At 33.6% G+C, this 140,222-nt stretch overlaps 20 protein-coding genes, 3 long non-coding RNA genes and 1 pseudogene across 39 annotated transcripts; 11 read left to right on the top strand and 13 right to left on the bottom strand.

Annotated features, from left to right (window-relative positions):
- The first annotated feature begins 220 nt into the window (after positions 1-220).
- Positions 221-6,145, top strand: LOC140971623 (IAA-amino acid hydrolase ILR1-like 6). The gene is made up of 5 exons (XM_073433977.1): positions 221-1,042; positions 1,459-1,584; positions 4,636-4,950; positions 5,317-5,448; positions 5,529-6,145. Exons 1-5 carry the CDS (start codon positions 524-526, stop codon positions 5,928-5,930), a joined length of 1,494 nt encoding a protein of 497 aa, XP_073290078.1. The 5' UTR covers positions 221-523; the 3' UTR covers positions 5,931-6,145.
- Positions 6,146-9,180: 3,035 nt separating this feature from the next.
- LOC140971621 (two-component response regulator ARR17-like) lies at positions 9,181-10,566 on the top strand. Of its 2 annotated transcripts, none has more exons than XM_073433975.1 (5): positions 9,181-9,460; positions 9,674-9,792; positions 9,884-9,967; positions 10,116-10,183; positions 10,256-10,566. In XM_073433975.1, exons 1-5 carry the CDS (start codon positions 9,307-9,309, stop codon positions 10,434-10,436), a joined length of 606 nt encoding a protein of 201 aa, XP_073290076.1. In that variant the 5' UTR covers positions 9,181-9,306; the 3' UTR covers positions 10,437-10,566. The 2 variants fall into 2 exon arrangements, with proteins under 2 accessions (XP_073290076.1, XP_073290077.1); XM_073433976.1 differs by having other exon boundaries at positions 9,183-9,460; positions 9,890-9,967.
- A 313-nt stretch (positions 10,567-10,879) lies between these two features.
- On the bottom strand, positions 10,880-15,776 carry LOC140971620 (uncharacterized). Of its 2 annotated transcripts, XM_073433974.1 has the most exons (5): positions 14,155-15,776; positions 13,535-14,118; positions 12,973-13,169; positions 12,020-12,243; positions 10,880-11,920 (listed from the first exon to the last, which is right to left on the bottom strand). In XM_073433974.1, exons 1-5 carry the CDS (start codon positions 15,333-15,335, stop codon positions 11,170-11,172), a joined length of 2,937 nt encoding a protein of 978 aa, XP_073290075.1. In that variant the 5' UTR covers positions 15,336-15,776; the 3' UTR covers positions 10,880-11,169. The 2 variants fall into 2 exon arrangements, with proteins under 2 accessions (XP_073290075.1, XP_073290074.1); XM_073433973.1 differs by having other exon boundaries at positions 13,535-15,775.
- LOC140971622 (uncharacterized) lies at positions 12,225-12,732 on the top strand. The gene is made up of 2 exons (XR_012174347.1): positions 12,225-12,356; positions 12,392-12,732. It is a non-coding gene; the product is annotated as an uncharacterized lncRNA (long non-coding RNA).
- Positions 15,777-18,245: 2,469 nt separating the features above from the next.
- LOC140961725 (uncharacterized) lies at positions 18,246-20,654 on the bottom strand. 4 transcript variants are annotated; one of them, XM_073420415.1, is made up of 5 exons: positions 20,517-20,654; positions 20,308-20,376; positions 19,525-19,660; positions 19,159-19,259; positions 18,249-18,998 (listed from the first exon to the last, which is right to left on the bottom strand). In XM_073420415.1, the coding sequence occupies exons 2-5, from the start codon at positions 20,348-20,350 to the stop codon at positions 18,916-18,918; spliced, it is 363 nt and encodes a 120-aa protein (XP_073276516.1). In that variant the 5' UTR covers positions 20,351-20,376; positions 20,517-20,654; the 3' UTR covers positions 18,249-18,915. The 4 variants fall into 4 exon arrangements, with proteins under 4 accessions (XP_073276509.1, XP_073276516.1, XP_073276494.1 ...); XM_073420393.1 differs by having other exon boundaries at positions 18,251-19,065; XM_073420408.1 differs by lacking the exon at positions 19,159-19,259 and having other exon boundaries at positions 18,246-18,923.
- Positions 20,655-23,662: 3,008 nt separating this feature from the next.
- Positions 23,663-26,193, bottom strand: LOC140971618 (uncharacterized). Its single transcript, XM_073433972.1, has one exon. It carries the CDS (start codon positions 25,914-25,916, stop codon positions 23,808-23,810), a length of 2,109 nt encoding a protein of 702 aa, XP_073290073.1. The 5' UTR covers positions 25,917-26,193; the 3' UTR covers positions 23,663-23,807.
- Positions 26,194-26,679: 486 nt separating this feature from the next.
- Positions 26,680-27,152, bottom strand: LOC140971619 (uncharacterized). Its single transcript, XR_012174346.1, has 2 exons — positions 26,917-27,152; positions 26,680-26,804 (listed from the first exon to the last, which is right to left on the bottom strand). It is a non-coding gene; the product is annotated as an uncharacterized lncRNA (long non-coding RNA).
- A 1,992-nt stretch (positions 27,153-29,144) lies between these two features.
- Positions 29,145-31,142, top strand: LOC140971616 (probable receptor-like protein kinase At1g11050). Its single transcript, XM_073433971.1, has one exon. The coding sequence runs from the start codon at positions 29,232-29,234 to the stop codon at positions 30,984-30,986; it is 1,755 nt and encodes a 584-aa protein (XP_073290072.1). The 5' UTR covers positions 29,145-29,231; the 3' UTR covers positions 30,987-31,142.
- A 148-nt stretch (positions 31,143-31,290) lies between these two features.
- LOC140971617 (carbon catabolite repressor protein 4 homolog 5-like) lies at positions 31,291-32,625 on the bottom strand (annotated as a pseudogene).
- Positions 32,626-34,422: 1,797 nt separating this feature from the next.
- Positions 34,423-35,887, bottom strand: LOC140961716 (1-aminocyclopropane-1-carboxylate oxidase 5-like). Its single transcript, XM_073420384.1, has 3 exons — positions 35,676-35,887; positions 35,363-35,598; positions 34,423-35,280 (listed from the first exon to the last, which is right to left on the bottom strand). Exons 1-3 carry the CDS (start codon positions 35,775-35,777, stop codon positions 34,662-34,664), a joined length of 957 nt encoding a protein of 318 aa, XP_073276485.1. The 5' UTR covers positions 35,778-35,887; the 3' UTR covers positions 34,423-34,661.
- An 11,867-nt stretch (positions 35,888-47,754) lies between these two features.
- On the top strand, positions 47,755-49,206 carry LOC140961707 (1-aminocyclopropane-1-carboxylate oxidase 5-like). The gene is made up of 3 exons (XM_073420374.1): positions 47,755-47,935; positions 48,040-48,275; positions 48,358-49,206. Exons 1-3 carry the CDS (start codon positions 47,834-47,836, stop codon positions 48,974-48,976), a joined length of 957 nt encoding a protein of 318 aa, XP_073276475.1. The 5' UTR covers positions 47,755-47,833; the 3' UTR covers positions 48,977-49,206.
- Positions 49,207-55,550: 6,344 nt separating this feature from the next.
- LOC140971615 (uncharacterized) lies at positions 55,551-63,916 on the top strand. Of its 5 annotated transcripts, XM_073433969.1 has the most exons (11): positions 55,551-57,250; positions 57,392-60,016; positions 60,130-60,295; positions 60,397-60,547; positions 60,622-60,748; positions 60,995-61,069; positions 61,733-61,826; positions 62,019-62,289; positions 62,378-62,420; positions 62,495-62,598; positions 63,290-63,915. In XM_073433969.1, exons 1-11 carry the CDS (start codon positions 55,627-55,629, stop codon positions 63,590-63,592), a joined length of 5,583 nt encoding a protein of 1,860 aa, XP_073290070.1. In that variant the 5' UTR covers positions 55,551-55,626; the 3' UTR covers positions 63,593-63,915. The 5 variants fall into 5 exon arrangements, with proteins under 5 accessions (XP_073290070.1, XP_073290069.1, XP_073290068.1 ...); XM_073433968.1 differs by having other exon boundaries at positions 55,551-60,016; positions 60,199-60,295; positions 63,290-63,916; XM_073433967.1 differs by having other exon boundaries at positions 55,551-60,016; positions 60,622-60,715.
- A 1,495-nt stretch (positions 63,917-65,411) lies between these two features.
- On the bottom strand, positions 65,412-65,894 carry LOC140958414 (probable calcium-binding protein CML44). The gene has a single exon (XM_073415855.1). The coding sequence runs from the start codon at positions 65,892-65,894 to the stop codon at positions 65,412-65,414; it is 483 nt and encodes a 160-aa protein (XP_073271956.1).
- Positions 65,895-82,154: 16,260 nt separating this feature from the next.
- Positions 82,155-84,954, bottom strand: LOC140971614 (U3 small nucleolar RNA-associated protein 5-like). Its single transcript, XM_073433965.1, has 7 exons — positions 84,821-84,954; positions 84,637-84,738; positions 83,569-83,804; positions 83,379-83,461; positions 82,960-83,071; positions 82,654-82,728; positions 82,155-82,578 (listed from the first exon to the last, which is right to left on the bottom strand). Exons 2-7 carry the CDS (start codon positions 84,728-84,730, stop codon positions 82,396-82,398), a joined length of 783 nt encoding a protein of 260 aa, XP_073290066.1. The 5' UTR covers positions 84,731-84,738; positions 84,821-84,954; the 3' UTR covers positions 82,155-82,395.
- Positions 84,955-86,024: 1,070 nt separating this feature from the next.
- On the bottom strand, positions 86,025-86,906 carry LOC140958405 (uncharacterized). Its single transcript, XM_073415843.1, has one exon. It carries the CDS (start codon positions 86,904-86,906, stop codon positions 86,025-86,027), a length of 882 nt encoding a protein of 293 aa, XP_073271944.1.
- A 4,938-nt stretch (positions 86,907-91,844) lies between these two features.
- LOC140971613 (magnesium dechelatase SGRL, chloroplastic-like) lies at positions 91,845-93,917 on the top strand. Its single transcript, XM_073433964.1, has 5 exons — positions 91,845-92,142; positions 92,399-92,572; positions 92,665-92,823; positions 92,913-93,059; positions 93,198-93,917. The coding sequence occupies exons 1-5, from the start codon at positions 91,996-91,998 to the stop codon at positions 93,312-93,314; spliced, it is 744 nt and encodes a 247-aa protein (XP_073290065.1). The 5' UTR covers positions 91,845-91,995; the 3' UTR covers positions 93,315-93,917.
- Positions 93,918-94,050: 133 nt separating this feature from the next.
- On the bottom strand, positions 94,051-100,230 carry LOC140971612 (TOM1-like protein 3). Of its 2 annotated transcripts, none has more exons than XM_073433962.1 (10): positions 100,017-100,230; positions 99,206-99,345; positions 98,957-99,035; positions 98,061-98,159; positions 97,857-97,970; positions 96,952-97,094; positions 96,150-96,231; positions 95,442-95,527; positions 95,166-95,357; positions 94,051-94,899 (listed from the first exon to the last, which is right to left on the bottom strand). In XM_073433962.1, the coding sequence occupies exons 2-10, from the start codon at positions 99,310-99,312 to the stop codon at positions 94,257-94,259; spliced, it is 1,545 nt and encodes a 514-aa protein (XP_073290063.1). In that variant the 5' UTR covers positions 99,313-99,345; positions 100,017-100,230; the 3' UTR covers positions 94,051-94,256. The 2 variants fall into 2 exon arrangements, with proteins under 2 accessions (XP_073290063.1, XP_073290064.1); XM_073433963.1 differs by having other exon boundaries at positions 99,206-99,318.
- Positions 100,231-106,583: 6,353 nt separating this feature from the next.
- LOC140971611 (uncharacterized) lies at positions 106,584-108,052 on the bottom strand. The gene is made up of 2 exons (XM_073433961.1): positions 107,155-108,052; positions 106,584-106,815 (listed from the first exon to the last, which is right to left on the bottom strand). Exons 1-2 carry the CDS (start codon positions 107,931-107,933, stop codon positions 106,746-106,748), a joined length of 849 nt encoding a protein of 282 aa, XP_073290062.1. The 5' UTR covers positions 107,934-108,052; the 3' UTR covers positions 106,584-106,745.
- A 6,566-nt stretch (positions 108,053-114,618) lies between these two features.
- On the top strand, positions 114,619-118,956 carry LOC140971610 (ACT domain-containing protein ACR3-like). Of its 7 annotated transcripts, none has more exons than XM_073433957.1 (10): positions 114,619-114,856; positions 115,200-115,215; positions 115,771-115,865; positions 116,021-116,093; positions 116,282-116,327; positions 116,496-116,610; positions 116,845-116,912; positions 117,130-117,747; positions 118,300-118,404; positions 118,496-118,956. In XM_073433957.1, the coding sequence occupies exons 4-10, from the start codon at positions 116,029-116,031 to the stop codon at positions 118,814-118,816; spliced, it is 1,338 nt and encodes a 445-aa protein (XP_073290058.1). In that variant the 5' UTR covers positions 114,619-114,856; positions 115,200-115,215; positions 115,771-115,865; positions 116,021-116,028; the 3' UTR covers positions 118,817-118,956. The 7 variants fall into 7 exon arrangements, with proteins under 7 accessions (XP_073290058.1, XP_073290059.1, XP_073290056.1 ...); XM_073433958.1 differs by having other exon boundaries at positions 115,172-115,215; positions 115,808-115,865; XM_073433955.1 differs by having other exon boundaries at positions 115,172-115,215.
- Positions 118,957-120,356: 1,400 nt separating this feature from the next.
- LOC140971608 (F-box protein SKP2B-like) lies at positions 120,357-123,131 on the top strand. The gene is made up of 4 exons (XM_073433953.1): positions 120,357-121,071; positions 121,908-122,256; positions 122,344-122,485; positions 122,590-123,131. The coding sequence occupies exons 1-4, from the start codon at positions 120,797-120,799 to the stop codon at positions 122,952-122,954; spliced, it is 1,131 nt and encodes a 376-aa protein (XP_073290054.1). The 5' UTR covers positions 120,357-120,796; the 3' UTR covers positions 122,955-123,131.
- A 113-nt stretch (positions 123,132-123,244) lies between these two features.
- On the bottom strand, positions 123,245-124,803 carry LOC140971609 (uncharacterized). The gene is made up of 3 exons (XR_012174345.1): positions 124,667-124,803; positions 124,055-124,206; positions 123,245-123,561 (listed from the first exon to the last, which is right to left on the bottom strand). It is a non-coding gene; the product is annotated as an uncharacterized lncRNA (long non-coding RNA).
- Positions 124,804-126,309: 1,506 nt separating this feature from the next.
- LOC140961700 (uncharacterized) lies at positions 126,310-128,160 on the bottom strand. Its single transcript, XM_073420364.1, has 2 exons — positions 127,908-128,160; positions 126,310-127,322 (listed from the first exon to the last, which is right to left on the bottom strand). The coding sequence occupies exons 1-2, from the start codon at positions 128,077-128,079 to the stop codon at positions 126,541-126,543; spliced, it is 954 nt and encodes a 317-aa protein (XP_073276465.1). The 5' UTR covers positions 128,080-128,160; the 3' UTR covers positions 126,310-126,540.
- A 7,195-nt stretch (positions 128,161-135,355) lies between these two features.
- On the top strand, positions 135,356-137,126 carry LOC140971606 (scarecrow-like protein 1). The gene has a single exon (XM_073433950.1). The coding sequence runs from the start codon at positions 135,356-135,358 to the stop codon at positions 136,985-136,987; it is 1,632 nt and encodes a 543-aa protein (XP_073290051.1). The 3' UTR covers positions 136,988-137,126.
- Positions 137,127-137,664: 538 nt separating this feature from the next.
- On the top strand, positions 137,665-139,797 carry LOC140971607 (arginine--tRNA ligase, cytoplasmic-like). The gene is made up of 6 exons (XM_073433951.1): positions 137,665-137,966; positions 138,145-138,285; positions 138,454-138,528; positions 138,789-139,004; positions 139,361-139,433; positions 139,538-139,797. The coding sequence occupies exons 4-6, from the start codon at positions 138,801-138,803 to the stop codon at positions 139,540-139,542; spliced, it is 282 nt and encodes a 93-aa protein (XP_073290052.1). The 5' UTR covers positions 137,665-137,966; positions 138,145-138,285; positions 138,454-138,528; positions 138,789-138,800; the 3' UTR covers positions 139,543-139,797.
- The last annotated feature ends 425 nt before the right edge of the window (positions 139,798-140,222 follow it).

Here is a 140,222-nt window from a genome sequence, read left to right as displayed (position 1 = left end):
AATAAGAAAATTAATTATAATTATTATTTTTAGATAATTTGAGAAAAAAAAGATTACAAGTTGAAGTGTCGAACACGTCCCTTTCGCACTGGATAAACATTTATTTGAAGAAAGGTAAAGAACATGCATGCCTCAATGATTATTCAACCAAAATGAAAAAAGAAGTCACAAGAAACCTTATCAAGTAAAAGGGGGGCGAAGACTCGTAATTTACTATTGTACTTGAACCACACACTCCACAACAAATTCTCACACGTGAAAAATTCCTTTTTCAAATAGTCCTTTCCTATCCTATCCCCAACCTCCGGCCTGCTCAATACACTAAAGTCCCGATCATTACAATTAATCTTCGCATCGCATGCATTATATACGATAATTAAGGCTATTGTGATCAAATAATCATCAGTCAATCAATATTTGACACCCTTCATCCTCGATTCCAATTTCTTGAATTCTCGAGTTCTTATTTCTAACTGATCTGTCAACTCAATCATCAGCTAGCTATAATCTTGATAATATATAAATGAAGATTCTTGACAGAAACTCATCGCCTTTTCATTTCATATTTATTTTTCTCATTCTTTCAAATCGCATGACGATGATCTGCAGCAGTTCGGGGGCGAAACCCTCCAACAGTTCCCCGGAACAAGATCTAACATCCCTCGACTCCACGCTCAAAGGACTTGTAAGCAAAACCAGCAAGAATCGATCCTCTTCATCTGGGCAGAAATCTTCGGTCCCGAATACTTTTGATGTGGACTGCAGCAGTGTCTGGACCACAGCATGTTCTGAAGCAATATTAAGGATGGCGAAAAGACCGGAAAACGTGCAACGGTTGAAATCGGTTCGCCGGAGGATCCACGAGAACCCAGAACTCGCTTTCGAAGAACATGAAACAAGCCGGCTCATTCGTCAGGAACTTGATGAACTTGATATAAGTTACCGTTTCCCGTTGGCCATAACTGGAATCAGGGCGATGATTGGGACCGGCAAACCACCTTTTGTAGCTCTCCGGGCTGATATGGATGCCTTGCCAATTCAGGTCTTACTTTTTAGATGTATGTCTTCCGATTTTATTATTAACTAGGGCAGCAAGGCGAAGGGGGTAAAATATATAATTTTTTGCAGCTTTTTCCAGAATATACAAGTTTTGACTTTAATATGTATTAAGTTACTTATTCTCATATAACTGTTGGATGGATGAGCATTGCTTTTGTTATCCTGAGTATCTAATTGTTACTAACAAGACAACATTTGGTGCGAATCATACGATTCATCATTTTTGCATCATCATGCGTCTAGATCAAATTTGAATAATAAATAATTATATTATATTTTATCTTTCATCATCTCATCTCACGAGCCAAACTGATTTAGGATTTGAAAGAGTACTTTGGCCTTGTTGTATGTAATATAAGTGACCCCCCTAATAAATCTTCTTCCAAAATGTCTCCACAGGAAGCTGTGGAATGGGAGCACAAAAGCCAAAATGCAGGTAAGATGCACGCATGTGGACACGATGCTCATGTGGCAATGCTCCTTGGTGCTGCTATGATTTTAAAAGAGCGCGAAAGACACTTAAAGGTTAGTCTACTTCATTCCTCCATTCTACGCTAAGTAATCAACAACTTGATTCTTGCATGATTTGCCTGATGCTAAAAGACTAGTCAAGAATAAACTATTACATGGCGCGCGCACACAGAGAGAGAGAGAGAGAGACATATATATCGGTGAAATATTGTCTGGATATAGTTAATTTTTGAAGAGTCTTGGACTATTTGATTTTATGCATGTTAAGGCTGCTTGAGAATTTAGTAGGTACTATAAAGGAGAGGTATATGAAGAAATTTCTGCTCAGTTCGCTTAAAGTGGGAATCAATGACTTTGTTTGGACATGATCACTAAAGAGATACAAAAATGCATGATAATTGTTCTTAATTACCGAAGAAAATATTATCTTCGTCCAATATATATAGGTTTGTTTGTGTTTTCACAAATGTTAGGTAAATTAAGTACTGAAAATAAATATTTTCAAAGATATTTTTATTTTACCCTTAATTGATGCATGTTTTAATAGGATACTAAAATTGTTGGAAATAAGTAATGTATTTAATTAATATGAGTATATTGGTAAAAAAAAAAGTAGAAAAATTAATAATACTAAATATATTCTGACAGTTAACTATATATTTGGAACATACAAAAAAAGAAATATAGTATTTGTATCTGTGAGTGAAAGAGAGAGAAGATTTATAAAGTATGACTTGTCTAAAAATAACTGTTAGTTTCGTAAATCTGTGAGATATTATTACTTAGTTTTGATTGCCTAAACTCTCGTACTGTCTTATATTAATTAAGGAAAGAGAAATCATTAAATACAAATGTTTAACCAATTCTCGTACAAGTTAATAGGAAAGATACGTGCCTTCTCTCCCTTAATTAGAGTCAACACTAGTCCGGCTACATTTATACTCTTCGATTCACCACCCATCAAATCGTAAATCCTCAAATAACCAGCACCAGACAATTAGTTGATGTTTATGAATATGATTTTTGTGCTCGTTTCCAATACAATCGGAACATTATAAGTTTTAAGCTAATTGGGTTGCATAGAACTCGACAAGTGTCGGAAAAATGGCACAAAATCAAAGGAGTGTTATTAAATAATAACTAATTCTTCTCATTGTAAGTAAATGCACAAAAATTTATCTTCTGACAAATTTTATTTTATCTATTAATAGTAGCTACTTCTCATAATTAATTTGTTTTTCTAATCTTAATTTCGTTATTCTTTTGAATTTATAAGTTATTCTAAACTTTAGTAATCCCTAATAATTAGAGAATTATAAAAAAATTAATTACTTAGATTAAAAATCTATTCATGTGTGGAGTACTATGCATATCAATTTTTGCGAACCTGTTATTACATGACATATACACATTGCTATTTTCAAATTCGGCACTTCCAAATAAAAACTTTCCAGGAGAGGAGACGTGATTATATATGCCTTCGAATTGGAGAACTAATTGATTCGAGTTGTGAATATGAATCAAAAGATTTAAAATGAATTCATTAAATTAATGAGAAAAACTACTATTGTTGTAAAAATAACAGGTGAAATATATTGGTTTAATTTTATCTTAATATTTAGGCAGATGCACTTGCAAGTGGCAAAGATTGCCGACATCAAGATCATACTTTTTTCTTGCACGTACGTGCATCTTGTCTTCATTTACTCCTAGAATTCCTTAATTCACTGCACAAACATAGAATTATTTATAAGTAGCCTTTCCTTGGAAAAAGCCTAAATGTTTTTTATTCCAGAATATTCCATGGTCTGCTCTAGCTGTGAGTTATATATGTGACTTTAAACGATAAAATATGGGTGCAATACACTTTAGAAGCAAAAAAATTATAACCTTGTGGTTTCTATATATTGTGATAAAATAGGTTTCAATCATGCATTAATTTTTAGCAGCCATATACTTCCACAAGCAGGACATTCCCAGACNTCGATGATCTGACACTCACTTTTTGGATGTAATTAAACATATTAAAATTGTACATATAATAAGTGAGTGTCACCTCATCGTTCACATATGTTTATGTGTGCAAGGTGGGTGCCATAAAATATGTCCGCAATATCCAACTTACGATATTCTCATTATTTATATTGTCCACATTTGAATCATGCGAGATTCCTGTAATTTTATTATTATATAATTTTTTGTTCAATTATTTCCATTATTATAATATAATTATTATTATATAGTTATATTATAGAGTGCTGATATGATATATATCAGCAATATCCAACGTCGCGTTAACATTTTCGAATGTCATATCACTAATTCTCGGCACCATATCAACGTTTACGTTGAAAATGACTAAATTTGAAAAAAAATCAAATTAATGTTCTAAGACCGTGAATTATCTAATAAATGACAAAAATTAAATATGTACAAGTTACGTATGGGGAACAAAAATGTTATTCTCCCATTTCAGAAATAAACTTTATATTTATAAGCTTGAATATAAGTTATTAACAACAGGCTCACCACTTCCATATTAAAACCGACATTAGTCAACCACATTCGACCTTACTATCAGTTGTTAATTGTCCACTTGTCCGTCACCAACAACTATTAATTATGTCAATAACAAGGGGAAGAATCCAAAAGATTGTTCTAGTTGGTGGAGTGAATGAGTGTTTGACTAATGATTATGGGTTTTATTTCACTGATCAACAATTTATCGAACGAATTTTCGCACATAAGATTTACCGAGTGTGGTTTAACTGACTAGTATGGTTTGCATGTTACTGTTTTAGCCCGAGTGTTTACCCAGTGTGTATCGTAAGATAGCGGTTGCGACATCGTCATAAGAAAAAAAATAATAATAAGGAGAAGATGGAAAGTTTGATTATGAGTAAGTTTCAAAGCAAATTCATGATATGAAATTGATGTCTAAATTGGACCTATTGTTACGTACTTTAATTTAATTTCAGGCCTTTCCAAACCATACTATTCAAGCCATAATTTTCATTTAACTTTCCACATTTCCACATCCAACCGCGCGCAATATACTCTTAACTTGAGTGATGATGCTGAGACTAATATTTATAGTTTCGACAGGGCACTGTGATACTGATCTTTCAGCCAGCTGAGGAAGCCGGAAATGGAGCAAAACAAATGATCGAACATGGTGCTCTCGAAGACGTTGAGGCTATATTTGCAATGCATGTATCGCATCTACTCCCTGTCGGTGTCATTGGATCAAGATCCGGTCACTTGCTTGCAGGTTGTGGCTTTTTCAAAGCCGTGATTACTGTTGAATACGGCATCTCACAAAATCTGCATTACTCGATCGACCCTATCTGGGCTGCCTCGGCAGCAATTATCAGTTTACAGACCATTGTATCACGAGAGGCCGATCCATTGGACTCTCAGGTTTGTACGTACATGCGAGACTATATCATTGTTTTGATATATCGTCGAACTTTAGTATGAGAGCTTAAATTATTGTTGAATGGTCAGAAATAAGCAAATGCCACAGATCTCTTTAATGAAGTATGAAAGAATTGCATCTGCAAAATTAGGTAGTACTTCGAATGAACTAAGTCTCCAACCTGATGCTATGATAGAAACTACTATTAAAAAAACTAGGGCTCTTCAAAGTTTGACAAATAATAGTTTTACGGACAATTCTATACGCCATACAAGTTCAAACTCGAGAATTGGGAAATCTCCTTAATAACTTGATCAAAACTAGAACCTCACATGCCTGCTTTATGTTTTGTATGATTAAATCCTCAGGTTGTCTCCGTCACTTACTTCAAGAGTGAAACCGATCATCTCGACGTCATGCCAGATACAGTTGAATTCGGGGGCACGTTGCGAGCTTTTTCCAACACAAGCTTCAACCACATCCTCAAAAGAATAAAACAGGTTACTCGTTTGAAAGAACAAAGTGCCTGTTTTTCCAATAATGGATAAAGAAAGCCTTAAACATATATATATCAACGCAGGTAATATTAACCCAAGCTAGAGTATTCAGATGCTCGGCAACAGTCGACTTCTTCAGGAATGCCGACACAATTTACCCGCCTATGGTTAACGATGACCAAATGCATAAACACTTGAAGAAAGTAGCCATTGAGCTGGTGGGGAATGAGAATTACCGAGTCGTGGAGCCGGTGATGGGATCCGAGGACTTCTCATTTTATGCTGAACTGATTCCCGCCACCTTTTACTTCATCGGAATCAAGAACAAGATGCTAGGCTCGGTCCACTCGGTCCACTCCCCGCATTTCATGATCGATGAAGATGCCCTTCCAGTTGGTGCAGCTACTCATGCTGCCATTGCTGAGAGATATCTGCACGATCACTACACGGTATCGACAGCAACACTAAACAGATCATGTAAGTGACGAACATCGGTCTTTTCATTTCTTATGTAGATGAAACATTAACTACTTGTTTTCGTTGATGCATGAAAGGAGACGATAAAAGTTAGGGTTTTTTTATTCTTCTTTTCTTCATCCAAGAAGTTTGATGTCAAGTCTCGTATGTTATTAATTTGTTGTTTGTATCAGAAGAATTTAGATGGGCTTATGTACAAAATTTCAGTTGTAAAAAAATTGATGGATCTTGATTAATTAATTGGCGATTTATTATATCATTTTGTTTGATTACGGGCACAAAATAAATTTTGCCCGTAAGCTCAACCTCTCATTGAAGAAATATCAAGTAAGCTATTATCCTGGATGGAGTAGATATATAGATTCAATAAAATTTAAAATTTAACGAATATTTTTTTGAAATTAATGTTAAAGTGAAGATATTTATACAAATAATATTTAGCGCATATTTTCCTTAACCTAATTAATCAGCTCTGTGGCCTAGCCCATAATTTGCCAGAACTATTCCCTGCCTCTGCCTTAAACCGATTGCCAGAAGAGCCCGAGTTTAGGACCCGGTCTCTCTCCCCCACCGACTGGAACCTTATTGTGAAAAAGTATAACTCTCTTTCTATTTCCACAAACAAAATGAGAGCAAAATTTTGTAAATCAAGGATGTTATAAATAATTGTTATAAGTTGGAGCCAACCAAATCTATATGAGAAAATCTGGATGATGAACACTCTCTTGGTAATGCTAGCTCTGAATTTGATAGCCCACTGTACAAATATTATTATTATTTTTTCCATAGAAAATCACGTTTGATTTTGTTGAGGACCATATATATGTATTAGAAAGATTTGTCAACTAGGGGATCCTTATATTTTTCGAAGAGGTCCCACATTTACCTCGTTTGAGTCAATCTAAATCCACGTAAAAGTCTTTTTGGTCAGCAAACAATTATGGAGAAAAAGAGGAGAGAACACGCTTTGCTTTATTTTAAAGATCATATAAACAAAAGACTACTAATTAATTTATTCTTGTTTAAAATTGGAGTCTTTTAGATTAAACCTTTTGGCTTTTCGGATAAAAATTGTACTCCTATTTAGTTTTTATTAATTTGGTTTGGGGGAAAGGCAACTCGTCGAAAATAACCAATGATCTTGTTCATTTAATATTTTTTTATTTCTTTTTAATCGATACTTTTTTATGAATAAGAAAAATAATTTACTCTTTTGATTTTAAAGTATTAAAAAAATGGAATTATTATACTTGTAAAATTGTATTTGACCTATTACTTTTCACGACATGTGTGTGCCGATTTGCAAACGGGAGTCCATCACTTTTAATAAAGAAACAAATTAAATAAATAATGTCCTTAATTCGAGCTTGTAACGTAACATTTTTACGCTATATTTGTTGTAAAGCATTAATTAATTGCATACTATTCTTTTAATTAATGCCTAATACAATAAAAAAAAAGATTAAAACATTTTTATAGGAATTTTTTTATGTCTTAAATTATATTTTTTCATTTTTATTATTATTATTATTTAAGTATAATATAAAAATAAAAAGTTTTACTGGGATTTGGTTGGCACTCCTGCGATGTAAACGGGCTAAATATGGAAGGCAGGGGTCCATTTGCAGTTTTTCAAACTTGGAAGCAGAAACTTTCCAGTCAATTGGTGGAAAAAAAAACTTTCTATAATTTACATCTTACCCCTCGATTCACGACATATTCCATTAATCGAAGATTTCTCCCAATATGGGCAGGGACCACAAAAGATTTGTATATTTTTAAAAGACCCCACAAAAGATTTAATATATTTAATAATGGGTCCCTACACAATAACCTTTATTCATTTCTTGTCTGCATCTATGCGATTACATGAGATGGCTCGAAAGATTCTCAACTCCCGTATCCAAATGTCAATTCAATTTTCACGCTATGTCTTAATGTAGCCCACCACCCCCAAAACAAAATTTCACCAACAAAAGAAGTTGAAATTGGTGTAAAAAGGTTGAGATCATCCCCACATCTAGAAATTCTGTCATATTTTGGAAGGAAATTGGGCTCAAAAACAAGAATATTGAGTGAATAAGTTCCATTGGATTCCAATGTAATTAAGCGATAGTTGTTGAATAGGATGAAATCCGAGAGACAAAGCTAATTAATGCTTTTTAGTAAGTTTGATAGCTGCCCATGTTCCCATATTCAATCTCCATGATTTATATCCTCAAGCTCTTTAATTGATGATGTCTCTAATGGAAGAACAACATTGAATGCATCTATAACATAGCCATATCAATTATTTCAACTGTTTTTGTGTATTCTAATTTCATATCATGTTTTTTGTGTGAAAATATTGTTTAAATATTAAAATGACAAGTGGTGTGGAGAATGATTATATTCTACGTGGATACGTGTCGGCTAGTTAGAGCGATTATAGATAGGTCTTGTGAATTTCATATTCATTTCTTATAAAAATGAAGAAAAAAAATGTTATAATAAATATTCAAATGTAACCCAAATTAAATTAATTATTCAAACTTAACTAGAAGAATCCTAGTGAAAATATCAATCAAAACCTTCGTTTTTTGACTTTTTAATCGTGGAAGTCAACGGAAATTACATATTTCAGCTTCTTATAAATGACAAAATGGGAGCTAACACATCCAAGAAACATTATAATTTCGCAGTTTCAATCTCTTCTAAGAAGTTATCCATTTGGATCTTATCAAATCAAAATTTGAGATCATGTAGAAAACTATATATTAGTGCAAAGATCTCCTTGGATTTTTCTTGACATGGTCTCAATTATATCCTCTCAAATAAATTTATTCGTGTCGTGTGTGCATTTATTTATTTTTTTTCTGAATTTCTTTTTTCAATTTATAAAGCCTCTAAATTTTAGAGGTGAAAAATATAATTTCTAGATTTTTCGCTAGCATTTGAATATACATAAACCGACACACTTAATTGAAATTTTTTGTTATTTTTTAAAAAAAATTCAGTTTCGTAAATTAAACTCTCTATAATGGAGTCATTGGGACCACAATTATAGGTGAATCCTATTAAATATAATTTATTATGCAAATAAAAGCTACATAATAATAATAATAATTATAATTTCATATTTGGAGGTAGCCACCATGGTCCATGAGTCGTTGTTCCAACAGGGTGTCCAAAAAGAAAATCTAACTGGAGAGATCTCTAAGATTATGGTTGATGTGTAATAATATAAATACAACACAAAATTACATAATTCTACACACACACACACACACACACACACACACATATTTTGCTTCTCAACCACTCAAGAAATTCAATAAAATAAAATCCTATAGCCTTTATCATCTGCACTATGTTCCCATAACAAACATATAAAAAGAAATTTAAATGGGAGATTTAAATTTAGATTCAGAACGTGAAATATGCAGAAATATTGGAGATCAAAAGAAGCAAAGTCAAGATTTACACGTATTGGCTGTTGATGACAGTCGTCTTGACAGAAAGCTCCTTGAGAGGCTCCTCACTGTTTCTTCATACCAAGGTACTTGATTAATTAATTATTTCTTTTAAATTTGATTTGTTAATCAGCAGATTACATGTGTCTTCTTGATTAATGGAATTTTGTTCAGTCTGAACTTATGCTGTCAAGTTAATTGTTTTCTGATCAGCATGCACGCGTACATACTTAATTTCTTGGATTATCTTAATGAAGTTCAAGNATTATAATAAGAATGAAAATTGGAGTTATATGCAGTTACATTTGTGGATTCTGGTGATAAGGCTCTAGAATACTTGGGATTGATTGATAATATTGATGAAGAGAATCAGTATCAAACGTCATCGTCTTCGCCCAAGTCATCTCTGCACGACAAGGTGCATCATGTTCTTCTTATTACATTCATAATAATAATAAAAATCATGATAAAATAAAAGTTTTGGTTTATCTTTTACTTAATAAATTTAGTTGCAGGTATCAAAAATTAACTTGATCATGACAGATTATAGCATGCCAGGCATCAGCGGTTTTGATTTGCTGAAAAAAGTCAAGGTTAGCCCTCTCCGATGAACTCCGACGACATCGGTTTTTCGAGATATTTCCGCTTGAAAGACCGGTGAATTTTGGTGGTTAGATTTTTCTTTTTAAAATTTTCTGTTGTTCCAATATTCAAGAGAGGGAGATAAATCTTGTTCTGCAGGATTCATCTTGGAAAGACATCCCGGTTGTAATTATGTCATCTGAGAATTTACCATCAAGAATAAATATGTAAGCCGTTGTATTTTTTAGACAATTTCAAGATTTGAATATTGGAAATTAAAATTTGGTGCATGGCCGCAGGTGCTTGGAAGGAGGTGCAGAAGATTTCCTGTTGAAACCTGTAAAATTATCCGATTTAAGGAAACTTCACTCACATCTACTCAACTCTCATTGCCAAAAACAAGACAAAGATAGCATCAAGTACAAGGAGAAGACCACACTATTGGAGACAAGACCTCCCCCTGTCATGTCCATGAATTAATGTATGTTTTATATATGATAATAATCGGTTAATGTAATTGCTAATTATTTAAGATCAAGTTCCACGATGGTGAATGAAGCCATGAATCTTGACCTGTAGTAACCATACAGAGGTCTGAACGTTTCACGCATCCAAGAAAACGGCTCACGAAATGACTCACAAACTCGTATGATCCATAAATTTATTTATGAACAAATTCGCCTGTTCAGACCGAAATATTATTTATATTTTACATTATTAAATTCTAAAAAATACAGCTTGGAATTTGTTTTGATCTTGCAAATCAACTTGCAAACTTATGAAAATTTTTTATGCTCTGAGCTCAAGAAAATCATAACTCCCTTGAAACTAGACAATGGGACATTTCGCAGAAAGATAATCTGGAATATTGTAAGAACCTATCATTTTTAGTCGATGGTTCACTGCAGTGCAGCATCCCAATCGCAGACAATATTATTCGATCAATAAATAAATGAATATCTGTACAAAATATAACCTGTCATGGCATTCAAAGGGTGTGGCAGCAAATGATGGAACCCTTCCTCATCTCTTTGTATTTGAAAGAAGTGAACCTCTCTTTACTAGCACTTCACAAATTGTGATGGTTACACCCTCCATCAATCTATGTTGCTTCAAATCTAGCTAACTACAAAATTATGATATATTCGCTGCCACAACTTGAAAATAATATTACATGTCGTCCTCTTGCCTGCTAAATTACTGATCCGATTATTCACGGCCCAGGATGCTTGAACCTGACATGTTCGTGTAATTTCAAAGCATCAGACGTGAAGTTCTCCAATGCCTTGAAAATGGGAACAAGGCCTCCTTGTAAACTACTAGAAGCTGCATCATGAACTAATTTCTTAGCATCCTTGTGCTTTATTCTCTCTTCGGCCAATCTACGTCTCATTGAATCCAAGTCCACTTTCTGATCATCAAATTTATCTGATGGAACTAGAGGCAGCCTGGTTTTCTCTGACATTGTCAAGCGATGTGATCTGAGATGTTTCTCAATATCTTTCGAAAGATATTCTGCTTTAAGCCTTTGTCGCCCCTCCTCATCTTGTTTTTCTTCGAGTTGTCTTAGGCTTGTTACAAGGGTATTGATGGCATTTGTCACCCTTGCCTCGGAGATGGATTCCATTGCTTGGTGCCAATCATTGCAGACTATGAAAATGGGAGGAGCTCCAAGCTGACCAGGGGAATAGGGGAAGGTTCCATCAGGAGTTTCTTCCGGTATGTATTGAACACACTGAAGAAGCCACCCATTCAAGGATTCAATGTAGGATTTTTGAAAGGCAATCCAATCGATAAAACGTTCACACCATAAACGAAGCTCCCTTTCAAGCTCCGTGGTGGCCCTTGAGCTGGAATCATTTTTGAGACCAATGTTAGCTCTGAGCTTTCTCATTTTACTATCCATGATAGATTGAAACTGCTTCTGATGGCACTTGAGCATTGCCTTCCACATTCTGATCAGCCTACAGGTCGTGACACCATTGATTCAATAGAACAGGATTAAACAATTGACAATTATAAAAACAACGTTCAAGAACACAAAACAGCAATATTTTCTGTACCCGTGAACTAAAGCAGCAACCTGGGGTTGCAGTTCTTCATCACGCAACTTGTGTATCCGGCTTGAAATGGCATCAATGGTTTTAATACTAACTTCAAGTCTAGTCAATAATTTACTGATAGATGCTTGAGCAGCCTCAAGCTTCCTAGACTCAGCACCTCCTTCGTCTAAGATTTTTAGCCTCTTGCATTGCTTCTCGTATGACACTCGGAGTCTTTCTTCTTCCTAAAGAAAGTAATAACTCACCATAACTAAGCAAGACTGAACTGAGGTAGAACTAAAAACGAACTTTGATATAGGGACACAAAAATAATCATTAAGAGCATAAAATGAATGCAGTAAAATAATCATTAAGAGCATAAAATGAATGCAGTAAGTCCAATTTAGATTAATGAGCTACTTTGACAACCCTGCCAAGCCAAAAGCCCATCCAAATATATTTTTGTCTTGATAATGTAAAGAAGAGACCGTAGTTATTAGGAAAGCAAGGCAGTCTTAAGGTCTATGGGTATCATAAAGCCTGGTCATAAAGCACATAGCGAGGCAGCGAGCCACGAGAGTCTCACCTTATTAAATAAATTGAGGCATCGATTATTTACCTTACAAACTATAGAACTACAATTGCAGTCACTAGTTTATTAGCGAAAATCAACAATTTATCATATTGCATTTCACCTTTAATTTATTATTTCTGCTTTCGAGGCATGGTTAATACGTCTTGGGCTTTTTCAAGTGCATCAAAGTTGGGGGTTCTAAGGTTAAGGACTGGTTTGATGTATCGAAGGACTAAACCTTGGCTCGTGCCAAGGTTGCAGTGACTGAGCCATATGTGGTTGCAATTTGGGATGTCGAAAATTGATGTAAAGGCTAGCATGCACATGTTGGTTTGAACAGACTTCATGAAAAAGGAACAGAAGAATGGGACAACAGCATGGTATAATAAATCTATTTTACCTTTACTTCCTTGTATAACTTTCTCTCCCAAGCATACAGCTTGTCCAGTGTGGACGAAAGATTACAAGCATTCGCATTTTCATCCTCGCCAACATCTTCGAAGTAAGATTTGGCCAATTTAATTGATCTAGAAGCTAATTTTACAGATCGTGCTGACGGCGACAGAGTAGAATGGCATAATACCTGGGAGAGTATTACTGAAATACAAAACCAAGGAAAGTTAGCTACGCACAAAATTCAAAATAAATAAGTCTTTCCAGAGGATCACTGGTCCTTTTCTCGATTTAAAAAGTCAAATAGATCAATATGGTGGACACACAAATCAAGGAGCAATGCAGGAAAGATTCTAAATAAAGACACAGAAAATAGGACAGGAAAGAGGCAATAACTATAGAAACAAAATGACATAAAGTTCAGAACCATAATGTCATAATAATAACGATACTCCAAATTTTCCAGCTGTCACTATATTTCAATGGAAAACAGTCATATCAGTTCACAAAGATCTCATAAGGGTTAAACCAAGAATGTTGGCAGCGAAATATGTAGCAGAAAGCCGCACCTTTAAGAAGGCCAGAATGATGAGGCTGCTTCCCAACCTCAAGCATAATGGCTACCTCTTTTCCAAAACTAGAAGCAATCTCAAAATCATCTCTGAGTTCGGCCACAACGTCGTGCAAATCACGAGTGCCATGAGGTGACAATATAGTTACACTGCTCAATTGGGAGGAATCAGCATCTTGGTTTGACATCTCTTCCACCTCAAAAGATACCCCTTTCTTCCTCACAGAACCCTCATCCATACTCTTCGATACAATAGTTTCGGAGCTGCTCTGCCCATCTGTGAAACTGGTGGAATTACTTGGGGAGAGGTTTACCCATGAAGAAGTCCCCTTCTTGTTTGACTTTGGCATTGATGATTTTAAACTTTCTTCAATATACAGAGGTGGCGATGGTATCGAGGGCTTAGCACCTTCCTTGCTAGTTGATGGCATTGATGATTTCTCACTACCCCATGGAGCCACTAATCTAGAACTACTACCCTTACTTTTTCCAGATGGCACTGATTTCGGAACACCCTCACTTTTACTCAATGGCACCGATCTTGAACTAACCTCCCTTTCACCCAATGACACCGATCTTGAACTACTCTCCCTTCCACCCAATGGCACTGATCTTGACCTGCCCTCAGTTTTGCCTGATGGTGCAGAGCTTGAATCTCGATTTTTTACGGCTGGCAGTGCTACAGAACTAGCAAAGCTCGCACCTTTATTCTCTCGTGCTTTGGTTATTCTCTTGAGAAACTCTTTAGACACCTCATTCTCAGTGTCTTCCTCCAAATCAGGAATCCCCTCCCTCTCCCTCAGCTCGCTTGAATCGGGGATGTTATTATTTGACTCGTATCCAAATCCCTCACTCAAGTAATAGCCCGGGTACCCATTATCAGACACATCAAAGGGGTTAAAAAAATCCCAACCGGATGCTTTAGGTGACGGCGGAGGTGGCGCCTCCTTTTGCGGACTCACTTTCAAACCATCAGTATTCTTCATCCTTGTGGTTGAACCCCAAGTAAAATAACCATAATGACCACCATCATCTGCTGGAGAATTCCAGTAAGAGTCCGTGTAACCATAACTCGGTTCCGGTGGAGGCTCCCGAACTACCGTTTTCATCTCAGGAGCTGCCCTGTTCATGTAATAGGCATTCGATTTACTTGAAAAATACAACGGCCGCGGCGGCGGCAATCCCGGTTGGTTCCACTGATCCATATAAGGCTCCCCAAACGAATGGGGCGGGTGTGAATAAGTATAAGGGTATTCGTAGGGATCGTTAATGAATCCATCCCCGAAGGTCGGCTTATACCCATTAAATCCACCGCGCGGATAATGAGATGAGTAATAATCCTTTCCCCTGTGCTCCTGCGCGTGATGGGTATGATGCTGATGGGATTCATCATCAGAATCAAGCGCATAATGATTATGATGCTGATGCTTAAAATACTCGGAAGCCCCATCTTCCTTCACATCAGAAGAAGAGGAAGAATCCGATAAATATAGATGAGACTCATCCCCATCCTCGCTATCGTTTAACTGCAATTTATCAGCAACGTTGTTTTTCTTCATCTTTGAAGTTGGTGGCAAAATCAAAGATGGCGATGAAACAGAGGAGGAAATAGACGCAGTGATGAGATCTTCATCCACGAACTTACGGAGAGCATCCCCGACATCTTTGAGTGAACGGAAGTAAGAAAGATGGGCAGCAGCGAGTGCATAGCGATAGTTCGAGGCGGCGCGTATAAGTTCCCGCCGCTGACGGCAGCGAACTACAAGCGGATCCTGCACCTTAGACCCACTACACCCCATGTCAAAACAGAATCATAAGAAGCTTAAAACATAAAAGAAAAAAATCAGTGTTCCAGCAAGCGAGTTTTCGCTAAGGGAAAAAAAACTTTCCGTGGAAATTATCCAGCTACAAGGGAATGTACTAGCAACGGAGCAGATAGTACAGCTGTTAATTACACTAAGATGGTTAGCTAAACGATTCACATTGGATCCACGGTGATTGGTTAGACACACTAAAGGAGTAAATTTGGAAAGAGAAGCCCATGGATTCGAGGGCTTCGTAGAAATTGGAAATATAGCAAAATCTAATCGCAGAAACACACAAAGAAGGTGAAATCTTGGTCGTCCAACAGCAAAAGATTGGCTTTCTTCTTTTTCCTCCTTAGGCTCACAGCTTGCTGAAAAAAATGGAGTAGCGTCAGTAAAAGAAAAAGTCTGAGAAATCGGAAAAAAAGAAGAAATGTTGATGGAGATGTGTGTTGTTGTGGGGATCTGTGAAAGCAACGGGAGTGATAAATTTTTTCAAGAAAATGAATTATTGGATAAGTTTTTATTTAAATTTGTTTAGTTATTAACTATCTTATAATACACTAAAATATTTAATTTTATAATTAATTTTTTTTATTTTACAAGAAAGATCTACAAATCACTCCATATTCTATATTTTACATAAAAAAAATCTAAATAAAATTTCTTTTTAAATTAAATAATTTTTCTAAATTGAAAATAATTTCGTGTTAATTATTTAATATTATTTGATCAAATTAAAAATAATAATAACATGCAACGCGTGTTCATATTTTACTAGTATATTATTTGTATCTAACTTGTCTTAATAAAATATTTTTATTTTTTATTTTTATCTATATTTTTGAATGTTTAAACGAGAGTGTCATTCATAAAATATAAAATATTATGCAAAATCAATTTTAAAGTATTTAATTTTAATGTAATATCTAAATTTTCCATGCAAAAAATTATTTAACATAAATTTTAATATATATGCATAGAAAAGACACTAACATTTATAATGGAAATATCCAATCTATGGTGCATGTGCCAAATTTATGTGTTTAGGGATGTAGCATGCCAAAAATATAATTTTAAATTATATAATGTCAAAAATATATATTTAATGGGTGCGATATGTCAGATACCCAAGACATAATTAATATACTCCTTAATGTTAAATATTATTAAATTTTGAAGATTGGTTTTAGAAATGTTTTTTTGGATACCACGATGAGTTCACTTTATATATTTTCTCAAATATAATGGAGAATAAACATATATTTACTTTATGTTTTTTTTAATGTAGTCATTAGTTTAAATTCAATATAAATATTTTAAAGATATTTTACTTATATATTATAAATTATGAAAAATATAATACTTTAATAATTCCTGACATGGATGGCAATGCTACCAATGAATGTATTTTTTTAGTGTTTTGAGGAATTGTTTTAGAAAGCAGATAAATATACATGGTATTCTTATGGATTTTCTAACATATATTTTAATTAAATAATATAAATTTTTTAATAAAAAATATTAAATTATATTTGAAGTGATATTCATCTAAATGATGGATATGTTGAAATGATGTTCATCCAACTGTTGATGGTTAGGGTCAAATGTCTTTAACGAAATGAACTACAGTGTATCAGATTAAAATATTTTATAAATATACTGAAAAATCAAATTAAATGGAATAATTAGAATGCGATCGATGATACGGATGACGATTTTCCTCACAGATTTGGGACCCAATGGAGAAAACCTGAAACGGGGATGTGAATCCCCGATTTTTTCAAATTTGGGTTTGGGGATTTTTTTAAAATCATGGGGTTTTTTTTAAAATCCCGGAAGTAGTTCGGGACGGGTATGATATTATCATCATCATCCTCGAACCCAACTCGAAAATAATATCAATAATAGTAATAATATTAGTATTAGTAATATAATAATAATTATATTTTTTAAAATATTAATAATAATATTAACACTAATAATAATAAGTTTTGGTTTGAGAAAATCCCCGAACCCGTCCTCGTCTTGCCTCATTAATATTTTTGAAACGGGGATGAAAAGTTGATCCTCGTAGTTTCGGATTTGGGGATTCTCCGAATCCGAAAAAGCGGAGATCGGGACGGGTATTGGGAGTGGAGATGGAATTCGGAGATCGGGATGGGGATGACAAACCCGCCCCCGCCTCGCCTCGCCCCGTCTCATTGTCATCTCTAATCGGTGACTTGTAGAAATCGTAGATATATATAGCCATCACCGTTAATTTTAGAATAAGTATCTAATGAGATTGTTTGACATATCTATATGTGTTAGACGTGTTGACTTGATCTATACTTGGAGCAAAAAGTAATATTTTTTGCATAAAAATTAATATTTTTCATTGATCATATCGAAAAGAAGATTTAATATTTTTCATGGATCATATCGAAAAGAAGATCTGTCTCACAAATTTAACTCATGAGACGATTTCATATGAATTTTTATGTTAATTTTATGATTACTAATTTATCATATTTGTTAAATTACATAGACAAAAAATGAAAAAAAAAATAGTAACTAAAAATATCATGGGAAGATCAAGATAAAAAAAAAAATGACATATCTACCATATAAATGCACTTATTTTGTTATATTCGTTTATTTTTACTGCAAAACCATTCAAAATTTTGGAATATTAAAGTTAATTTTAAAAAGGTCACCTTATTAGTTAGGGGTGGTCAACTCTGTTTTGCGCTAGCCCGTGAAATGGGGTTGTTCGCAAGGAGGGGACATGATATCATAATTAGATATTTTTTAGGGAGGACATGTCACTTCAATCCAACCATTTAGACATAGATAATATTGTGCATATAAATGATGATGGGCTACTTCAATCAATTGGGAGCTAACTTTGGTGGGCCATTTAACTCAAGTACGAGGCCCCACTTCTTTTCTCATCTCAAATTTTCAATTTTCACTACAAAATACTTTTCACTTCAAAAGGGTATGTATGGTAGAGTGGATTCTTCACAATTCTGCCTCAGAGAACAGACATATCATGACTTTGTGCATCCATTATTTCTAAATCAATCCAGATGGAAACTTTAAACATTTTCAAATTTCTATAAATCGTGTCATAAATAATGAATATCTTGATTGAATCTCATAAACAATATCAAAAGTTCATTTACGAACCATCCCTTCAACAATCTAAAACTTTACCTTCTCCTATGGTGAATCCCACTTCTGTGCATGGATCCCTTATGTGCGAATCTTGAACTCCTTGTAACCCGAATATGATGGTGAAGAGGGCTCATACTGCATTCGCCATTCTTGAAACTCTTTCTCCTAGGCAGGTGAAGGGAATGATCCCTTGCAACCCTTACGCGTGAACGATGATTATTAGGCCTCAAAGTCCGCCTCAAATGCTCATCTTTGTAATTCCTCCTAATACTAAAACTCGACCTCCTACGGCCAAGATTCCTATTATGTTGCAACACAGAGGTTTTACCTAATTCATACCCCCCTTCACTAGTACTAGAACTGGTTTCTACTGATTCTTCAATGTCTCTCCTTCTTCTTCGTCGTCTCCTCTTCACGGTACTGAGCTTGAAACATAAGTACGTACAACAGAAATCCAACGACGAAAAACAAGTTGAAAAGCAAGCCCATATGATTCTACAGATAGAGTGGCAAATGCATTGGCAGATTCCCAAGTTGTATAAGAGATAGAAGAATAAGAGAACTGCATTATCATTTTCGACAAAGAGATAAAATTTTAACTTCGTTTAAAGATTAGCTACTAGGATAATATTTTTTCATTCCTAAATTCACTCACCAAAATAAACTAATGTCGCCACCATGACCAACTTGAGCAAATGTGTAACACAAAAGTTTTCGATGTAACAGACAAAATCCCATGTTGAACCACATATTGAACTGCAAAATATAAGTATGTGAAGTTAAAAAAAAACATCCTGATGAACAAACAAAAGACTCATGATGTATTCCTGCTCAATGCAAAAAAAGCACTCAAAATTACATCCAATGCAATTTATCAGTTTTTCTCAAAATAATTCACCAAATTCCGATGAATAATAGTATAATACCTTGGAACTGGTAAAATGATGAAATGTAGTTGGCACATTTCCAAATTACAAAAAAATATCGTCAAAGAAAGAACTATGACAGTAACATAACTTACTCGCAGTTTTTCCCAGCAAGGAAATCGAGTGGGCGACCCAAAATTGTGTTTACTAGTTGAGCAAATCCGGAAGAAAAAGAGCCAACAACATTCCCCATTGATAAGTGGCCAGGAACTGCTTCATAACAATTTTTTTCTGTAAACAATTAAAAAAAAGATTAGCTTTTTTGCTTAAAACAGAAATCCCAAAAAGAAATGTTTGGAAACTAATCTCATCAAATCAGTGTTACATTTTTTCACTTTCAAATTGTTACATCAGAAAGTACGAATTTTGCACCACATATTCATTTTTTCATTTGGTCTAATATGATCTGGTTCTTTTAATCTTATATTTTAATTATCACAAAATAATAAACGCCTTAACTAAATCAATCAACAACAAATTGGTACTAAAACAAACAAAAGTGAGGCATATCTTAGCATCTTTATACTTCATGACAAATGCATGTACCTCTGCAAAAACTAGTTTACAAGATACATACAATTAAAATATAATATGTCTCTTGTTATATAGTCTTTTACATTATATTTTTCACGAATTGAGTCAAACAAGAGATCATTATCACAAAATTTTGAGACGATCTCTCTCAAGAGTTTTTGTGACAAAAATAACCCAAGAACAATTAATAATAGCCATAACTAACTCGAAAAGAAAGAAACTTTAACGGACTTAAGAGCCACTGATCTTTTTCCAAAGTTAATATTCTGAAAATTCATAATTTATCGCTACTACTTAAGTAAAAACAACTGATTTGACCCCAAACAAATATCAAGTTCACTTACGATTCTTCTTCTGGCAGATGGCCGATGCTTCGAATGGGAGCATTTTATCAAATAAATTGTGATCAATATCTAACCAATAATAAATCCAAATCCAAATCTTCGATTCATTTGAGAAATTAATTTTTAATCACATTTCCATGCGAAATAGACTGAGTATTACCAAAAGAGAATAAAAATCAGGACCGACTGAATAAGAGAGTATGGATTACCTGAGATATGAATTCCAAGGATTTAAGTAAAACAACAATTCGACATTGAAATGTACTTGAAAATTCTAGAGTTTGGTTATGCATAAAATCGAGATTCATATAGGAAAATAATTTGTATTTGTTGAAGAATAGAGAACCGTCGATACAAAAAAATAAACGAATTTACCAAAATATCAAATAATCTAACGAAGGAATACGAGAAAGGTCCCATAGTTTGGGTTCATTCCTAGTTCAGTCCCTCGATATATTCACGTGTCGATTTAGTCCTTAAAGGTTTTAAAATTGACCCTAAATATTCCTCGACCGTCAATCATCGACACTTCGAACATATTAATGTCAAGTATTTTATTCTTCCATTAAATTAAAATCCCATGAACCCTTATTTTCATTCCATCGACTCGATTTTGTCATAATTCTTTCACAAATCAAATAAAAGAATCATATCAAAATCGAATGATGAAATGAAAACGAGAGTTTCTATTTTAATTTTAGGACAAAATAAAAAATGTGAAATTCACGTGTTCAAACCGTTAATTTTTTACAGTCAAGTTAATGTCGCTGATTATTTCGGGTAACCATTGAAAAAAAATTGGAGATAAATCGACGCATGAACATATCAAGGGACTGAAATGAGAATGGACCAAAATTATAGAGATCATTTGATATATTATCCCAATTAAATTGCAATAAGACGGGGGACCGAGGGTACATCCCGACCCCCTGCTTTTAATTGTTCAAGAAGCCAGGCTAGGGTGTTATATCGTATTATAACGAAAATTTTATATCGTATATCATACCGAAAATTACGGTATAAAAAAATTTATATCGATATCGTACCGAAAATTTCGGTATACCGAGATTTCGGCCGAAATTTTCGGTACGGTATCAGTATATGCCGTTTTATACCCAAAAAAACATTACATTTTAAATTTTTTATAAATTTATTGTTCTAAAATATTATATACATTTTAAAATTTTTGTATATTTATTAGGTATTTCGGTATATATTGAAATTTTCAAATTACACACCGTTACCGTACCGAAAAATTCGGTATTGTTACCGTACCGTACCGTACCGAAATCTTGGTATACCGAAAATTCGGTAAATTCGACATTTTTTCGGTACGATAATCTCGGTATATCGAAAATTCGATATTTTTTCCCACCTCCACTTATCATTACATTTTTATGTAAACATTATGATTTTTTATTATTTTAATAAAAAAACCTGATAATATGATAAATAAATGACAATAAATCATATTAAATAAACTAATAATAATAATAATAATAATAATGTTAAAAAAATTAAAATTAACAATAATGATGAAAAATAATAATATTATCAAAATTAGAAATTAATAAATTATCGGTTAAACTAAAATGCTTGGCAGAATCGAATTAATTCAAAAATTAAAAAGAGACCTAGCCGAACTTAGATTATTTTGATCAGTATCCAAATTAACGTATTTAAAAAAAAAAAGGATTTTCTATTAAAAAATCTAATAAAAGTGAATTAACATTCATTCATTTCAAATACAGATCTAAAATGCAAAGTGTTGTAACGCGCAATTACAAACTTTAAACAAACAAATTAAGAATTACATTGAAACGAACTTAGTCTATAATCACCTCAGATTAAGATATGTTAATATACGATGATTTAACTTGAATTTCATAATAATAATAGAATTTATTATGAAATTATTAATTAAATCGTCTTATATAATCTCATTATATAAAAATGTTCTCATATAGATGTCTTCACATCAATGGTACGAATAAGATGATCACATTCAATAGGTTTATGGACTGCATTAGTGATGTTTTATATAAAAATGTTCTCATATAGATGTCTACACATCAATGGTACGAATAAGATGATCACATTCAATAGGTTTATGGACTGCATTAGTGATGTTTTAAATAATTTCATCATGTACTTAATTTAAATTTATTATTCATTATCTTAATTTTCTCGTATATCTAACTCTGATATGTACTAAAATCATTATTAAATCTAATAAACTAGAGATTTTGTAATGATATTCAAGACAAAAAATTGAATGCAAATTTAAATAATTAATGTTTTTTTATCGATAATAAAAACATACTATAATTAAAATGCTTTGAGAGCATTATCCCTATCATGTGCAACCCCTCATTTCTACTTATAACTTATTATGAAACTATGCACTATCATATAACTTATTATGAAACTCTGCACTATCATAAATATACAAAATTAAAGTTATATTTAAATTAATAATTGTAATTTTTGGTTTAGTGATATGCATCTCGACATTATTATTATTGCATTAATAATACTATTGTTTCTAAATATAGGGATAAAAATTCTAATACTATTTTAGTAGCAAAAACTAAAAATATTAGTCTTTTTAATATTATTTTTACCAAAAATAAATATATAATTTATTTCTTATTACTAAAGGACAATTATTAAGAATTCTATTATTATTTTTCCCTTTTTATTATTGATTTTTATAGTTTTTTTTTATATTTATTTACGTTGGACCTGCACAAAAATGCTTACACCTTACAAAACTATCGGGAGCTCCTAATTTTTTTTTTCCTTTTTCTATATATAATTTTATTTTTTCTCACTTTTGAACCCATTAAAAAATTTATTTATTTTTGGCTTAGTGCTCGAGAATGAAATATTTGAACGAGTTCATATGATCCAACTAAATTCAATATTTTTTATGTGCCGCTCAATATGATGCAACATTATAAAAGGAAAATTACATTTAAATTCATATCTAATTTGCATTTTTTCCCATTTTTTTATGTTAAGAATAAATTTACATTTTTAATTCAATAACTTGAATATTGTTATTATTTTCTATCATATTAACGATAAATTTACAACTGTAATCATGTAACTTACAACTTACAGACGTGTATTCAAGTTTTCTTCCAAAAATCTATTTTAAAAAAACCAACAACGAAAAACATGCAGCAAATTCATCATGACCAAAAATAGGAAAAAAAAATGCAATGTTGTATGAATAAAAATTCAAANAAAAAAAAAAAAAAAAAAAAAAAAAAAAAAAAAAAAAAAAGCAATTTACAAGACTAAAATACAAAATCACCGTTAAAATGATTAAAAAAACAAATTACAGAACAAAAAAAATAATTATCCCCTCATTAATTAATTAGTTTGAAGCATAGATATTTTAATAATAAAATCTGTAACAAGTTTTTATTTATAAAATTTACTCAACACCGTACGAAACAAAACAGAGTTTTCAAAGATGACCCAGGAAAAACCTAAATCTCAGCACACTGCCTGTTTGATGAACCTAAACTTTTCGTTGTGCTTATGCTTAGCCAGCGGCAATCCTCAAACGAACACAATGATTCAGAATCAGACAACTCGACATTAGCTACTACCGATGCTTTCAGCCCCCATGTCGGGGTACCATCCTCGTACGAGTTGTGCGTCAATCTACGGATCCCTGAACCATCTGATTTGATCACAAAAAGATCCCCGTACGGCTGGAATTGATGCGGGTTCGATATTGGTTCAGATGAAACACCTGCATAATCTGATGTTAACGCAATGTATTTCCCATCCGGACTAAACCATGGGTGGTTCGTTCTTCCACCCGAGCCGCTCTGTATCAGCTTCTGCAGCCCTGTCCCATTCGGATGAATCTTGAACAACTCGAAACTACCTGAACCGGCATCCTCCCGATCCGACGCGAAGGCGATCCAGTCACCATCAGGTGACCAATTACACATAGTATCGCTCCATGGACCTTCTGTCAACCTATGGAGAGCTCCTTTTTCTCCATCCAAAGCATCCATTATGTACAAGTTCTTGTGACCCGACCTACCGGATCTGAACACGACCCATTTTCCATCGGGCGAGGCAGAGGGAAATGCATTGTTTTCACCACCTATGGTTAAGGTTTTGTAACTCAGATCATCATCATCCACATTGATAGATATGATATCAACCTTCGAGGTTTCACTAGCAAACGTAGGCCCAACACTCGTGTACACCACTCCTTTCCTCTTCCAATCCCAAGCCGTCGAAAAGGCGGATCGACTAGAAACCATTCGGGCACCCGATCCATCACTATTCATGACATAAACACCCGGGGATTTCACGTAAGCGATCCGTAATCCATCCGGTGAAAACGAGGGAAATGATCCACCTATACGGAATAAGGAAATATTTGGTAATGGACTGTTAACACTCTCAACATGTAACTCATTGGTCCGGCCACCACTAGTTGTTCCTCTGCATTTGTGGTACCCGACCAGTGCGGAGTCGGGTGAGATAAACGGGTTGTAGTGATGTGCATTCGGTGAAATGGTTCTGGTTAACTCGATGAACTCACTCAAAACAACGTCAAATAGCTCTATGTGGCGATACTGGGATCCGGGTCTTCTTGTAGCCACAGCAATGAAGTTCTTGTTTGCAACAGAAGCAGCTGGAGTGAAAGCGTGCAAACCCCGTGGCGTTACTCTCTCTGCCACCGTGGACTTGGAGTGGAATCGACCATTTTCCACCGTCAAAACTGCCTTGAAAACACCCCACCACCCATCATCACACCTTCGGTGAAAATACAAAGTCGAATCATCGGCCCAGCTCGGCCATCCTCCATGCTCAATTACCTTGATCCTGTTGGATCCATCAAGAGTCGAGACCACATAGATATCCGTACCCAGTTCTTGAATATCTCCATGCCAACCCTCTTCCCCATACGACGCTACCGCAGTCCAGGCCCCCGACGGAGACACGGCGGGGCTGAAATCCGCCACCCCTTTCGGCGTCAGCCTAAGAGTCGACCCAGTAGTCAACTGAGTCGAGTAAACAGCGGACCAACTCGCACGAGGCTTACCCGGGTTTTCGTGGGTGGATACGTAAACCAAACTCTGACCCACTAAACTCGGCCTGTCCTTCATCGAAACTAGGCCGTTGAACTTGTCATCGCCCACCAAGGGTATCTGAACTCGATTAAACTGAGTAGAAACTCCAAGAAGGGATCGCGGTTGCACACGTAACGAAGGAGAAAAATGGACTGCATCCAGATATATACTCGTCGACCCGTTGCGTTCAGTTACGTACACAAGGTTAACAGACGGCAGGGAATAGTTCTTCAAGAAAGGGAGCGCTGATGAGACTGATGCAAAATAGCCGTTGAAATTGATGGAATTCCCATCGGTGAGACGGAGTTCCTTCGATGGGTCTGATATTCGGAGGGAGTAGATATCAAACGCATATCTTGGTCTCCCCACCGTAGCAAATGCTATGCTGCTGGCGCCGCCGCGGTAATGTTCAGCCGTAGCATTGGAAATTTGACATTGTGATAGCAGAAAATAGAATAGAAAGAAGCAAGACAGTGCCTTTTGGTACGAATACTTCATTTCTGGACGAAGATTATCGTCAAAGATAGGACATATAAGAATAAGATGATGATACGTAAGAGCTGACGCAGAGTGAAGTCCAGCACTTGGCGCTTGTTGGGTTTGAAAGGGGTTTGGATAAGGTCACGTGCTGCACGATGTACACTTTAGATATGGTCCAATATAAATTTATTTGAGCTCCACGTGTTACTAAAATAATTCAATTGTTCAAATTAAATACTATTATACTCCCCCAAATGTTTTTGTCTTTTTGGAAAAATTGTATACGAACATTTAAGTGCTTCTCCTTCTATAAAATAAATTATTATATATTTTATTACAATATATTTTCATTATTTCGAAAATGGTACTTTTGATTCCAATAACTCTAACTTCATAGGAATTTAATTCATACACAAACATGCATACTACAAAAAGAATATCCGAATAAGTTTAAAAATACCTAGCATTTCGCGCAAGTGGAACAGCCGCTATACTATTTACCTGAAAAAATAGTAATAGGATGTCATCTATAATTGGATTATTCTAAGTTTTTATGATCTTGTTAAATATTAGTCTTTACAGCATCAACATCTACGTCAATTTTTATAAATATATAAGATATTTACGTAATCTAGTGATATTCGAACATATACAAAAACAATAATCTTAAGGTAACATAGTCTAACCTTCCATAAACCTAGTGTCTTACAAGAAGTACGTACAGTACACAACGGAACAAATGAAAAAGGTAATAGTTAAAGAATCACATGAAAACCATAGCGGTGAATTTCCAGTGTCTCAGTACCTGTCAATCATTCTTACAACCATATGCCAATTATATTCACAATTATTTGCGCAGCAATTATCTCATCGAAGTTCCTCTGCGCTAAATTTGTTCCTTGCTTCCTATGCAACACAAGATTAAACGAGCGAGGAACTAGCAGTTTTACGAATCTAGCTCGGATTAATCCAAGAACATATTGGTGGATTCATGATAATTAAGTAGCAGTACTAAAACCTTTTCAGCAATATATTTTTGTTGGATATTAGCTCCCTTTTGTTGAACTTTGTCTGGATGGACATATAAGGCCGCCTTTTTATAGACTTTCTTCACCGAATCTGAAGTAATCATATCTGTCAATGAAACTGGTCTCCAAGCACATTCAGGCCAAAACAGCATATATTTATGTATCAAATTGAAGCACAAATATTCAACTAAAAATTTAACTTCAAGCAGAAAATATTAGTGGCCAGCTACATCAACCCCAACCATTATGCATCAGAAACACACCTGTTGCAACGAGGAAAACAAGGCACGTATATTGCCTTCTTTTCCTGCATCACATCGGGGTATATTGCCTCCGAAATCATCCATTATTTCGATTGGAAAACAGCTAAAAAATTTCACAGAAATATATGATTTTGATATAGCCTATGAATTTGTCTCATCGTGGGCGTGTTATTAGAATGGTGAGGAGCAATGGTGGGCAAATTTTAATCATTTTTCATCAAGTGACGCTATTAAATGATGATTATGATATCACGTCAATTTTCTAATGAAAATAATTTTGTTATAATTATTTAGTATTATTCGATCAATTTAATAATAATAATAAAACACGTAATAAGTGTACATCTTTCATTAGTACTTTCATTAGTATATAATATGAATTGATTAATTAAATTATCAAATGTAGTTTAAATGGATTAAATAATTGTTAACTTACCCACCATTTATCAGTCTCAGTAGATTTTAAAATTGACAATTGTGATAGATACCAGAAGAATCAAGCGCCAAATACAACACAGGGTTAATTTTAAAATATTTTTTCAAAAATAATGTAAAAAAAAACATTTTCAAAACTACTGTAATCCGCGCTTACGGAGCGCGGACGCTGCTCACGTGGAGACAGAGAAAGAAACAAACAAGAAATTCATCAAGACTGAGATATCTCAATTGAATGTTGTTCATTTTCCTCAACATCATTATGTGGTCGAATGTCATGTATAAGATGATGCGGACCAACATTAAGCAAATTTGTAAAACTGTGTATGTTCGACAAAGACGAAGTCTTAAAATCCTGCCGACCAAACAAACCAAAGTCAGCCATCCCTGAGTCACTGAAAAAACTAGGTTGAATAGTAACTTGTTTTTTTGATGAACTTTTTTATCTCTTTTTTTCTCTATCTTCACTACAAAAAAAATGGCTTTTCGCAGCGTATATTGCACGCTGTAAAGTTGCAAGCCGTTGAAAGTTCAAGATTATCCGCGGCGTACATGTGCATGCTGTTGATACAATTATATGTGGGCGTGTAAAAAGGTAGGTATTTCGTCATTTAGCGGCGGTTTAATCAGCGACGGTTAATTCCTTACAGCGACGGTGTTTACCCGTCGCTAAATTTAGCGACGATTTAAGAAAAATTAGCGACGGTTTTTGAACTGTCACTGATTCCTAAAAGCGACGGTTTTTAACTGTCGCTAAAATTAGCGACAGATTATAAACCGTCGCTAATTCAATTTTACCGACGGTTTAAAAAACCGTCGCTAATTAGCGACGGTTTTTATTTATATTCCGTTGCTAAAATATTTCTTCGCTTACGTGGACCAGCGTCCGTGCTTACGAAGCGCGGACACTGCTCTACGTGAGCATAGTCCGTGCTTCGTAAGCGCGAATTACAGTAGTTTTGAAAATGTTTTTTTTTTTTTACATTGTTTTTGAAAAAAAATTTTAAAATTAAATTAGTTTTAAACAAAACCCACAACACAGTGATACGATAAAAAGAAATTACAACACAGGGTGTAAAATTTTAAATGGAAATTGGCAACTTGAATCTCCAGCCTGTGGCAGGTTGTCCCTTTTGGGCACACACACTATGTGATTTATACAAATTTATTTTTGAAACTTTTAATTAATATTATATTATATTTTATTATATATATAGTTGTGTACGGTTTGATAGATATTAACCTTATAATTAGTTTTCTTTTCCACTCAACAATGTGCTGAGGGATAAATAATCATCATTCATCTATATCATGATTTAAATTGTGATTATGATTTATATACCGGGCATATATTTGATGTTTTGAGTGAGTAAGAGGTAAAATTATTTGTACGAAGAATAAAGGAATTGAAGTAATGAATACTTTCAGATTTCAAAACACTTGTGCTGCCGAACTTTGACCATCATAAAAAATTCAAACGTAAACTCTGCAGTCCCAAACTTGAATCTGATCCCAGCAGCCAAGATTGATAATGACTTAATTTTCTACATCAAAACCTTTTATAAACAACTGATTAAAACTATAACTGGGACATTGCAGAACAAGAGATGGGCAAATTCCGAATTCTTTTCCCTTTCCTCCTATTCTTCATCAACGTTAACACAAATTCTGCAGCTAATTCTTCGTGTCCAATTGATTTTACCTATGTGGGAACCTTCCCATGGGACAGTTCCCTCTGTCATGAACCAGCTCAATCCAGTTGCTGTCAAACTCTGCTTAGCGTTTTCGGCATGGGGCTTGCTCAATACCTTAAACAAACCTCCACGTTTTATCTCCCTGATGTGAATACTTCATCTTCTTGCATTGCCAACTTTGAAAAAAGTCTCGCATCTGTATCGATTTCGACCTCTCTGTTCGCTTCGTGCTTCAATGACACGGGTGAATTTGTCAATAGGCCATCCACCAGTTGTGCGGGCATTATAACAACTCATGACTGGACCCAAAAGGTACGTACATCAAGCCCGCTTGAATCGTCCTGTAACGGAGACTTGACAGGATTGACAAGGTGCGGTTTGTGCCTAGATGCAGGATTGGAGGTCAATTCTTACCTGGTTTCTTTGCAACCCAATTCCACAAAATGCTTCTTCTTCACTATATTGTATGCCGCTGCTATTGTCAACGATTTTGGACCTGAGGATCCAAGAATAGCTTCTTGCATATTTGGCATCCCCTTATATACATCAAAAACTGGTAAAAAATGGAATAATACGAACCGAAAACTCGTCTTCGGCTTTGTAGGAGGGTTTGTAGGATTCTGCTTTGCAGTGATTTTATTCTTGATTTACAGAAACTGGGAAAAGAGAAAAAGACAACATATTGTGCATGAAAAATATGTAAGTTCAGTCAAATCTAGGGTACCCAATACAGGTGCTAAATGGTTTCATGTAACAGAATTGGAACATGCCACCAATGGGTTCTCGCAAAAGAATATGATAGGGCAGGGTGGATACGGAATTGTGTATAAAGGAACGGTTTCCGATGGCACGGGAGTTGCTATCAAGCAAATTCTTGACTTGGATTCTAAAGCGGATGATGAATTCGCTAATGAGGCAGAGATAATAAGCATGATAAGACACAGAAATCTTCTGGCTTTAAAGGGTTTTTGTGTTACAAGTGATCCATTTAAAGGTAAAAGAAGATATCTGGTTTATGATTTCATGTCAAATGGAAGCTTGGATGAGCACCTTTTCAGTAGTGGAAGGAAGCCACTATCATGGCCCCAGCGTAAGAACATAATTCTAGACGTTGCAAAAGGGCTAGCCTACTTGCATTATGGTATCAAACCTGCGATTTATCATCGGGACATAAAGGCTACAAACATCCTTCTTGACTCAGATATGAAAGCAAGAGTTGCAGATTTTGGTTTAGCTAAGCAGAGCACAGAGGGCCAATCTCATCTTACCACAAGGGTTGCTGGCACATATGGATATCTAGCACCAGAGTACGCCCTTTATGGACAATTAACAGAGAAAAGCGACGTTTACAGTTTTGGAATTTTGATTCTTGAGGTTATGAGTGGGAGAAGGGTACTAGATGCATCCGAGCCTTCGAAAATTTTGATCACTGACTGGGCTTGGGCGCTTCTGAAATCTGAAAAAGTCGAAGATATATTTCATGCATCAATAATAAATGATGGGCCAAAGGGAGTCATGGAGAGATTTGTGCTTGTAGGAATTCTCAGTGCTCATGTAATGGTGTCACTTAGACCTACAATTGCTGATGCTCTGAAGATGCTTGAAGGTGATATCGACATCCCACGACTGCCCGAACGACCATTGCCTCTTAGCCACCATTCATTGTAAACATCGTTAAATAATAGCATGTCTACAAATGAGGGATCACGAGCTATGCCAAGCTCTAGCAGTTCCCGATGATTAGATTCGAATAACAAAGATATCTTGTATTCCACTAGCTTTCCAAGATTACGTACAGAAATGCTTATGCAATAAAAATTTGAATTTGAACTCAGTTGCCATTAAATATGTTTTTACAGTTTAAAAGTACGTCCACTCGAAGGAATGCACGGGTAACTTACATATCCATTACCTTCGAAGTATGAAACGAAATACTAGAACAAATAATAATAGGAGTAAAGGGTGATTTGAAAAAGCAGTCCTTTAATACACCTTTTACCCGAAACTGCGCGACTATAAAACCTCTACAAGCGTCAGAAGATAAATGTAGTACCTACGAATTCTCTCCTGAATCGATATGTTTGTTATAAGAATCAAAACGACCAAGGGACCAAATTTGGCATCCATTGTATCCTCACGGAACACCAGATCTTGCAATAAATATGTTGCCTTTTAGCCGAAGCTAATTAATATCATTAACAAAAGCAAGTTCACGTACAAGTGCAAGATGGTCACTACCCCATTTCTTACTTGGAAGACCTCCGGTTTTCTTTAACCTGTGCGTCGGCAAAGTTTCAAGAATTCTAACATGAGCAAGGTCTAAAGTATGCCATATGTAGTCAACCGTTCCAGTGAACATGGAATGGTACGATGTCGCCAGAGGTTCTCCAACTTTATCCCTGTACTTGAAACTTCCAGGAATCTTAGCATAAGCACTGGAGAACTTTAACGGACGCCTTAGGTAACTGTTTCTTGAACCAATAGCCAGCATTAATTCTTCACCGGTCCATCTCCAAACATGATTTCTCCAAAATTGGGATTCTGCATGTTCAGATGGTCATATTTTGCCAGATATCTTTCTTCGATCGTGTTGTTGGGTATGCAACTCTGATAAGCCAGAAACTGATACATTGCACTCTGGGGTAAACTATTCAGGTCCCCAGCACTCACAACTGATATGCAACCCCATTCTTGTGACAATTTATAGGCCTTCTAAGAAAAATTCGCATCTGCTTCAGTTTGATATCTCCACGTTTAGGATTGTAGAGGACGTGTACGTTTCCCATCACTAAGCTTGGAGAGGCCGTATCACTTGGAGATACTGTAATATCATCACCACCAGGCAAGATTTGATTCATCTTTAAAACACAAAATTGCGCAACATTATTACGGAGTCCAAAGCTCTGGAAATCTATGCTCTCTTCATGCAACAAGGTAAATTGCTCGGCTTTCCAAAATATGGCACATCCATCACATGCTTCACCTGTACGAGTCTTGTGTACACCTTTGAAGCCATTTTTCCCAAAAAAATCGTTCAGATCATCAAAGTGATCCACCTCCTGAAAACACAAGATACTTGGTTGGTAATCTGTGACTTCCTGATACAGAAGGTTTTTCCGAAATTCCCAATCCATATATTTTGGAGATACATCCCTGTACAATTCTGGGCTTTGCCGCATTGTCAACACCAAAAATATTATACGATACAAGAACGATATTATTTTTAGATGTATCATGATTGGTGTAAGCCCACTTGCGATGACCAAATGTTTTACCTGATTTTCTGCAGTTCTTGTCTTGCCACTTGCCGGCAGTGCGGGAAACAGGATGCCTTTGTGTGTAAGAAAGAAATTTTTGGAATGAACCAGGTTGTAGGGTTCGAATTTGCAAGTGGGTTTCGGTTTCTAGAGCTAAAATATTTTGTTTGTTTCTGCTTCTTTGGTGGCCGTGAGAATGATTTTCTGAAGAAGTAGGAAGAAGAAAAGGAGAATGCTCCACTGGTAGGGTAAGGTTGATGCTATCGTGACCCATTACTGAAGTCGTTTAAAATTTGTCGGCGTCTAGATGAATCTGTAGTCTGTACATAACTCAACGAGATAAAAAGATAATTCATTATGATTATATGATACAAACAATGACAAACAGAGCTAGTAGTGATAGTCAGATAATTGCTTCTGTAATAATAGCTAACCACAAAAGAGGGAGACTATAAGTTGAGTATTAACTATCAGATTGTTGCTGATCATACAAATGATTGCATTTTGCATATTGGTGCACTACGAAAATCAGGACATAAGCAAAATAATAACTTTTTTTTTTAATTTCAACCACTAGTGTTTCTCATTGGTGACATTCAGAAATGTAAGGTTGTTGGATTAAGAAATGAATTTCCATAGACGTCTGAATGCGGAATGAAACAGCTTCCATTCTCATTGTAAAAGTTAAGTTTGAATAATGAATCACTACAAAAAACCATTGGTTTAGCGACGGTTTAAAACGACGGTTTTGACCGGCACAACTCTTTTTTTTTTTTTAGTGAATAGATATCATGTATTATATTTACATATATATATTTTTCAAAGGACGGTTGAAGGAAACCACATTTATTTACTTCAAGATGTGAGAAACTGGTTAACATTAGCTCCACATGAGTTATCATATTACAGGAAATATTCAACATTTAAAGGTAATTAATCTTTCCAATCCAACCCCAAATTCCAAAATAAGTTCAATCAAACGTCAAGCCCTCGATTACGTTCCTAATTCTGCCCCTGATTGACACCAACTTCGATACACCAGGAGTAAACATCTTATTAACACCAAGCCTATACACTACCAGATATTAGCATCTAATCACTACAGTTCATGTCACCAGCCAGAGAAATCTTCCACGACAGCTCCATCGGGGAAAAAACTTAGAATATCATACTGAGCAAAGTACACCGGCCAAGATTAAAAGTAAGACATTATTCGAACTGTAAAATTAAAATCTCAAAGAGAAGTATGGAAAACGACGTAGACTCACCCAAGCAGTAATATGAATTAGCATCCAATGGACGGAAGTTGGGGACTTCGGGCTGTGAAGTAGCAGCCCTTCGCTTTTGAACCGTACAGGGAACTAGCTTTCAATATATATTAAAAAGAAGAAGAAATAGATCCCAGCACTGACAATGTATATGCGTATATTTACCAATACACAAAACCAATTAAGAGATATGCATGTTGCATGGCAATGAGCAAAATTAAAATAAGCTTTATGATGTTTGGAAATTGCGTTGTAAAAACAATTTCTTATCCCTTAAGAAGGAGGGCTCACATGCAGATCCAAGCAAAATCACGAACTTTATTCTTGTCATGATGAATATATTCCATTAATCATTTTTTATATCAATATTTGTTTTGAAAATTGTCATATCTTATATGAATCCACGATCGAGTACCATCTTTAAATCCATAAAAATGTTATCACATGTACCTTTTTCAATCATTTTTGTACATAAACTTATAAACCACTATCCGGAAATAAATATAAAATTATTATATATATATATATAAAGAACATATAGTACCATGGCATCATGAAACCAAAGAACAAGGCTAGCAATGGCCTAGAAAGCTCATTCTTTCAATAAAGCGTTTCACTATAATGACAATTACATCACTGAATGTCTGAATCCACCAACTCCTGATCAATAACAGGGAAAAAAGAAGAAGACACACAAAAACCCAATAAGTTTAAAAGACAGCTTTATCACTGAATTTCACACAACAAATAATCAAGAACGAGAAAAAAGCACTACAAGTAATTTATGAGTACATTCGATTGCATTTGGTCAGTCCTCCTTAGATTGCTTTCACAGCTTGGAACCTTGGCTCCTTAGGCAAAAACTTTTGTTCAGCATAAACAGACATATAGTCCCCGAACACGAACTTGGGATACTTGGCCGAATTCTCCATTTGTAGCTTATTCTGTGCAAGTACCAGTTCCTCGGCGGGCTCGATGGTGGCCTTAAAAGATGGGTTATAAAACGAGGCAATCGATCTCCTGTTCCCCTCCGGTAACGCCAAAACCCGATGCCAGACACTCTTGTACTTGCCATTGCTCAACACTTCAATCTGATCGCCTGTGTTGATCACTATGGCATTTTTGATCGGCTGCACATCGATCCAAACCCCGTCTTTCAGGATTTGAAGGCCGTTCGCTACGTCGTCTTGGAAGAGTAAGATCACTCCTCCAGCATCTGTGTGGGCTCGGAGGCCGTTGACCTTATCTGGGCGTGGGCATGGTGGGTAGTGGCTCACCTTTGTCCCGAAAAAGGCCGAGTTCTCTTCTTCTTCTTCTTCTCCACCGTTGAACGCCTTGTTGATGTACCCTTTTGGCAGGCCTAAGTTCTCGTCCATTGCTTCCATCACTTTGAACGCCAGTTTCTTCAGTTCAGCTCGGTATTCCTTCATGGTTTCCCTGTTAATAGTAATATATTTAAAATTGTTATATAAACTTATTTGAATATTCCAAGAACATCTTATGATCAATTATAACTTACTTGAAACCAGGTGTTTTTGAAGGCAATTCATCATGATTATCATATGAGAGCAAGAAAACATCCTCCCAATCAACGTTTTCTACTAAACATTCATCACTTCTCTTCTCAACCAATTCCTTCAGCAGGTTCACCGGTTTCGAATTCTTGAAGCCTGGCTCTCTTTCAAACTTGTAGCATTCTGAAGCAACCTTCTTCACCCTCTCCAGGAGATCCTCACAGATTCCATGATTGATCAACTGTTCATAAGTGCAAGTAATTAATTATTACTTCTTAACGTATACTATAGCTAGCTAGCTTGAAGAAATAAAAGTACCTGAAAGAATCCCCAGTCTTCGCAGCAATGGCCAATTTGAGCCAGGGTTTTGGGTCTCTCGTCTCCATTGAGTTTTGAGAAATCAATTACAGGGATCGCCATGGAAAAGTTTCTATAATATATATATCTAATGCTTAAGATTTCCTGCTGTTCTTGCAGTTAATTAATTAGCAGTACTAAAAATGCTTAATTTGGTGCTCAATAACTTTGCGTGCTGGCCTATTTATATTGCAGCAATATTTCCCCCCATCCCCAATAATAATGTCAACGCTTTGTATTTATTAGTTCATTTCATATTATTTTAGTATCCACGTATCCGTTGCAGTAATAGAAAGGACGGCGACACGATGTCAAAACTCGTTAAGGTAAAAAATTTGCATTTATATATACACACACACACAAATATTATATTTATTTAATAAAAATATCATAAAAAATTATTTTAGTAAATTTGTTTCTGATCTAAAAATAACACAAAAAAATTAATGTGTGTTAACGCAACGCGTGTGAAGGGACACTAAGTATATATAATACGCCCCATAACAGAGCATTCTTTTTTAGGTCATATGTACGTTGAACATCGTTTTAAAATTTGATTTATCAATATTATCGCCTAGGCTTGACGCAATTAGGTAAAAATGTCAACGCTGCGAGATTAATTATTGGATTTGATATTAAACAATAATTTACAAAGTCAACTCCAGTTTCGATGGAATTAGGTTACTATGTTAATTCCAGTTTCAATGCTCGCAAGCGCACCTTCAGCTCGTATAATATATATTTTTTCGATATTATATCAGAAAGCATATTTGGATTTAGAGTAGGTCTCTTGTGAGACGGTCTCACAAATTTTTATTTGTGAGACGGGTCAACCCTTCCGATATTCACAATAAAAAGTAATACTGTGAGCATAAAAAGTAATATTTTTTCATGGATGACTCAAATAAGATATATGTCTCACAAAATACGATCAGTGAGACCGTGTAACTAGAGTTTTTGTCTTGAAAATTTAATATATATGCCTCGCAATTTGAATTTACTAAAATCACCTCATTATTTTCTTATAGATAAATGGAACTCATTCTTAATTTTTTATTTGTTCATGATAATTCAATTCTAAAAAAAAAAATCTGAATAAATTAATTGTAGATTTAAATTATATCTCATTTCTTCTCTTTCTCTCCATGTTTTTTTGACAGAAGATCGTGTGTCGCAATAGCTTCAACCACGAAATGTAGCACATCTATTGATTGAATGCATGCATGCTAACTTTTTTTTTTTTTAATCTCTATCATATGGAGGTAGTAGAAAATCCAATGTAAAAACTAAATTTATGAAATAAAAAACCATAATTTTATTACCTACAATAATAGAGAATTTGGACAAAGATAATTTTCTTGCTATAATTTTGATTTTTCCAGAAAAAAATTCTAAACTAACATCCCTTAATAAATATAAAAATTTCGTGTAATTGATAATATGATGATTGTTTAACTCATACTCAACTTATATACCAAACGCCATATAATTAATTAATCATGTTAAATAAATTACTTATATCTATCAATGTTATATTAATTTTGGAATTAACGGATATTAGTTTATTATAACTATAATAATTTGTTCTTGTACAACACATACACGATCACCCGCAATTAAATATGCATCGCGTAACACATTAATTACGTTGACTCTTAATTTTTTACATCGAATTATTACTTCCCCTTTGACTTTATAAAATAAAGAATTTGTAACAAATAAATTAATTTGCTCGCATATTGAGGGTTACGGTATGATTACTCGATGATAAACAAAGTTATCGTCCTAATCTCGATTTTAAATGCACGACATCGCCAGCTTCTTTATATTTTTTAATTGAAATTAAAATTCTTACGTGGTTACATTAATATGATATGACACGTAAGTTAACAAGATATCTATCGTACAAATCGTCGGTTTCTTCATTTAATGTCATAACCATGAGGGCACATTAATGTTTCCTGGTAGAGGAAATATTCATTTGATTTTTATGCAATAATTTATTTTTTATTTGTTTTTGTAACTGATTGATTAAGTCAAGTTGTTATAAAAATCTATCATTAACACTTTCAAACTTCGGTCATAAAACTCGATAATACTCATTCTACCATCGGAGTATTACAAATTTTCTAACAAAAAAAATCATGTGAGATCATTTAACGGGTTAATTTTGTGAGACGGATCTTCGACCCGACCCGACCCGACCCGATCGAACTCATAAAAAAATATTATTTTTTATGTCAAAACTATTATTATTCATGATAGTTATGGATATATGGATCAAATTAACTTATCTCACGATTACAGATATATGAGACCTTGACAATAGAGACTTATTCATTTCCTAACCCTATAATATGAGTCAAGTCCTTGTATTATTATGTACATATATTATTAGCCTTTTCTGATTTGTGGCATAAATTTGGAAGTTTCCCATTTGCGATGCTTCTTCCCAATGTGTTCTACGAAATGCCGCCATATCAATTGCATTTAATTCCCATAATTTTTTAGGTAACACAAATTGCACATTTTATAAGTTTTTAAATCTATTTGGCATTCATTGGACGCAAACCCGGATAAACGTAGAACATATGCAACACAAACTACATATAATTTTATCTTGTTTTGGACAGCTGGATTTTGTTTAAATAATAATTACGGATAATTAATTTTTCGCTCGACAAATTAAATCATGCCACTTTGCAAGAATTACACCTAATAAAAATTGTTTAGTGAATAGTACGTCAAAGGTACACCAGTGGCCGTTGCAATAATTTTTATATATTTTTATAGTTACTTTGACTCATTTCACACACACACACACAGAGAGTTAATTATTATTATTACATATATTAAAAGGAATATGTTTATGCATAATCATAGTGCTATTTTTATTTGTTGAATTTCATTTAAACATCGACTTATTAAAATGGATTCAAAGGGAAGAATATATTAATTAATATTAAAAATGCTCAATTGTTGAATTAAATGTGTTGACCACCTTTTTAAGAATTAATATATGTATTATTGTTCCTTAAATGAAATAAAAACCTTACGCCAAGAGTTTGAAATTTTCAACCATTACAGTTGGCCTTTTGGAAGAATTATCATGGCAATAATTATCATTGTTAATTATTAAATTCTCTGCGACTAAATCTGGCACCAATTAAATTTTAAAAAAATTAAAATGGAAGTGAAATGTATGGTACTTATAAATTATTAGTTATAAAAATAATTTAAATATTGCATGCATCATTATAAATTTATAACGCTAGAGAGTTCACTAGCGACTATGCATTCTCATCCCCTAATGAGAAAATTAATTTCAATACATTTAACGTTTTAGACACATAAAAATATTTCTTCAAAACATCTTGAAATGGGAATTTGGAATAATAATTTTTTTAAAATAAAAGAAAATAATTTCAAAACAAAGAGCAAACGGTAGACTATATAAGGCACCTTTTGAAGTTAAAGAGTGAAGATAAATAGTATAATATAATAAGAAAAAAATAAAAAAATTTATAGTTAACATAATATTTGGTTTGATTGATAAATAATAATTTGTTTGGTTTTGACGGATTAAAATTGAGATAAGATGATAAATTACAATTTTATTCTTTTAATAATTAATAAAATATTAATACTTTTATTGGTTAAGGATAATATTGTAATTCAAATTCAGTAATTTGATTGATGTAAGATAAATAATTAATGATGGATTGACGTAGATAAATAATATTATTATGAATAAATAATATAAACAGGTAAAAAAAATAAATAAGATAAATTATCAATAGATTAATAATGTATAATTTCAAAGAGTGCCTAGAAGAACATGTCACTTCTCCGCAATCGATGCGTGCCAATTATTTTTTGTTAATTTAAACAGACAAAATTAACTGTTAATTAATATAAATAATACATGTAAACCGAAGTAATTATAAGTAATAAAGGAGAAAAAAGTCTTTAATTAAGTTTCAACCCACATGCTGCTGACACGTGGTGTTATTCTCAAGACATTTTTTTAATAAATAAAATACGGACTAGCTACTTATTTGTTTTACATTTTATATTACTTTTAAAAAAATATTTTATTTATGGCTCTATAAACAATTCAATAATCTTTCGATTAATGAACTAATTAATCGATTGATAATTTTATAATACCAAATCTGAGTATTTGGCGTCATGTTTAACGACATTCTATTATATTTTTTAAATAATAGTTTTGACTTAATTGTTCATTTATTATGTACAAGTACAGATTAAAGGATAGACATAGCAACAGTTAATATTAATTAATAAAGTATGAAAGTCATGTAATTAATTATTTAAAAAGTCAACGAAAAGGAATTTTAAATAAACAGTATATAAAGCTTTGACAAAATATTCAACATAATTATAAAATAGCAGTGTGAAGTCACCGGCGTGTACCTGGCCGGATCTTGCTTCAATTCCATATTGTGAAAATGCATGATTTTTTAAATAAATATTTTACTTTAAAAATATACTTTCAAATGGATTATCCCAATTTATTCGAAATCCACGAATCAAATGTAATATTAATAAATTAATTAACGGGTTTAGAAAATATACCTTGTTGTAATAATGTCCCATGTGTGAGGGCGACTCATTTAATCGAATTATTTGTGGGCTCTAAGGCCTCAATAGTATTTGTTTAACACAAACCTATTTATTGAATTGAATTAAACAATTGTTCAATATCGAGACTCGGTATACAGAAAACTCGGATCTGAATTTTAAACTATATAATCGTTCCATGTTCAACACTAGGGTGGATCTGAATATCACCAAAGTTTTAAAGTTCGAATTTGAGCTCATCTGAAGCTCGAAATTGTTCATATTTTCTGCTCGAATTTGGTCTCATCAATGCTGAAAATATATTTATCATGTATAATTATATTATATTAATAAAATATTAAAACTTGCAAACAACTCACAAATAATTATTCAAAATAATTTCGGATTGATGAAAAGTTCGAACTTACTTAAGTTAGACTCGAATTCATAATTTCGTTTATATCATGTTGAGCACTTTTAGAATTCCTATTACAAAACTATTTCCCAAATGTCCCTCTGCCTTTGGAAATCAGTTAACTAGTTACACGCTCCTTTTCTATCCTCAACATATCTTCGTTGCGTCGATCAACATTACACCTAATGAAATACTTATGGACTAAATGCAGATGATCACTGAAATATAATTATTTTAAACAATATAATATCACATATGGAGGTCAAACGACTATATTATACTGTTATAAAATTAATTTCCTAAATTTTGCGGGATCATTCAATGAATCATATACACATAGGTGTACGTCACCACAACCATGTTTATGAAAAAATTAAAATTTTTAAAATTAAGCATGCATCATAGGTATTATATGCTATAATATCTAAAAAAAAGAAACAAAATTGTCAAATGAATGTGCATCAATACGTTACATATATATATATATATAAGTTCACACTCATTGAATCATATTTAATGATAATCATTGTATGGTGACAAACTCCTCAATAGCTGACATATTCTTAAAAAATAAAATTACGATGTTTTCCAAAGTTATATCGGACAAATATATGACTCAATAGCTGACATATTCTTAAGAAATGAAAATTAAATTTTAAAAACTTAATTTAGAACTCGTCTAATATTATAAATAATTATACAATAAATAAATAAAATAGAAAGGGTCTTGAATATTATATGCTTGATATACACCAATGAGTATATTCTGTGCAAGTTGAATTCATTGCATCGAGTGAATTTGCTCTCCTTTTCATAACGAATAACGGTGTAATTCACCAATGAGAAATTATTTGAATTTTTCCATCATTATAATAAAATATAATATAATAAACAAATTTATTAACGGATAGGAATGTAAGAAAAGGAAAGCAAATTCAAATCTTTACACGTGCAGACACCCTAGACAATATTTATCTACGCGTATCCTAAGATTCTAACCTTGCTAAATTATGCGGAGAAAATCACACCATTCGTCAGCAACATTGGAGTAGATCATAGCATGAACCCATCAACAATTTAACTGAAGAATTCTTTTATTACAATTCCATTCTTTCTTTCAATTATTATTATTATTTGGTTTATATGTATAAAAAAAAGTTATATCAGTGAACACAATGATAGTTACATATTAAATATATTTAATGAGGTTTTAATATTACCATTTACCCATCATACATGTTAATCTTGTATTCTTCTTTGATGCTATATATATTTTTATTCTTTAATAAATTGACTAAAATATTTCGAGGTACTAAATCTTCGTTAGTCTTTTTAACCTCTCAATGTGACACAGAACAGACTCGTGAGGCTCGAAGTGGAAGAGGCCGGTGAAATTTAGATTTTCAAATTAAAAATAAAATTAATACTTTTTAAATTTATTTTTTTTTACAAATTTGGTATGTTATTTGTTTTTTTTTTTTTTTTTTTTTTTTTTGGTTTTTACAATTTTGATCATGATGATGATAATGGATAGGATCCGGCATTAAACCCGCCCCATTTGAGGCTGGTCTAAACATGGTCAAATGAATTGTGGGACATGCTCGTTGTCATCTTTATAAATATATTTTTGTGACAAATATTTAAAAGTCAAAAAATAAAATAAAATAAATTTTCACTATGAAAACGGTTTTGACAAAATTTTGGGATTACTAAATATTTATGTGAAGTTATTTTTCAATTCATTTCGGATCTTCTTTTTTAAATAGTTATTGCTTTCTTTTATGGAAAAATTATGTGTGTGTAGGGGATGTAAACGATCCAAACCAAACCAAACAGTATAAGGCTTGAGCTTGGTTTGTTTAATATTGTTTGAGGCTCAAGCTCGAGCTCGATTCGAGCTTCTATTATCAGGCTCGAGCTCGGTTTGTATTGAAATTACTGAGCTCGAGAAAAGCTCGAGCTCGGCTCGTTAAAAGCTCGTTTAGCATGTTAATCAAGCCAGGCTCGAGTTTGATTCATTAATAGCTCGTTTAACATGTTTAATAAGCCTGGCTTGAGCTCGTCTCGTTTTCGAGCTCGATAAGCATAGAATTGAGCTCTAGTTTGAGTTTGAATCGAGCTTTTTAAAAATTAAATATATCTATAAACTAATTTTAAATCACACATAAAAATGTAAATTCATTCATAAATAACCAAAACGACACAAATAAGAGCTAAAAAAAAACATAAATCAGTATATTATTGAACATCCCAAAATCATACATCTAGAATATTCATTATATACTGATATCACCATATAAATAACAATGACATAATTTCACCCCTTTAATACTCCAACTAAGTCTGGTGAGAGTAGAGAGGACGTTAGAGAATCCATTAAAATCAGGAATTACGAAATCATCTCCAATAACAACTAGTCAACTACCCTGCAAAGTCCATTATAACAATTTTTTAATAAAAATGATGAATGATCCAAGCAAAGTCAATTTAATATAATATTTTAGTATAATAATTTGTAAAATTACTCAACTTGTATATAACTTGGTTATGTAAATTTTTAAGGAAAAAGAATAAGTTGATGTACTTCTGTTAATTTATTTTATTTATTGTATTTTAAAGAACATTTTAGTAGAATGATATGCAAATAAGATTAAAAATGTAATTGTGACTAAATGGTGTGAATTGATCATTTTTTCAAACATGTCTTGTATTCAATTCCTTCCACTGACATTAGTATCAATATTTTTATTTGTCAACTCAACAAACGAGTCAAGCTCAAGCTTACGAGCCACCTAAACGACTCGAGCTCGAGCTTACGAGCCACCTAAACGAGCCGAGCTCGATCTCGCGCGAGCCTATTATCGAACATGTTTGCGAGCTCACGAGCCGAATATCCTTAGGCTTGAGCTTGGTTTGATTAAATTTTCGAGCTCAAAATCGAGCTTGGGCTTGGTTTGATATGATTAAAAAACAAATTCAAACGAGCTTTTTATCGAGCCGAACTTCGAATAGCTCGCAAACGGTTTTATTCATTTACATCCTTATGTGTGTATATAATATTATTCCATACTATGGAATCTTGGTTAGAGCTAATGATTAATGCGCAAGTAACATGAGTGATTCTGATTTTGTCCTGCAGAAACCCAACTAAATCTAACACAAGATCAAACACACACCGACCACGATATATGACTTCATTATTTTAGTGAGAAACACACCGATCACGATATAATCTTGGAATTAAGGAAAATTTCCACGGTAATATTTGTGAACTTTAATATTTTATGATCATATAATATCCAACGGTAATTTATTATTATATTATGGTTGAAGATTTATCCGCAAAACTAAACTAGCAATTTTGTTAAAAAAAATCGGTTAAGATATATAGTTGACAAATTTTCAATCAAAACCTTCTTCCGCTAACTAGAAAGTGAATCTCTATGTTCTGATGAGAGTGTCGATTTAGGTCGCGTGAAGACACTTTGATAAATTTGGAATTGTATTAAATTGTCTCTATTATTGAGTGAATTTGAAATTCATTATAATTAATATAAAATATTATATAAACATGCATTTATGATATTATTTCTCTAAAATTACAAAAATATATTATGATATATTTAAAATCCATCGATCCAAATACAACTTAAAATTCATGATTTTTGAGCAAACTACATAAAACTCGAAAAGAGAGAGATATCACAGGAGGTAAGGAAATATCAATGATTCAAGGACCAAATTATAATAAATATGTCAATATACACATTAATCCACTGAAATGTCAAATAAATAAAGGAATATTTGATTTACGTTACGTTTTCAGAAAAATGTTTGGATTTGGATCATTGCTATTATTATTTAGGCAACTGTATATGGATTTGTGCCATTGCAAAATCAATCTTATAAATCTCAAATGAATTGTCAGAATCAAATCTATCGATCCCAATGAACCTGTTAAGATTGATCCTTCTTCTGGAATCTGTTTCTTTAATAATAATAATGATGATGATATCAATCATGCATGCATGTTAGGCATTTTGATATATTTAGGGAGTTGATTGATAAATATTTTTATTTAGATTTGACCAAATTAATAGTTATATCTTCACTTACGGGAATCAAATCTTTATTTATTATTTCTTCAGTTGGTTATGCTATACTCACATTGGAAAGAAGTAACAAATATATCACTTACTGGTCTAAAGAAAATGATGTAACATTTGTATAACAGAAAATGAACATAGCATGTGGAATCCATACTGTATTTGTGTGTATGTGTGTGTGTGTGTGTGTTTTATTTATTTATTTATTTATTATTTTTATGAGCTTGATATAAATTCAAGCAATCTGAACCGACAAAATAAATCAACACCGTTCATTGCATTGACTCTCTCCATATATTGTTTATTTTATATTTTTATTATCGTCATTATTATATCTTTACTATCATTCTATACTTTGACTTTTAATCATTGACTGATGAGAGACGTACCAGATGAATAAACAAATGTACTGATTTGTAGGCACAGGTTGAGGGATAAGAATAAGATCATATAATAAAAATAGGTAGAGTCAAATTTTATATTTAATTAATTATTCCCAAATCTGATGCGTTTTGACATAAATTTCAGTTTGGAAATCATTTAACTGTGAAAATTTTCCTTGTCGAGAAAAATAAAATAAAGATGGTACATAAATTAGTGCGTTTTATGAGATAACTGTTTTTTAAGAGATTTTTTTGGACTAATATACGATACAAAGGTGAAAAATATAATGTTAGCACTAATCGAGTAGAAATTATCTATTTTAATCGAATATTATGTTGGATATTTAATCTGATACCGGTTGCCAAGTCTGTATGTATATATATATTATCATAAAAGGGTTGAGATTATGTTTTAAAATGAATTTGAATTAAATTACGTCTCTAATTATTGAGAGAGATTTATGTCACTACATCATGAGTCGAGAGTCGTGATGACCGTAAAAAATATTTGTGTATGTTTTGGTTGTCACAGGTAGTTGATACTATAGCTACAGCAACAACCACCAAAGTATTTGCATTTTAGAATTTTAATTCATGATATATAGTATGTGTTGCAATTTTTTAGGTTTAATGAATGAAAATTAAACAATGAAGTTGAAGGAAAACATGAAACGATAGCACCGGGGTCCGGGGGACAAACCTGAGCTCGGAACGCGCATAGGAGCTGCATGGAAATTTCTAGACAGTAGGTCCGTGCTGGTGCAAACTCTTATGGCCGCCACAACACTTGGTGCTCTGCCTGGAGTTTTCCAAGCAACGAAGGTGCACACGTGCTATTTAATGAACAGTTGTGATCATATCTCGAGTTTTCATACACTATTTCATTCGAATGGTGTCTTTTGATGATTCCTTCATTTCTCTTCGTCCAAGAGACACCCCATGTGATGCAATATCATGTCCCTTCATAAAACAACATCAAATAGAGAAGATCAAACAAATTTTGGATACATTTTTCATACTTGAATCAAGCATTTGCATTTCAGGTTATCGAACTTGTCATTTATTGTGTTGTAATTACAAATAAAAGTTGTTGTATCTTGAAAGAAAATTGTCAAATGCTGAAAACACCAAGAACGAAGTAATATCTTCTTAAAAACCTATTGTTCAACACTTATCTATATATTTTTATTGTCATTACAGATTTAAATTTACACACTGGGTACGTGCTGGAATATTTGAATCCATTCTATCTTATATTATATTACATTTTTTCCATTCAATTTCTATTTTGAGCTAATGAAAAATTCAATAATTTTTATATGCTTCCTTTTTAATTATCTCATGTGTAGACGGGTCGATCCAATTTATATCTATAATGAAAAATAATTTTTTTTACTTAAATCAATATATATTACTTGTCACTTTAATTATATGCATTTGACGTAAAAAAAAATAACATTTGTTACTCAAGTTAGCATATATAATTTTTTATAACATAACTAACAAAAAATTATTCCTTTGCAGTGGAAAATAATAATTTGTATATAAAAAATAATAGTTTTAATAAGTTGGTTGGGGTTAGGTTCGAATATTCGTCTCACAAAGTTGAAAATGAGACGGTGTTATAAGAATTTTTGTGTGAATTAAATCTAATGCATGATTTACGATTGAGTTTTATGTCAAAAATTATGAATAAGTTGTACTTAAATATATTCAACCACGTATTTGGTGTCATGTTGCGTGATTTAGGACAGAAAATATCGTTTTAGCACGTAAAGATACGTACATTCAAGGAAGTTGATAGGTTAATATTTTAATGTTGTTGACACATTAAATTTATTTTTATCAATTTATCTTTTTCATTATATACAGGACAGAATAATACGCGTTGTCACCTAGCTAGCTAGATATTTACCGGTCAAATATCTGGATATTGAAATAGAACGTGATCGACATACTTTTCAACGTGTTAATTGGGAGAAGGTCGTAAAAAAATAGTGTAAAATACCAAAAATAACTTAGATATATTTTCTTCCAACAATGTAAGTAGCAGTTGAATAATGCCAAAAATATATCAAACCTCTTCATTAAAAATATTATTACACGAAGATAATAATAAAAAATATCATATAATTTTGTTATCGTTACTTATGTGGACACAAGAAATCCTCCGTTTTCTTTAACAAAATATTATAACAAAAAAATTTATTGGATACAAAATTACAGCTGGATAGCTCATTGAAGTTATCTCTCAACATTAATCGACAAAAATAAAACTAGTTTTCACGACTTCTAGAAAAAATTCACATAAGCTAGTAATAAGTCCAATATTGTAAAAAAACAAAATAATTGAACAAAACATTCTTTTTAATTGTTAATAATAATTAAAATATTTAATTATACATACCACATATGTGCTCTAGATGTATGGGTGAAACAAATAACTAGCGTTGACATTAATTAAAGATGCCATGCCCCATGAGGAATAAACAATAGCTCTTCTTTTCCTGTATATATATAGACCTAATGGAACGCTAATTTTAGAGCATAACTGCAAAATTTGTAGATCTATTATTCTGTGTTCTTATTTTGCTACATATTCTTAATTTGATATACATATATATAATCTCTATGGCGATACCTGTAATTGATTTCTCAAAACTCAATGGAGATGAGAGATCCAAAACCTTGGCTCAAATTGCCAATTGCTGCCAAGACTGGGGATTCTTTCAGGTACTTTCATTTCTTTAACTCGAATTATATTCTAGCATCTTAGTAATTTCATGCAATACATGATATCGAGAAGTATTAAATTAATTCCTTTCACTTGTGAACAGTTGATCAACCATGGAATCTCTGAGGATCTCCTGGAGAGGGTGAAGAAGGTTGCTTCTGAATGTTACGAGTTTGAAAGGGAGCCTGGCTTCAAGAATTCGAAACCGGTGAACCTGCTGAAGGAATTGGTTGAGAAGAAAAGTGATGACAGTTTAGTAGAAAATGTTGATTGGGAGGATGTGTTCTTGCTCTCAGATGATAATCATGATGAATGGCCTTCAAAAACACCTGGTTTCAAGTAAGTTATAATTGATCATAAGATGTTCTTAGAATATTCAAATAATTTTATATAACAATTTTAAATATATTACTATTAACAGGGAAACCATGAAGGAATACCGAGCTGAACTGAAGAAACTGGCGTTCAAAGTGATGGAAGCAATGGACGAGAACTTAGGCCTGCCAAAAGGGTACATCAACAAGGCGTTCAACGGTGGAGAAGAAGAAGAGGAGGAGAACTTGGCCTTTTTCGGGACAAAGGTGAGCCACTACCCACCGTGCCCTCACCCAGATAAGGTCAACGGCCTCCGAGCCCACACAGATGCCGGAGGCGTGATCTTACTCTTCCAAGACGACGTAGTGAACGGCCTTCAAATCCTAAAAGATGGGGTTTGGATCGACGTGCAGCCGATCCAAAACGCCATAGTGATCAACACAGGTGATCAGATTGAAGTGTTGAGCAATGGCAAGTACAAGAGTGTCTGGCATCGGGTTTTGGCATTGCCTGAGGGGAACAGGAGATCGATTGCCTCGTTTTACAACCCATCTTATAAGGCCACCATTGAACCTGCGAAGGAATTGGTGCTGGCTGAGAAGAAATTAAATGTGGAGAATTCGGCCAAGTATCCCAAGTTCGTGTTCAGGGACTACATGTCTGTTTATGCTGAACAAAAGTTCTTGCCTAAAGAGCCAAGGTTCCAAGCAGTGAAAGCAGTATAATTAGGGTTATAGTGCAAGCAGTCTTTGGTAGCTAGGCTGTCTCTCTTTACGTTGTGTGGGAAGTTTAAAAGGGTTATTGTTTAAGTTAGAAGTAAGTTGTTTCGATGTCGTGTGTGTTTGTTTGCTGGAGAAACGTAACGCAATGTGTGTTCATTTGTACCTTAATAACGTTCCCAAAATCTATCTTCTCATGGAATATACATACAACATTTCCATTCTCTTTCCTTTAATACCTATTTGTTTTCATTTATTCTCAAGCGGAAACTCTTTCATTCACAATATTCTCATTTTTTTATTTGGTGGAAAGGCAGGCATTTAGTTTGAGTACAACCACCGTGTAGAGAGTAGATAGAGTCATGCAGATGCATTGAATTAACCAGGGTGTTGATATCTCGGAATAACAGGATTACGAGCGACACTAAATAGAATACAATGATTTTGAATCTTTACTCGTGAGTTGCATGGTTTCGAGTAAACTAACTTCATAAATATTATGGAATAACAATTAATGACAGACAAATTTTAGGAGCACAAACTATCGTAGCTAAATTTCGATCAAAAGCGGCATTAAGTACATGAGTAAATTCGAAGAACTTCAAAGTACGTTCTTCTGGAATTGCAATGTTTGCATGTGTATATACGATGACTGGTCTGCTAAATATGGTGATTCAAGATTAAAGGATCGGAGAAAGACTACGCAAGTTCTTTTGAAAGTGAAGATCCTAAAAAAGAAAAATGAAGTAGGAATTGATGTGAGAATATCTCCACATGTTGGAGATAAACATATCTACATATATATTTTCAAAATACATTTCTAGATAATATATCTAGCTTATCACCATCAACAACCCAACCTCAAAATGTGAATTTTGGATATAGAATATTATCGAGATAACATGATAACTCTTTTGACCACATATAAATAACCCTCCAAAGTTGAAAGATATTCCATCCAAATTTTTTGGTTACACGCTCTCTATAGCACTCTGAATTTTCGTGCGACAGTAAAGATTGCTGAACGAAAAAGAAAATTTGAAATTTTGAGCGTTTCAACAGCAAGTAGAAGACCATTGTCCATGACCTATTGTCTTCGATAAAAAGAATTGAATCTGATCTTCATTATTCATAATGTACCACATGATTTTATCAATATGTTGTTCAAATTTCAGTCCAATCCAACAATGATAATCCTGTAAATGGTCTTCACAAAAATACTGTGTATATTATTTGCGAGAAAAATTGAGTTTATATTTGTCATCCCAAAACGATACCAATCAACTCAAAACACGATCTTCACATTACACAATTTAGTTCACTTCCTTATGAATGTTCTGACCAAATTCCATATCGATCTGACTGTTCGATATATCGCAGATTACGTCTGAATATATATATTTTTTTAACTAAAAGTATATTTTTAGGCACCATCACAATTCGAATTCTTAAGTGGATAAGAATTCTGAAAGTTATGACATGATGTGGTCTCTAAGCGGTCTTATTATAACAGTTCCACTACCTCTTACCATATGTGTTTATAAATTAAATATTGATCCGTGATTCATGAAATAAATTAGATGATATTTCAGTATTATACGATGATGATATATTTATGATATAATTATGACATGTTTATGAAATGTCATGATATTTTTGAAAAGTTAATGTATTTGATTTTATAGATCTTGTTATATACTATGTTCAATCGACGTGTCACAGAGTATTTTTCAAACAATCACCCCTTAACTTCCCTCCCAAAATGTAACAATTGTTTATTCGGGAAATTGGACTTAACTCTCCGGCCGGGACGAGAACTTAGGCCTGCCCCCTGGGTACTTTTTTAGTACCACATTTTCACATGAAGTGTACCACATTTCCACATGAAGTGTACCACAATTTGTATTACATAGTACCACAATTTTGTGGGTAGGGAGTGACCCCAAATAAATGTTTTGGTTGGGGATTTTTCACCAACTTCCCCTTGTTTATTCACCTATTTTTATTTTTTTGTAAAATTTATGCTCGGCTCAACCTTAAACGGACCCTTCTAACGGCCCATAACTAAATCTCTTAAAACACATATCTTGCCCATAGTAGTAGAATGACTTCTGCATTTAAATGTCCGTAATTACCCTCAATTTTCCCAATCCCAATTAGAGATGTCAATGGGGCGGGTATGATTAAACCCAAGACCCGTCCCATGAAGAAAACTTGGACCCATTACCCGCCCCATCTCGGTTAAATATTCTTCGAACCCACCCCACCCCGAAAACAAAATGGGGCCGGGTAGATCCGCGAGACCCGTGAGACCCGAATTTTTTTTAAATGAAAACACTAATCTTCTTATCACATGACTGAATTATGAAACAAACAATCCTCTAAATACAACACAATAGAAAACTAATTCATGTCTTCGACCACACTTAATAATAACAAACAAATTATTTTCACGACATAATAAATCACATAAAAAAAAAGAGTTACTAGCACTCCAATAAAAAGTCTTGACATCCTCAAAAATAAGTCATAACAGAACTTAAACAGATCAATGTAAAATCAGCGAGTAAGCAATCTTTCAGACACATTATTCAGGATAATCTTCCTCTTCATCAAGAATGGTGGGACAAGTTGGTAAATTACTTGAAGAATTACTTACAAAATTAAAGAGAGAAAGTACATTGAAAAAATAAAACTGTAATTTAAAACCGTAAAAAAAATGTAATTTAAAGAGAGAAAGCATAGTAACAAAATTAAAACGAAAGTATAATGACAAAATAAAAATGTGATTTATTTACCTTCCACGTCACCTCACAACCATCTTCGCGAGCACATCAATTTATATCCACATATATGGGGCGGGTATGGGTTGGGTATTATAGGACCCATGACCCGCCCCATACCCAGACGAGTCTCAAAAATTAGACCCGAGACCCGTCTCATGACCCATTTAATATGCCCAAACCCGCCTCAGATGAGGTGGGTCTATTGCAGGTATGGTAAAATTCGGACCCATTGACATCCCTAATCTCAATATCAAAACCAGGGTAAATCGGGAATTGTCGTACTATATTTATGCTCTCTCCCAGTCTCACAGTTCCTCCACTAGCTCAGTAATCAAAGAAAACGAGGCAACGGAGAGATGGGGATTTCTTCGAGGGTGGTTGCCCCCCTCCGCTCGCCGATGATTTTTCCACCTTTTTTCTGAAACCAACAGCCCTTCTGGGGTACAAGAAAGTACTGAATCGAAATAATACGTACACACGTACATATATACACACACACACACATATCATCATCATCATGAAACAATTAGGTCGCGTTTGGATTCGAAGATTTGGATTTCTGATTTCTGTTCACTTGGAACAGGGTTTGGGGATTAGGGTTTACATTTTTGTTCTTCGTTTTCCTTGGAGGATATGGTTGATATGGAAGAGGCTATGACGATTTCCTAGAGTATTTTTGTTTAAACTTGCTGAGCTGGTGAACTGGGCACGGAGTACCCGACTCGTATCTTGGCGGGGCGACCCGGATGGCTTCATAAGCAACCGGCGTTTGCAGCCATGGCGGCGTCGCATTCCATTTGTCCAGTCATCTTCACAGATCTGAGCCTCCTGTGTTTTGTGCTTTTTTTAAAAAAAATGTTAAATAAAATCCAAAAATCATTATTTGTTTGCATTTATCTTTCAAGTTATAAGATTTTGATTTTAGTTCTCAGAAATTCAGATGTTCATTACACAATATGCTATCACGAATTTTTATTTGTGATTGTGATTTTTTTTTTCAGTGCGTAAAATACAGGACACGATATTTTGTAAAACGTGGCTGGAGCATGCTTTATTCTTTTAAAAAATGATTTTTTTATTTGAAAAATTAATGTTTTGTATGAAAAAAAATACTAAATAAAAATTACATCTCTAAAATAACTACTTTTGCATACATATAGATATTTTTTAGTTCGTTATATTATTTATTTATATTTTTATTCAATCTAATCTAATATTTAGTGCACCATATTATTTAATGATCTATCAATCATTCATCTTACATCAATTAAATTATTGAATTGAAATTACAATATTATCTTTAAGAAATAATATTATAGATATTTTCAAAAGAACAAAACGGTAATATCGTATTATCACAAATTTAATCAAATAAATCATATATTATATTAATTATTATTTTTATATATTTTATTATTAGAAAATATTTGTGTCATGTTAGAAATCTTTGTGTGTGGAATCTTTCCCCAATATCAATGTCACATTTATGGGAGAAATTTAATAATTAATTAAAGGAATTATATTTGGTGGAATGCGTTTCTATTATCTATTATTTTTAAATTTGTAGGACATGCTTTTTTTATTCTCAAAGCAATAATAAAATAACTTTAAATTAGAATTTAAAAAAAATGCATATTGTTATTAGATTTATTTTCGAACAATAAAATATAATTTATTTGTTGATAAATTATTTTACATTTTCACATGTACTCTGCTTTTTTAAAAAAACTTATATGCTTCTCAATTCTAACAAAATAAATAAATAAATGAACAACTAATTTAAAATTTTAACGTAAAAATGAATTTCTACAATAAGAAAAACCAGCTTATCCAAAACATGAAAATTATTTTTTATGTAAATAAGTTATTGTTTACTTAGTTTTTTTATGTATGGTTAACTGAATTATATTGTCTAGAATTCAAATGTTTTTCGAATAACACTATAATAGTATTTTGGAAATAAAAATAGTTATTTTATTATTTTTTATTTTGTTTAATGAAAAATAATAAAATAAGTTTTTAAGATTAAAATGGAATATTTTTAGTTTTGTAATTTTTTTCAAACTCGACTCCATCAAATCATAGTATTTTAAAGTCAAAAGACAAAAAAATTAATTCTGAAATTAAATCCTCTTTGCTTAAAGTCTTGTTGGATATAATAATTGTCTCTGTTTGATAGACCGATCAAATCGTGGTACTCGAGCTGATGTGTGGTGTAAAAGATTTGAATTGCACCATCACCACCAGCTATAACTTTTGGTAAAACGGTAAGCACTCGGTCCTACAAGTCTTTCTCGAGTGTTCCAAAAAATGTATTCATCAATTTATCAGTCCTAGTGCAAAATTAATGTTTTAAAATACTTGAACTTTTTAGAAGAGGCATTATATAATATATTGATATTTACACACACAATCTTAAAATTTCTAAACGATTAAAAAATAAATAATTTCTAGAGAAACCAAATGTCGACTTCTTTTAAACATAAATTATAAATACATTTTAATTTGAAAATAAAGTTAATAACAATCAATGTTTTAAAAATCATAACTTTTAAATTATTTTTACTTTTGATTCGAGAATAAAACATATATCCTACACATATATATTTATTACTTTTAAAAGTTTAGATAATGAAAACCTATTTACTAAATAGTTTATTTTAATTGATAAAATTTATCCTTTAATTTTGATATTTGGAAAAATATTTCAATTGAAAACATAAAACAAGTGCAAAATGATTGTTCTAATTTGATTTGAGGGTATGATCTGACAAACAAGTAAATTAATCGCTGGGCAGATTTCAGGTAAAAAAAACAGTGCAAAAATCAGGTGAAAAACCTGATGGTTCATCCGGCCGGCATAATTTTTCAGCAAGGAGCGAATTTTGTATAGCTTGGGAAGAAGCATCGCAAATGGGAAACTTCCAAATTTATGCCACAACTCAGAAAAGGCTAATAATATATGTGCATAATAATACAAGGACTTGACTCATATTATAAGTTTAGGAAATTAGTAAGTGTCTTGTCTGATGATTTAATGTATATGTAATCGTGAGACGAGTTGATCCGACCCATAATTATCATGAATAATAATAGTTTTGACATAAAAATAATATTTTTCATGATTTGGGTCGGATATAGTCGGGTCGAAGATTCAGCTCACAAAATTAATCCGTTAAATAATCTCACATGAATTTTCGTGTTAGAAAATTTATGAGCTTATAAGACTCGTAGAGAAGGATTTCTATAGTACATCAAAGAACGTTTTTCCGGAAAAATTAGAGTATTTCAAGTTGTTCGATGGATTATTATATCCCATTTATTTCAACATTGAAATATCCTTTTATTTCACAAGTTTTTATTAACCCTTGTTGCATGTTTATTTTCGAGATCGTTCGGGTGTTTTAACAAAATATAGTATTTGGATCCTTGTAAAATTTGAAATTTGGTTAATTGATGCACAATTCATCTTGTTATCTTTTTAAATTTGAAATTAATAAAAAGAAAACGCAATGGATCATCAAGACTCTTTCCGTATGATCTGTTTTTTTTTTTTTTTTTAATTATAAAAAACAAGATTAGTAGGAAAAATAATCGAAATATTAATTTTGGATCTATAAATTTATTTTATTGTTTTTTAAAAAGAACTTTTTAGTGCTTTATTTAGAGAAGCCCAATAGGTTTCTAAATCTTACAAAGGCCCTATACAACGTGGGCTGTAGCGCTGCACAGTTTGTTGGGCCACTCAAAAACCACTATAGCTTCCATACTCACTCATTCGGTTTCACACGCAAACTATATCGCCGGCCAAAATGGAAAATTCCACACATCCGGAAACACAGAATAACACGTAGACACGTAACTCTGCAAATGGATCTACCGCCGCGCTGCCGTCGGCATCCCAGGTACAGTAATGTTCCCCACCACCCTCGTTTTGTTCATCACCATCTTACGCCGCTTGCACCACCGCCGCTGCCCCCATCGCCACCGCGTATTCTTCTCCCGCCGCTGCTTCCACCGCGTCACGATGGGCAGCTCCCGTTCCCCTCACACTTTTCCTCTCCTCCATATCTCCCTATTCTGGAAAGATCCTATTTGCAGGAATTGGATCCGCTGAGAAAACCTTATCTTGATCGCTACCACCCTCCGCATCAAGACAACTCACCTTTTCGAATCATACATGATTATTCGCTGCGAGACTTAATCATAGAAGATGATATTTTTCTTCGGGGTTGTAATAATAGTCATGCCTATGATTTTCCCCGAACTTGGGACCGAGAATTGCCCTATGGTGCGACAGAAGGTAATTCTAGGATTTCTGAGATGGAGCAACGTAGATACAGTAGTTGTAGGGTTTCTGTAACAGATGCTCGTGACATGTGGAAGGACACGAACGCTGATGCTAGGAGGTGGGACAATGGGAGTTGTGAGTTGTACTTTGAGAGAGAAGATGATATTAGGAGATGGGACTGTAATATCAATAGGGGTCATGAGCTGTGCTTGGGCAGGAACATTGATTCTAGGAGATGGGAATGTGTTATCAGTGGAGGTCGTGAGTTGTCCTTTGACAGGGGTGACAATAGGATTAGGTTGGATCGTGGTATTAATGATGGGATTTCTTTACAGCTAGAAAGTAGACAGCAAAAATTTTTGGAGAGTAATTTGGGTTTGCATAGATTTAGTGGTAGGTTGGGGAGGGAGGGTAGTAAGAAAGAGTTTCATAGGCCTAGGAAGATGAATAGAGTGCAAAAAAAGAGTGCTTTGCACAGGATTCAATTAGGAAAAAGGCACAGAAGGCGCACTAGAGGTAAGAGAATTTTGAAAAATTTGAGTAGCAGTTGTTTGAGAGGGAGAGACAAAGAGAACTTTGAGTGCTTGGAAACATTAGCAAAGGATAACCAAGAGACAGAGCAGAGTCCAGTGGACCTTTCGATCTCATTTAAGTCAAATTCTATTGTGGCAAAGGCTAATTTAGCGGCATCCAGTCCAGTTTCTAAGGAGGAGATATGTTTGTCGTCCAGGAATCAGAAGATTAGAAAAATTAACAATATGGTTGATACAGGATCAGCCAACTCCAGCGAGGTTGTAATGGAACAAATGCTAGGCTTCCAATCTGGCGTGCTTTGTCCTCAAATAGAGCTGCTCGAAAACTTCAATGTTTCTGTAAATGGAAATGTGACTGCGTACAAGGCTCACTCCACCGAGATTGTAACGGAACACATGCCAGGATTCCAATCTGGTGTGCTTTGTCCTCAAATAGAGTTGCTTGAGAAGTTCAATGTTTCTGGAAATGAAAAGGTGACTGCGTGTAAGGTTAATAGCTCATGTCATAATTTTGTGGAGAACAATGCTTCGAAAGACATGCATTCACATGGTTTAGATAATTTTAGATCTGGCTGTAGACTTGGATGCAGATCAAAGAAAAAGAGAAGAAGCAGAAATAAGATTTTGCATGGGACCAGGTTGCAGTTGTCTGTGGACGGTGGTGAAATTGGTAATTTTGAAACTTCCACTATTAGTACATATGATGCATCAAAGCTAAACACAAATTCTACTCTTTCAAGAGTGGATATGTCTTCATTGTCTTGTGTGTTTGTTAATGTGTTACCTGAAGCAGATTTGTTACCTTCTTTAGGAAGTATAGCTTCAGAGAAAGTAGACATTGGCAGTGACACTAATAGACCCTCCTTTTCTGATCGAAAGATGAAAGACACCAGTTTAAACAATTTGTCTGCTTCTCTGTCCTTGTCTGTTGATGCAAGTACTGAGTGCTCTGCCAAGGATGCTTATTGTGCAAGCCAAATGGGAACTGATGAGGTCACGGTTCATGCAGGTGAATTATGCTTAGCTAATGAAAAGTTTTGTCATGGTGATGGTTTTGGATTCAAGTGGCATGCTGATAGTGTTGAGTTGCATGTACGAAAATGGGGTTCTATATCGGGTCTGGAGAAGAACTTGCTTGATTCTAAGGATCTATTGACTAGTTTGGGTGCTGTCAGGGTGGTTAGTATTGATGAGCAGCCTCTTCAGAATGGATTAGTGTTTGAAAATGCTTTTGATGAAGTACCTTTCAAATGTCCGACTTCAGTTCAAGTTGAAGATATTACTGTCTTGTCAAGACATCATATAAGTAATATCCCCAAGGTTCAGGAAGACAAACATCTTTCTGAACATCACAAATCTTGTGCTTCAGAGTGTGAAAACTCATTGCGCAAGGAGGTGGAAAATGTTGTTTATGATATGAGGTCTGCGGATATAAATTCAAAAGAATTCTTCCTGGAACCGGTCGCTATACCTGAAATTGACGGTTATTGTTCATCAAACTCAAAGGATGCAAAAGTTTCAGTGGCTGCTGCTGTTGCAGATTGTTCAAGCGTGAGGTTGGGCACTGTGACCAGGTCTAATTTTCTTTCAGCAGATCATAAAGGTTTGGTAACTGAAGCTGATATTTCTTTAGTAAAAACAGACAACCAATCATACAAAGATGGGGCCAATTTGTGCAATAAAAGTGGCTGTATTGAATGGGATTCTGAGTCCAAGATTAAGAGGAAAAGGAAGAAGAAAGCTAGAGGTACTCAAATGGGTATCTCTGGTTCAAATGCTACCGAGCCCGTTGATAAGAGTAGCTCTGTAGATGATGATCTTGCTAATTTTTTGGCAACATATATTTCATCTGTCAAAGAAGCAGACTTTCCCGGTGCTGAAGACAACTCTGACGTGACATTCAGATTAAAAGAAGGGCCCTCTGTAGTTCCAGATTCCCACCTGGATGCTGTTGAATTTTCTGGAGATGGCTCATTTTCTGGGAACTTAAAGAAGAGAAAAGTTGTCAGCGCAAAATTGGATTTTTCATCTTGTTTGGTTGATGATTCGATTGGAAATTGCCTTGCTAGTGATGACTTGAAACTTGATCAGGTGCGTCTTAGACCATCAGAACTGAATGCTGATCAAAGCAAAGAAACTCTTTCAGCCATGCACGTGTCAAGCACTGATGGTAGTGAAAACTTTTCTATTCCAGAGATGGATGACACTCTGGCTTATGCTAATAACAATCTTCATCTGAAGGATGACCTGGATTTCATTCGTAACACTTTGTCAGCATGTGCTCATACTCAATCTGGTGATGAACTGGTGGCACCTGGCTTTGATACGCCATCCTGCATCAGTTCTCCTGAAGATTTACTTCCTCATAAAGACTTACGTTTAGAAAGTGAAATGATTTTTGATGGATTTCAAACATCTAACATGAAGCCTGTGTCTGGGCATTTTACAAACTTTTCTCTTAGGAATTCTGTCGAGAATGCAACTTTTGGCCACTTACAAACTAATACTAAGGTCCCACCGTCATTACCACCTCAGAAAACCGATGAAGTGCCGTCAAGTAGAAACAAACCGACATCTGCTGTCCCTAACATTTTTTCTGGTCATCCTGCTTTTAATTTTCACACTTCAAGGAAATTCCCTTCTAATCATTTTGCAAAATCAAGGACATGGCATCGAACCGATCAATCCTCTATCAATGCTACTGGACCAACATTAAGGCCTTGTCCTCTTCCTCAAAGTCACATGCCAAAGACGTCAAGGATTTCTCAGAGTTCATATGTTCGTAAGGGTAATAGCCTAGTAAGAAAACCTTCATCATCTGGATGTACTGTAGCTCATACTCTGAGTTCCTCAGTTAATCCAACAAGTCCTTGTATGGATTATCTTAAAAACAACCAAGTCAAGGCTGATACTCCATGTACACAGAGAATAGGGCAGGTAAATAGTTCTGAAAGTTCTCAAACAATGCCCCTAAATCATACTGGAGGATCGTTGAGAAGTGCATCTTGCCACTTGGTAGAGTCTTTGCCTGTGACAAATTCCCTAGGAAGTGGTGGTCCTGCAAAAACTTTATATGCTTTAAAAGAGACTGTTAAGTCTTTTGAAATTCCTGAATGCCAAACTGGTTCAGGTAATAATTCAGACAGCCTGAGTATCCTTGGCAAAGAGAACCTGGGGAAGAAGATATCGTATGTCAAGCGAAGATCAAATCAATTGATTGCAACTTCTGATCCTAAAGATCCATCTACATCAGGCCTAGATAAGTCTCTAGCATCATTATCTGATGGCTACTACAAGAATAGTAAAAATCAGCTTATAAGAGTATATAAAGGAAGTCGTGCGAGAAAAGGAGATTCAATGGAAACTTTAAACTTGCACAGGCTTGGGTCTCAAACAATTTTACCTAAAAGTTCTGGCAAGCGACAGTCAAGTAAAGGTTTGTTTTGTCCTTCCATTGTATATGAAGTGCTGAAATTTTTATTTTCCCTGTTGACTTCTATGTGGTTTCTTCGTAATATTTTTTATTACTTTTTTGGTTACTTGTCGCAGGTTTTGCCAAGACTTACAAATTGTCTAAATTTTCATTGGTGTTGAATCTAAATGGTGCTCAATTTTCAGACAAAAGTAGCAATTCATCAGGACCCTTCAAAGTGTGGCCATATTTGTTTCCGTGGAGAAGAGCTACATACAGGAGAAGTTCTTTGCCCACAATCAGGTGCTCAGATAGCTAATTCTTCTTCTTTTTGCGATATTTCTATTTTCCCTGTGGGTAAAACTAATGCTTACATGCTAATGTTTCTGCTCTTGGTTCTGCAGCCAAAAATTGCTGCTATCAAGTAAAAGAGGTGCCATTTACACGAGATCAACTCATGGATATTCTCTCAGGATATCCAAGGTGTTGAGTGTTTGTGGCCGTAGTTTAAAATGGTCAAAATCAATTGAGAGGAACTCAAAGAAAGCTAATGAGGTTTGTCGAGTAAAAGTACTCCTGGATTGAGGTCTTCATTCATTTTGATGATAGCATTAATGCCTTATCTACAGGAAGCTACACGAGCAGTTGTGGCAGCTGAGAAGAGGAAAAAAGAAGAAAAGGGAGTTATTTCCTTTCTTTCAAAGAGCAGAAATCATGTTTCTCGTAAGTCGGTTCTTAGTGTAAAGCCGTGTCCAGGTACGCCACTCTGCATTCCTGGTGTGGCAAATTTAGTATACTTAATTAATTTTAATTTGAGTAAAATAAAGAAATTTAGTTAACTGTGACTTTCCATATGCATAATCTCCCTTTTTCTGGACTCTATTTCATTCATCCTTTGATCCTAATTCATATAATACATCTAAGACTCGAGTGTTTATTGGATTGGTTCGCATTGATGGTTTCTCAGAGCGGATAACAGTTGGTATAAAATTTCATGAACAGGGGAACGAATATTTCGTGTTGGTTCTGAGCGATACAAAATGGATCCATCTAGGAGGAGTCTTCGCAGGATTACAGGTGTTCTGTTGACACAGAACACTTTTGTGTTCTGTTGTTTTTGCTCGTAATGAATAAAGGTGTTTTATTCTTAGTTAGATTGTACAAGTAAACCCAATTTTCATATGTTTCCAAATTACATTTTGTTTGGTAATTTGTCGTTAAATTGGCATCATGGTGCTCACCTGTTCATTTAAACTGATGGAGTCAAGTTACATGTACTGCAAAGAGAGTTTTAGAAATTATTGATTGCAATAGACACAATTCTCAGGTACTGGGCACCTGTGTTAATTTCTCTCGGGGACTGTGTAAATTAGCTCGCAATGGAGGAAAGCATGCTCGCTTGGGTTGCGTGCACAGATGAATGTATTATAGCTTATTGCTAAAAGAATAGGGGGGATAATAATTAGCACATCTTACAGGGATGTTGCTATAGTTTACTCTTATTTTGAGATTTGGCCGGCCTTGTAATTTTTTTACAAAGTCATGCCAGTTTGTATACTGTATTGTTAAATCCATCTGTTAGGTTGATGAGGGTTGATATATTCTGTTTCAGTCATGAAACAAGTTAGTCCTTTATCGTAGTGCCTTATGTACCCCTAGCAATGTTTCCTAAGTGGCTACATCTAATGTCATTAATTTTCAGAAATTGAGCATTAACCTCTTTCTCCGTGTTTTATGCAGAAGAGGAAGAACCATCACCTTCTGATGTTCTCCAATCTGAGAAGAATTTAAAAAAATCTTATCTACCCAAGAGGTTACTTATTGGAAATGATGAGTAAGTTCCCCAAAGGCAATATTCATGTGTATGAAACTTATAATCTGCTGAAGAATCACTTGAAACTTAAAAGTTGAACCATAACAATTAAGTTGTAGCTTTAAAAACTAAAATAAGATATCTTAGCCACAGTTGGTGTCTGTGTAAGCGAAAATGGTTTATACAATAACAAGTGTGTTGACCTATGTTTAGATATGTTCAAATTGGTACTGGTAACCAGCTGGTTAGAGATCCAAAGAAACGAACTCGTGTACTGGCGAGCGAGAAAGTTCGATGGAGTTTGCGTACTGCAAGATTGCGATTGGCTAGAAAGAGAAAATATTGTCAGTTTTTTACTAGATTTGGAAAATGCAACAAGAGTGATGGAAAATGCCCTTATGTCCATGATCCCTCTAAGATTGTGGTCTGCACTAAATTTCTGAACGGTTCATGTACCGACAGTGATTGCAAATTAACTCACAAGGTATTGTATGATTTGTCTTGAGCTGGTCAGCATGTGGAACTGTAGTTTTCCTCTTGTATACACATGATGACAACATCTATTCGCACAGGTTATTCCTGAGAGAATGCCAGATTGCTCTTACTTTCTGAAAGGTGAGTCTTCGTGTATTTATGGGTGTCAAAATTGATTTTCAATGGGATAAAGCTCTCATTCGTGTCCTTTTCAGGATCATGCTCTAATGAAAATTGTCCCTATAGACATGTCAATGTGAATCCCCAATCCTCAATATGTAAAAGATTTCTCAGGGGTTTCTGTGCATATGGGAATGAGGTATATAGCTCGTGCTGTTTTTTAAATTTATAATTAAGCCTGTGATCAGTTGCAAAACACCGAAATGGGTTATGTTGCTCATCCCTGTTATGAATCTTGCATCATAGTTCCTGAATCTTGATCATGTGTACGTCACTGGTTGGCTGGTTTCTGCTACAGTTTTTGTTCTGGTTTTCCAAAAAATGAAAAAAAAATATATGCAAAAACAGACACTATTATGGTGAAACTTTGTTGAATATTTTGAAGTGAGGTGATTTTCTTTTCCATACCACCGAGAAAATAATTTTTGGTGCACGGGAGAATCTTTTCACATTGGTTTTCCGATCTATTACTGTCTGGTTTCATGTGCTCTGTTTGTAAGCAATGATATCTTAGCATCTTCTTTTTTAAACATATCCCCTTCTTGGTTTTGATCGTGAATTTTGTTGTTCAACGATGGGATATGTTGATCATTGACGATGAGTTGTGTGTTGATCCTGAAAGAAAGGTTGCCTCTTGAATCTTGATCCTGTAAGGTGCCCAATTTCGTGACCAAAGAGATGCGGTCTACTGCCCATAATCGGTGAAGCTGCAACATTTGTTACCTGGTTTATTTATAATTTGCAAGATTCCACCAAATAACACACGTCACGAAGCACACTACTGCACTGATATTTAATCTTGTGAATGGATGATTTCTTCAAACTTGCAGTGCCGGAAGAAACACACCTATGTCTGTCCTGCTTTTGAATCAACGGGTATCTGCCCCCAATCATCAATGTGCAAGCTTCACCATCCTAAAAAGAAGACAGAAAAGAAACCTGTAATCGAGCAAAAGATTGTGAGAGGTCGATACTTTGATGGAGGGCTCATTGATGTTGCTGAATGCAGTATGGCTACTGGTGAGAAGCTTTCTGCGATAGTTGAGGATGACATAGTTTGCGAAGAGGGGGAATACCCAGATTACATTAGCTTGGACATCAGCAATGATGGCCCCGAGATGACTGTATTATGATAACTCAGCTAGATGCACTAATATAACATATCAAGCTCATTGAGCCTACCGAGCCTCGTTAGGAACAGACCTGTGCTAGATTTGGGCCGTGACTCTCCCCTTGGTTTTGCTTGTGATGCTCTTGCCGCAGATATTCTTTTTCTTTTTTGTTTTCTTCTCCTTTTCTTTCCTTTTCATAGCCGTAAGTTAGGTATATAGGTTAGTTTTAGGGGATACAGGATTATCGATGTACATGAACTGTAAGAAAACATGGAGCAAATGGACAAAAGCTTATTTTAGCGTGAAATTTTGGGCCAATTAAATTTAAATGCCTATTTATATGCTATAAATGATACTGAAAATGAATTAATTTTTCCAATTAAACATTTGATTTCATTGTTCAACTTCGCTCTTCAGATAAAATTCTTAGCTCGTTAGTAACAGTATTTCATTGTTTTATAAAAAAAGATAAATCCCAGCCGAAAAATGCATAGTGAATATTAACGAAAGATAAAATACCAGACAAAATGGTTGAAGCATGATAAATATGGAGGCTCAAGTTGTTTTGCTTGTACTCGTGGATCGTGACATCTCGAGTCACCAATTAGGAATTGTATAAAATGAAATGATAAGCAATTTGAACTTGCAAGCAATAACTTTTATACACAAAACATATGCGAGATGGTTACGAGTCAATTTTATGACACATATATTATATTTGGTCACTAAAAAGTATTATTTTTTATATAATTTTTTTTATTATAAACATGAATAGTATTGATTGTCTCACAAATAAATATCTGTATATGTTTCACAAGATATTTACTAAAGTTGTTAACCGTTCAGTTTTGTTTTCCTTTCCGAGTATGTTCCTGAAATGTCACACGTCCTTAATTTGTTGGATTAAAAAATGTAAAAAGACTAGATTAGCAAGATAGAATATTTTGAAGCTTCCAAAACAATAACAAAGATAGAAGAAGAAAACCGTGAAATTGCTCAAGAGATTAAAAAGTCGATGTATTATAATTTATTTGAAAATTTCAAAAATCATCCTCATCTTTTAAAGTATGAGTAGGTCTTTTGTGAGACGATATCACATATCTTTATTCATGAGACGAGTCAACCATGTTCATATTGATAATAAAAAATTAATATTTTTGGTATAAAAATAATATTTTTTAATGGATGGCCTGAATAGAATATATGTCTCATAAAATTAACATATGAGATTGTTGAGTTTTTGTTTTAAAATATTATATTTGAAATTATTTCCTAGATTTTAAACCGAATTCACCTCCGCATATCTTCTCCCGAAAATGGTTGACTCGTTTTATTTATTATTATGTGAAATTGAAAACCAAGGGACCATTCGATTTCGGGGAAAGAGATTTTTATGGGTCTCGTTCTGTTTCCAGGAAACCAACGATATCGTATAATTTTCGCATGTAAATTAATTTTAAAATCCTTTCGTATGCCAAGAAAATTTGACTACGCAAGAAAGGTCGGTCTCATGTCTTTATCCATTAACAATTCAAAACCTACGAAAACTAATCCTGAGCTGCACCATGTTATGTATCCTTGTCACTTTACGTTCTAATAAATTCATTACTTTTCAAAGAAAGATGCAAAATTTCTTAATTTTATTTATTTCCCACACATGACGTCTTTAAAAAAAGTAGTTAGAAATCCCCCACACCCCGCCAAGGGGTTCATCGAGAAATTTTACAAGCTTCAGGAGCATCATACATACATACGTACGTACATACATACATATAATATATTTTACAAAAATAAAAGCCACAAAATCTTAAATTTGAAGAAATGATGCTTCATTAATGATCTAGGACGACTGATCATCCTTCGGGAGCATCATATCCTTAAACTCCTCGAAATCAAGAAATCCATCAGAATTCGTATCGTACACATCAATCATACGCTTGCAATCTTGCCCACAACGTTCATCCCATAATCCTAATCTTGACAAAGCAATCTGAAGTTCCTCACAAGAAATGAATCCATCCCCGTTTAAATCGAATACCCGAAAAGCCTTCCGAAGATCCATCTCCGAGACGTCGTCATCTTCATGTTCGAGCAAACTTTTTTCTTGGAACATGTTTCCCTTTATCAAAGTTTGGTAAAAGAACAAGAAATCGATGTAGTCCAAGCTCTTTTCGCCCACCAGAAGCTCGAGCTCGTCTCGTTTGGCAGGCACATTGATTTTCTCCAGCAGCCACATTAGTTCATCCAAGCTCACGAGTCCATCTCCATTTTTATCGAGATTGTTGAAGATTCGGTGCAAGTGAGTTGTATTCAGAGGAGACATTTTTTTGGAATATAATATATATACATATAAACCTTGCATATATATTACCAAATCAACAAAAAAAATAATTAAATGAATGGAGTTCGAATTTGAATTTTGTGCTTACTGCTTAGAATCGATTATCCATGCAAAAGGGTGCGTAGAGCATGCTATATATAAAGGAGAAATTTGAGAATATAATTTGAGTTGTACTTCCATGAAATTAAATTGTATAGATAATTCAGCACGTAATATTTTCTAAGTTGAGGTACTTGCGCATACGGGTTTATATTATATGAGAACGATGGTTCCATACGATGAAGGTTGCAGGAAGTTTCATGGAAGAAGTGATGCAAAATTCACAAATTGAATAAATATTTGGCATGTATTGTTTCATTTTATTTTTTTTTAATTAATCCAAACTGAATTTTGAAGATGGCTTTCAATTTCGAAAATACAAATCCTCGCACCTAACCAAAAGTTATCCTTTTCATGTGTCACAAGCATGACTAGATTCTATTCAAAGAATTTTTTTTGGAAAAAAAAAAAGATAAAATATAGATGGGAAAATCGCAATTTTATCATGTAAGTTGTAGTAGTCTAACATATCAAAGTTTTATTTCCATCCACTGAGTTAATTTTTTTGTCCGTTTTTTCGTCGGAAACCATTAAACTCATATAATATTGCTTATTTGACACCGAAGACATTCTTCAATGTGACTCATATAATAAAAACAAAGCTCATGTTATATACATTAAAATCCATCTAATAAAAATTGTGGAGAAAATAAAGAAAAACGACATCTAATATTTTAAAATGAGTGGAAAAAACTTGTTTTCCTTGATTTTTGCTTAGGTAGTTTTCAATATGTGTAACACATGTTTTATTCTCTTAATTCATGTGAGTCACGTAGATGAGCATCAGTGCCAAATAAACAATATCTGATGAGTTTAGTGACTCTAGTAAAAAAAGAGAAAATCCAAAAAAAAAAAAACAAAGTTATTGGATGAAATCAAACTTTAATAATTTACTGAATTAAATTCCAAAACACGCACAAAGCTAAAATTGAAATTTTTTCAAGTGAACAACATATTTGACGAAATCGAAAATAAAATACATGAGATACTATTGGACGGAAAAGATAGCATCACCTAATATCTAATTTGGTTCATTTTGTCAATATAATGATTAATTTGATTAGCGACATCACCTAATATTTAATTTGGTTAAATCATTTTTCTCATTAATTAATTTGAAAAACTTGGGCCAGAAACCTTAATCTGTCACCATAATAACTTTTAGGCTTCGGAGAGGCTTAAAAATATTATTCCCTTGGTTTAGTTTCGAGGGCGGAGACAGCCCGTGTAATTTTATGTTCTAAGCTAAAATATCATATTTCACCTACTTAAATGCAAATGGATAATATTTTTGATGAACTTAATGAAGTTAATCACCGATCCCTCTATTTTCTTTGATGAAATTGAATGGAAGAATTGCTTACAACCTGATCTACAACATTAAAATCCCCATTCCGTCTTAAGGTTCCAAAATCGACCAAAGAGAGAAAAAAGTGAGTAAATAAATGCCTCTAGCTAATTGTTACATGTCAATAATGTCTCAAAATATCACTATTCATGTCTAACGGATCGCTGTTGGATCAAACCATAAATATATGGTTAAGAAAAATGATAGCTTTTCCTGTACTAAATGGAAACTGGATTCATGTAATCTGAGAAAGATACATGTCTATGAAAACCAACGTATTAAATTCAGAATATGCATGACTACAAAACCAACTGTGTGCTGATCTTTCATAAACCTGGATGCCCCACCAATACACACAAGGAAAAGGAGTATTAATAATTTGGATAATATCCTAATAAAGGAAGAGATCAATCACGTCTCTCGTTAAAACTTCATTTACATGTTAAATAAACTGATCAGTGTTTCGGCATAGTTGACCTAATAAAAGAAGATAATGGTATATATATATATATATAACATTAATCTTTTCTGGAACTTTGAAGCAAACATTGGATAAAGTAACTAAGGATGAATATCAATCAATATTTTATCATCCGCATTCCGCACCAAGTGTAGTTTCACCACGAATATGAATTTTATCTCTCAACCATCAAATATTCGAAAATTTAAAATAAAAATCTTGATGTCACAAAATTTACATGTAAAGTATAATAATTATTTCCAAGAGCTAGCTTGGACTAAAAACCACAACCATACGGTTATATTTTTTAATAAAAAATAAAATAGTCTTTGATCTTAATTACGCTCGATCTTCATCTGTAGTCAGGCTTGTGTTTAAGAATCTTTTCTGGAAGCATTAATTTATAGTTTGTTAAATATTTGTTAATTAAACAAGAACGACGATATTAATTAAAGGGTATATAATGGATATTCAAATATTTAGATTTTAATGTATTGCGAATGAAACAAATTCTCTTCTTGTCAAGTACGTAAAATTCGTCGGAGCTTTTAATACTTTCTTGTAAATTCTTTTGTTGATATTAAGAAGAAAACGTTAATAAACAGACGCTCTTTACCACATAGATATGCACGTAATTGTTGTGCTCACAACCCGGCATCGTCAAAACTTCGAAATTTTGTTGTTTGGATTCAATATTAGTGAAATTCTCAAAGAAAACTGATGAAATTTCTTCCTGGTCACAAAGTCACAAATCTTCATGGTCATTAACTTTAATTTGACAAACAAGCTTTACAAAAAAACATTGGTTCAAAGATCAGCTAGGAAATATCCATAACCATCTTTCTTTTGTTCTTAATTAAATAATCCAGTACTCAACACTTTTTCTTACGATCCCATTTCTAGTTTTACCTCGAAAACTTTGTTAGCTAGATGGAAGTTACATGTAATAAAAATTTGTAAACGGTAAAGGAATTAGTTTTCTAGGTTCAACGGACCTTGAAAAACCTAGGTTGATACAATTTGTTTCTTTAACGAATCAAAGTTCAGAGTTTTATGGACGGTTCCCGGACATGACTGTTGTTTGGAAGGGCCCTCACAAATTAATTTATAAGTCATGTTACGCTGAGAGACTTAAAAACCTGGTCTCTTCCAGCTTAATTTCCCAGTCTTTTAATGCATGGATTTCAAAATTCTCATTTACACACACGCGCACGAAATGTTGGCATGTACATTCTCATGATTTGGATTCACGTAAGGAGCATACACAAGATATACGAACTAATCACTTCCACATTATAGGTATTAATTACAAAGATAATAAATTCCAACTAGGACATCCACATTTGTAAATTTTGAACAAATAGGCTCTTGCCTTCTGAGAAATCTCATAGAAATTAAATATGCAATTTTATTTATTTATTTATTGTTGGAAAGAAAAACTAAATTCTCTATAAATACCCCTCAAACCTTGCACATTACCCCCAAAATAAATACAAGCTACCAAAATCAAAAGAAAGAAGCAAAAAAATTGTGGGAGAAAATCGAGGGACGTCGGAATGAATCCTAACAATGGAGAGAGCAGCAAGTATGAATCTGGGAAACAGGGGAGTGTTTTTCCTAAAGAAAGGGAGAATGTTTCCACAATGATGATGAAGAAAACGGCTGAATATGGAGAAAAGGCTGTCAAGGCTGCTGCAGATGCTTTCAAAACTCACAAAAACAATAGCAAAATAAATCCTCAAAACTAAAATTTTGAATGTTATATACACACACACACACACACACACACACACACACACACACACACACACATGGCAACAACAGCGAATAATGTCTTGTAATGTGCATGTGTAATTGGTTGCATGATTAAATATTGTGTTTTCAAGTTGTATTTATATATGTAGTGAATTTAAATGTAATCATACAGCACTTTGATAATTTCAGGTGGTTTTAGTTTCTATTGCACATTTTTTAAGGGATGAGAGATGTCTTTTATCTTCTAATAACAACGTAGGATGAGTTTAAGAAGAAGATATATGCCATTTGAAAATTGAAATTTAATTCGGATTCATGCCCCGAAAGAAATAGCAAATTAAACTTGTGAACAAGATTAATGAGATTAATTGTTAAGGAGAACTGCATTTTTTGGTTCTATATATTTATCAATTATCAAATTTCTTTCTTAATTAGTCGTGTATCTTTCAAATTTTTTGTAATTTTCATTGCAAATGATGATTTAGCACTACACAGGTCATTGTCGCATCGGTGCAACATCGACGTCACGCTAGAAAAAGGTATAAAAAGGCAAAAAAACGAATATAATGAAATAAAATTGAAATTTGATAACATAGAGAACCAATGTTGCAAAGAGACAATCATATGAGACCAAAAATACAATTTTCCTTAATTATTATATTCTTGAACTGGAATATAAAAAAAAATTAGTTATATGATTCCAAACATAATTAAATATTGTGGGGGCTATTGCATATAACCGCATTAATCCTTAATATATGTGGAGCCATACATATGAGTGAAATTTATGTGAATTTACATGTGAAAGTAATGGCCGTTTGATTCAAGATTATTTTGAATGCCAATATAGAAGTTACTGACATATATGAATGCATATACAAATTTTGAAAGAACATAAAATTTGTTTTTAAATTTCCACATTATTGCAATAAAATATAAACACTCGTGTTATATGTTTCTGTAAGAGAAATCTTCAAATAATTGTTGTCTTCGTGCAAAAATCATACATGCCCCATGCGGAAATTTATAAATTATCAACCAATAGTTTCACCATGATGTATACATTTTATCTCTTAACCATATAATTTGCATCGAACTTTGCTGCAAATCCGGCTAAAGCAAGTGTGGTTCTGATGGGGAAAATTACATATTCGGTCATATAATTTTAATCATTCATGTTTTTCCTTGTTACCAGTTATCATATTCCACAAATTTGAACCTTCACAATTTTAGTCATTTTTATCGGAATGCTGACATGACACCGAAAAATGATTATATGTCACCGATAATTCCAGATGTAGCAACAGACATCGTTGATGTATGGGATATATGTAACATTACATTAGCACTCCAATATAAAAAAAAAATATACTGAAACTGCAAATTGATCCGACCAGTGCAAGATATATACAAGAAAATTTAATTTGTTAGTAGTTTCCAATTAGAAGATTTCTGCAAATGTGATTGTTCTAGATATAAATAATGCTATATATGTACGTGTGTGTAAATATTGTATCTATAATTCAGTTTTTCTTTTTGTATAATTGTAACGTCCCGAAAATCTGAAAGTCCACGTGAACCACGTGCATGCAAATTATTAAATTTCTTTGGTATTTTATTAAATTCTTTTAAAGCATAAAATGCATGTTTATTTTATTAATTTGTGTTTAATTATTTTCATGCATTTTAGGCATAATTATTGCATGATAGGGATTTATTTCATGAATTTTATCAGTTCATGCATTAGGATTTCTAAATGCATTTCATGCTCGAACGAGGATCGGAGATCGAAGAATTTTCAGGAAAATTATTTTTATTACATGATTAATTTTTATTAATTAATATAAGATGTTTTAAATGTATTTTTCAAGAATTGGGATTTATTGGGTATTTTTACCCGCAGGGTTTTAATTTTGTAACGGTACGCAAATTTTAGCGAATCGGAGAACTTTTTGAAGGTTCGGCTAATATTTGCAAAAACTTTCTAACACGAAATATTTTTCGGGAGCGCGTTTGGATTTAATGGGTATATTTTTAAGTTTATTGGGCTTAAATTCTTTTAATTACTTTTAATTTAAAATAAGGACCCATTAACCTAATTGTTAACTATTTTAAATAATTCCTATTTGACCCTACACCCATTATCACCCTCTCCAACAGCCGACACCCTCATTCATAATTCATTATCTTCGGTTTCAGAACTCAGCAGCTCAAGGGTTCGATCCTCTCTTGGTTTGCAAAAGAAAAACTTCTCCCGGGTTCTTTCGCTTCGTCTCTCCAAACGTCATAAGGCACGCATTATATCATTATTTCTGCATCATCCATGTTTTATATTGCCGTGTGTATGCATATGTATGGGAATTTTTTATCTAGGCTAAGATATGAAGGATTTTCGGTTTGCATCAGTTTATTGCTTCTTATGTCTATTGTTACTCACGATTTCTGATCCTGTGCAAGGGGCTGCCAATCTCTGGTCATTAAGGGACTGCACATAATGGTTTGAGGGAGTTAAGAAGGTAGTGAGAGAGGTTAGATTTCGTGGAGTGGAGGGCGAGAGGTGTTGTCGCTAAGATGGCTCGGTGGGAAGGAGATCACATGAAAGGGAGGGACCGACGGTGCTATGATCTACCCAAGGCCTAGAAAAGATCATGGAAGGTCTGAGTCATGGCTAAGGAGGGTGGGAACGCTGCTGGAACCACCTTGGAAGCCGATCGATGAGGAGGGAGGAAAAGCCGCGGGTTGGCTCACCTTGTGGTTTAGCGATCGGGAGGAAAGGGTGTAGTGCATGGGAGTGTAGGCGTGAGTTCCTTGAGTCCAGAGGTGTCCTAGGATGGTCTAGGGAAGGTAGATTCATTGCTGGTCCAGCTGGGTTTGGGCTAGGGACGTAAATTATGGTAGGGTGCAACTAGAGTTCAAGTGTGTTCTTTTGGGAAATTTTTCCAGCAGTATATGGTTCATGGCCGAGGGGTGTAGAGGTCTGGTTTGGATGGTTTTAGAGCCTTTTAGATGTTTATTAGGTGTAGGAGAAAGTTGGGAAAAATTTGGTTGTGTTTCGGTTCGATTCGGGTTAAAACCGGGACTCCGGTACAAGTTTTAAAATAATTTTGTTAAATTATGAAATGAGCTTGAGTTTACATTTAGGAATGCTTATAAATATATTTTGGGATGTTTTAAGGAGTCTGGTAAGCTTCGAGTTAATTTTAGAGGTCCAGGGATGAAACGACAATTTTTGGGTTCCAAGGGCAAAATGATCATTTTGCATTCGAGGTGAGATGTTGGTCATGGCAGCGCCCTGAGCACAAATTATGATATTTTAAATGATTATGCATCATGTTTACGGTTTTTACGCAAGTATGATAAATACGGTGCATGCTTGGTTTAAAGGAAAAATTATGTATATGCATGTTTTTATTAAGTGGTGAATATGATGACACGTTTTGAAGGAAGTGATTTAGTTGTGACTAACACGATGACACGATGACATGTAAGGCTCGGACTCAGTGGGCGGGTAATGCCGTCGCTGATGATCCTCGCCGCCGGGTACCGCGGTTACACGTAGATGGATCCATCGACTGACATGATGATACGAAAGTCACAGCTAATGAACGGAATTCAAATTAAGATTTTAACACGTATATGCTGATACGATGATACATGCTATTACCATGTTTTGACAGGTCACGGTTACGCATACGATATGATAACATGATGAGACATGTTTTGACACGTTACGATTTTACACGACACGTTCATGTTCATGTTTTTAAGCTCATGAAATGTATGTTTATTATGCTATTTTTCACTGTTGTGTGCTACGTATATGTACTTGCTATTACTGATACAGGTGTGTTGAGTCTTTAGACTCACTAGGCATGTGTGATGCAGGTGAGCATTTTGATTAGGGAACCAGAGGTGCCGAAGACTGAGTAGGCAGGCAGCAGGTGCGGTGATACGACCCGAGTACCATTATTTTTCCGCATATTGATTCTTGTGTTTTGAGAGGAGTTACGCATTTTTATATATTGATGATTTTACGATTTTTATACGTTTACGTTTATGTTGAATTTGGATGACGTTAGTTATTTTTAAACTGCACCACTTTAATTGGCAAATAAATACGATTATTTTAAATGTCATTTTGTAATTGCGAGCTTTTTTTAAAAAAATATATTTTCGCATTTTTAAAAGAGCAGTCGTTACAATAATTATTGCATGAAGGCTGGAAATTAGGTTTAAAACTACCAACATTATTTAAAAAGAAAGAATCAAAATGTTTGAGAGTCACACAGCTAATATAACATATGAATTTGTATGAACAATTTCCGACGGTTGGAGAACCAAATTATTCTTTGGTTATATTTGAATCGAAGATTTGGATTTAAGAGAGTATTTAAGGGGATGAATTGAAATGACTCTATGTTGAGGTGAATTTGAAATTCACCATAATTACTCAAAAAAATGAAAAATAATTATTTGAGATTTGAAATCTAATGTCAAGTGGATTATCTAAACAAACTAATAAATTTATTATTACACATTTGAAATGCCTAAATTCACTTAAACAACAACAATAACAGTAATACAATAAAAATTTTCAAACTTAATTTTAACAGTAATTATATTGTGAACAAAACAATTATCGTCCGATCCTCTAGTCAAGTAGGTCAGGACAAATTAATTCGTTGGAGCTTCGAACATATTTTTTTTTATCACATTCATTATCATTATGATAATAACAAGAAAATGCCAAGAAAATGTATTAGCTTATTAATTTTTACTTAGATGGAAGATAAATGAGTAGGTCTCTTGTGAGACGGTCTCACGAATTTTTATCTGTGAGACGGGTCAATCCTACCGATGTTCACAATAAAAAGTAATAATCTTAGCATAAAAAGTAATATTTTTTCATAGATGACTCAAATAAGAGATACGTCTCAAAAAATACGACCCGTGAGACCGTCTCACTCAAGTTTTTACCAAAATTACATAGCTAATTACTAAGATAGTGTTTACAAAATATTTCAAAAAAGTAGTTATGAACTTTTCGTTTGTAAACATTGCATAAGTCTTGACCTCACACGGAATTCAAAGAACTTAATGAATGTTCTTCCTAATTACTGAGTCATGCACGAACCGTCTGGTCGAGTTTCCCACAAGCAAGACTTGTATATGATCTTACTAATTAGCCAAAATATCGTCCACTAATGAAGTTGATGAAAAAAATTAAGTCAAGAAATTTTTTTCCGAATCGATTATTGCGACAAAAACTTTGTTAGCTCTTCCTGTTTTAGATGTAACGACGTAATATATAGTCTTTTTAACGTCTGGTAAAGGAACATGTTTACTAGGTTTCAACGAGGGTTCATCATATAAAACCGAGACTAAATCAAACGTAATTATTATTTTTTTAATCGAATTAAATATTAGAATAATCTTAAAGTCCTCTCCCACGAGGCTATCTGACTAGTTTTTATCGGTCCTCTGAAATTAATTTAAGTCGGGATCCGCTGTGCCTGTGCGAGATTTGAATAAAATCTTGTCTTTTCAAGTGTTCAAAGCTTCATTAGTTTCAGTTTTCATGCAATAACTATACAACACACGCCCACATACGTTAAATGTTAGCATTTACATTCTCCTTTTGGATTCATACAAGAAAAACGTACACGAGAAATACGAATTAATTATCCACGTCATAGATATTAGTTTTAAAATAACATAAAATAATATCACAAAATGTGCTCTCTGTTTCTGAGATATCTCACAGAAATTTGCAATTACAACTAATATATTTTAAAAAAAAAATTAGGGTTTCATGCTTTTATTCACCATGAGAAATCAAACTGCACCAAACCCTTGGCCTACTGCTATAAAATACCTTCACACCATGCTTATTCAGAGATAGTACCCCAAAACAAACACAAGCTATATACCAAAATCAAAAGAAAAAAGCCAAATTTGTGGGATCAAGTCGAAATGAATCCTAACAATGGAGAGAGCAGCAAGTATGGACCTGGGAAACAGGGAAGCGTTTTCCCTAAAAAAAAGGGGGAATGTTTCCACAAAGGTGGTGAAGAAACTACGGGAGTACAGGGGAACCGCTGTTAAGTCTGCTGCTGCTGATGCTGTCAAAACTTACAAGAACAAGGGCAAAATAAATCCTCAAAACTAATATGTAATGCATTCCAATGTAATAAATATATATATGATATCTTGTGTGTAGGTAAATGTAATGCATTCCAATGTAATAAATATATATTTGTAAATGTGACTGTTCTTAATATAAATAATGCCATACATGTGCGTGTGTGTAAATGTATCTATAATTCAATTTTTTTTTATTTTGTATAATTAGTGCATGAAGGCTTGAAATTAGGTTTGAAACTACCAACAATATTTTAAAAGAAAAATTCAAAATATTTGAGGGTCACCCATCGAACATGTAAATTTGTACAAACAATTTTCGAGGGTTGGACTTGCCTATTTTCATGAAGTTTCTGAAAGCATTGAACTTTTCAAACTTAATTTTAACAGTAATTATATTGTCAACAAAACAAATTCTCGCACTCCTCTAGTCAAGTAGGTCAAATTACGTTGGAGCTTCAAATACTCATTTTCTTTTTTAATTATTATTATTATTCTCATTACGATATTTACAAGAAAATACCAGACTCTACCTAGCTTACTAAGTCACGACCACACACGGAATTGTTGTGGTATCTTCAAATGTTTGATTTTTTTTTCTTTTTTCGATTCAACAATTTGAAGAATCCAAAATTTTCAAAGAAATTAATGAAATTTATTCATTATTACTATTTCACCAACCGTCTGGTCGAGCTTTTCACAAACAAGACTTGCATCTAGTCTTACTTAATTATCTATCCATAACGTCCACTGATCAATTAGTTGAGGAAAAAATTCCGTCAAGACATTTTTTTCGAATCGTTTATTTGCGACAATAACATTGTTAGCTCTTACAGATTTATATGTAATGATGTAATAGAGTCTTTGTTAGGTTATAAACTTAAGAGGAAGTTATTCTTTATTAGTTTTAATATTAGACATTTAAACATTACCGATTCTTTAAAAAGCCGACGTCATGAGCGGTGGTTCACTTTAAACGGCTTTCATGTGTTTTTCAGTTTTAAGTTTATATATCATCCACTTTAATATAGCCTATATAATGTTTTTATCAACATTGATATGATGGTAATCTTTTTTTGGTCGTCTCTTCCTCTATGACTCTCAACGAGAGCACCGATGTTAGAGGTTATAAACTCAAGAGGAGTACATCCCAAAAAGCTTGCCTAATGAGTGGCATAACCTCATGAAATTAATTTAATTAGTTGGGCTACGCTAGCTGTGCGAGACTTGAATAAAGTGGTCTCTCGAGTGTTCAAATCTTCATTAGTTTCCGGTCTTCATGCATGGATTTTACAACACACTGCACACGCCAAATGTTGGCATTTACATTCTCATTTTGGATTCACACAAGGGAAACGTACACGAAAAATACGAATTACTTACTCCACATAATAGATATTAGTTTAATATATCGTAAATTTTATCTAGGACATCCACATATATAAAATACTAGAAAATTGGCTCTCTATTTCTGAGAAATCTCACAGAATTTGCAATTAATTTTTTTTAAAAAAAAAAACTAGGGTTTCATTCGCCATGAGAGTTCTAACTACACCTAACCCGTGGCCTAAAATCTATAAATACCTTCATTCCATGCAATCTGAGACACTACCCCAAAACAAACACAAGCTAGCTATACACCAAAATCAAAATAAATAAGCAAAATTTGTGGGATCAAATCGAGAGGAGTCGAAATGAATCCTAACAATGGAGAGAGTAGCAAGTATGGACCAGGGAAACAGGGAAGTGTTTTCCCTAAAGAAAGGGAGAATGTCTCCACAAAGGTGGTGAAGAAACTAGGGGAGTACGGAGGAACCGCTGTTAAGTCTGCTGCTGATGCTGTCAAAACTTACAAGAACAAGGGCAAAATAAATCCTCAAAATTAATATGTAATGCATCTTAATGTTATGAATAATTATAATATGCATGTGTCATCTGTGGTTGTATGATTACTTGATTGTGTTTAAGTTGTAGTTATATATGTAGTGAGTTTAAATGTAATAATAAAGCACGTTGATTATTTAAGGTACTTTTAGTTTTTATTGCACATTTTTGAAAGGATCAGATCGAAATTAAAATGGCGTCCATCTTCACATTAGCAGCGTAGGATTCCTTTTAAGACAAAGATATATGCCATTTGAAAATCGAAATTCGGATTCATACGAGTGAAATTTACGTGAATGTACATAAGAAATTAATGGCAGATTATTTGATTGAAGATTATTTTGAATACCATAGAATTAAGCAACTGATATATTAATCCATATATATAAACACTCATGTCATAAATTTCTGTAAGAGAAATCTTCAAACAGTTGCTTTGGCCTCGGTGCATCACAGGTGCATGCTGCAGGTGGAAAAATACTAAGAATTAAGCATGAGCATGAAGTTTAATTTTAAAAAATTTATAAGTTATGATCAACTAATAGTTTCATCATGAAATATACATTTTATCTCTTAACCACATGAGGATAACTGAAAAATATATGCTAATGAAGTTGAATATAAATCTGTACATAAATATTCTCTACAAAATTTGCATTAAACCTTACTGCAAATCCGATCCGGCTAAAGCAAGTGAAGTTCTGATTAGGATGCTTTTGACGTAGAAAAGTTGATTTTTGGAGTAGTTTCACCTGTTGAATGCATTCAAACACTTCAAGATCAGTTTAACTATGATCTGTAATTAGTGGTTTTACTACTTTGAAACCAATAATTTATGTTTAAAAATTGGGACGAGTATAGTGCATGCATATGCTTAAGATTATAAAATTCTGAAATCTAAAAATAAAATTTATTTTGAAGTGGCACGGGAAAATGATGAATCATCACCAAAAATTTTTGATGCGGCGTTAAACAGTGTTGATATTTTTTATGTCGGACGAGATCGGCTGAATTACTAATCATCTTTTGACTTTTATGTTTGTGAATTGTTATTTTGCGGCAAATACTATGGGGTTTCTTAGACGAAGAGATTGCTTTACTCACATTTTACAAATGTACTCTTGATAGAAATAAATGTAATGTTTATAGTGTGTGTGAGTAAATATATCTAGAATTTTATTATGTATATATAGTTCATGCATTGAAGGCTGGAAATTAGGCTTGAAACCGACATTAGTTTGAATTTTTTTTTAAAAAAAATCAAAATATTTTAGCATCACACGGCTTAAATACAAAGTATATATAATTTCCAAGATTTTTACCGGAGAACGTCCATAATTTTAGGGTTACAATTTCCAATAAAATAATATATTGTTTGACATAGAATTGTCGTCAAACAATATGCATTTCTTAATTTTCACGAAGTTTCTAAAAGAATAATATATAATTTGCTAAACATATATAATTTATTGTAATAATAAATTCATGACGTTTTATTCTCATGATATCAAGAAGAATATGCAATATTGGCTTTCAACTCAGACAGACGCGACCTAACTTAAATATTGACCACGCATCAAATGGTTGTCACGACCTTAGTCAAAAGTTTGAAAACTTTACTTTTTAAAAAATCTAAAATTTCCTAAGAAATTAACTAAATTTCTTTCGAATTTGAAATTAAAGTCACCAATTTTTTAATTTTTTTTACCCATTTCAATTATTACTACAAAATCGGACGTTGTTAGCTCTTCCAATATCATATTGCATGTAATTATAACCTTCTCAATGGTGACGAAAATAGTTTTCAAGGTTTAATGTATATATCTGAGGGGTTGCCCATGAAAAGCTAGGATAAGTCATACATCGGGGAAAAATGTAACATAATATCAGTCTTGTATATTTGTATCTTTATAATTTTGGTCATCGACGTTGTCAAATTTCAATTTGGGTAAGCTATCTTTATTGTTGTGGCAATAACGTTAACTACCCTTGCAACGAAAAAGAACTAAAGTCATCATAATTCAAAGATACATCTAAGAATAAAATTAGATAATATAGAAGACCAAAATCACAAATCAATAAATATATATACGATCAAAATTACAGTTTTTTTTTTCTTATTTTAGTTTATATTTTCAATCAAAATATATAAAATATTAAAAATAACCATAAAGACTTCATCACGTCGATTCGGGCTTAATTTTCACGTCTTCATGCATGGATTATACAAACTAATTAAACTACTCGTTTACAAGCACTAACACACACCCACATACTATACGCCAAAATGTTTGCATTCACCCTGGCCTTTTCATTTGGAATTACATAAGGAACATACGCAAGAAAATTGGAATTAGTTACTTCCACACAACAGATATTAATTAAAAAATATATGATAAATTACAGCAAGAACATCCAAATTAATTTGTAAAATATATATGATCAAATGGGAGCTCTCCTTATGAGAAATCTTATAGAAATTTGCGATTACATTTAGGCATCGAAATGAATCCTAACAATGGAGAGAGCAGCAAGTATGGATCATGGATTAACCAGGGAAGTGTTCTTCCCAAAGAAAATGAGCATATTTCCACAAAGATGGGGAAGCAAATAGCTAAGCATGGAGAAAAAACTGTAAAGTTCATTGTTGATGCTGACAAAACTCAAAAGAACAAAGGCAAAATAAGTTCTCAAAATTGATAATTAAGTTGAGATATAATGCATTTGAATGCTATGTATAAATGTTTGATATCTTGGGTGTAGATTTACAGATTAATCGATTAATGTCAATTAGTTTGCATGTGTATCTGTGGTTGCATTGGTTTGTATCAGGTTGTAATTACATACGTGTTTGGCCTATAAATTAATTTGGCCCGTCAATTTATCATTTCATCCATTAACAATTTTAATGATGGGCCTCAGTGAATTAAATCCCAAGAAGGCTACAGAAACGGCAAAGAATTGATCAACTACTTCCAAGATGTACAATGCAAGTAGTGGGATGGTGGAGTTGGGCACTCGGGAAACCAGCTCTAGGAACCAAGCAGAAAGGGGGAGAGGAAGACCAAGTCAAAGCAGTTACAAGTTAGTGGGGCTCTTTGTGGGGTTGTTAGTGCCACATGTATTGGGGCAGTGGAGTTGAATAGTTAAGAAAATGACTCAGGAAACCAGCATTTAAAAGGGCATCAATGCAGAAACAAGAAAAAGAACTCGTTATCAACACTCAAATTGAGAAATTACTGTCTGCAACTTCAGTTTCAATATTCAAATTTCTAGTTTTTGTTTCTAGTTCAATCATTTTTGTTCTATTTTTCCAGCATTGCTATAGTTCCTTCGATTTTCAGATTTTATATTTCTAACTTTTCTTTAATATAAAATGTTCTTTTCAATTCTTAGTGATATAATCTTGTATTCATATCATTCAAAGAATTTATTTTTCATGTTCTTTAATCACATTGATTAAATTTCACTTAGTTGCATCTAAATCCCAGAAAGTTATAACGGACGGTCGAATCAGAACTCACAGTTCGATTATAAGTTAGATTTGCACACGCAATAATCTGAGCCAAAAAATATGTAATGCAACTTTAAATGTAATAATAGGAGACACCGATTAAAGTTTTCAGATATTTTAGGATGTGAAAATGTCTTTTATGTTTTAGTTAACAACATAGGCTTACAAATATAATATATATAGATATTATCATATAAAGAATTTGTACCTAGAGGACACCATCTTTTGTTTCTCAAATTATCCTCACACCAATATTTTTTATCAAAATTGCCACAACTTATTTGAGATTTTATTTTCAATATTACCCATCTCAAATTGCACTATGACCAACAATTGAAGCTGCAGGTTTGCTTCGATGGATCCATACAAAGTCATTCCTACTCTGCCAAATGCCCCGTATAATCACCGCCGCTATCTCGATATCTTCTTGGCTCCTCTTGGAAATAACATCTTTCCACCAGCTTCTTACAGAGTTCACTACCCAAAGCTCATGCCTATTGGAGATACACCATACATTTCTGGTTATGGAACATGAAAATAAGGCATGGAATTCATCTTCTACCTCTTGATGGCAGAGAGGGCACCACTCGTTCACGTCCACTTTCTTATCTTTTAATGCTTTCATGGTCGGCAGACACCAGGATAAGACTCTCCAAAAAAAAATTCCTGATTCTGGCAGGCACCTTTAACATCCACACTGCCTTCCAGTTCATATTCGAGGTTACTGGAGGAGGAAAATGTTGGCGCAAGATCGACCTATAGCCACTCACCGTGTACATTCCTTGTCCTCTGCCCATATCCACTTATCCTCTACTCCACTTCTGCTCAACAGGATTGACATGATTAAGCTTTGGTCACAAACACTTTTATATTCAAGTATATACATCGCTTTCTTTTTTCCTCAATGTGACGTGACCTGCCTTCCCCACCTTAAATTTCACAAATGAATCAAACACTTTACATATATAAACACACAGTAACTCGAATACACGTAAAGGTTTTGAATTTCTTATTCAAATCTAACAAATGTGTGAACAGAGATATTAAATACACAAATAAATTCCAACTTTCAACATAGAAACTACATACGAAAACTCAAGAGCAAATAATGTCACACTGACATCCAGATACTGTTTTAATTCCTAGAAAGAGAACGAGAACAAAATCCTTCTTTTTTGGCCTTACTCCACAAAATTTTCTATGTTTTTCCTCAGTAATGACAAGGTAGGCTAGTTTACATTGATAGGATATTATTTAATACAGACATTAAAATACATTCGCTTCAATCGCTAATAGCGCCAGTATCTTCATTGTAACAAAAATCACTATATACTTGAGGCTCTCCACCATCTAGAACACTTTCTGTTTCCATGGAATCTTGAGATCCCTCGTTATCACTGTCATTATTGTCCTCGAATATAACAGGTGTTACCATATCGATATTTTCTTCTCCATCATCAACAGTCTACAATAAAAAAAGTGCGAAGTTACTAAACTTCCGTGTATCCTAAAATTACAATGATTCAGCAAGTGTGCCTACCGATGCATAAAGAATGTCCAACCAACTTGAGAGTTGAAGAGCCTGATCATATATTGAGGTTCGGGATTCTATAATCTGCAAGCCCATTAACAAGTGCAATAAAGTTACTCAGAATCCAATGCTACAATCATGTTGAACTTAGATGACAAGTTACATCACTCATTTAATCATTTTCAAGTTTATTAACCTGTAAGAGATATGAGGTATTTGAGATCCATAAATTTACGGACTGAAACAAACATGCTACGCAAGTAGCATTCACACTTTCATATCAATTAAGATTTTTTTATGAAATTATTTTCGGACCTGATATAACGAGTTTAATGCTACCAGAGAAGATTCCTGGGAAATTATACTGGCAGCATGCAGAAGCAGTAAACTTTGGAGCCATGGAAGAGCACAAGCCAACACAGCACCCCTATCAAATTAGGTGCGCGAGAAAATATAATCCACAAATCAATGAGACTGTAATTATCAGTTAAAGAGTTTAATAGATACTTTTGTCTATAAGACATTTCATATATTAAAATTCAGTTCATACAAGTTATAGCCAGATGATGACATTCAGGAACAAATCAGGTATAGACATCCAAGGATTTGACAGACTCATTTTTGCATATAATAAAAATTTATTAAGCAATACTTTTTCACCAGGTTAATTCTTATTCTGCTCATTCTCAAGTTTCCATCTGATGCTGATTATGGATTTTCTTTGTTTTCCTTACCTCAACCCAACAATTGATAAGAGAGACCGTAGGAGCGTAATGACATCTGATGGATTCAACGGCGACAGCGAATTTGTAATTACCTGCAGCAGAATAATCCATTATAATCTATTACAGAAAAAGAGTGTTGTGCATGACTAAATAGTGTAAAGAAAAAACTATGAGAAACAAAGACTGCACTGAATGGAACCTTCTCATCCTGTCTTTTTAAGCAATCTATAAGAAGTACTCGATCATCAGCACGAAGTGCTTGCTTGAGTAAGATGTAAACTGAATCCACAGTAGGTGGCTTTGTGCGAGAAATATCTACAAAATCTTGATTAGTGGCTTCACCGTCTTCAGCCAACTTGAGGCTCGCGAGTTTTTCACCCATGGTTGGTTCACTCAAGTCATCCATCACCACCACACCATCTTTATCTCCAATAACTATTGCCACAAAAGAGAAGAGAAAGAAAGGAAATCATGAATGATTCTTCATGCCACAATTGATTCTATCCATAAGAACAAAAACCGATGCTCCGAAGTGCATTAACCAATTGCATACTCATGTAATTTTTTCAATGATACTGGTTGTACACGCACACGTTGAGACATAGAAAGAAAGTCAAAGGTGGTCAACTTCTTCCCTATATATCACAAGTCACAACTATGAGTATGTTATTAGAAAATTTTCACCTGCAACCACCGATGTCCTTTTACCTTTCAAATGGAGGAATTCTAAAAACCAAGAAGTTTCAGGTTTAAAATGGCCAAAACTCCTATATTTCGAATCAGACTAACATTGGCTCACAGTTCATTTCAAGACTAAGGAGTGAAATAACACTAAAATTTCTCTTTTTTGAGCCTATGGTAGAAAAGGGAATGCCAGAGCCTCTGCACAAATTTCCTTGAAAATAGACGGCAAAAGCTGAAAATTCAAGGTCTTTTCTCTCATAAATTAGTTGAATTATATGCAAAAAATTCTACATCTAAACTTTAAGCTTTCAAAAAGAATATTGCAATTGAAAAGCAAGAGCGAAATGTTTAGTATCCACGTAGCTATTGCATTTCTTTCTTTCGCGCGTTCCCAGGATAAGTTCGACCTCGTATTGTTAAATCACTGTGTTTAACACAGAAACGCAATTATAAACTACCCCAGATCCAACACAAAAACTTGGGTACAAGTTTTATTTTGATGCAGAAACAGAACCAGCGAATAACACATTACTATCTGTATAAAGAAATTGGAAAAATAAGGAAACTTGAATTAAAAGCATACCTTTAGAAGGAATAGCCTCAGAACCAACTCCATTTGCAGTAGCTGAGTCCTTCTCTCTAGATTTCCTTTTCGAAGATTTATCTTTTCTAGTCATTACTTTTCCTATTGAATTTTTTTAAAGAAACAATGTAAAATAACTTAAAAATTACAGAGGCTGAAAGAGAAAAGAGTTGAACCACCGTACCGAAGCACGAAAAGTGGTGGAGAGGAGTAGATGGCAGCCGACGACGTGATGGTGTCGCGAAACCCTTGCAGAACCCTAATGTATATGTTTTTCAGATTAAAAAGGCAAGTTAAGGCAACAATGATGTAGAGAAGAAGTGGCGGCCCAATATCAAAGTTTTAAAATAAGCACAATACAATAAAAAATAATAAATAAAATTGAACGTAAGGCTCTATTCCCTAATTTTTTTTTACTTAAATCAGTTTAATGGGTTTAATTGATTTAATCGATTTTTTAATACTTTTATTAAGACAGATAAATTATCTAAAATTTGAAAATATAAATAAAAATATGATTGACTTTAAAAATATAAATAAAATAGATACATTAGAATAAATATTTATGTATTAAATTAAGATAAAAATTACTTTGACCTTATTATATTTCGCATAAAAGTTTATACACCAAATTTTTTTTCCCTAAAATACATCTTCCTCACATTACCATTATTTTTTAAATGAAACAAGATACAGCATAATAAAAATTCATATATTGACTTTAAATAAATATTACCTGACCTTATTATATATTCACACAAAAATGATTGTATATAAACAAATATTTAATATCAAAATTTAATTATGTAAAAGCATGTGTGCAAGGGTTTACCAAGTATATATATGTGTGTGTGTGAAATGTGAATGAACACCAATTCATTACATTAGAAAAAGAAAGTTAAAAAAAAACATCAAATCTTGTTTGAGCACTGAAGGCGAGATATGGGGCAGATATCCAACTTCTCATAAGTTTTATTTTCCTTTATAATCAATAAAAATGTATAAACGAACATCATTTTAGACTAGCAAGTATAGAAAATATTGGAAGCTTTGATTAATAATTGGTAATTATTTTCAAATTAGTTTTTAGGCTATCTTTGTTGGCTAATACATGACCAACTTGCATAATAAGACCATCCATCCAAAACACAGCTTCCAAAAAAAGTAACAATCCCATACATACATTGTCAATATTCCAATTGGAACAAATTACAAACGTTTGCATTTGCACCTACAAAATTATGACGCAGTTCCCAAAGTATACGACAACTTCCAAGAAACACATGACTATAACCACAAACCCATATTAACACAAAATACAAGCACCAAAAAATATGATAAGAAATTTTCAAAAGAAAAAATTGATATAAGCTCGCATGCATGATGCATCACAAAAAAATAAAACAATCTAAAGCAATAAGTGGATTGTTTATATCCTCCTCCATCACAATATCCAACCCTTGCCTGCTTTGAATATCTTCTCCAACACCATGATTACCGCCAATCTTTTTACTAAAAGCATCCATTTTCGGGACAGAAACATTACGCTTGATTGCGAAAGCACGGTTTGGACTTGTGGTTGGAGGCCGAAAACTTTCCCTTTTCACACCATATGATAAAGAATCAGTGGCACTAGCCTTGGGGAAAATGGGGCCTTTGTACGAGTTTTCATCTGCCAACAAACTGTTGTTGTTTTCTCTGTTGAATTTTCGGCTCGGAGAAGGCGACCTGAGCCCTCTGTTCTGTTCTTTCCTAAAGCTCTTTTGCCGAACTAGAGTTGGTGAATTTTCACGAGCTCTTTTCTTAGGAGTTGAGCCGGCAAGGTTTTCTTGAACCGAAAGCTTGGTTCTTGTAACAAATGGTGAGAATTCTATCGAAGGGTCGATATTTTGGAGCGGAGTTCTCTTGGGATTTTCAAGATTTTGCTTCACCCCCATAATATGTGGACTCTCCTTGACACAAGACCACAAAAACTCATTCGAAAAAGACCGATCTTTCGCACCGATCAAAACCGAAGAAGAATTACAAGATGATGAAAATGATATTGATGAAGCCATCGTAGCACATGATTTGCTATTATCCGAATGAGAAAATTTAGAAGATTGTGATGGTATAATCACGGGCTTTAATTTTGTTGGTGGTGTTGTGTTACTTGGAATTGAAGAGTTGGGATGATCTTGGGAGATGACAAGCTTGTCATGAACATGGCTGCAGCTACAATCTTCCTTGAATTTCTTCCTTCTCGTACATTTGCTAATGCAAGAACCCATTTTTTTGGATTTGGAAATCTTGATGCTGACCAAAAAAGTAGTTATTGTTATATATTATGTCAGACAGAAAATGTTTAAAGAAATGGAAAGAAATATTATCAAGGGGTCTTTTACTTTGTGTGTTGCTTTTTTCGGATTTTGAAATTTGTTGCCGGACTATTAACCCGTTGGGTTAACGTTACATGGGCAAATCAATCATGTTTTTTTTACTTTTTTTTGCATACTGCACTATCATTTGTCGACCTTTTTTTTTCCTTGTTCCGTAAGTTTGTTTGTTAAATTCTGATTTCTTGTGGTTTTTGTCACTTCTTGAACAAGGGACACGATCGTAATGAAGTTTGATTTGAACTACTTTAGATAGCATAACCATTTAATGGTTCATATATATTGTAAGTCGATAAGCTAAATTTTATAAATTTTTCAATCTCTTATTCAATTGTAATCGAATAGTTTTTATATACGGAATATAGAATTTTTGGTTTTATATTATATTTTTTTCGATTTTGATCTTTTATATTGTCAAATTTCAGTTTTAGTTCTTTTTTTTAGTTGTTGTTTTAGTTTTAGTATTTTTTCGACATAGTTTTAAAGTGATACCGACATTGCTCTGATTGTGCCACATTAGCACTCCAATAAAAATAAACAGACGAAAATTGTTAAAAATTGAAGTATACAAAACTAAGATTTGATTAACAAATAGAGAGCCAAAATCATAAAGAATAAATTTTATTATTATTATTTTCTTTATACATGTAGAAAAGGTAATTGGTTGCCTTTGAGAATAATTTTTTAGCCTTTTATATTAATCTCTCTGGTAAGGAAAAAGTTGATATATTTTCCTTCATTAGCTATATAAAATCTAAATTCTTTTTTATTATTTAAAATGAGAACGTAGACATTTTGTCTAAAATGGCTGTGATATAAAGTTATGGGCTCCTGATTTAGAGCAAAGTGCTACGCCACCATTAAAAAATTAATTATTTCCTGCTACTTGGCGTCCAATTTCAAATAAACTAAACGTATTTCAATTAGACCTAGCACAAGTGAATGTTGTTATCAATCAAATTAATTAATCATGTTATATTTTAATTGTTTAATATTTTGTTTTATATAAACATTTTCATAAAAATAAATTGTTATAAAATGCCTTGAAAAAAATTAAGTGCCCATAGGTTTGTGATTTTTAAAACGCAATTTTTCAAAAATTATATTTGAACGTATCCAATCGTATTAATCACGTAGCATAAACAGTATGATCGTATTATTAATTAATTAATTATTTCAGACCAATCATTATTGGATATCAATAAAAAGGAAATATTTATTAATAAAATTAATCTTTTTACTGGATTTGAATAGTGTGCTTAGATCGATTTACCTATGAATATGATAAAATAATAGTATTTCCAAATATCAGAATTGAAAATAACTAGATTATTATTAAAGTAATGTATATTTTAGAAGATCAGAAAATTAAAATATTGACATGATAAAAATTTAATATTCAAAATTTGGAAATCTGCATGATCAATTAGACAAAATAATATAGACTAAGAAGAAAAGTATAGAGAAGATATTTTGAGGAATAAAATTGTTCATACAAAAAAAAACATCCAAAGAACTCACCAACATTGATATGTGGAGTTGAAATTTGCTCGATTGACTAAATCTCACCAATATCAAGAGGGCTGTAGGATGTATGTCGTTGTGACACAGTGTTGACAGTGTAGTGAATGGAACTTGCTCTGGCATTGGATACTGTGAGTCTTCGATTCATAAAGGTGGTGTTGAGGATTTTTTGGTAAACATTAGAGAACACGTGATGGTAAGAAGTTCAATCCTTATGTTCTTGTATTTGTGGTCGAAGCTGAGGACGACTTCCTGTTCTGCTGGATTGGTCCGTGGAGTTGCAACTCCCAAGTGGCTCAGAACAACCTTTCAACAGGTCTTATGGTCCGGATAATTGGTGTTCATGGATAAGCTAGTTGCTCTTTCATGATTTGACGAATGTGATGGGTTGTTTGGAGATGCAATTCCCGACACTGGTTTTGTGAATTTATAACATGGAACATCCTTTATGGTTATATTCTTGATGGTGATCTTGCAACCTCTTTATGGTGGAATATGCGTCTGGGGATAGCAACTGAAACTGCTGAAGTGCTTGGCTCAATGCATTCTAGTGACATTATTCATGAAACTGTCGACAGCCATTGCATATGACGAGATCATAGTTTTACTGTCGAAGTGCTTGTTATTGCATCAATCAACACTGTAGATAATTCTTGGTTCAAATTAACATAGCTGGATGTGTCAATTCGAACTCCGAGAACATCAACTTTGGTCAGTGGATACAGTTTTGGAGTCATCCTGCAGAACTTCTGACTGAGATGAGATGAATGTGGTGAGGCTATCGTTTGCCAATTAATTGTAAGGATGAGCACCCAACAGAGGTTGATAAGCTAGCAGAAAAATGCACGACAGAATCGATGGTGGAGAGGCCTACTATGAAATGGCACCGGAATCCATTATGAGCAGGAGGATCTCGGTCCAAACTCGAGAATATAGACAACTGCTTGTAAATGACAAATTAGAATCTTAAAGGTACTATGTATTGAATATGTTCATCAATCTCAGGCGCTTATTCAAATAAGCAAGTTAATTTTATTCATTCTCAGAGTTAGAAGTTTGGAATTGCAGAAGCTAGTTCCTAAAATTACAACGTTTATCAATCACTTGCATTGTCATTATACCTTCAATTTACACTAGGTACACAAACTAGAAAATGCCTTCCAACCAATTTCCAGAAATATATGTTAACCTACCTAGTCTATTGGTACACTAAACTTTTCCACCTTCAGATGGGAGTATCCCATCAGTTTCCTCAGTTTTCAAAGATTTGGTTGCAGAATTTGTCCCCCTCGATGGAGCTGAAGATGGAGATGGCAGCTTCTTAGGCAGCATTTGCCCCCAAATGTGTGCATTAGACAATCTCGATGCTTCTGTGACAAGAATGAGAGCCAGAAAACTCAGGAGTATGCACTTGCTCCTCCAAGATACTGACATGATGAATGCTCCAAAAATTCTTCAGAGCCTCTTTTATTTCTCTGAGGATGCTTTCTTAGGCAGGTTGTGGCAGCAGACATGAAATCTTACAAGTGCTGCCAACTTGTTTGTTTAAGGAAAGGTGAGACAGTTGGGAGACACAGGCAATATAATATATAACTCAAAGATTCTTGCAGCTCCTTGTTTGTTGCTTTTGTCATCTTACCTAACCAGTAAAATAAAAACTATGGTGTTTCCTTAGTTAATAATGCAACATGAAGAATGATCTCACTGCATTAGACCCCGACAAGAGTTCGATTTTATCCTCCTTATAAGCTTGGAATAGTTTAGGTGGACATTCTTTTTATGTCCAAGGGCAGACTTATGTCAACTATCTAGCAACTCTCCCTTCACATCTCGCTTTGTCGTTTGTTGATAAGCGGATCTGAGAATAAACCGAAGGTTATCTTAATGTTTTTCAGTCGAAATTTTGTATAGAAGTTACATAAGAAACTTGGTGATTTTGTTGTTTATCGAGTCCGATGTCTGCTGCTATGTAATAGAATTGGATTCATTGTGATGTTGGTGGAGGTTGCAATTGTATTACCCATTTGTTTTTTACACAAAAAAACGAACCTGAAAAGTTAGATAGAACCCTCCCATTGAAGGAATATTCCAACCATTTTGATTAAAGTGCAAACCTCACTTAGTAATTTAGAAAGATAATTTGTAAACTTGATATTGTTTCTTTTTCTTTTCTTTTTTGGATAAATCAACCACATGCATATGCAACAACCAAGATTGGTACACCCAAGACAATAATCGTGCCTCATTTTTATTACTTCCATAAAAAAATAGACCTAGAAGATATAAATACATCACTTGTGATTCTTGAAATTCAATCATGCCAACATGAGGGAGGAAAGGCTTTATGATAATAGTTGTAGCCATTGGATTAGGGGACAACCCACAGTTCAAAAGGTTGAAGCTTCACACTTTTTGTCCATTCCTTGTATCAGCATGATCAAAGTTTCGATAAAGAAAAATAAAAATTAAAGATAATTAATGCCAGTAGTGGTGTAGCAAGAGCAACTCCTCATTTACCCTATGGCCCAATAATTGATGAAACTAAAGTTTGATTTCATAATGATCCACACTATGGTTTTTATCCAAATTATTTTAGAATGGCAAATTAGAGAAAATTTTAATTGGTAACTATTTTATTCTCTACATGTCAACAAGAAATTGGGACTTCGAAATTTTGGAAGTAGAAATATTATTACTATAACAATATGGAAATAATAAATCTTCCTGAATATTATTCGATTGTATTAAAAGACATGAAATGGAACCGAAATATTGGGAAGCTGGGACAGATTGGTTGAGATTAGAATGTGTAATTAGTAATTTAATCATTCGATTAAAAGAGGCTTTTCTAGGCAACGAGGAGTTGGACATAGGTGGAGTATTGCACCTTTTCCCCTCAAAGTTTAATAATAATCAGAGAATCTGAAATTATTAATTCATTATTTGATTTCGTATTCATTTCACTTGTGTCATTACATAAAGTCTATTGCTATTTATTAAGTTTCTAAAATTTTCTACCCCTAGCCTGATCCATTTAGTTGAACATAAATTAATTAAAAAAAAATTGTACGGATGGATCAAAAGTCGTTAGTATATATTATTATTAAATAAAGAATGGATAGAAATGGGCCTCGTTGGGATGGGCCATAAAGACAAGTTTGGCCTCTAGAGGCTGGCCCAAGAATTCAACTTGGACACGTCACGCGTCCTTTCTCCACATGCGTAAATGGACTTGTGCCATTGGTTGGTTGTGGATTTTGTGGGCCCACAAAACCCCGAAAACAATGTTTCCACTTGAAAATTTTCATGTGTTTGCTTCTTGTCCACATACACGTATTCTTCTTCCCTTTCTCTCGATTTACGTACGTATTCACGGTGAGATGAGGATAGTGGTGCTGGAGAATTAGCAGTGGGCTTTCAAGAAGGAATGCGGCCGTTGTAAGAGGATGAGTAATGTGTTATGCATTCTATGGCCAGTTGTACTGTTGCAGCTCAGCTTTGTTACCGAGGATTTTCTCAAAGAAAACTCAAGAATTCAGTCACTGCTACAGTTCTGCCTCACGTGTTGAGTGATCCAAGACCATCTTACAATGCCCTTGTTTTCCAGGTTATTTTCCTTGGTCTGGCTGTTTCTTTGTTTTGGGATTTGAAAATGTGTTTTAATCTTCAAAAATTGTGCTGCTGGTAGCTTTGTGAATTCAAGAAATCTGAAGTGAATCACGTTGAACTCTAAATAAACTACCACTCATAAAATTGTAACAACAGTGTGTTTAAAATGCTGTATAAATGGGATGGAGGTTTCTATTTTACATCTCTAAAAATTTTGGTTGTCTGAGCGTTTCTTGGTGTACGTTTCTTGACAGGCAGCAAGGCTTCTAGGTCCGCCGGCAAGATTTGAAGCATCAAAGCTAGAAGTTTTACTTATGGGAGAAGTTGTCACACCAACTACTATTGTGCCAAGAACTTACACCCTTTCACACTGCGATTTTACGGCAAATTTAACGCTAACAATTTCGAACATTATCCACCGTGACAAGGTAACATGGCCTTTTATACCATAGTGGTCCGGTTTGACCCATCAATGAGTATTATTTCTATGTAGAATCAATTGTTTTCGCTGTTAATGTAGCTAAAAGGGTGGTATAGTAAAGATGATGTTGTAGCTGAGTGGACAGAAGTGAATCGCAATTTGTTCTTGAATGTCCACTGTCATGTGAGTGGGCCAAATTCTTTATCTGAAATGGCTGCAGAGTTCAGATACCACATATTTTCCAAAGAATTGCCATTGGTAAGTTCATGGATTTCATTTCTGCTTTCCAAGATCAGTGACACAGACAAAGTAGCATTGTAAAGGGTCCAATTCGACAAAATATCCAGGTTCTTGAGGCTGTGCTCTATGGAGATGCAGATCTCTTCAGAAATCATCAAGAATTGATGGATGCTGTGGTTAGAGTATACTTTCATTCGAGCTCGTTGAAGTACAATCGTATGGAATGTTGGGGACCCCTCCGGGATGCAGTTCTGGTAAGTGCACGTAGTCACATACCTGGCCATTGCAAACACACTAGTGGTACATACAATGGATTCTGCGTAGACTACTTAACAATTCTATTATACCCGATTGACACTTACCATTTGCTGTCGAATATGATGATTTGTCAGGGCAAAGGAGTGGAGAAGATAAATGGATTTGTATCTGCGAGCAAGGAAAATTCTGATATTCCAAAATCAATCTTTCGAGCTATATTTGCCTTGCTGCTACAGTTCATGAATACATGATAAGTGAAGCTCCCCACCTGCCACTTCTGAAACTTCTCGACACACGGTTGGTTGGAAAATTGGAATTCAAAATGAGTCTCTATTTTACGAGGAATCATTTCCAGTTGTCATTTGACTTCTTTATATGCATGGAAGCATGAAATATTGATCGACGATTCTTGTACACGTAACTTTTCAATTCAATGCACAAATTGGTGCATCAGCTGCGGTGTTCTTCCTCAATTGGTTGCATTTCACTGGAGAGTTACATGCAAATATGAAATACCTAGCGTAACACGTTTGTAGAAGTTGACAAACTACAGAATTACTTGTCATTTTTCTTGCCGAGTTGGCATCCTGCTCATAATTTTAGTCGCGAACTTTGACAAGATGTCTGCTTTTATGGTAATACCAGATGAAGATGTCTGAAAGCAATACCAGTCTCACATCGTGCTGCCGATTATGTGCAAGTAGCTTATGAAGCGGTCTGTTACAATAATTTGAATCAATCATTCTCGTGAAACAAGAGCGAACACAAAATGGGAATATTGTCGAGGTTAGCCTACAAGAGAAGAACAAGCCGAAAGGAACTCTTCTCAAATCTACGTAAGGAAATTGTCAGAAAATTCTAACACGTGCTAGAATGCACCCGAATATACCAATTGTGATAGAACAATGGACTGTCACACATATGTAANATATCCGAAAGTGCAATGCGGTTCAAGAAAGAAACAAATCAATATACATCAACAGACTCTTGAACCAAATCAATATACATCAACAGACTCGGCACTGAAAGTGTTTCATCTCGACTACAAATTATCCAGATATACAAAAGCTACTACATTTTCAAGTCAATAATAGTGTGACAGCAAGAGGTCCATATTTATTCAATACTCTCAATGATGTATTAAAAAAAATATCAATTAAAACTTTATACCGATCCAGCAATTTCTCTCCAGCTCAGAATGAGCGATTAGATTTAGGTGATGCTGACTTGGATTTAGCAAAATCCACCAGGTCCTTGAAAAGGGCATCATCGGATTTTTCTTGCTTGGTGGGTACAGGTGAGTTAAGGGAGAGACTCTGCGTATTCCCCATTAGGCTATCATAAGAAGAACCAGATCCACCACTGCTCGAAACAGAACGACCACCACCTTGATTGAAAAATTGTTGCCTCTGGTTATACCTAGAAGGTGGGGGTGGAAGGTTTCCAGATGGAACATCCCAAGGAGCCGGTGGCAAATGGTCAGCAGATTTGCTCGTCGGAGCGGGTTCATCGTATGTTGGTTTTGGAGCAAACATCGATGCTGTGGGATTTATGAACTCGTCGGAAGGTGAGGAAGATAGCTCCGGCTTCGGACTATGATGCACAGTTTTGCCTTGGTTGCTTGATTGAGCAGGAATAGGAGAACTTGAAGATCCAGTTGTTCTTGAGGAATTTTGTGACTCGTAAACATCTCCACTGAGATAGTCGACCAAGCCAGAATCTGCACCGGTTGGTTTTGAGGAGGGTGGAGGAGGGAGAATGGGGCTGATCTGCACAGGTTCGTTCTTGGCAACTGCTGACTTTCGTCTTAACCCTTGGGATGTATCCCTTGATGATCTACAATTATGTAAAATACTTTAACATGCTCATTAAAGACAGTATTCCGACAAAAAGAAAGAACGGCAATGAAAATGAACCAGAAAATTATTCCCATCGTCTACCATGAAAATGAGCTGAATTGGCAGTTCCTTCCTGCTGGACTAGTTTTAACATCTCAGAAGAGCCCAAAAAAAATTTTTGGCAAGAAGAATCACACTCGCACCATTTCCGTTAAATATCAGAATAGAACATTGGACAAAACAAAGTAGCTATATGAAGAGTACCTATGCGCTAACTGAGTAAAATTATCTTCAGCTTCGTCATCCTCGTGATTCACATTCAAAAGAGGTGCAACAGGAGGCTCTCTATTTTCCACTGAAACAGCAGGTTTTCCATGGGCAATATCATCGTGTCGGCTAAGAACTCGCTGCAAATCATCGTTTAAGGCCAACCCTTTGCATAGAAGATCCTCATCTCTGCAAAAGGCAGTTGCAAATACTAACCAATAGTCTTACAATGGAAGGACTTGAAAAGATAATAAAAGTTATATATAAGCTTACGAGGTATTATTCACAAGAGCCATGACTCGTTTTTGGTACGAACGGCACTGCTCAACCAAGTCAACAATAACCTCGTCCTTGATACCCTATAATAAGACTCCAAAAAAATTCAAGTACAAGTGGTTCACAATTTTCGGCATTCCTTCTATGCTTTTATAAGAAATACTAGGAATTTATTACGCTTAAATCAAAATCAGGGGCCATCTAGCTTAACAAACAGATCAGGAGTCAAATAATAAACTAGACATTCACAAACATAACTGCTAAGTAACGTCATTGATAGCATTTGACAGGTCGCAAAAATAATAAAGCGATGAAATATAACATTTCAGTTTTCTACCGCAGTAATTGCAAAGAGGTTTCAAATTTAAACCGCATTAAATCGCAGAGTGTAACATAGAATTACACAGACCAAGAATTTACACTAGGGCGGAGCAGGAGCAGGACCAATGGGTCGGCTGTCAAAAACATTTAAAGGCATTATTTTGAGCAAAAAATAGGTACTGTTACATTACATCTTATATGAATGCTGTTAACTAGAACTGAGGAGAGAGACGCCTTATCCCCATGCCAAGAAACACAGAAAGAATAACGAAGGATTGTCACCATTAGTAATTTACTTGTAAAAGAGCAACATGTGACAACCAATAAAATAAGGAAAAAGCTCAATTCTAAAGAAAGCAGATGAAATAAAACAAGCGGTTCAACCTGAGGATTTTTTGGATCCAGGGCACCCAGCATTTCCATTAGAACATCTGCAAGTCCCTCAGCATTTAGAATTTCTGGCAAGCTATTTTTCAAAAGGAATATACGAAATTCAAAAGTTAGAATTTCTGCGAACGAAAGAAACTCGGGAATTAAAATGACAAAAAAAACAGTATGTCTTAAAATGTTCTTCTCAAATCTGGTAAGTTAGATCCTCCTCTCAGTCAGACTTGTATATTTTACTTATTTTTTTGGCTATTTTAAGCATGTAACAAATGTTCCAACAGAAGCAAATGCAGGAAAAATATAAATATAGTAGACATAGTGATATGATGAACTAAATTGTTAGAAAGTAACATGACGGTCCACTAACAGTATGCTAAGTTACAGATGAGGATCGAGCGAAAATGGCGTTCATAGAACATATATCCTTTAAGAATCTGTTCCTATTATCAAGAGCTTAAACGGCAGAACTGCAAAGTCCACTCTGCATACAGAATGAGCCAACAATGATATTCATGGGAGGAGGCAGCTCGAAAGAAGCGAGAAGGGGTCCATTGACCTCTGTCGATTGTGTTGTACCTTGTGCTTGGGAAAATAATATTTGATCCCATCAAATTCCAGCAAACCAATAGATTAGATCACTGCTTTCAAAATGATTCAAGATTGAACACACACCCACCCCCCCCCCCCCCCCCCCCCCCACCCCCCAACCTCCCCAAAAGACGAAGGGGTCCTACCTCCACTATTGCCATCCAAAATAAAGATTTTAGCAGAAGGATACAACAAATAAATGAAAACATACCTGAGTCCAGAAGCATCAGACTCGAGCGAGGCTTGAACAACAGCTTCTTCATAAACAGTAGGATGAACTACTGGATGGGTTTGTGGCGGAGTGAACAATGGCACACTATTCTCCCCTCGAGGTGGAAATTCTACTCCAGCAGACTGCAATTTCAATATGCAAGTGACCCGATCAGTTATGACTAAAAAAATTCCAATAAAGTGCAAAATCCTCCGTCTGGCCTCCACAACTCACCAGAGAGAAAAAAGTTAACCCCACTCTCACTAGAATATTGTACCTAAAAGTTGCCCGGCTCACTTCTTTATTCCTATCTTCTCCAACTCAGTTTCAAAGAACCAATTAGCCTGGTCAAAGGCTAGTCATCAATCTAACTGTTTGATTCTGCAGTCTACCCGAGATTTCATGATTACGTATGTGTTCTATTGATTAATCAAATGAATTTGAGCTCGTTCAACATTCAAAAGGCTGGGATTGACGGCCAAATTTAAGTTTACCTGGCAGCTAACAAAGGCTCTAACATAAAAGGAAATGGAAAGGCAAACAAAAGCAGATAACAAGATCAAAGCTTAACTAAGAGTTCGTAAGTGCATAAAATAGAATATTGGGAGGAAAAAGTTGAATGAAAGAATGAACTCGTTCATTCTAATTCCAGCAGCTGAATACTAGTGATGGAGAGAAGTAACTGCATCTCCGCAGTGGTTTTATTTTTTGACAAAGTCCTAAGGCAATAATTGCAACAATGTAAGTGTTTCTATCAGATAATTTAAAGCTATATATCAAACAGCTTCGAACGAGTATCGATTTTATTCAAGCTCGGGGATAGATTTCAGCGAGACTACCATCATATAGTTTAAAATCAACTTACTTTATGCAACAAAGAAAAGAGATAAACAAAAACAAATCACCTTCAGTTCATTGTAAGCAGCATAATACTGGGGAAACCTTCCCCTAGGTCCCTCCAAAGCTTCCTGCCAAGTATCTATCAACACTAAAATCTTCTCCCTCACATTTAAATCAGGCTGCAATACACATGAAAAGGCAGATGAATAGATATGCAGAGATTAAAATAACTAAAAAAGAAAGAGAAACATAGGAGACATCTATATCACCTTTTTCTTTACAATTTTGACCATCTCATGTAAAATATCCCGTTCAACTATCTGCTGAAAAACGTTCTCCCCGCAATTTTTGCTAAGAGTCTCTAGCACCTAATCATAAATTGATACATATGAACAGCTTTTCTAGGATACCATCATATATAGCCACAATTACATGCAACAATACAGAAACACATGCAAAACATATGCAACTAAGATGATAAAAGATACAGGTCATATTTTGAACATCAAGCAAAGAGCATGTGATTGAATGGTGTGATTGTTATTCCAGTAATTACAAGTTTCTTCTGTTCACAGCTTCCATTACAACCGATACTGGAGAGACTGACTTTGTAGTTCAGAATTCTGCCATCTTATCCAGATATTTAATGCCTTGGTCACAGGGCAAAGTTTATGGACTTAATGGAAATTAGGACCAAGAAGAATTCAGAGGTAACTCAAGGTCCCTGACTCTGAGTGCGATTTTCTATAATTATGAACCAGATATTGGATCTAATTTTTCTAAATTTAGATTATGTCCAATAAAAAGCATGATGCGAAATGTTGTTTATACCCGCACTCAGACCCAACAATCAAATGAAGTAGGACAGTAAAGTTTTAGATTAACATAAGCATAGTCTTTGATCTACAAGAAAAATAAACAAAAAGAAATGATACAATTTGGAATCAACAAACAATCCGAAGGTATGCAGTAAGGCTGATATGAGTTTTTCTTACGGCAGTCACATATATGTTTAGTTACAACTTACAAACGTAAAGTTGCAAGTTAGCAGAAGAGGTAAACAGAATTGAATCCATAACTTTTTGTCAAGCTAGTCAAGTTAGAATATTCAAAAGTTTGTATAAGCACATTCCAGAACAAAGAAGATAGCAGAATAAATACTTACAAAGAGCGCAAGGAGCTGTATTTTAGGGCTTTTATTCCCCAACCTTTTCTTTAGTATCTTCAGTGCATCCTTCGCTTGACTGCAATTAGAATACAAAAAGTGAGATTATTACCACGTACACTATAAGAAGCAACAACATATAAAAGAGGAAAAAACAAAAAAAAAGGCAGAAAAAGAATCAAGGATTAGAAGATATAACAGATGTAAAAATATGAACACAAGCACTCGGGAGGGTAAAAGATAACACACCTGGGATCCATATTTATCATGTCACACAGCTCTATGTTAATAGCCCAGTCCGGACCAATCAGCAAATCACTGGTGGCCCTCTCAGCAATAGCTGCCGCGTTAGCCATATTTGCCTATTTTTAAACAATCAATTCACTTTCGTAAGAGAAAGACGTAAAAAACAAATCATCAATTTAAAAACAATCACACTGATTAACATCAGGTTTGCACTTATCTGCACAAAAAGAAGCTTATTCTGTCCGGAGAAGAGGGCATAAGACCCGTCTCCTTACAGTAACATGAGACAATATCAACAAACTCAGATCACAACTGTGTGATTGATTTGAATAGTATACTTTAGATAATTGGGAAAATGAAAACACAAAGTCAACTCGGACAAGCATATAAACAAGACCATTTTGGCGTTCGTCTGTATCACGATTAACATCACATTATGAGGTGCAAAAAAAGTACCACAATATAAATAAATATCCAAACAGAAACACCACAAGTTCTAAACAACAAACCAAAAGGGAAAAACTCTAAATCCACGAGTAAATTAGGGGAAAAAAACAAGATCAATCGACGTAGAGTTCGTACACATGAGTAACTCTGAAAGAATAATTCAAGAAATCAGACCAACATCTAACCAAAAAGGCGGAAACCAGAGTCCAACATCATCCGCCAGTACATAATTAAAACAAAATCAACAGAAAAGAACAAAAGATCGAGCCTTTCTGGAAACACAAAAACCCAATTCGAAATACAACCACAAAGATCAAGAATCGTGAGAATCAAAAGGAGCATATAATCAGGATCTTGAGAAGATTACCCCTCAGAAACCCTCGAGTCTGGTTCAGTTCACAGGGAGAGAGGAAGAAATCTGAATTCTAAATCCTGTATCACCAATTTCGCATGTGCGGTGAGATATTAGGAGAAATAATTGAAAAGATTTCTTGATAAACAAATTTTGTGAGAGTTTTGGTTCGAGGATGTTTGTGTCAAATTTCCAACCTTCTGAGCATTTTAACTGCGCCGAAACAAAGAAAAGTGTGAAATTTTGATCAAGGCCGCGTTTGGTTCGTTGTGAAAGTGGCCATATACCATTCCAAAATAAATTCAATAACCTTAAATGGAAATACAAGAAAAATGTTTTCTTTTAAAAAACTTACATAATAAATATTATTTAAATGAAAATAAAAATGCAATATTTATAAGGTCAGACTCAAAATTCATGATAACATATAGGATTTGGTCAGTGTTTTAAAAGACCTCGTGTAGTACCGTCTAGATTATAGATGATCGCTCGTCGTCCCGAATTTTACAAAAAAACATCTCTTGACTTTGTTGCATAAATCGGCGGTCTGGGAACCGCCTAGCCTAGACTGAATAATATATTTATTTTTAAAAAAATTTTGTTTTCGAATAAAATTAAAAGCACATACATCACCTTGATCCTAATTTCTATTATTAGAATATTTCAAATGCGTTAATATCATACTAACATATTTGTCAATAATATTTATTTTTTAAAAAAAAATATACCACAATTTGTACTTCAAACTAATGTCACATAATTTTGAGTTTGAATCGGATACACATGAGATATTGAAAAAATATAAATATGAAGTATAAGAAGACTTGGAGATATAGGCTAAAAAAATAAGTTGCCTAGACGATCGTTTAGGCACCTGTGCAACAGGTGATCGTACGCCTACCGTTTTATAAAACATTGGATTTAGTTCAAGTTACCATAAGACCGGACATGATGGATCCAATAGTCAATCATCATTGATTCAAAATTTTATGCGATGTCAAAGATAAACACTGTATGTTTACACTAATTATGAACAATACATCTGTAATAAAGATTTCATTAACCACGATACAATGGGAGTTGCGAAATGTTTATTTTCAATTTTTTTAAATTTTTTTTTTAAAAAAAAGAACGAGTTAATGAAAGAAATTGGATCGAGTAATTTACAATGTATAGCAAAATAATTTTTTAAAATTCATAGATTGAAGTCAGCGTGTTTGGTTAGAGAAGTCCACGAAATAAAAACATTCTTTTAAAAAAATTCTTAAAAATATATTGTTTAGTTACAAAAACCACTAAAAATCACTTATTTAATTGTTTTTATAAGAAAAAATTTATAAACTTTGGATTTCTACTATTAACTTAAAAATCATTTAATAAGTTTAATTTTTAAAAGTGTTTTTATTTAAAAAAATGGAAGTTGTTTTGACATTTGTATGAATAATAAAAAGAAAAGCATTTTTTTATCATTCATACAAATGTCAAAACAACTTCCATTTTTTAAATAAAAACACTTTTAAAAATTAAACTTATTAAATGATTTTTAAGTTACAACTTCTATATCTAAAATTGCTTTAGTTTCAAAGTTGACACCAAATAAATACACACGGTATTCTTAGTTCTCCCAAACACTTCCTTGTAATTTTCCACGATAAACTAACCTCCAACGTACTTGAGTTAGAAGACAGGCCAATGGTAACCGAAGTTTGACACTCGCTCTTAGATTCTTCTTTATTCTTGACTTTTATTAATATGTTGACTTGATGGTAAAAGAATGCAGCTTTGAAAACGCGTTTTTGTGCAGCGGCAGACCCCACCCAAAAGCGTGTCTTAAACTCTTAATTCTAACGACTACTGCGTCCGACAGAATTTTTTATATATATATTTTTGGACTCATTTCTTCGTCTTGGATTGGCGACATTACAATTCTTAAAATCGTGTGAACACTTTCCTTTCCTTTCCATATATTGTTTCTTCATCAATTCCAAGTTAAATTTTATATTTGAATGATGATGATGATGATGATGATGATGTCTATATATATGTATTAGAGTAGTATTAAAGATTGATTATCATATTATAATTGAATCATTTAGTTTGTGTTTGGATTGATGAATTTCAAATCCATATGTTTCAAATGTATTTGTACAGTTAATAGAAAGAACAACATAAAATTCAAATCCACGTCTTTCATGTTTATATAATGTTCCATATTAGTTACGATGGATTTCAAGTTCACCCAATAATAAATACGTTTGAAATTCATTTTACTTTATGTTATAATCTTGTAAATAAGTAAGATATGTATTTATTATTTTGTCCATTGTTTCATTGTTATCGATAAAAATATAATTGAAATTCTTAGAATCCAAATTCATTCATCCAAATTCAACTTTATTTTTTTTAAAAAAAAAACAATGCGGGTGCAATTCCACGTTTGATAATGAGTTGAGATTTGCCTCTGGTTTTGGGAAGTAACAATGCTAATAAAATATCACTATTATTAACAATTATGCTATTAAATAAGTATAACTTATATATATACACACACACGGAAAGTATGCTATTAAATAAGTATATTTAGCTCTTGAAGAAATTTTGCAGCGTAGGAGTTGGAGTGAACATTTTTCGATCATTACATTTATGTTTCTTTTTTTTTTTAGTGATTACAACAATTCATTCAACATTACAGTCATTTATCAATCACAAATATATATATCATCAAAATACATTAGCACGTCATATTTCCAGATGGTGCAGAGAGTGTTCATGCAACATTTACAAAAAATTAAGGTCTAGAATTCCTATTTAATTTTCACATAGGAAAAAATGTGGATTTGTGATATTTCACAGAATTGTTTGGTGTAAATAACTCGTATTTTTATTGTTCTTTTATTAACTTGCTAGAAGTTCATATTTCATTTATCATTTATGAAATCTATACAAATTAATATATGCCGAAGACACTTTACACACTAATGAAAAGACTAATAATTTATTTTAATGATCACTTGATATTATAAAATAAAACTTGAATAAAGAATATTTAGAGAGACACAATATCACACGTTTTGAACAAAGTTTTGTATAAAATACGATGACTGTGGGATAATTTAACCACATAAAAAACAATAATTAAATAATTTAAAAAAAGAAGTGGCTTGCACTCGTGGAGATACTAATGTCTGACGTGGGAGAATTAAAAAATGAAGTGGCCGATAACTTTATCTTTGTTGTACCTGGTACAAAGAATTTGATATTATGGACACATTGAATCTCGTAATATTTTTAAAAAAATTAAAATGTGCTTAAATCTCTATATATATTTACCAAAAAAATTAATAATTAGAATTGGCTTGAATCTCTATAAATCCTTGTAAAAAAAATGGGCTGGGCTACAGCCTAAGACGGGCCAAGCATAGGTCCGTCCTTGCATACATACATACACACACACACACACACATACATATATAATAGTTAAAATTTGATATGTGAAATTCGAATTAACTTTACACTTTCTTCAATCTTATTCAAGGATACTAGTTGTACTACTTTAACGGATAGTATGTCTCTGGCATGGGAAATACTGGGTTTCAATAAATTTTTTCATATTCCCGATATTTCGGTAGCCGGTTGGTTTGGGTTTATGCCTAATATTTTGGCACGAAGAGTTAAATTTTCTACTTGAATTTGATGGCTCCCTAATGAGAAAAGTGGTCCAGGATCCATTAAATATTTCTACTTCATAGCTTATGATTCGTATTTATCAACCTAGCACCACACACTTGTATGGCCTTATTGATCATTTGACCTCAGGAGTCCCAACTTGGAATAAATGACACCTACGGCCACACCTTTGGCTGCTATAAATCCAAACATTTCACACGCTTTGAATTTGATGTCATGGTATATATTGACATTACTAGTGTATATAACGTACATCATCTAATTACTATGGGTTTTTTTAACTATTTACATTATATTTTGTGAAAGTATAATAAAATAAGGTAAAAAAATTTTTTTTAACAAACTAATGTGTCACGCCTCTTCAAGAGACGTGACTTTCAATTAAAATTTTTTTTAATAAAAAGCAAGTCACGCCATCTTATTATTATTAATTTTTTTTAATAAAAAGCAAGTCACGCCTTTTTTAAAAGCAAAAATGGCGTGACTTGCTTAATTTTAATTTTTTTTAAAAGTAAGTCACGTCTATTTTTTAAGCGTTGATATAAATTAATTTACGTGGCTATTCGAATATAAATTATGAATATATCATAATCTTACGTTTTGAGTTTATGATTAAAATGCCTACGTTTTGAGTTTATGATTAAAATGCCTAATTATGTTTCTATGTATTATTAGTTATTCTTATTATTTTATATTATGCAAATGATAATAACAATACTCATTGTTGTTGTTTTATATAAGTAGTATATAAAAAAATTAGTATAACGATTAATTTATTTTACACCAATAATATAAATTTTCTTATTATAAAAAAAAGGAAGTCACTTCTACTTGGTAGGTGTGACTTCCATGACTTCCTTTTTTTTCGTTTCTTTTTTTTTAATTACGCCAATTCACATATATTTTCATTTCACCATCAAATTATTACGATTAATACAATAAATCATTAAACATTTTTTTATTGTATCTCATAATTATATGAGTTAGTGTATTTTATTTTTAAACAAAAAACTACGTGATTTTATTTTTTATTTTACAAATAATCTTTTACATTAAATGTGAAACAAATATATACATAAACAAATAAATTTAAAATTATTATTATCATACTATACAATTATATAATTATTATAAAACAATAATACCAACGGAAAAAAATAGCATATAACATAAATTTTTTAAACATTTTTAAAAAAAAATAATAATAATAATGAAAATTTATCAAAAGTTTATAAAAAAAATCAGATTTATCTATAAATACCTATTTATGAATAAGGCTCAGAACGATTTTCAATTTTTTTTAACAAAAATTAGTAATAACTAAAAAAATCACCTAATAATTAAAATTGAAAAAAAATTAAATAACACGACAAAATTAGTCTAACATTAATAATAATTTCATTTATAACTTTTATATTTAACAGAATAATTTATGTTAGTATACATACCTTTAATATAAGTTGAAACTAAAATGAACCTGCAAAACCAAAAAAAAAATCAAATTATTAAAAATTTGCAGGAAGTGAAAAAATAAATTCAAACATTTACGAGAACTTACCGATGAAAAATATGAAAGGAGCGAATGAAATGAGTCAATCAAGTATTCAATTTATTGAGTAAAATTTATAATATTATAATGAATTCGAAATTATTAAAGTTATGTTATTGCAGCTTTTAATACATGTGCGGAGACCTGCAACTCTAAAATAATTTAAACATGTCACTTGTACTATTATTTTTTTTTTTAAAAAAAGGTAAGAGCGTGACTTATTTTTTTTAAAAAAAATAATAAAGCAAGTCACGCCATCTGAGATGGCGTGACTTGCTTTTTTTTAAAAAAATAATAAGCAAGTCACGCCATCTGAGATGGCTAAAAAAAAATTGAAAGTCACGCCTCTTCAAGAGGCGTGACACATTAGTTTGTTAAATTTTTTTTTTTACCTTATTCTATTAAATTTTTAGAAAATATGTGGTAAACAGTTAAAAAGCCCTTACTATCCATATCGAACTACAGAAATTTAGATACCAGCATCTCTTGGTGTGGATGATAACCAGTTTGATTTTCTTGATCAAGATTTTAGGATTGGAGTCTATCTAATTGTGTTATTGAAGTATAGATTCCAACACTCCTGGTCATGGTAATTTCGGCTCGTTCAAGATATATGATTTGAATCTTATGAAACCACAGATTCAGGGAGGGTTTGCTTTGTAATTTGTTGAATTTGGTTTGTAGTATCAGGGGTCGGTCCAGTCCTTTGGATCTAAAAATAGAGATATTTGGATGAATTATTTGTTTATTTTGGTTTTGTTCATAAATATCATGATAGAAGATCTTCTGGAATCCAAGTTTAAATTGCAGATAACAATGATCTGAAGACAAGTTAAATTGTTATGCTATATGGACGAATATTTGATGTCATCGACTTTTAATAGATGTAATGCAAATTGTCGTTATTCACAATTTTACCATTATAAATGTCAATAATAGCCATAGCATTCAAAATAAATATGATTCTACATCAGTTTTAGCATTACTATGATAAGTAAAATCAATGGCAAATCATATCTGAAGATACGCGATTTTCATTCTTAAGAAGAGGTAATAGTGGGAAATAATATCTTTAAAATATTAAACTAATCAATTTTTCTTGAAATGGATTTTTTATTTCTTGAAACTTCACATGAAACAAGTGGAGAGTACATATTTCAAAGATGCAAGTGGCCTAAATATATTGCGAATTATACAAGAAGAACAAACATAAATTTTTAATTCCTAATCCCAAGCAAGGTCGGCTATATTTCTTACATTTGGTCCCAATATTATATTTTATATTGGGAATTTGTAGAACAATATCCAGCAGAATCTGCAGGCTGGGCATATTCTTGCCAAATAAATTATTTTAAACTCATAATCAACAAAATAAAAGAATGTACAAATGCTTCACTCAAGTAATCCCTTTGAATATTTCTCTATATATTCAAAACCTCTGATAATTCAAAGCGCTTCACTCAAAATAAAAAAAAAGAAACCATAAAGAAAGGGATTATTCCTCTGATCTACAGGTTCTTTTCTCTTTTGGAACTGATGAAACAGGGCCAGCACCCAGATAGGAAGCCATTTCTTGTTCTGCATCAGAAAACAATAATAATATTCTTCATTATTATACTTTGTTCTGCGTAGAATTTCAGAACTTGATTGTCATGAAATCAACGAAGCTTATCTTTTCGACGGGGACGGATTTATTTTATTTTCTGTTTTAGGAAGTGAAACTAACAGAGGCATACCAAATCTTCATCTTAATTCTTACATACTGCCCCACAGTTTCAAGTTCCAAGTCACACTTTTTTTAAACAAAAATAAAAATCAACAAAATTTCTTCACGGTTTTAGATTCTTGATCAAGTTAAGAACAACAAAGTGCATCCCACACTGAGAAAGTCAAAAGAAACACCAGAATTTGACATACCTAGTTTCCCTGGTGCTCTGGCTGCCACTACTGCCGCTGCTTCCGCTGCTGCCGCTATTATTACTCGTTCTGCTACTATCACTGTCGCCCGAACCCGTGAATCTCTTCTTCCACCAATCTTTTTCAGCTACCCCCTTTACTATCTCAGGCTTGGGAGAAACTTTGCCGCTATTGTTACTCGCAAAGCCCTTCTTTTTCTTGGACTTGAAGGAAAAGGGAAACACCATGTTCAGAAACAGCCCCTTGTTTTCAAAACTGCCGCTTCTCATCATTTTATTTTCATGCTTCTTGGAACTCTCTTGCTTCTTCACCTTGACCCCTTCCCTCTGCTGCGAATTTCTCGACGATCTTTCGTATTTAGGCGATGTTGTTCCCGTTTGATCCGAGGTCGGATTCTCGACAAGGTCTCTTAAGGTAAGTTCGTAGGATGATTCGGGCATGTTCTTCACCATTTCCATGAGCTCCCACTGCCCCCTAACAATGGCTTGTTGTCTTGAATTTGGCGATAAAGACCTGTAATTATGGTCCCCTAAAAGGGGCTCTGAGGGACTTTTTGGTGGGCTTGGATGGTTCTTCCATAAGGGTGGGGAGCAAACACCAGAATCATCAGCTTCCATGGATTCCCGATTATGTTCGGGCCGAAACATAACTATTTTTTCGCCGCACGTGTTGCTATGATTACCGCCATCATCATCTTGAGATGAATTTCTAACACCTTCTATGAAATTATCGGAGATATAACAGTAACCTTGGCGATCGTCTGTTCTTGGATCATACATGATCTGTTCTTGGAGTGAAAATGAGGCAAAAGTTGGAGGAAATGGACGAGTTTGGTTGTGGTTGGACTGTTATCAATGAGTTTAGGTACATAGTAATATCTTCTAATTAATTGAATGAGATAAAATAAATTATTAATTATAAAGTNGTTTTCTTTGTGTTAATTGCGTAGGGCTACAAAGTCAATAATTTCTAGGTGTTACGTAGGGCCGCCTATCCATCTCCCCCAAATTTCCTCGGTTTTGTCTCTTTCGAGAATTTTAGTTGATGGAAAAATACTTATTTGTCAAACCATATATCACCTTTTTGTTTAATACTTTGATAGTGGGAACATCGACTTTGTTAAAATTGAAATTTACATCTAATTCAATTTCAAAACTTAATTTAAAAAAAGATTGGTAAAGTTTATATATGTAACTCTCATAACTCTATCTAACTGATGTAGAATATTTTATATAAAAACTCTTGTGAGACGGTCTCACGGATCAATTTTGCGGCTGAATCATTTATTTGAATCATCCATGAAAAAGTATTATTTTTTAGGTTAAGAGTATTACTTTTTATTGTGAATATCGGTAAGATTAACCCGTCTCACAGATAAAGATTCGTGAGACCGTCTCACAAGAGACATACTCAACATTTTAACACACATCTCTCACGCTCAGATATGTTAAAATTGATATTTACATCTAAGTCAATTTCAAAAGGTAGTTTAAGGAGATGATTGTTAAAGTCCATATATACAACTCTCAAGAACTCTATCTCACCAATGTATGACATTTTAACACAACTCTCTCACGCTCAGATCTCAATCTTTAATGTATGTATATAAATTGTAGCATTCTTACCAGAGTATCTATTCAGATTCAAATGTAAAATTTTTTTTGTTATGATTAAAAATCATAAAATTGAAATAAATAATTAATATGAGATCTGTAGATGCTTTGCATGGTTCCTTGTGTATCACATACTTACTGAGATTATAAATTGATGATTCGTCGTCTTCATTAAATTAAAGCCGTGTGTATATATATATATAGTTGTGTGTGCGCGCGCGCGTCCATCTAAATTAGTCGTACATGTTTTTTTAACAAAACATAATGAGATGATTTTCGTGTTATAATTTTTCTTCATGAATATAACAATTGAAACATGATGTTAAACTGTTTTAAAATTTAAAATATTTGAGTTAGACAAAGCTCAAATCTCAATCCTTCAAAATACATTAGCAATTTTTCTTTCGGACTGAAACAAAGGGGGGTTGGCTTTGCCCAAATTTTATTAATAATTCTATATATAATAATAATACCCTGATTTTAAAGGAAATCTTTATGCCATAATAATGACTTTTTATTAATGATAAATAAAGTTGTTTTTTATATAGTGGATTACGTACACAGGGCCGGTTATTTATGAATGTAATCATGAAGATCGACCCGGAGCGTCGGAGTAGTATTAATATTAACCAATAATAATCTAAAGGTAAATTAATTGGTGTTTCAATAATATTATAAAATATCATTTACATTTTAATCAATACCTTATAAATATAAAAACTAAATATGTCTAGATATTGATTTGAGAATAATTTATATATATGGTCAGTTCGTAGCCATACAATATAAAATGTTCATCGTAGGAGTAAAAGACAAGTGCCATGTTAGGGAAGATACAAACTCTAGGATTTGGTCATTAATTAATAGGTTGGAAGGACAGATATTTGGTTGTTTTTTTATATATATAAATAATAATAATTTAAGTATTGGGCAAAAATTAAAAGGAGTTAAGTGGGCGTTCCACTGCCTTTAAGAATGTTTTTTTTTTTAAAAAAAACATAATATTAATTTTCTCTCTCTCTACATTACAATATTTAATATCAATTTAATATTATTCATTGCCATGATTTTCATGATTCCGAAAGCCGAAATTTTTTGCATATCATCCAGGATTTTTGGGTAAGTTTCGTGGTTTTAAGATTTGTGCTTTAATTTAAATATAAATAAAACATATTTTAGAATTGTAAGACTTATTTATGGAACTGTAATTTTATTAATATATAATTAAATATTATAGATAGAGAGAAAATATTATATATTTATGAATATTTTAAAAATATATTAAATTTGTTTATATAATATTATAATTATCACTTGATATGTATTTGCATTAATTAATAATTATGTCATTTTTATATAAAGAATGTGAACTTAGAAATAATTCATTTTAAAGATAAAATTAATTTTTTTAGTTTTATCATGTATTTATTGAACCTTTTACAAATTTATGAACTAATTTACCAATTTATTAATAATTCATGCATGACTCCCATTAGTTTGAACGGCGTTGTAATATATATGTAATATCAACCTAAATTATAGTTTAAAATATTATCGTCGTATTTTTATTATTAGTGTTAATTATTATCACAAAAATTCTTAATTCAAATATTTTTATAAAAATGTAATTTTTAATATTTTAGTTTTCTCTCATTTGAACAATGATATGAAAGTTGTGGGTGTGATTAAACAAATTAAACCGATACTTTATTTTTTGTATATATATAGAGTTGAAGAATTGAATAAATAACAATTAAAATTGATAAGAATCCAACCTTGGGGAGGTGGTTTAATATTTAAATTTTTTCCCCTAGTAGTGAATATGACGTCACTGATCACGGCAGCTGCATTTACCCACACGTGTGCTCCATAGTCCACTTCGCCGTTTCATTCTGATTCAGACACGTGGTCCCCGATTTATAGAGGGTGCATAACAATTTGAGGTAAGTCTCTTTCCAACAAAGTAGCCGAGAGAATTATTGATCTAGATCCTCAGGATTCAGGTGCTCGTGTACAGTTTTCTGGCTCATTGGTGTCATATTAGATATGATATTTACATTCGTACAAGTTTCAATCTTCACATGATGTATTAATTCAGATTTCATTATTATGTGTTGGAGTTCTCATAGTTGGGCCAACTCTTCTGTCCATATTTATGTTATTTGTAAATTTTACGCTCCAAATGTTAATTCTTAATCGTGAGGAGGGTGCGTTAGATGTCCTACATCGGTTGAATAAAATATCAGAAAAATCCTTCTTATGAGCTAGTTTTTGGGTTGAGTTAGGGCCAAGTTCTAATTTTAACAAGCCTAATGCAAGCAAGAGGATGATTCTGACTCAATTCTTCCAAGTAACTACGATTATTCAAAAAATGTTCAGTTTGGAATTTTTTAAAAAAAGTATCTTAAATACAAACAAAAGAAGACGAATGTCGAAGTACGTATGGTTAGGTTTCGTATCGAGGACTATATCAGCAGTGGCGAAAATCAATGGTATCAAGTACGTACGGCTAAAGACCGATGTGGTCTATGTGCGGCCAATCTCGGTCCCAAGGGATGTGCTTTTTGAAGGGAAATTTGTTTTAGCAACGTTTCAATTGTCAGAATTTGAGTCACAAGTCCTCTGAATACAAAGAGTTGGGGGAAAAAGAAAGCATATGGAAGAATCGATACAAGGTTAGTTATTATATCTCTTAGTTATAACCTTAATAAATCTAATGGAGTATATTATTATTATTATTATTATTATTATTTATCATCCATTTGGTTTGTACCTTATTCAATCAACACAAAAACTCTATGAAACTGTCTAACATGTCAATTTTGTGAATTTTGTGAGATATATCTCCTATCCGATCCGGCTCATGAAAAATATTAATTTTAATGCCAAAAATATTGTTTTTGCATTTCAAATACGAATAAGATCGACCTCTACGAGACCATATCAGAAAAAACATACTTCAATAATTTAGTGGTTATAATATCCGTGTGGTGGTCTAACATGTGTAGTTTCTCTTATTCTCCGTGCAAACAATTTCTCACAGTATGTGGCAATCAATTACATACCCCAGAACAAATACTTGGTTTTCAACACATACGGAGCCAAAAAGATTCAGACATGAAGAATGGCACTTGAAATGGGAACACTCCCCATTTGTTATGTGATGCAGAAATTTGAATCGAGGCAGGACACGAACTTTCCACCTTCAAGATCCTGGAGACAAAAAAGAAAAGCCCATTTCTTGATAATCCCTTAGATGTGGTACAGCTTTTTGAATCGAGATAATCCTTACATTCAAGAATCACTCCATTTAATTGATTGAAAGATTTTGATGAAGGTCAAATCCCTGCTGCAAAATCAAATCCATCTTTCCAAACACCCTTCAGTATTTTTGTGGGATTTGGATTTAAGGTATTATTGTTTATATGGCATCATGCCCGGAGAGGAGTAGCAGCAGCACTAGTACTACCACTTTCATGCCAGGGCGGATAGTTATTGTGTTCGATGCCACGAAAAATCGTCAATTTCAGGAGTCGAAATATATTATCGCTCAAATTCGTATGCGGGGTGACATGAATCAAGAAGGGGATAGTATTTATGTGTTTGGAGTGCTACATAAATTACTGCACCCCAGTAAGTTTGTGGCCAGGGAGGGAGAGTGAACTCATTAAGTTTAAATTTGAATTTCTTTTTATCATAATTTTGAAACGAATGTTTGTGCAGTGGGTTTTCAAATTCAAATTGGTTCCAATACTTTTGTCGGAACTCATGCTCGTGCAATAAAAGAAGATGCATCAAGAAAGGTTGATGCATATGTTGAATGCTCCAGCGTAGTGTTGTTGAATTTGAAAGTTTAGGGGTGATGTATTGTGCATATGTAATCATCAAGCACCGACTTTTTTTTATTTAAAACAATTCTGCACTATTTAATTAAGGTCTTTATAATGTCGATTGGGCCAAAAAATTAGCATCCAAATCTGTAGCAAGCCCTCTATAATACTGATATAAATTTCGCGATTGCTCTGATATTTCCCGATGAATATGTATTTTTCTTCATTATTATAACTATACTTCTACTGACAATATATTCAATTTTCTCTCTTTTGGGCTTCCAGTTTCGATTTCTACGTTTCTTAGGCGTTCATGTTTTGAATACGACTCCACTTTGCATGATAAGAGTCTAAACAATACCTGGAAACCACTTTTAACTAGATTCCCTATATTTTTATACTAACCGTTTACTGGACATGATCTAGTTCTCTAGATCTTATAAAATATGTCAAATTCATGTAGGCGAGTGATAAGTGCAATATTTGCACTTACATTACCGTCCGTATTCTTACTTTTTTCAGAGTAAATTTATGTTTTTGTGGTAGACGTTTGTGTCATTTGCAGGGACATAGACATAGGTAACACATGCGTTTTAGAACAAAAGACGATGTAGAATGGGAGAAAGTTGTCAAGTGTCGAGGAAAGAAGAGCAGGACAGCACGTTGCGCGTCCGAGGAACATCTGTATGTAGCTCTTGAGGTGAAACTAATAGATATATACCCCCTGTGATAACATTTTCGGTGACTCCGGCTTCGCATCATATGATTCCTCTATTTGTTTTATATATACTTAACTCACAATAATTTAGCCACAATTTATAGAGATTGTGACAAATAGGATCAAAGCTTATTATTAGTAGTTGGGACAAAACAACGCAAAAAGCCACTAGAACAATTGTTAGAATGTGCCATTTCAGCGCAAAATTATTAGGTTTTAAAATAGGAATATTTTATAATTGTGTACTTTTTCTAATTTCATCACTTTTATTAGTGTATCTTAGACAAAACCATTTGAGTGTCAAATTCAATCCGAACGACCCTTTTTTCCCATTTTGTATTTTTATATATAATGGTTGAATGGCGCCAATAACACACACACACATATAAATATATAAATTTGGTAATAAATATTATTCCAATTCCCAACATGAAATAATTTGGCTGAGCACGGGAGAACAGAAATTGAGGGCCTCCATGTGGAGGTACATGGATAATTTTCAGTAGAGCACTACGACACTGAAGATAAATGTGATCAACTTGAGGAGCAACTGTTTGATCAACTGAATTTCATGAATGACATAATAATTATTTATTTGTTTTGTTTTGTTTTGTTTTTGGTGCAGAATCTTGGTAAAATGAACTACTCTCTTTCAAGGGACCATCCTCACCAATGGTACAATGGAATCAATGCGTAATAAGGATGTGACATGGCGTAGATACAACATACGAACAATTGGGATTTACAACTCCTTACATGTTCAAATAAAATATTTCGAGTTGTTCGAATTAAGGCTAAGAAATGTATTATTACAATTGAGGATGGATATAAAAGAGTCAAAAGTAAAAGTGTGATTCATTATTCTGGTAGAACCAACCCTTAAATCATATGCACATCCAATCGGTTACAATTAATTTGTTTTAAATCGATCGAATAAGATTCTATTTCTATTGGCTCAAATAATTATGCCCAATTTGAGATGATGGCAGTTATCCACCAGTCTTTCGTGGTGGTGGAGGTTTATATATTATAATTAGATGTGCCAAACTTTTAATTATTATTACTATATAAAGTTAATTAATTATCAATTATGGTAATTGTTTAAACATTGATGAATCAACTATTTCAGATTCATTCGAACTTAGTCCCATTAAATATCAAGAATAAATGATTGACATGATGGGGAGACCGCCGCATCATTGTTTTAGGACGGTATCGATATGTGTCCGAAGAAACATACTAAAAATTCATTATGGTGTATATTATTTTAATTTAATGACGTTTTCTTAATTTTTCACGCGCGTTCGCTCTATGGTAATTATCAATCGCTCCACTGTCATCCTTCTCACCTCCATTTTCTTTATATAAACGATATATATTCCATTTCCCTCTCTGAAATCCACTGTGAAAGATTTGCGAGAGAGAAAGAGAGCTTACTTGCTATTCCAACGTTGAAAGTTTTTCACGCTCTTTTCCTTTTCTAACTAACGAAACGAAACGAAACGAAACGAAATCAAGAGTGTGTATATTTCAGAAGTCAGGTGATTTCATGCTCTTAATTTCTTATATGTGGCTTTGATGAATATATATATATACGTATATTTTTTTGAATATTTCATATGTAAATCAAGGATTTTCTAATCTTATATGTTTAATTTAAAGACTTTAAATTGTTTTCTGGGAGACTAATTTACCGTTTAAAATTTGTTTTATCTTTGTAAATTTGAGCTCGCTCTATTTCTTGCTCATTATTTTCCTCATCACTTTTATTTCAGTTAACTTTTGTCTATTATCGTATTCTTTTGTTGGTTTTTATTTATTTAATCTTTGCTAAGTGATATTTGATTGAGGCTTAGAATCCACTTCTTGTCGGTCGGAAATCAGGCAACTTTGTAAGAAGGTAAGTTATTTATATTTTTAGCGGCTTTTATTTTTCTGTGTGGGAATTTATATTTGCTTTGGTGCCAAATTGAAGTCTGAAAAGAATCCAATTCAGGGGGTGAAGCTTTATTTTGCTTTGTGTTTATTTTGAAAATATATAATTAATTATAAGAAAATTAAATTTTAGTGCGAGTGTTCTATCTAACATCCTTGGCCAGAGTCTGTTAATTTGTATAAGTTTGGTGCATGATTTAGTACTTAGATAGCATTTTGAAGTGTAAGTATTATATTATTTGGAAAGACGCAGTTGAAAAAACTTAGATAAACTCCTTTTAATAACATGGCATGATATCGCAATTTCATGTTCCATGTCATTGTGTTTATCTTGTCTTCTCAATGTATTCGTGCATGACAGTTGAAATTTATTCTGTTTTCCTAGCTAGTTGTGTATAAATATTGGTTCAAAATAATACTAGTCTTCAAACGGTGATTATTTTTGGCATTCGTGTTACTTATGAATTTTTCGACTTTGTGACTGTTTAGACTACAACTTGTTGTATCTTCTTATCTGCAGTCGAATCATTTGTAACATGTAAATCTTTTGTCCAAAGAATCCAAGGAAGGATTACTTATTAGCTACCGAGACTCACTACCGTGCCGTTGGTCAAGGTAAGCATCTCCGATAGAAATTTCAGCATTTCTTCATTATTTTGATTTAGTTTTCGAGGATGACCTTTTTCAAGAAGTGCCAGTGCTATGATATTCTGATTGGTTATGAAATGTAATTTTACTGCTTGGTTAACTGTTTTCGGTGTTTGATGCAGACGAGCAAATGGGTTCATGGGCATACTTTGATCCTGAATACGAGACATTGAATATCAGAATAAATCCTCCCCAGTTCAGTTTCAAATCCTTTTCTACTTTAAGCTTTGATACACAATGTACATGTTTATGTTCTTTTTCCTAACTCTAAAGAAGTCCCTATTATGTGCCGCAATTTTCTTATTTCTGCACATGAAGTATTGATCTTTGAATCATGATATTCTGGTTTTGTGATTTTAAATCATCTCAGTTGCCTGTTTCAGGGTTTCTGTGGACAACTCTAGTTGCAAGGACTGTACTCTGGTCAAGGTATCTCTTGCAATTTAATTGATCAGAATCAAACATGGAAAACCGGAATCACTAATGAGCAGTAAAAGTTATTGAAGTAAATCGAGGAAAATACTTCTTACCATGTTCTCAAGGGTTGAAATTGTGATCTTGCTAGTTCAACAATATTAATGTTTATGTGATTCTCAGGTCGACAGCATGAACAAACCAGGGATACTGCTTGAGGTTGTGCAAATTCTTACCGATCTTGATCTCATAATTACTAAAGCGTACATCTCCTCCGATGGCGGCTGGTTTATGGATGGTATGCTACACTTAATTGTGAATATTTATTGACTCGAGTTATCATAATGAAATGTCAATTTATGTGAATCAATAAACAGTGTTCTGAAACTAAAGGTGCACGATTGTGTGTCTAGAGTCAGCAGAACATTTTGTTTATCTTATATTCGTGCAAGAATTTTAAGAACTCGAGTGTGAGTCAGGGGCTCCTTTCACAAGTAAAAGACTCATTTTGTTTTATGTTCTTTCTCGACAGTGTTTCATGTCACCGATGAACAGGGGCGCAAGATTTGGGACAGTCAGACGATTGAGTACATAGAGAAGGTGCTTTTATCTTAAACTGTTCACTGTGTTCACATTAATCCGTTCTGCATAGAGGAGCTCACGGGCTCATTATAAATTCATGTGAATTGCTTTATTTGGAGTCTGAATGGGGGAAATAATTTGATGCCTTAACTATATTTGGCTCATAGACACGTGCTACAATACAATCGGGAACACTTTCCTGTAATCTATATTTTTTGTTGTTCATAAACGATAGGCTTTGGGACCCAAGGGCTACACCTCAGGCGTACTGAAGGCTTCTCCTGATAAGAGAATGGGAGTGAAATCAATGGGGGATTACACTACTATCGAGCTTATAGGCCGGGACCGCCCCGGTCTCTTATCTGAAATTTCTGCCGCGCTTGCCAATCTCCACATCAATGTTGCTTCTGCCGAAATGTGGACTCATAACAGTCGCATAGCATGTGTTCTATACGTTAATGATGACACGACATGCTGTGCAGTGACTGACGCATCTCGATTATCATCTCTGGAGGAGCAGCTTAAAAATATTCTTCAAGGGTGTGGGAACGAAAAAAATGTTGCTCACACGAGTTTCTCGATAGGTTCCGCACATATTGACAGACGACTCCACCAACTATTGTTTGCTGACAGGGACTATGAGCGTAATTTCTCAGAAACTAAACTGGATTCTCTTCCGTCATTCAAACCAAAAGTTGTGATTGAGCGGTGTGAAGAGAAAGATTACTTGGTTGTGTCTGTCAGGTGCAAAGATCGACCAAAGCTTATGTTTGATATCGTGTGCACACTTACTGATATGCAGTACGTCGTTTTCCATGCTACTATTTCATCAGATGGCCCATACGCTTCACAGGTATTTGCTTGGTTTCTTTTCTTGAATTGATGTACATTATGTCTCGTTGGTCATTTTGGAGAGATGGGAAGAAACTCGAGCTTTAGGATAAAACTCTCCATGTATTTCACAACATAGAAGTTTTGAGGGGGAGGGGAAGTACTGGGATTTGGGGTGTGACACTGCGTTTAAAAGAAGTTTAACGTATTTTCAGTCAAGGAGTGTCTGGATTTGAAACAGAAATAGTTTCTCGAACTCTAGCTTGAGCACAATCGAGTGATTCAAGATTGAGCTTGACTTGAACGCAAGTTGACTTGTAAAGCCATGTAATGCCTTTATTCAAGTTATGTTTTCGAGTATGAATTATATTTGGTTTCAGACAAAGGCAGTGGGAAGAACATCCTATGGATACCGTAGTAATTAACAAAGTTAGCACATAAAAATAAATAGTATCATCACTTGAGCTCGAGCAGGTTGGCCAGTACTTGAGTTCAATCTGATCGAGTTTTAAGCAATGCTAGTCGGACTTGCTTATACCTCTAATGTAGGATAATTTTTAACTCCAACTTGTAGGAATATTACATTCGACACATGGATGGTCGCACATTGGACACCGAAGGAGAGAAAGTAAAGGTTATCAAATGTCTCGAGGCTGCAATCCGCCGAAGAACAAGCGAGGTAGCCTAAACAATCACCCTCCCCAATAAATCGAATTACACTTGTTACCATCCTGAAACAGGATTGGTTAATAGTTTTGAAACATGATCAGGGCCTAAGCCTGGAAATATGTGCAAAGGACCGAGTAGGGCTCCTGTCGGAAGTGACTCGAGTGCTTCGAGAAAACGGGCTTTCCGTCATGAGAGCAGGTGTCTCAACTGTCGGAGAAGAAGCCATGAACGTGTTCTACGTGAACGATGCTTCTGGGAATCCGGTAGACGCCAAGACCGTCGACGCATTACGAAAAGAAATCGGGCGCACAATGAGGGTTGATGTGAAAAAGGCTCCAATAGATAATAAAGCAGCTGAAGCAGGTGGATGGACTAACACTAGCTTCTTCTTTAGAAGTTTGTTGGAAAAGTTCCGCAGCTAATTCTTAGTATTTGTACATAAAATTTGTCTTTCTTGATTTGTACCATATTGACGAGACAATTTCTGGGCTAGTCTCCTTGTGTTCGTTCACACAATACACATACGAAGAAAGATTGTAATAAAAGCTCGGATTACCGAACCCACGTCGATAATCATCATTCAAGCTATTTTTCTAAAATTCACAAGCTTCATGTGACATCTTTAAATAATCAAATTGTTTCTGCCGACTGAATGCTGTCTGGATTATTACTTTAAAGAGCAAACAGTTGGTTCACAAATATTCTACATATTTTGCACAAGTTATTTGTGTAAGATATCTCGACTACAAGTTTAACAAGTGTATTATTATCATTATTATTATTATTATTATTATTATTATTATTATTAAAAAATAATATCTTGAGGTCTGTAGAGCAACTTGCGGAAAAGAAGAGCCCTTGATTTCTTTGTGCCGATTACTTTTATCTTCTTTGACTTAAACAAGGATCTTTGGATGTGACGATTGCAAATATAAAATATATATATTAATTAATTATACATAAATGAAGCCTAACTATATATAATTACATTACTCTGCACATTAAGGAATATGTAATTTAATTATTTTGATCTCTTTCGTGTATTTTGAAGTTAACCAACCTCCACATCACGCTATAATTTATTTTTAAAAAATTCAATTAAGTATAATATTAGAAAAGTTACCCAGTAACCACAAATAATCATAATGAGTTTTTTACCCCCAAAAACAATAATAAACGTAAAGTGGACTCTAAAAATTACTGGTGCTTAACGTGACAAAGATGTTTAATCCGTAGCATTGACATAATTAAATATTCCAGCAACCAATTAGGAGATAACCATAAAATAAATAGATATCCGCAATTATATTAATTATATTATGTAATATAAATATGTGAAGTCAATAATTTGTATAGGATCTAAATATCTTTTCAACTACATCGATAAATCTAATTTCATTTATTTCGTTTTATTCATATCATATAAATAATTATTTATAATATATTATTATTACTCAAAAACATTAATCATTATTATGTGGAAATCATTGAAGGCAGAGAAGTTCACAGATTCAATGTCGTACGTACTCCATAAATGATTCCCTAAATTTGTACGATTAATTTAATTAAGTGGTTTTACACAATTTTCATTGACTTTTACATATTCATAATCATAAGTATATAAACAGTTTAGACAATTAATTTTGAATATTGGAATTCATTGTTATTTCCTGGATTTTTTTTTGAGAGTACAAATAATTTTAGATTACAAACATATAATATAACGGGATTTGAGTTTTGTTATAAATTTGTAAAGTTTTTAAAAATTACAATATTTAATAATAATCTCGAAAGAATACATTAATCGTGTCAAAGAAAATTATTTAACTAATTAATCTTTGGACACATCTTCCATATTAATTGGACACGTGGTTTTTATGGCCCCCGTGGCCCAATGCCTTTCTGTGTCTCTAAAACAACACAGAGCTTCATCGGCAAGCTGTAGGTTAAACAGAGGTGTTGACTTATTTTTTTAACTAGTAGGTACACAAACCTCTGTTTATCTTGTACAATCAAACTCTGGTAATTTCTTTTGGGTTATTTCTCTGATCAATAATTCTCTAAAGTATATCCCAAAAAAATATTTTGTTTTGTTAAAAAAAGAAAGACAGAAAAGATTAGTTCTTTTATGTTGATTTTTGAAAAAAAACTGAAATTTCTTAGCCCCTTTGGTGGTTGAAACTCGGACAAGTATGTATCTCCTAGCCTTTGGTTATTGCTAATACTTCTGTTATAGGTATTGGGTTGAAGACACCTGGTAGCTGTTTTTATTATTTCTTGATCAATCTAGGTTTATGTATTTTTCTATTTATTTGACAGGAAGGGGCATACTGGCATCAGCTTTTTTGGCTTTAGTTCCTTTTTATGATTTTTGTGTGTAAGTTGACACGGGAGATTAAGAAATGAGAGAAACAGGAGAGGGTCCGGGCTTGAATTTTGAGAAGCTGGTGGGTTTTGGTGATGTGGTGGGTGTGAACGAAAACGAAAATATTGTTTGTCAAGTGGGGGGAGGCCTTTGCGGAGGAGCGAAGACAAGTGAGTGGAAAAATATTCCAGTGGAGCTTTTGTTGAGGATTCTTTCTTTGGTGGATGATCCCACGGTGATTGTGGCATCTGGTGTTTGTCATGGATGGAGGGATGCCATTTCTTGGGGGCTCACTCATCTCTCCCTCTCTTGGTATACTTTTTTTTTTGTGTGTGTGTGTGCGCTGATTCAGTTTTATGTTAATCAACATTTTGTCAACAATTTTTTGTAGCATACTAGCATTGAATATTGGATTTCATTGGTTTTTTGTTGATCGTTGTTTATCTTAGTCAATTTTTGTAAACTTCTTGTAGCTGTCTTTCTTTGTTTATTTTATATCACAGCACTGCTAATATTTCTTTTCTGGTGTGACCTGGCTATTTTAAGTTGGTAGCACCATGAATTAAATGAGTTTTCTCGACACAGGAATTTAATCGTCAATTCGTCATTAGTTACTAGGAAAGAATTGCAGGCTATTTGAAGCTTGGATGATTTGAGTTTCTAGAATCTCAATGATGGCCGGTTGGCGAGAATGATTTTTTTTTCCCCGGTCTTTTAGTTTGTTTTGGTTGGCAATGCTCTTTTTCAAGTGATATGAGAGCAGAGCAGTCCAACTTTTGAAGCTTGGTCCAATTTGGTTCTTTAATCGTGCTTGTTTGTCATTGTGATTATTGAATAGGTGAGGTTTATAAAGTGTGGCGAGAACCTACCGCCTGTTCTGCAGCCGTGCTTATGTATGCCTCCGGGGGATTAACACGGGTTTAGCAAATTATTATTCTTAGTATAATTTTCATTTAGGAAATGTTATTCGAAGTTGTGCGGACACAGTGTTGTTTAAGTGTGGCGTTGGTTGAATTGTTTTGTCTATGATAATTGAAAGGAAGGGTTAGTTTTTCATAGCCCCATTGTTTAGGGAGTAATAATATGCAAATTGTGGTAGCTTTGACTCAAATAACAATGACCTCTTTACTTGATTTGTTTTGCCTTAGGTGCAAGAAGAACATGAATAATCTGGTGCTATCACTGGTTCCGAAATTAACAAACCTTCAGGTCCTTATTCTGCGACAAGACTCGCCTCAACTTCAAGACGTTGCTGTTGAAACAATCGCAAGTTATTGTAGTGACCTCCAAGAGTTGGATCTGAGTAAGAGTTTCAGGCTTACTGATCGTTCCTTGTATGCCTTAGCACGTGGCTGCCCTAATCTCGTGAAGCTGAACATAAGTGGCTGTTCGGCTTTCAGCGATACTGCTGTGGCATATTTGTCCGGATTTTGCCGAAAATTGAAAATCTTGAATCTTTGTGGATGCGTCAAGGCTGCCTCGGATAGGGCATTGAAGGTATGAATCTTGTGGCCTGGTCTATGTTTTAAGATCATAACATTTAAGACGGTTCGTGAGATTTTTTACTTGGACTATGTTTTGCAGGTCATCGGATACAATTGTGATCAATTGCAGTCGATAAACCTAGGATGGTGTGACCGAGTTGGTGATGAAGGGGTTAAGAGTTTAGCCTATAGTTGCCCTGATCTCCAAGCTCTTGACTTGTGTGGATGTGTTCTTATAACAGGTATATCCTTTTTTATAGTTTGTTCTCTATAGTTGCAAAATAGTGGGGTAAATGGTGCAATTCATTTCTGTACTTGCTTATATTCGATGGTGCAAATCGCACAGATGAGAGTGTTATTGCCTTGGCAAACAACTGCCGTCATCTGCGATCCCTCGGTTTATACTTCTGCAAGAATATCACTGACAGAGCCATGTATTCACTGGCACATAGCCGAGTGAAAAACAAGCATGAGATGTGGGCATCCGTTAAGAAGAACAGATACGAGGAGGAAGGCCTTACGAACCTGAACATCAGCCAATGCACTGCCCTTACTCCTCCTGCAGTGCAGGCACTCTGTGACTCATTTCCAGCTCTTCATACATGTTCCGGTCGCCACTCCCTTATAATCAGTGGGTGCCTGAGCCTAACTTCGGTACATTGTGCATGTGCTGTTCAAGCTCACCGTACCACACCTGAATGGCTCATCTAGCTCACCGAAGGTTTTTTTAAGGAAAATCTTATTTCCTTTGGCTGAAAGAATTGAATCTTGTGTATATATGGTAGTTTGAGTACATTTTAGAACATTTGGTTGTATTTTTACCGTTTTGCAGACGGAGCGGTGTGTAAATGCTGTTTATTGTGTTTATATTTGGAACCTTCTCCTTTATGTTTGATACTTTTTTTGAATTCTTCGAAGTGAAATGTGGGTGTATTAAGGATTTCCAGCATGCGTGGAAAGAATGGTTAAATACAAGTAGGAACACGTAAATACTATGTTTTACGATCCCATAATTAAAATATACATTGAACTTTTTACTGTAGCCTCTGTGATACAAAACAGGGGAAGGGGGTGCTTTATTTCAAGCAAATTACTCAGGTTGCCCTAGATTGTTCGTTTATCATAACCCAGAAGACGGCTACAAAAACAATGCCAAATCTAAAAGCCACTTTACCGGACCAAATACAAGAGGAGAAAGAGCGCAAATGTTTAAGCGCCCACTTTCTTTGCCTTTCCTTCCCAACTTGCTCAATATTTTTTTATTTCTGAAGGAATATAAGCATTTGGTACGGACTTCAGATTATTTCTACCTTGGAACCTTCGATAGTCCCCTAGGAAACAAGAATTACCTTCCAATGAAAATTACAGTAAACTCCAAGAAATAAGGACAACGTACGTTCCAGAACATTCAAAACTGAAATGGTGAAATAAGGAGATGATGGGGGAGGTAATCGCATGCTCCAATAATACGGAGGCGGTGAAAGAAAAATGTATCAACATTAGATGAATGTGATTGAATACACAGCATCGAAAATGTTAAATATCTGGACTTAAAAAAACTAGAAGACCACATATTTGGACAAAACATACAACTGAAGATTATACATATTTGCACATCCAATTAAATTTAGGCAATAAAAATTCTTTCAATTCTAATAGTTTTAACCTTAACATTAATTGTTAATGATTGGCTTACCCGTACCCTCGACTAGAATTCACTAAGAAGTCAATATGTCAGAGGGATCATATCCTATTTATATGGGATCGTATCGTTTAAATTTTTATTTTCTGGATATAAGTTACATGTACACAACATCGAAATTTACCTGCTGAAGTAGAAGCTCCTTCAACAGAGCCATCATTTGTTCTTTTAATCGATACTTTGTTATGTAAACTGTTCTTTCCACCTCTTGTATATCCCAGTTTTATCTGCTTTCATTTTTGCACCACTTTCTGTTTTTATCTGCAAGAAAAATAGAAACACAATACCGGTTAAGATAACCAAGACAAAGAGCCTTAGACAAAAGGAAAATAAAAAATCTGAAACTTTATATTCATTATCAATGCATGTGACAACAAATATAATTTGCATATATTGTAGAAAGTTTGCTTTACGTAAAATGGTTAATTGCAAATACATCTTAATGCATTGTATATTTTTGGCAGATAGAAGCTGGGGGATCAATCATCTTAAATTCAAGAGGGTTGTCCATAATCAAATTGCTTCCGACGCATACAATTAATGTAAAAAGTTTCGAGTCTGTCATAATCAACGTGGTTAAAATCACTGATCAACGTTATCGCATGGGATATCTATCATGCAGGGGTGATGTTCTCAGGAACTTAAATGAAGATATTCAGCAACAGACATATTACCTTAAAAAATCATTACACTTCAAAGGGATTAAGAAAATAAGACAGACCTCAGGAATTGCAGGCTAGCCACAAAAGCTAACACAGTAGGTCCTCTTTGACCATTGTGCTAACAAATGTGATTCGACACGCCTGAGGATAAAGCATTCACCTGTAAAGCGACCGAGTTCTTTAATAAACTTAAAAGTTTGGAGAGCCAAGTACTCCCGCCTGCGGAACGTGGTGCTGGAGCTTTTGGAGCATAGGGATCAAGAAAGCCGCCGTTTCCCCGGAACCAGTGCGGGCCATGGCCACAACGTTGCATCCAGATTGAATAAAAGGTATGGTTTTGCGCTTGATAGGTGTCGGAACCCTGTATCCCTTACCATTGTAGACCCTCCGGATTTAGATTTCTTCGAATGCTTTTGCTTCTTCTTGAACTCTGATTTTGAGGCCGCTAGAATTTTCGCCATGGGATCACGGCGGTGCTGCGGCGTACGTTTTTCTGGTGAAGCCACCGACAGTCGGAGAATTTGTATGGTTTAAGGGGTTTTACGGAGAACAAACCAAGCCCAATATGTGCTGGGCATTTTGGATTGTATACAAATATTCTTTACTGTGGGCTTTTCTTGTGAATCCATAAAAAGCTTGTCAATCTGGATCAGGCCCACAAATGATTGTTTAGATTTTTTAACCAATTCAGTCGCAACAAAATACCTCATTTCAAACTCGAAATTCGAGAAGTTGTTCATAAATCATAAGATACTTTTAACAATATGCTTTTTAAAAATTATTATATTTATAGATTATGAAAAAATAAAAAAAATTAAAAAGAGTTTAATTTGAAATGAAAATAAAAACTTAAATTCTTTTAAAGTACATGTTTGATATATAAGTGATTATCATGCTAGTTTTGTAATAAAATAACAAAAATATTGTAATTAGAGAACATGTATATTTACATTTATTTGAATGAATGTAAATAATAATTTTGAATTAGATAAAAATATTTGGGGTATGTGTGTCAACAATAATTTTGCATTTACTAGCTTTGGTATTTTAATTAAATCGAACATAAGAAAAATATGGGTTAAGAAAAACACCAAAAATTAATAAATTTTTTAAGTGAAAAGTGAATAATCAATTTTATTTAATAGTTGCAAACACTCCCTTATAGGTTTTGATTTTGATAAAAGAAGAATTGATTTGTTAATGTCATTATTTAAAACTAAAAAATATTTTTTCTTTACGAACTTTTATGTAACTTTCATTTATAATTACATGATGATGACACCAACATAATATACATTTTTTGGAGAAAATTACAATTTTGATAATGTATATTTGTCTTTTTACGATTTTTATCGTCTATATTAAATTTCATTTTTAGTCTTCTATTCCGGCATGATGCTAAGGTGGGGCAAATGCAGCGCTGATCACATGACATTGATATATACGATGAAACATCAACCGTTTTGCGGAAAAATGATTAAATTGAAAAAAAATTGTAAGTTGCGGAATTAAGATTAAAATTTAACAACATAGATAACTAAAATCGTAAAAAAACAAACATACATCAAGAAACAATATTGCAATTTTCCATTTTTTTCAAACTTCGGAATAGTTCAAAATGACTATTGTTTGTATCATATTCACAAATTAACAGAATCAGATACAGAAATTGAAATATGCAGGCAGCATGCAGTTGGTGAAACAGAAGAAAAGCTTCAGAAAGCTTATCAAAATACAAAATCCACATGTTTGTATTATAATGTCTTAATTTCACGCAATACTAAGCTCCGGAAGAAGTATTAAAAATACATTCTACTATAGAATATTAATCTATCTATAATTACCTAAGAAAACAAAGCCTTTTACATTAACTACAAATTAGAGACTAGCAGCATGTATTCATATATTCTCTATTAACTGAGCTATGTTATGATCAAGAAGGGATCCCCACGCCAAGAAAGTCTATGAAGGGAACTTCCTTCTTTTGAATGGGGTTTAGTTCTTCAACTTGCTGCTTAATACTCGTTCTCGTTTCACCAAAATGGTTAATGTTGTCTCGGATATCAATACGCCCTCTATCTATTTTTCCAGATTCTAGATAAGTTAAGGAACTTGGAATGGCCGATTTCTTATTTAGGGTATCAAACGCTCTTAGATCCCTCTGGCCGTCAAATACGAAAAAATTCATTCGATGATTGATCGAGATATTGGAGGTACAAATATGTGGCACACCTTTTCTTCCACACAAATCAAGAGTTTTAGCAGAAGATAAATTATTAGCCAGCTTCGCGGACGAACCAGACGATGAAGCGGAGAAGATCTTATCTGTTTTTCGGCCATGCAATTCAAAAGTTCCACCATTTTCGAAGCTGATCCTTGAGCCATGTTCATTTTGGAGCCTTGAATTTCTCCTTCGAAAATCATAGAGATATTTAGAGCAGGACTTGGAGTCTCTGATAGCTGCATCATGTTCATCTTGAAAGCTTCTTTTTTCACAAATCTTTGAATTCTCTCTTTGCTTTCTAGCCATGATAACATGCCAATGATTCTTTACAGCATTATCGGTTCTACCCGGGAAAAGTCTTGATATAAGTGCCCATTTGTTGCCATGCAATCTGTGCGCTCCAAGTAGCCTTTCTTCTTCTTCTTCCGAAAACGGCCGTCTGTTGATTCGCGGGTCTAGTTGATTAAACCATCTTAATCTGCAACTCTTCCCTGCGTTTGATCATAATCTTACATTTAAGGTGCAAAAATTATCAAACCAAATATAATTCAAAAGTCTATAGATAAAATTTGAATCTTTAATTCCAATATTTGACAGAATATATCTACGCGCCAAATAACTTGGTAGAAGATAATGCGTAGTGACTACACGAGCAAATTAAAGTTTTTTAGGGTTACAATATAAGTTATAGGTAAATGTATACTGTACAAAATAATCGATAATTGATGGTGATAGCATGATTAAACTCCAGTGTATCTATGTATCCTCCTCTTGTTACAATCAACAGTTACGACTTCCACATCCACAAACATCATTAGCTAAAATGTTGTCTTTATTAATTTATGCTAGGTTTACTTCAACATAAAATCTTACTTGTAATAAAAAAAATTAAATAAAAGCTTAAAATTTGAGAGTCGAAAGTATTTTTCATGGAAAAATATCACCCTTTCAACTTTTATAATTCTAGGTATGGGGTAACCAAAGAAACTGATCAAGTTAAAAGGGTTTCTCTCTATTCACCGGCGTACCCAAATTTTTTTGTGTGTGCACGCGCGTAACTGCGTAAGTGTATATACCTGATCTTCCTCGAAGTTTTTCTGCTATGGAATTCCAGTTTTGAGGTCCGTACTGATGAACCAGTTGTCGTAGTTTATCGTCTTCTGCAGGTCTCCAGTGCCCTCGAGGCGCTGGACAGGTATTACTCCTTGTATCACCACTTGAATCCCCACAATAATTGGTTTCTTCCATGGATATAAAGCTATGATCTGTAAGTTTATCAAATGTTAGGAAGAAAGAAGTTTAGAATAATTAGATGATCAGGTGTGGTGAATATGTNTATATATGTATGTATAATTGTTGTAATGAATTGTAAGTCATATATCATTCTCATCTTACTGTATCATTTAATTACCTCTACATAACATAATTTAAAAAAGGGAAGAAAACATCTCTTAAAACTAATTTTGAGACTTCATCATATATATACATACTTTTATAATTAGTTTTAAACTTAAGTTAGAGTAAAAAAGAAAAAAAAATTGTATTTTTGAAAATTATTACACTTGTAAATTTGATCAGCATAAATACTATACTAAAAGTCGCACCCTTTTTCGCATATGTAGAAATACACCCTTCTTTGTCCCAAAAATAAGAGAGGAAAGAAATACACCCTTGTTCTTTCTCTATTCGCCCACGTACCAATGGTAATTGAAGGTTGTTGCTTCGGGTAAACGTTGATATCCTTAATTTCTTTGTCTGGTGTATTTTATGGTCATATTTGATGTAATTTTCTAATGCATTCATTATATTTCTACGATCTAGTATTGATTTTAATAAAGAAAAATGCATGTATTAATCATAGAACACATGAAAAAGAATGTCAAAATTCAGAAATCAAGTAATCAGGGTAGACAAATAAAAAAAGCGATTAAAACGACAAAAAATAATGATAAATATTTGTATTCCAAATTAAAATTCAAAGTAAATACTGGGATTCACCTTGAATTCAGAAAGAGGGACGAGAAGATAAACTATATATATATATATATATATATATACATGAAGAAAATTATTTGAAGCTAATGCTGCCCTTGCACAATTGAGAGATCATTGCTCCAGGATAGGAGAATACTGCAGCAAATTAATCAAATGATCAGAGGATTTCTTCTTCAATTATAAGTTTGTGTAAGCAATTTTTTTCATCAATAAATCCTTATATATACACGTATAAACNTTTGATCTGTCGTATCTCTGTATTTTAGCAAGACAGATTAGGCTTACACATATAATGAATTTATTCTTTAAAGTAGAACAATTTAATTATATTTAGCACAGTTTATCTCTTGGGGCCGAAATCTACTATAAATATATTGTGTTTTCTTTAAATTATTTGGTTTATGTATATATCTCGAATCCGAATCCGAATCCGTATCCGTATCCTGCTTGATTAGGATGAACTATAAGCTAGCTTCTTGCCACTGAAACCGATGGCTGCGGGTTTAAAAATAAATTAATAAATATTTTGTGAACGATTGGATCTAAGTTCACTCTAGTCAAAGTTTGTTTGCTTAGGGTTTATCATCGTTTGTTGATGTGTTGATAATTCTAGTAAGGTGATATATATATATATATAATCATAAATGTGCGCACACACATTTAGATATATATGTATACACGTGTAACTTACCTAGGCGTGAGAATATTTTTGGAACAAATTATAGTGAGATGGAAGATCTTAATAACTTGATTAAAAATTATATATGATGTAAAGACATATCACCACACATTAATTAATATATAGATATCGATTTTATACCCACCATTGGAGATGTATGCTTTTATAATTGGTGACGTTAATTGATAAACTATTTTTGACAAATCAGAAGTAATTCATTTCGTGAAATAAGCATTAATCAGTCTGTTAAGAAACCATTTTGTAAAAAAAAATTAACTTGGTCGTAACGTTTGTATTTGACTTTGTCATCTGCATGGAAATATTCTATCACTGTATACCATATTTTAGATTTTTTTAAAAAAACTTTCATTATTATCCAATTTCAAACAAATAGATTTATAATCACAAATGGATACCCCGCGGATTCCCAAACAAAATAAAATGAACTTTTAAATAACAAAATATATTTTGCTTCGTCGTTCGTTGCTTTAAATATTTTTGATAATAAACATAACTACGTATTTGTTAAAAAATAGTCAACAGTTAATTTTAAGCTTGAAATGATTAAGAACTAAGAAGAGCATTAATAAGTTTTTTATATTCTCATTTATAGATAAAAACAATTTACAATATATCTAAAATTACCGCGGTGACTTTGTACACTAATAAATATTAAATTAACATATATAAAATTATAAGGAGAATGATATTTACACTATATTATTTTATAAATGCACTCGATCTATTTTTTGTTTAATCTTTTGTTGATTGTTTATTTTATAAGTAAGTTTGTTAATGACTCTTAATTAATCCTAAATTAGATTGCCAAAAACTACACAATTTTTTTAATTAATTTTTTCAATCTCCATACATATATAAAATAAGATCATTTGTAAATGCTTCTATTTTTTGGTTTTTTATTACTAATTTATTCAAAAATGAATGCTTCCAAACAGCACTCTCTTTACCTCTTTTCTCTTTATATATTTAATTTTTTTCAAAAAAAAAAAAGAAGAAGATAAAACAGAGACAGAAATAACCTGTACTTTCAAAGAAAGCTACATTATACGATAAAAAGTTTAACAATATCCACACCAGAGATTACTAAAAAACAAAATCGCAAATGAAGTAATCCTGAATATTACGTAAATAAATGTAGATTAGAGATTTCTTGAAGAAATTTAGTTAATACCAACCCCTAATTTATTATTTCCTTTTATAACTAATCTTACTCAATTACTGTTTGATTCCATTATACCGAGAGATTGCCACTCATTTTCAGTCAACAAATTGCCTCTAATTCTCAATTAATTAAGGTGAAGTATGCAAATTAATATCGTGACAGTGTAGCTAACTTGTTTTAAAGCATAAAAAAAAATCAATTTATAAAATTTGCCGAATAGGTTATAGTTATTAATTTTAAGTTAGCAATAAGCTTAAGTATTATAATGCATGGAAGGTGGAAGATTCAAAGACATTGAAAAGTGTACATACTTGGAAAATGAGAATATAGTCCACCCTGAACTCACGTGTTATTTTATTTTATTTTATTTTATTTTATTTTATACAGATCTATTTACATAAGTAATCAAGATTTCAGAAATTAATTGTGAATATAATATAAGTTTATTTTACACATAATTAACTATAATATAAAATCAAAGTCGTTTGATGTTCTTACTAGGTTGGGTATATATTTATTTATTTGTTAATTATGCTGTATAGATATGCTTTAATATTTGTAGAAATCGAATGGGTTAATATAGTAACATCTAGCCTACCATTATATATATACAACTAGGACGAAAATTATAGTTGACAGTGCAGAACGCACCTAATTATGCGTTAATGGGTTGGGTTGTTAGACTCATGAGTCAAAGGAGATGTGTGTCTACTTGCTAGTGTTGTCTTACATTTTTTAGACATCATTCTTATCATTTTCCTACCATCGACTATATACTCAACAGAGATATATTTATTAGTTAAAATATGATATCATTCTTTTACAGCTCACCTAAACAACAAAACCACCCTTTGCCACTTTTTATTGCGTTTAAGGAAAAGAAAAAAATCCCATGGTCGGCTCTTTTTTAGCATTGGCCCAGTTTAACAAGGGACCCGTGATAAAATGGCGAGTAAGCATCTTTCTCTATCGTAGTGAATCGGTGATGTACCCGTTAACAGAAAAATTACAACTTTCTCCTTCATTTACATTTGGAAAAAAGAATAAAACTCACATTAACAGAGAAACTATCAAGCCACGCCTTACATGTTCAATCGGCATAAAAATTGGTAAAAGGTCATTTTCGTATAATGCTTTATCTCGCTTCATATTTAGATCTATATTGTCTTCACCCACCCAATAATTCTGCAAAATATTTATGATTAATATTATTAAATTATAAATAAATTTGTAAAATTGAAGTAATTNTTCGACCCGAAATCATAATACTGGGTTGGACCTTAAGTACTTTTGGGATCTCTGGACACTTGATTTCAGATGGGCTACCTGCTAAGGCCAGGCTTCTAAAATAGATATGTCCAAGTTGTTATGCCGACGCTAGCCCATTTCAAACGACGTTCGTCGTCTAATTTTTTCTGGAAAAAACTGTGTTCAGAAAAGACTGAGCATGACCAAGTCACTCAAAAGCAAAATCCTGGATTATTTCGAGTAAAAAATTGATTGAATAAAACAAGAAATTAGTTAGAAAGATACGGGTTACGTTAAAACCTACAACAAAATGAAATCAATATATTTTGATAAATATACGAACGTCGCACAAAAACCAACACGACAATTCTGTTAAAGACTATATTCTAGTTCATTGTAAGAACAAGTTTTAGAGTGTATTAATCTTCAATCATTTTTTTAAAAAAAAAAAATTCAAAATGTTAACATCAGAAGCGGTACAAAGATGTTGGTTCTGATCTAAAAGACAATTAATACATGATAAAAATGTGTTGTTACGTAATTAAATTATAGCGATCATATCCAAATAACCATTTTAACAGCTGGGAGACAAAGCTATCATCATGACGTTGAATATGAAATATAATGTTCATAACTAATGAGAATACGACAAGTCGTGTCTTGTAGAACCCTAATAATTTTTAAATTAAATAAATATCAATGTTTGTTCTTATCCAGAACATTATTTTTGTAAGTGGTGACATGCCAACATGTCATGTCTTAATATAATAATATAACCAAATAAATAAATAAACCCCATTTTATATGTAATAACGATGATTCAAAGAAAATATCGTCATGTTGACTTGGTAATTGTTTCTAGTTGAATGTTTGATGATGTTCCTGGAGGATACATAAACCGCCAAAAACTTCCACACGGCAGACTTGTTTACACAAGAAAGCAATGCGATTCATGACTTAAGCCATTATATTTAATTCCGTGATTAAGACTCTAATTTATGTTATCTAAAGCGGTAAAATTCAAAATCCCATGAAAAGATTCGTTTCACACACTATACAAACTGGGGCATCATGCATGAACTTTGATTTTTGGTTTTTGTTTCTTTCTTCCTACTTTTTAAAAAAGCTCGAAAACGTATGTTTACGTGAAAGTATAGCTATGAGTTTACGTGCAAGTATAGCTAAATATTGAAGTATCAATTTCAAGTTCATTAAATAATTAAAAATTTTAAAATTCATTATATTTTATGTAAATAATATGAAACTACGTATTTTCTGCTTTCCAATTTTTTATTTGATATTATGGAGTGTTGTACCCTCCACTGAATAACGCAAAACGCGGTAATTCATGACCCCTAGTTGATTAGGCGCTTCTCAATTGTTGACTCAAATTGAGTCGATATATCATATATGATAAAATGTTTGCAATTGTTAATTTAAAGNTAATACTTTTTCATGGATAACCCAAATAAGAGATCCGTCTCAAAAATACGACCTGTGAGACTGTCTCACACGAGTTTTTGCCCCAATTTAAAATTGGGGTGTGGGGTTTAATTGTTATTTTAGTAAAAAGACACGCTTTTTGAAAAAAAAAAACGATAACGCGCAGAAAAAAAAAGGTGTTATTGGGATTGAATTTCATCAAAGTTTGGGGGCAGTACCCAATTTTCTACGCTGTCTTCAAAGCTCAAATCATTACAATTATAATTGCTATTTTCTTATTGAGATTGTAGGTATAAATTACTATCATTACTTTACTAAGCAGGAGTGATTAATAACGTCAGCGCAACGTCACATAGAACGATAATATTTGTTCCGCCAATTAATGTTTCAATATATTCATTAAGAAAAAAATAATAGTGATAATAGTGAGCATATACCTAAATTCGATCAACTAATTAATGAATTTTCTTGTATACGCAGTCAAATTCTAACGTAATGACAGTTGAAATGCTGCAAGAGTCGGGCATGATTCCATTTCATTCATTGGGTGAAGTTATTAATTGGATAAAATTGAAATGAGTTCGAAATCCGAGCCCTGTCAATTGGCATGTTGCGAGACGTACAATTTCATAAATAGATTAAATTTATTTATCGGTGAAAACAAAAACATAAACAAAAAAGGGGAGATGCATATAAAAGATATATAAAGATAATGTTTATATTTATTATTGAAAAAGAGAATATTATAATGGGAATAGGAATGGGTGGCATTGGCGAGTTGTCAGCACTTTAATTTTCTTAGAAATTTCTCTGCTTTTTTACTTCTATAATGTTTATCTTATCATAAAGGAATCAGGTAGAAAAGCAATCTCACCACCAAGTCTTGCTTCTTTTATTATCCACATTAAAATTTCTGTAAATGTTTTGTTTGAAATTAAGTTTCAAGGGTCTCGAGGTTGGTCGTCTTTATTTACTCTTCGTTGGTATTCAAAACCCTAGTCTCCTCAAACCCAATTCTGAACTTGGTGTACTTATGTTTCTTGTTGATTTGCTGTGATATTTCTGGGTTCGTTTTGATTTCTCCTCTCCTCTGTTTTTGATCTTCTGGTATGTATTCTTGACCCCCTGTTTTTATGTTTCTTGATGTTTGAGAGTTGTTTTTTGTGCAGATTGTGACTGAACATTTTAATTATTGTCACTCCAAGAATTGTTAGATTATAGCTCATTCAGAAAAAAAAATTGTAGCTTTTTTTGGTGGATGCGAAGCATTTTGGTGAACCTTTTGGGAGACATCTCTCATATCTTTATGTTTTAATTCGGACATGAATAAAGATTCTGTGGTAGCTTCAGTATGATTTTTCAGATTCAGCGGACAACGAAACAAGTCCCCAATGATTATACTACTGAATAAAACAAGATATAATAACACCAGTACCTTTAGTTTCTATGATGATTTTGTATAGTTAAGAAGCCAGAATTGAGCTATTTTGGTAGAGAAACGAATAAAGAATTCCAACCATGAAAGTTGTGTGGCATTATGCTTGTTTCAGTTTTTGGATCTGTAATTTATCCTTTCAAAAGGTCCTTAAGTCCGGAGTAGTTCAAGAAATGTGGTGGAACTTGGAACAGAAGTTGAGTTTTATTTGAGATGGAGTTTCAAGTCCATCCACCCGCTAATGTAGTCCCTTTAGGCGACTCACTCTTTGTGGGAGAACAAAATGTCAAAAGGCGGAATTTTTTTTTAAGTCCACCTTGTACCCTTGGAGTGTGTGGATTTGTTTGGGAATATTATGTTTGTTTGTTTTCCCTTCCTGATTACATGTTTGGTTTTTTCATCCATATTCATAAGTTTAAGTTATAACTGCTACACGGAGTCCCGCAGCAGCCTGCTCTTTTACTATATGGATAATTCAAAGTTTATATCCTACCAGGAAACACGTAATTACTTCATTGGGCAAAATTGTTAGAAGTGAACCATGTCTTTAGTCGGATCTGCTGCATTGTTTGGAAGCCATGAACTTTACTCACTGAAGGATGGCAATGAAAGCTCTGGTTTATCGTCTTTTGACTCAGACAATCGGGGCATGATTTACCCCAGTGAGTCATATGGCAACGATGGTTTTGATCCAAATTATTTTCTCCACTCGCCGTCGTCGGGAGAACTTGCCAGTACAAATAATCCATTTGTCTCCTCTTTGGTTGCTGCGAGACATAATACTTGTGAGTTCAATTATGACACTGAATATTTGAATAGTCCAAGTCCTGATGTTATAGATGAAGATAAGATGAGATTGAAGTTACAAGAACTTGAGAAGGCACTTCGTGATGATAAATATGAAGATCGAGATCATAGTATGGGAATCGATATTGAACAGGCTGACCCTACATGTCCACATGAGATGCTTGATGACTCACCGAAAGAATCTTCATCTTCAGATTCTAATCTTAGTGGAATAAGCTGCTGTAAGGAGATCTCAGTTTCTCCTCAGAGTACAAAATCCTTGCTGTTTGAATGTGCTGATGCCATCCACGGTGGAAATCTGGGGAAAACATCGTGCATAATTAATGTGCTCCGGCAGAGGGTCTCGATCCAGGGAGATCCTTCTGAACGAATTGCAGCTTACATGGTAGAAGCTTTGGCGGCTAGAATGGCTATTTCTGGTAAAGGTCTTTACAAGGCACTGAAATGCAAAGAGGCCCCATCTCTGGAAAGACTTTCTGCCATGCAGGTCCTCTTTGAAGGGTGTCCATGCTTTAGATTTGGTTTCATGGTGGCTAATGGCGCAATTTTAGAGGCATTTAAAGACGAAAACAGGGTTCATATCATAGATTTTGATATAAACCAAGGTAGTCAGTATTACACACTGCTGACATCCCTGGCTAAAGTCCCTGGGAAACGTCCCCACGTGAGGTTAACTGGAGTGGATGACCCTGAATCCGTTCAACGGACAGTGGGAGGCTTAAAAATCATTGGGCAGCGACTCGAGATACTAGCCGAGGATCTAAAGCTCTCATTCGAGTTTCATATTGTTGCTGCTGAAACCGCTCTGGTCTCTCCATCAATGCTATATTGCCAGCCTGGAGAAGCTTTAATCGTAAACTTTGCTTTCCAACTCCACCACATGCCAGACGAGAGTGTATCAACAATAAATCTTCGAGACCAACTTCTTCGAATGGTTAAAGGGTTGAACCCAAAACTTGTCACCGTTGTCGAGCAAGACGTCAACACAAACACTACTCCGTTCTTACCAAGATTTTCAGAAGCATACAGTTACTACGCAGCTGTTTTCGAATCACTCGATGCAGCTCTTGGTAGAGAAAGCCAAGATCGAATAAACGTAGAGAAACAGTGTCTTGCACGTGATATCATTAACGTCGTCTCCTGTGAAGGAGAGGAAAGGATAGAGCGTTACGAGGTTGCAGGAAAGTGGAGAGCTAGGATGAGTATGGCTGGTTTCACCTCGTGTCCTATTAGTCGAAACGTGACCGACGAAATCCTTAAACTCATAAAGCAGTACTCGGATAGGTACAAGGTGAAAGAGGAGATTGGTGCTCTCCATTTTGGATGGGAAGACAAAATCCTAATATTTAGTTCAGCCTGGAGGTAAATGCAGAAAATGGTTGATGAATTAATTAATTTACTTTTGACTATGTACTGATTAATCTAGTCATAGAGCGTTTGGTACGAGGTGCGAGTGACTGTAAAAAAGTTATGTAAGACTATTTAACTCACTTTTTCCGTCATAATTTCCTATCTTTTCTCGCTGCTTTTATACATAAAATTAATTCCAGGGATATAAATTTAGTCGAACATAAATATTTAACATTAATTGTAAAAATTTACAATGTTGTCATTCTTATTTTGCCGGCTTAATGAATTTTGTTTTAAATACAACTGCTTCCACGTGATTTCTTCTAATATATAATTACAAGTGTGAATAGAAATGTAATATGATATAAATGATTTATGTTTATTACCTTAAATGAATATCAATTTTACAATTTATATATAATTTAATAATATTAATCATAAACATTCATTGATTTGTTAACACAGTTATGATTATGTTATCAATAATTCTAAAAAGGATTATGTTGTCAATGAAAAGTAAATTTACTTAAATCAAACAATTATTTATTTGGAAAACAAAAAATATTTATTTGAAAAACAAGTATAATCTTGTTTTCAGTCGTGTTGATGTTTAAGAAGAGTCTATTCCAAGTTAACATACAAAAAATGGATGTTTGGTCTGGCTGACAAAAGCACCTAACGCAGAGGCAAACACAAGAGATGCTATTTAATTTTTAAAAGCTTTCAAAACCGCTGAAATCAGGAAGCTACTTCTGCCTTTCCATTCCCAAAAGTAGCAAATCTTTGGTGTCCTATCTATTAATTTATATTGTGTTGATGCTACTTTAATTAAGTTTCCAGCTACTATGTTTTCATCCAAATGTAACAATATGCTGGTGTTTTTTTTTTTTTGCAATTTCTCGTGGTTCTCATGAAACTAGACAGGTATTATTAAAACTTCTAGAAAATCTTGCTGCTGCTCGGTGAAGGAACTGGTCCGATCAAATATGGCAAATGTGAGTTGTTGCAACCCATTTCTATGATGCTTCACATCTAAGGCAAAACACGTACTGATATTATACTCCCGAAGTCAATCAAAGACACATCACTTACTGAATTTGATAGTTAGAAAACTGGTTACAAGTTATGTGGTTGAGCTTTTTTGATGTTCTGGGTGTGTGCCCACTTGCGCAGGACCAGGAGACTGTGGGAAGTCTTGAACAAAAACTAGAGAAGATATTTGAAGAGTCATTGAGATTGACTGTCCCTGAGGAGGTGGGCATAGATCCCTCTGTTGCTATATGCACAAAACCTGAGTTTTGGTGATTATCAATGGTATGGTGCATTTTTTATAAGGTTATAGTGTAGAACTATTGGAAAAGCAAGTTGGTCTCAACTTCTTATTTTATGATTTGTTTTCTATTGTATGTTGCATCAGATAACTTTACATGACCTATGGTTTTTGTGTTTGTGAACTATTGAATCCTTTTTTTGTTGTTACAGCAACAATGCCATGGGATTGTGGTCAAAAGTTAAGGAAAGGGCACTCAATTTAGAGGTCCACAACCAATTGGACAGGTACTGATGTTTTTATTCACTTTTTTCTTAAATAAAGTGTTTATAGCATCTAATGTTTGTAAAACGGTATTGGTTTTTAGGCCATCAGGGAAAATCTTCCTGCATCTGAGATTATAGATTCATGCACAATAGCTGGAGCTGGATTTATAAATGTTGTAGTGTCTCGGCATTACATATATAGCAAAAGTAATTAACATAAAGGACTTCTCTTTGAGCTAAAATTGTGTTTTTTTTAATTGAAATTACCCAATTTGGTGCAGAGCATTCAAAAGATGCTAGTCAATGGTATAGAAACATGGGCTCCTAAGCTTCAGGTGAAAAGAGCCGTGGTTGATTTCTCCTCACCTAACATAGCAAAAGAAATGCATGTCGGTCACTTAAGATCAACTATCATTGGAGATACAATTGCCCGTATGCTGGAATTCTCAAATGTGAAGGTTCTAAAGAGAAACCATATTGGGGACTGGGGCACGCAGGTAGATATATTTATGAGCCTTAAAGATGTTATAGCCTTATTTAGAAAAAAATGATCTATTTTCTAATCATGAACACCTATTTGTGGAGTATCTTTTTCTATTGATCAATCCTATTAACTCATGGATTAGCTATTGCTGTTTAAGTTTTTTCCCTTCACTTATTTATGAAGCTTTTGAGAACAGATGGTTTCAACTCCTGGCTGAACATGGAACNTTTTTTTTTTTTTTTTTTTTTTTTTTTTTGAGCGAACTATGGAATTGGTTTCAATGTTCAATAATTTGCTGAATTCTGATGCAAGTGAATGATTATATATGAAGATTCTTTTGTTCTAAAATTTGTGTGAAATGCTTTGCAGTTTAGCATGTTGATTGAGTACCTTTTTGAAAAGTTTCCAAGTGGAGAAGCTGCAAGCCATCGGAGATGTGGAGGTGAGAGAATAGATTTGAATACCTAACATCTTGTAGATTCTTGTATTTCTCACTTATAACACTTAAGGACGTGGAGACTGAAAATGGTCTTTGTACATAACCAGGCTGACTGCATAAGATCTGAGCGACCAGAAGCTTGTGGAAGATTCACTCTCACTACATTTTGTTGTATTTTATTAGTCTCCTCGTACTATACTCTGGAATTTCTTTATATCGTTAATTTGTTTCCTTAAAATTTCAGTTTTAATTTGAAGAGTTGTATTGGCTACACTTCTGTGCATGTGAATAGCTAAATGCTTTATTTCTATAAAAGAATCATGGAGCTATGGTGAAAGGGTCCCATGAACCACTGGCTCTTTCTTCTTAATCAGGCATTCTACAAGGCTTCAAAGCAGAGATTTGATAGTGACACCAATTTCAAGCAGAGTGCACGACGGGCGGTGATCAGTCTCCAGGTGTGTTAATTATGTATAAATTTAACGATAAATTTATTAAATTAACTCTTGTAAGATTCATTCTCATAAGAATCACAGTGGCTTATTTCTTCTTTGTTTTTTGTACAATTTCTAAGTTTGGTTCTCAAGACTCCAACTCGCAGCTCTCCGTTTTTTCCCCCAAAGATCCACGGACACAGGTTGGAGGTACGACATAAGAAAAAGGAAGAAATAAGCAAATGACACACTGAGGCACCGTGCTATAGCGCCGAGGGAAAAGGGTGAGGGTTTTCTGGGTGCAAGGGAGAAGAATAAAGAAAATAGTGTTGATTTGGTTTGGTTTGGTTTGATTTGG

The sequence above is a fragment of the Primulina huaijiensis genome, chromosome 2 (assembly GCF_012295235.1).
Source record: "Primulina huaijiensis isolate GDHJ02 chromosome 2, ASM1229523v2, whole genome shotgun sequence".
Taxonomy (NCBI): Eukaryota; Viridiplantae; Streptophyta; class Magnoliopsida; order Lamiales; family Gesneriaceae; genus Primulina; species Primulina huaijiensis.
The sequence above is the reverse complement of the archived record's forward strand: the minus strand, read 5'-3'. Positions and strand labels throughout refer to the sequence as shown.

Bases quoted from the DNA above. Each gene is read 5' to 3' on its own strand.
- LOC140971623 (XM_073433977.1), top strand. From the start codon at position 524: ATGAAGATTCTTGACAGAAACTCATCGCCTTTTCATTTCATATTTATT. The intron at 1,043-1,458 runs GTCTTACTTTTT...ATGTCTCCACAG, and splicing joins TGGATGCCTTGCCAATTCAG to GAAGCTGTGGAATGGGAGCA. The intron at 1,585-4,635 runs GTTAGTCTACTT...TAGTTTCGACAG, and splicing joins AGCGCGAAAGACACTTAAAG to GGCACTGTGATACTGATCTT.
- LOC140971621 (XM_073433975.1), top strand. From the start codon at position 9,307: ATGGGAGATTTAAATTTAGATTCAGAACGTGAAATATGCAGAAATATT. The intron at 9,461-9,673 runs GTACTTGATTAA...AGTTATATGCAG, and splicing joins CACTGTTTCTTCATACCAAG to TTACATTTGTGGATTCTGGT. The intron at 9,968-10,115 runs GTTAGCCCTCTC...CTTGTTCTGCAG, and splicing joins ATTTGCTGAAAAAAGTCAAG to GATTCATCTTGGAAAGACAT.
- LOC140971620 (XM_073433973.1), bottom strand. From the start codon at position 15,335: ATGGGGTGTAGTGGGTCTAAGGTGCAGGATCCGCTTGTAGTTCGCTGC. The intron at 12,244-12,972 runs GTAAAATAGATT...TACTTTCTTTAG, and splicing joins AGTTATACAAGGAAGTAAAG to GAAGAAGAAAGACTCCGAGT. The intron at 11,921-12,019 runs GTACAGAAAATA...CACGACCTGTAG, and splicing joins GTTGCTGCTTTAGTTCACGG to GCTGATCAGAATGTGGAAGG.
- LOC140961725 (XM_073420393.1), bottom strand. From the start codon at position 20,350: ATGCTCCCATTCGAAGCATCGGCCATCTGCCAGAAGAAGAATC. The intron at 19,260-19,524 runs GTAAGTTATGTT...TATATTTTGCAG, and splicing joins CTTGCTGGGAAAAACTGCGA to TTCAATATGTGGTTCAACAT. The intron at 19,066-19,158 runs GTGAGTGAATTT...ATGATAATGCAG, and splicing joins GGCGACATTAGTTTATTTTG to TTCTCTTATTCTTCTATCTC.
- LOC140971618 (XM_073433972.1), bottom strand. From the start codon at position 25,916: ATGAAGTATTCGTACCAAAAGGCACTGTCTTGCTTCTTTCTATTCTAT.
- LOC140971616 (XM_073433971.1), top strand. From the start codon at position 29,232: ATGGGCAAATTCCGAATTCTTTTCCCTTTCCTCCTATTCTTCATCAAC.
- LOC140961716 (XM_073420384.1), bottom strand. From the start codon at position 35,777: ATGGCGATCCCTGTAATTGATTTCTCAAAACTCAATGGAGACGAGAGA. The intron at 35,599-35,675 runs GTACTTTTATTT...ACTTATGAACAG, and splicing joins AAGACTGGGGATTCTTTCAG to TTGATCAATCATGGAATCTG. The intron at 35,281-35,362 runs GTAAGTTATAAT...TACTATTAACAG, and splicing joins TCAAAAACACCTGGTTTCAA to GGAAACCATGAAGGAATACC.
- LOC140961707 (XM_073420374.1), top strand. From the start codon at position 47,834: ATGGCGATACCTGTAATTGATTTCTCAAAACTCAATGGAGATGAGAGA. The intron at 47,936-48,039 runs GTACTTTCATTT...ACTTGTGAACAG, and splicing joins AAGACTGGGGATTCTTTCAG to TTGATCAACCATGGAATCTC. The intron at 48,276-48,357 runs GTAAGTTATAAT...TACTATTAACAG, and splicing joins TCAAAAACACCTGGTTTCAA to GGAAACCATGAAGGAATACC.
- LOC140971615 (XM_073433966.1), top strand. From the start codon at position 55,627: ATGGATCTACCGCCGCGCTGCCGTCGGCATCCCAGGTACAGTAATGTT. The intron at 60,296-60,396 runs GTGCTCAGATAG...TTGGTTCTGCAG, and splicing joins AGTTCTTTGCCCACAATCAG to CCAAAAATTGCTGCTATCAA. The intron at 62,421-62,494 runs GTGAGTCTTCGT...TGTCCTTTTCAG, and splicing joins TTGCTCTTACTTTCTGAAAG to GATCATGCTCTAATGAAAAT.
- LOC140958414 (XM_073415855.1), bottom strand. From the start codon at position 65,894: ATGTCTCCTCTGAATACAACTCACTTGCACCGAATCTTCAACAATCTC.
- LOC140971614 (XM_073433965.1), bottom strand. From the start codon at position 84,730: ATGACTAGAAAAGATAAATCTTCGAAAAGGAAATCTAGAGAGAAGGAC. The intron at 83,805-84,636 runs GTATGCTTTTAA...TTGTGGCAATAG, and splicing joins TGAGGCTATTCCTTCTAAAG to TTATTGGAGATAAAGATGGT. The intron at 83,072-83,378 runs GTAAGGAAAACA...CTAATTTGATAG, and splicing joins TTATCAATTGTTGGGTTGAG to GGGTGCTGTGTTGGCTTGTG.
- LOC140958405 (XM_073415843.1), bottom strand. From the start codon at position 86,906: ATGGGTTCTTGCATTAGCAAATGTACGAGAAGGAAGAAATTCAAGGAA.
- LOC140971613 (XM_073433964.1), top strand. From the start codon at position 91,996: ATGCATTCTATGGCCAGTTGTACTGTTGCAGCTCAGCTTTGTTACCGA. The intron at 92,573-92,664 runs GTAACATGGCCT...CTGTTAATGTAG, and splicing joins ACATTATCCACCGTGACAAG to CTAAAAGGGTGGTATAGTAA. The intron at 92,824-92,912 runs GTAAGTTCATGG...CAAAATATCCAG, and splicing joins TTTCCAAAGAATTGCCATTG to GTTCTTGAGGCTGTGCTCTA.
- LOC140971612 (XM_073433962.1), bottom strand. From the start codon at position 99,312: ATGGCTAACGCGGCAGCTATTGCTGAGAGGGCCACCAGTGATTTGCTG. The intron at 99,036-99,205 runs GTGTGTTATCTT...TTCTAATTGCAG, and splicing joins ATGATAAATATGGATCCCAG to TCAAGCGAAGGATGCACTGA. The intron at 95,528-96,149 runs GTTGAACCGCTT...GTCTTATTATAG, and splicing joins TGGATCCAAAAAATCCTCAG to GGTATCAAGGACGAGGTTAT.
- LOC140971611 (XM_073433961.1), bottom strand. From the start codon at position 107,933: ATGTATGATCCAAGAACAGACGATCGCCAAGGTTACTGTTATATCTCC. The intron at 106,816-107,154 runs GTATGTCAAATT...TTTCTGATGCAG, and splicing joins CAGAGCACCAGGGAAACTAG to AACAAGAAATGGCTTCCTAT.
- LOC140971610 (XM_073433957.1), top strand. From the start codon at position 116,029: ATGGGTTCATGGGCATACTTTGATCCTGAATACGAGACATTGAATATC. The intron at 116,094-116,281 runs GTTCAGTTTCAA...TGCCTGTTTCAG, and splicing joins ATCAGAATAAATCCTCCCCA to GGTTTCTGTGGACAACTCTA. The intron at 118,405-118,495 runs GTAGCCTAAACA...AAACATGATCAG, and splicing joins TCCGCCGAAGAACAAGCGAG to GGCCTAAGCCTGGAAATATG.
- LOC140971608 (XM_073433953.1), top strand. From the start codon at position 120,797: ATGAGAGAAACAGGAGAGGGTCCGGGCTTGAATTTTGAGAAGCTGGTG. The intron at 122,257-122,343 runs GTATGAATCTTG...TATGTTTTGCAG, and splicing joins CCTCGGATAGGGCATTGAAG to GTCATCGGATACAATTGTGA. The intron at 122,486-122,589 runs GTATATCCTTTT...CAAATCGCACAG, and splicing joins TGGATGTGTTCTTATAACAG to ATGAGAGTGTTATTGCCTTG.
- LOC140961700 (XM_073420364.1), bottom strand. From the start codon at position 128,079: ATGGAAGAAACCAATTATTGTGGGGATTCAAGTGGTGATACAAGGAGT. The intron at 127,323-127,907 runs GTATATACACTT...GATCAAACGCAG, and splicing joins AAAACTTCGAGGAAGATCAG to GGAAGAGTTGCAGATTAAGA.
- LOC140971606 (XM_073433950.1), top strand. From the start codon at position 135,356: ATGTCTTTAGTCGGATCTGCTGCATTGTTTGGAAGCCATGAACTTTAC.
- LOC140971607 (XM_073433951.1), top strand. From the start codon at position 138,801: ATGCTAGTCAATGGTATAGAAACATGGGCTCCTAAGCTTCAGGTGAAA. The intron at 139,005-139,360 runs GTAGATATATTT...AATGCTTTGCAG, and splicing joins TTGGGGACTGGGGCACGCAG to TTTAGCATGTTGATTGAGTA.